The sequence below is a fragment of the Mustelus asterias genome, chromosome 5 (assembly GCF_964213995.1).
Source record: "Mustelus asterias chromosome 5, sMusAst1.hap1.1, whole genome shotgun sequence".
NCBI lineage: Eukaryota > Metazoa > Chordata > Chondrichthyes > Carcharhiniformes > Triakidae > Mustelus > Mustelus asterias.
Genome location: NC_135805.1, coordinates 71,665,619 through 71,809,797, shown reverse-complemented (window position 1 = coordinate 71,809,797; position 144,179 = coordinate 71,665,619).

Genomic DNA, 144,179 nt, shown 5'->3' with positions numbered 1-144,179 from the left:
CTGCACTGTAGGGATTCTATTCTATTCTAAGACAGCCAGTGAAACTCTGCAGGTCCACGCAACTGTGGGAGTTACAAATAGTGTGACATGAACCCAATATCCCGGTTGAGGCCGTCCTCGTGTGTGCAGAACTTGGCTATCAGTTTCTGCTCAGCGACTCTGCGCTGTCGTGTGTCACGAAGGCCGCCTTGGAGAACGCTTACCCGAATATCAGAGGCCGAATGCCCGTGACCGCTGAAGTGCTCCCCAACAGGAAGAGAACAGTCTTGCCTGGTGATTGTCGAGCGGTGTTCATTCATCCGTTGTCGCAGCGTCTGCATGGTTTCCCCAATGTACCATGCCTCGGGACATCCTTTCTTGCAGCGTATCAGGTAGACAACGTTGGCCGAATTGCAAGAGTATGTACCGTGTACCTGGTGGATGGTGTTCTCACGTGAGATGATGGCATCTGTGTCGATGATCCGGCACGTCTTGCAGAGGTTGCTGTGGCAGGGTTGTGTGGTGTCATGGTCACTGTTCTCCTGAAGGCTGGGTAGTTTGCTGCGGACAATGGTCTGTTTGAGGTTGTGCGGTTAAACATAGAACATAGATAGAACATAGAACAGTACAGCACAGAACAGGCCCTTCGGCCCACGATGTTGTGCCGACCTTCATCTGAAACCAAGATCAAGCTATCCCACTCCCTACCATCCTGGTGTGCTCCATGTGCCTATCCAATAACCGCTTAAATGTTCCTAAAGTGTCTGACTCCACTATCACTGCAGGCAGTCCATTCCACACCCCAACCACTCTCTGCGTGAAGAACCTACCTCTGATATCCTTCCTATATCTCCCACCATGAACCCTATAGTTATGCCCCCTCGTAATAGCTCCATCCACCTGAGGAAATAGTCTTTGTTTGAAGGCAAGAAGTGGGGGTGTGGGGATGGCCTTGGCGAGATGTTCGTCTTCATCAATGACATGTTGAAGGTTCCGGAGGAGATGCCGGAGGAGAACCTCAAACAGACCATTGTCCGCAGCAAACTACCCAGCCTTCAGGAGAACAGTGACCATGACACCACACAACCCTGCCACAGCAACCTCTGCAAGATGTGCCGGATCATCGACACAGATGCCATCATCTCACGTGAGAACACCATCCACCAGGTACACGGTACATACTCTTGCAATTCGGCCAACGTTGTCTACCTGATACGCTGCAAGAAAGGATGTCCCGAGGCATGGTGCATTGGGGAAACTATGCAGACGCTGCGACAACGGATGAATGAACACCACTCGACAATCACCAGGCAAGACTGTTCTCTTCCTGTTGGGGAGCACTTCAGCGGTCACGGGCATTCGGCTCTGATGTTCGGGTAAGCGTTCTCCAAGGCGGCCTTCGCGACACACGACAGCGCAGAGTCGCTGAGCAGAAACTGATAGCCAAGTTCCGCACACACAAGGACGGCCTCAACCGGGATATTGGGTTCATGTCACACTATTTGTAACTCCCACAGTTGCGTGGACCTGCAGAGTTTCACTGGCTGTCTTGTCTGGAGACAATACACATCTTTTTAGACTGTCTTGATGCTCTCTCCACTCACATTGTTTTGTTTCTTAAAGACTTGATTAGTTGTAAGTATTCGCATTCCAACCATTATTCATGTAAATTGAGTCTGTGTCTTTATAAGCTCTGTTTGTGAACAGAATTCCCACTCACCTGAAGAAGGGGCTTAGAGCTCCGAAAGCTTGTGTGGCTTTTGCTACCAAATAAACCTGTTGGACTTTAACCTGGTGTTGTTAAACTTCTTATTATATAACCTTACCATAACACTCCAACTTTTATACTCGATACTCCGATTTATAAAGGCCAATGTACCAAAGGCACTCTTCACGACCCTATCCACCTGTGACGTCACTTTTAGGGAACTCTGTACCTGTATTCCCAGATCCCTCTGTTCAACTGCACTCTTCAGAGTCCTACCATTTACCCTGTACGTTCTTCTTTGGTTTGTCCTTCCAAAGTGCAATATCTCACACTTGTCTGCGTTAAATTCCATTTGCCATTTTTCAGCCCATTTTTCTAGTTGGTCCAAATCCCTCTGCAAGCTTTGAAAACCTTCCTCACTGTCCACTACACCTCCAATCTTTGTATCATCAGCAAACTTGCTGATCCAATTGACCACATTATCATCCAGATCATTGATATAGATGACAAACAACAATGGACCCAACACCGATCCCTGCGGCACACCACTAGTCACAGGCCTCCACTCAGAGAAGCAATCCTCCACAACCACTCTCTGGTTTCTTCCATTGAGCCAGTGTCTTATCCAATTTACTACCTCCCCATGTATACCCAGCGACTGAACCTTCCTAACTAACCTCCCATGAGGGACCTTGTCAAAGGCCTTGCTGAAATCCAGGTAGACAACATCCACCGCCTTCCCTTCATCCACTTTCCTGGTAACCTCCTCGAAAAACTCTAATAGATTGGTCAAACATGACCTATCACGCACAAAGCCATGTTGACTCTCCCTAATAAGTCCCTGTCTATCCAAATATTTGTAGATCCTATCTCTTATCACCCCTTCCAATAACTTGCCCACCACCGACGTCAAACCTACTGGCTGATAATTTCCCGGATTTCTTTTGGAACCTTTTTTAAACAATGGAACAACATGAGCCACCCTCCAATCATCCGGCACCTCCCCCGTGAATACTGACATTTTAAATATGTCTGCCAGGGCCCCTGCAAGTTCAACACTAGCTTCCCTCAAGGTCCGTGGGAATACCCTGTCCGGTCCTGGGGATTTATCCACTCTGATTTGCCTCAAGACAGCGAGCACCTCCTCCCCTTTAATCTGTAAAGGTTCCATGGCCTCCCTACCAGTTTGCCCTATTTCCGTAGACTCCATGCCCGTTTCCTCAGTAAATACAGATGCAAAAAAAACATTTAGTATCTCCCCCATCTCTTTTGGTTCCATACACAGTCTACCGCTCTGGTCTTCAAGAGGACCAATTTTATCCCTCACTATCCTTTTGCTCCTAACATATCTATAGAAGCATACCTATAGATGTTGTTGCCTATCCTTACTATTTGCAGTCTGTGGGTTAGGAAGCCTAAGATCCAGTCACAGAGGGAGGAGCCAAGTCCCAGGCTATGGAGATTGGGGATGGGTTTTGTGGGAATAATGGTGTTGAAGACTGAGCTGTAGTCAATAAATAGGAGTCTGACATAGTTGTCTTTGTTATCCAGGTATCCCAGGATTGAGTGTAGGGCCAGGGAGATGGTGTCTGGTGTCGACCTGTTGAAGTAATAGGCAAATTGTCATGGATCCAGGCAATCTGGGAGGCCAGAATTGATTTGTGCCATTACTAACCTTTCGAAGCACTTCATAATGTTCATTGTTCCAGTGGAGCAGCTAGAGTGGTGTTTTCAGGAGAGGAGAGTGAGTGGGTAAGAGGTGTTTTTAAATTACTCTATTTTTGGAGTGTTTTTTTTTCTCTAAGGCAGCTGGGAGGGTAAAACTGGAAGTAGGCCCCAATGCCACCTGGGAAGTTTTTTTTAATTTTCCTTTGAAAAGCAGGCCGCTCTATCCAGCGGGCAGTGTTGTGAGCGGGCGGCGGAGTGAGAGGGAGCAGAGTGAAAGCTGAAGGGTTTTGGCTCAACGGGCTTAGGCAGAAACGGGCGAGGCAGGGTAGGTTTAGTTCTTCGTTGTTTCCTGTGTTATTTGAAGAAAGGGGGAATTATGAGTGTGAGGCCAGTTTGTTGTTCTCGGTGTCGGATGTGGTAGGTCCTGGAGTCTTTTAGCCTCCCGGACGTCCGTATCTGCACCAGGTGCATCGAGCTGCAGCTCCTAAGGGACCGCGTTAGGGAACTGGAGCTGCAGCTCGATGACCTTCGTCTGGTCAGGGAGAATGAGGAGGTGATAGAGAGGAGTTACAGGCAGGTGGTCACACCGGGGCCACGGGAGTCAGACAAATGGGTCACGGTTAGGAAGGGGAAGGGGAAAGGTCAGGTACTAGAGAGTACCCCACTGGCTGTGCCCCTTAACAATAAGTACTCCTGTTTGAGTGCTGTTGGGAGGGACAGCCTACCTGGGGGAAGCAACAGTGGCCGTGCCTCCGGCACAGAGTCCAGCCCTGTAGCTCAGAAGGGTAGGGAAAGGAGGAGGAGGGCAGTAGTGATAGGGGACTCTATAGTGAGGGGGTTGGACAGGCGATTCTGTGGACGCAGACAAGAAACTCGGATAGTACTTTGCCTCCCTGGTGCCAGGATCCGGGATGTTTCTGATCACGTCCAAGATATCCTGAAGTGGGAGGGAGAAGAGCCAGAGGTCGTGGTACACATTGGTACCAATGACATAGGTAGGAAAAGGGAAGAGGTCCTGAAAGGAGAATATAGGGAGTTGGGAAGGGAGTTGAGAAGAAGGACCGCAAAGGTAGTAATCTTGGGATTGCTGCCTGTGCCACGCGACAGTGAGAGTAGGAATGAAAGGGGATGGAGGATAAATGCATGGCTGAGGGATTGGAGCAGGGGGCAGGGATTCGGGTTTCTGGATCATTGGGACCTCTTTTGGGGCAGGTGTGACCTGTACAATAAGGACAGGTTGCACTTGAATCCCAGGGGGGCCAATATCCTGGCAGGGAGGTTTGCTAAGGCTACTGGGGAGAGTTTAAACTAGAATGGTTGGGGGGTGGGAATCAAATTGAAGTGACTGGGAGAGAGGAGGTTAGCTCACAAATAGAGAAAGCTTGTTGACAGTGTGAGAGGGAGGATAGGCAGGTGATAGAGAAGGGGAGCGCTCAGACCGAAGGTTTGAGATGTGTCTATTTTAGCGCAAGGAATGTTGTGAACAAAGTGGATGAGCTTAGAGCGTGGATCACTACTTGGAAATATGATGTGGTGGCCATTACAGAGACTTGGATGACTCGGGGACAGGACTGGTTACTTCAAATGCCGGGTTTCAGATGTTTCAGAAGGGACAGGGAGGGAGGCAAAAGAGGTGGGGGAGTGGCACTGTTGATCAGAGATAGTGTCACGGCTGCAGAAAAGATGGACACCATGGAGGGATTGTCTAGGGAGTCTCTGTGGGTGGAGGTTAGGAACAGGAAGGGGTCAATAACTTCACTGGGTGTTTTCTATAGGCTGCCCAATAGTAACAGGGATGTTGAGGAGCAGATAGGGAAACAGATCCTGGAAAGGTGTAATAATAACAGAGTTGTTGTGATGGGAGATTTTAATTTCCCAAATATTGATTGGAATCTCCCTAGAGTTAGGGGTGTAGATGGAGAGGAGTTTGTTAGGTGTGTTCAGGAGGGTTTCTTCACACAGTATGTAGATAAGCCTACAAGAGGAGAGGCTGTACTTGATTTGGTATTGGGAAATGAACCTGGGCAGGTGTCAGATCTCTCAGTGGGAGAACATTTTGGAGATAGTGATCATAATTCTATCTCCTTTACAATAGCATTGGAGAGAGATAGGATCAGACAAGTTAGAAAAGTGTTTAATTGGAGTAAGGGGAATTATGAGGCTATCAGGCAGGAAATTGGAGGCTTAAATTGGAAAGAGGTTTTCTCAGGGAAATGTACGGAAGAAATGTGGCAAATTTTCAGAGAATATTTGTCTGGAGTTCTGCATAGCAATGTTCCAATGAGACAGGGAAGTTATGGTAGGTTACAGGAACCGTGGTGTACAAAGGCTGTAATGAATCTAGTCAAGAAGAAAAGAAAAGCTTACAAAAGGTTCAGGGAGCGAGGTAATGTTAGAGATCTTGAAGAGTATACGGCTAATAGGAAGGATCTTAAGAAGGAAATTAGGAGGGCCAGAAGGGGTAATGAGAAGGCGTTGGCAAGCAGGATTAAGGAAAACCCCAAGGCGTTCTACAAGTATGTGAAGAGCAAGAGGATAAGACGTGAAAGAATAGGACCTATCAAGTGTGACGGTGGGAAAGTTTGTATGGAACCGGAAGGAATAGCAGATGTACTTAATGAATACTTTACTTCAGTATTCACCATGGAAAAGGATCTTGGTGGTTGTAGTGCAGACTTGCAGCGGACTGAAAAGCTTGAGCATGTAGATATTAAGAAAGAGGATGTGTTGGAGCTTTTGAAAAGCATCAAGTTAGATAAGTCGCCGGGACCGGATGAGATGTACCCCAGGCTACTGTGGGAGGCGAGGGAGGAGATTGCTGAGCCTCTGGCGATGATCTTTGCATCATCAATGGAGATGGGAGAGGTTCCGGAGGATTGGAGGATTGCGGATGTTGTTCCTTTATTCAAGAAAGGGAGTAGAGATAGCCCTGGAAATTATAGACCAGTGAGTCCAACCTCAGTGGTTAGTAAGTTGATGGAGAAGATCCTGAGAGGCAGGATTTATGAACATTTGGAGAGGTATAATATGATTAAGAATAGTCAGCATGGCTTTGTCAAAGGCAAATCATGCCTTACGAGCCTGATTGAATTTTTTGAGGATGTGACTAAACGCATTGATGAAGGAAGAGCAGTAGATGTAGTATATATGGACTTCAGCAAGGCATTTGATAAGGTGCCCTGTGCAAGGCTTATTGAGAAAGTGAGGGGGCATGGGATCCAAGGGGACATTGCTTTGTGGATCCAGAACTGGCTTGCCCACAGAAGGCAAAGAGTGCTTATAGATGGATCATATTCTGCATGAAGATCAGTCACCAGTGGAGTGCCCCAGTGATCTGTTCTGGGACCCTTACTCTTTGTGATTTTTATAAATGACCTGGATGAGGAAGTGGAGGGATGGGTTGGTAAGTTTGCTGATGACACAAAGGTTGGAGGTGTTGTGGATAGTGTGGAGGGATGTCAGAAGTTGCAGCGAGACATTGATAGGATGCAAGATTGGGCGGAGAAGTGGCAGATGGAGTTCAACCCAGATAAGTGTGAGGTGGTTCATTTTGGCAGGTCAAATAGGATGGCGGAATATAATATTAATGGTAGGACTTTTGGCAGAGTGGAAGATCAGAAGGATCTTGGGGTCCGAGTTCATAGGACGCTCAAAGCAGCTGTGCAGGTTGAGGCTGTGGTTAAGAAGGCGTATGGTGTACTGGCCTTCATCAATCGAGGAATTGAGTTTAGGAGTCGTGAGATAATGTTGCAGCTATATAAGACCCTGGTCAGACCACACTTGGAGTACTGTGCTCAGTTCTGGTTGCCTCATTACAGGAAGGATGTGGAAGCCATAGAAAAGGTGCAGAGGAGATTTACAAGGATGTTGCCTGGGTTGGGGAGCATGCCTTATGAGGATAGGTTGAGTGAGCTCAGCCTTTTCTCCTTGGAGAGACGAAGGATGAGGGGTGACCTGATAGAGGTGTATAAGATGTTGAGAGGTATTGATCAAGTGGATAGTCAAAGGCTTTTTCCCAGGGCTGAAATGGTTGCCACAAGAGGACACAGGTTTAAGGTGCTGGGGAGTAGGTACAGAAGAGATGTCAGGGGTAAGTTTTTCACTCAGAGGGTGGTGGGTGCGTGGAATGGGCTGCCAGCAACGGTGGTGGAGGTGGATTCGATAGGGTCTTTTAAGAGACTTTTAGATAAGTACGTGGAACTTAGTAAAATAGAGGATTATAGGTAAGCCTAGTAATCATTAAGGTAGGGACATGTTCGGCACAACTTTGTGGGCTGAAGGGCCTGTATTGTGCTGTCGTTTTTCTATGTTTCTATAATGATGGATGTCAGAGTCACCAGACAATAGTCATTAAGGCACGCTGCCTGGCTTTTCTTTGGTACAGGGATGATGGTCGTCTTCTTGAAGCAGTTAGGGACCTCAGATTGGTGTAAAGAGAGGTTAAAGATGTCTGCGATAGCCCCTACCAGCTGGTCCATGCAGGATCTGAGTTCTTGTCCAGGTACCCCATCCGGGCCAGTCATTTTCTGACATCTGTGATGGTGACCTCCAGATACAGGTTCAGCTGAGGCTTCCAGATTGGAGGGTTAACTCTCGCTGATCTCTTGCTCAAAACAGGCATAGAATGCATTGAGCTCATTGGGGTGGGGTGCATTGGTGTCACCTGACTGGAATGCCTCAGACCTGGACTTCAGCAAGCAGTGGATATCCCTGTTCACCCATGGTCTCTGGTCTGGAAACACATGGATTTGCTTCTTTGTCACACAATCTTCTACACACTTACCAATGAAATCAGTTACTGTCGTGGCATACTCGTTCAGATTAACCGCAGAGTTTTTAAATACTGACCAGTCCACTGACTCAAAGCAGTCCTGCAGGAGATCATCTGATTCCTCAGACCAACGTTGCATGACTTTCTTTAATGGATTCTCCCATTTGTTTTTGCCTGTAAGCCGGGAGCAGGAGCACAGTCTTGTGGTCTGAGTTACGGGTGTGGGCGGGCAATAGAGCGATAGGCATGTTTGATATTTGTGTAGCAGTGGTCCAGGATCTTTGGGCCTCTGGTGGAACAGAAGATGTGTTGGTGGCATCTTGGTAGGACAGTCTTGAGCTTGATTGGAGTCCCCGGCCATGATGAACAAGGCCTCGGGGTGTTTCATCTCACGACACTATTTGTAGTGGTGTATATTTCATCCAGCACGGTCTTCACATCCAAATGGGGTGGGATATAAACTGTTGTCAGGATAACAGAGGTGAACTCCCGTGGAAGGTAAAAGGTGTTCTAGGTCCAGGGAGCAGAAACTTGCCAGTGTTGCTACGTCTAGGCATCAAGAGTTGTTGATTAGAAAGCAGACTCCACCTCCCCTAGCCTTGCCTCAGGCCTCTGTACTGTCCATTTAGTGGATTGAGAAGTCCTCTGGTACAGTCCGGTGAAGTAGGAGTGAGCCATGTCTCTGTGAAACAGAGTCCTCAGCAGCCTCTCAATTCCCTTTGAAAAGTGAGTCTGGCTTTAAGTTTGTTTAGCTTGTTTTCCAGTGATTGGACATTTGCCAGGAATAAGCTGGGGCCTTGGGACCACGTTGTTTTACCCTCGCTTGCACGCTTCCCACGCTTCCTGGAGTGACTGCTGCTTTTCGTGCCTGGGAGACAGTGAGAGTAGTATGCGCTATTAAGGGTAGAGTTGCATCCAGTGAGGTTCTTTGCTTTGGTTGGTGTGTGGATGGAGGATTTGTTGCCTGCCTCGGTAGATGGATCTGCAAGGTTGGGCGTTCTGGGTTGCTGTCGCGCTGCGGTTTGGATTTGGAGGTCGGAGCTCCATCGTGGACGGTTTGAAGGCCCCAGGTGGATAACATCTCTGGGGTCGTGGTCACGGATGAGCCGATCTCTGGGTCCAAGTGTTAGGGTCTTCTAGGTCACCGCCATGTCGGAGTCTTTGTTCGGAGGTTGAGGATCTCTAGACTTGCAAGTAAATTTAAAAGGGCAGTATTAGTGATTTTTAGGCAGTGGGAGTTGACCTCCCCACATGCAATGCTGCCACCCTACAACCTGATCCAGCCTACCCATCTCATCAACCTATCCCTTACCCACTTACTTTACCTACCCTTCCCTTTTCTCCATAGCTTTTTGATGAATCAATGAGACATTCAAACTCTTTACTTACAAAATTATGGCAGCTAGTGTTGGAAAGATAAATCTGCATTACTAACCATGTCCATCCCCGATGATCCAGCAATACAGAGAAGTAGTTCCATTTCAGGTATGCTCTGGATTACTGGAGAAGCTGGCATCCGACGTCCCAGTTAGTAATGCAGATTTCTGGGATGGCGGGGGAAAGTAAAAATATCGGATTTCTACTCCTCAGATGGTTCACACCAGAGCTTTTAATAAAGTTGGTGGCTCCTGATGTACACTCAGGCTATAAGTACTAACCAGAACATTATTTTCCTTTTTGTTTATAGACTGCTCAGAGAAATTAATTATTTTCTTTGTCAATATGTGTGGTTCCTAAAGAAAATTTTCTGAAAAGAATTAATGGAATGTTATTCCTTCAAAAAGATATTTTTTCAGAAAGAAATAATGCTATGTGTGCATAATAATACCAGACAACCTTCATTCCTTTCTTATTGCTTTAAATATTGCACGTGTGAGCATCTAGTGCTAAGAACATCAAGACCAGGATATTAATAGCTAAGTCTTGGGAAGATTGGCTTATCCATCTCTATATGTAGTAGCTGAAAATTTGGTATTTTAGGACTCAAGGCTACATATTAATTTGAAGGATGAGTGCCAGTAGGAAGCTATGTTTAGAAATAATTTCAGTCGAAGATTATATCATGCGTTAGCAGGATAAGGCAGCCTCTGATTATGCAATGGTTAACATACAGTTGTAAACCCTACTTTGGTAACCTTAAAATGTAATCACCTCCATATGTCAGAAGGACATAATTGGTCCGGAAACAGTAAAGGCTATTCGAGCCAAACAAGCTATTCACTTTTCCATAGCTTAATCCTAACTAACTGACTTCTCACCATACCGTGTAATCCTTTTCACTTCCCGTTAAAGAACTATTTAATTCCACCATGCACCCACTTATACAATCTACTTGAGCAGGCTTCCCTCTAAACTTATTCTATTGCCCTATCCTTCTCATTCCGGTTTCACTTGTCTTACAGATATCTGAATACTCCATCATAGTGAACAACCTACCCTAGAACATTGTTTTCAGGACCTGTATAATCTTGAAAAATTTCAATGAGACAATTTCAGAGGGGATAATTTTATAATATCAAATTCCTGGTGGACCCTGTTGCACTGGGAGAATATAATAGTAATTTGGGGTGCAATTTCTCCAGTTGTCCACCCATTAAAAATAATGAATGGAGGAATGACAGGCAAGCACCAGAATTCCTGATATGGGCTGCCAGAGGACTTTAAGGCAAAGTCCTCAGAGAATTTCTGAAATAAATGTTTTTCGAGTACTGATGAAATTTGACAAAGGCTGAGAATTTCCCAAATCCAGAGATATCCTGCTGTTCGGAATGAAAGTTTTTGCTGTTGAGTGAATGGGACTCTGGGCAGCATTCCGACAGCCGATCATCCAATTAAGAGGCTGTTGCCTGGATTGCTGTTCAGTTGAGGATGGTGGCCCATCTCATGGAGCTGTCAGCCCAATCTGAGGGCCAGCAGCTCGGTAATGCCACTAATAAAGGTTACCAGGCTACAGGCAAAAGGAGGATGTCTTCTTGTTGAATGTGCTTGAAGGCAGAAAAAGTTTTCGAGTCATTCTGCCAGGGAGGCAAGCCGGCCCCAATAATTGAGGGAACATAACTTTCAGCAGCGGCGCTATTGTAATAGATGCAGCTATTGTCACTGGGGGGGGACCACGAAGGACAGCCCCAACTCCTAGAACTTGCTGAGAGACCACCAGAGCTTAATTGATGAACTCCCCATGCCGTGACGGTTCCTCTTGAAGTGGGCAAGATACCAGCAGAGCAGGAAGTGGCCAATAATAGACCACTCTATTGGTAGCGGCTGAATCGCTGAGCTTTCCGCGGTTGTTAATATCCCATGGTGACAGGAGAACTTCAGACTCTCTTCCTAATGCAATCTGCCATCATTTTACAGAGCCTCTCAACTCCCAGCCATCTGCAGAGGGTGAACAAAATCCAGACAAAATGTCCCAGAAAGTTTCTCAATGGGTTTTAGAGATCTGCTTCTAGCAGCAATATAAAATAGTAAATATCCCTTTAAGTCAGGAGTTGCTTTTTAATCAGTGCTTCAAATCAATACTGATACCATGTTTACAAACAGCCGATTCCTGATAGATAAGGGCATTAGTCGAAGCGATAGCTATCAAAATGCCAAACGGCCTCTTTAAGATGGGCTCTTGGAGTCACAATCAGTTGTTTAACTGCCAAACAATCATCCCTAATGCTTGATTCAACTCCTTTACCAAGATAGTGTCTTTTTCCGAGTCAACAATTCAGCTTAGAACTACACGTTGACCACTTTGTTATGTCTTTAGCTTTCAGAGGTTGAGGTTGAGGTTGAGGGGAGATCTGATAGAAACTTACAAGATAATGAACGGCTTAGATAGGATGGACGTAGGGAAGTTGTTTCCATTAACAGGGGAGACTAGGACGCGGGGGCACAGCCTTAGAATAAAAGGGAGTCACTTTAGAACAGAGATGAGGAGAAATTTCTTCAGCCAGAGAGTGGTGGGTCTGTGGAATTCATTGCCACAGAGGGCTGTGGAGGCCGAGACGTTGAGCGTTCTTCAAGACAGAAATTGATAAATTCTTGATTTCTCGAGGAATTAAGGGCTATGGGGAGAGAGCGGGTAAATGGAGTTGAAATCAACCATGATTGAATGGTGGAGTGGACTCGATGGGCCGAATGGCCTTACTTCCGCTCCTATGTCTTATGGTCTTATGGTTTTATGGTAATAAAAATTGCCCTGGCTCTTTTCATCTCAGAATAGCCACCATGTATGCACCATTGTGGAATTAACGTCTGGTAACTCATTCCCAGCTTGTTGGCATTATCTATTTATCTAAAGTATTTGATATTTATATGGATTGGCATGGCCACAGAATGAAATAACAGCACATTATTTTTTCAGTTACTTTTGTTTGATTTAATTTGATGTTACAAATGAATAATTAGTATTGCAGTTTATATGATGCTACAAGGCAATAAGTCTCCATTCTTGAAAGTACAAAATGTTAATAGATGGCAGCAGTTTACAAAGAAAATTCAGAAATCGAGGAGTTAAGTTGTTGGTCCTGCAACCTAAATGTACAGTTTGCACTCTGTGTTAGTTCTTCCGTTGACAGCATTTATCTCAGCAACCATCCAGTAGCTGAAAGCTGGTTCCCATTATTTTCTATTATCAGTTTTACTTTTCATTCTGCCTTAATTAGCCTTGTGCTGTTGCCATGAATGATGGAACCTATCAGACATGGAAAATTCCTTCATGTTAAAAGAGTTCAGAAAGTATCCTATTCTCCAAATTGCTGATGCTATCGTCATAAAACACAAGTGCTCAAAGTGCATTCAATATAAGATCAGTGCGGCATGGAAAACTCTGTGGTGTATTAAACTGTAATATGTCCCACTTGTTAAAAGATGATGCTCTGCATTCAATGCCCTTAGTTTGTTATCCAGTTTTATGTAGCTTGAGCTTACTTGAAGTAAATGTTTTTTTAAAGCATTTACCTGCGCAAGAATAAGATCCACTCTTGAAGGAATCGCAAATTAAGATTTTAAAAATCCCTTATTTAAAAGCAGTCTCACAACACCAGGTTAAAGTCCAACAGGTTTATTTGGTAGCACGAGCTTTCAGAGCGTTGCCCTTTTAACCTGGTGCTGTGAGACTACTTACTGTGCCTACCCCAGTCCAACGGCAGCAACTCCACATCATCTTATTTAAAAGCACATTGCAAGCTGCAATGTTTAGTCAATATTTCAACATAGTAGCTTAAGCCTTCTACCCATTAGTGGGTGCAAACTTTGTATAGAGATACATGAAGTTACACATGCCCCTGGTACTTGCAGGAAGGCAGGATGGAAAGGCAGCCTCCATGTGGAGATACTGCCAAATTTAATGGAAGAACCTCTTTGGATTTTTTTTACTTCATTAGTCCTTTGTGGTGTTTGGAGGTCAATCATCTCAGTTCCAGGATATGTCTGTAGGAGTTCCTCAGGGTAGTGTCCTCGGTCCAACCACCTTCAGCTGCTTCATCAATGATCTTCCTTCCATCATAAGGTCAGAAGTGGGAATGTTTGCTGATGACTGCACAATGTTCAGGATCATTCATGAATGCTCAGACACTGAAGCAGTCCATGTCCAAATGCAGCAAGACCTGGACAATATCCAGGCTTGGGCTGACAAGTGGCAAGTAACATTGGCACCACACAAGTGCCAGGCAATGACCATCTCCAACAATAGAGGATCTAACCATTGCTCCTTGACATTCAATGGCCTTACTATCACTGAATCCCCTGGGAAACAAGACTGACCAGAAACTGAACTGAATTAACCATATAAATACTTTGGCTACCAGAGCAAGTCAGAGGCTCGGGATGCTGCGGCAAGTAACTCATCACCTGACTCCCCAAAGCCTGTCCACCATCTACAAGGCACAAGGCAGATGCTTAATGGAATACTCTCCACTTGCCTGGATAATTGCAGCTCCAACAGCACTCAAGAAGCTCGACACCATCCAGGACAAAGCTGCCCACTTGATTGCTACTTTTTTCATAAATATTCAATCCTTCCACTACCAATGAACAGGAGTGCAATATGTACCATCTACATGATGCACTTCAGGAACTCACCAAGGTTCTTTCGGCAGCAGATACCCACAACTACTACCATCTAGAAGGACAAGAGCAGCAGATACTAGGGAACATCACCACTTGGAGGCATCTCTCCAAGTCACTCGCTCCCTCACAGCACTGTGGCTGTACCCACATCTCAGGGACTGCAACGCTTCAAGAAGGCAACTGACCACCACCTTCTTAAGGGCAACTAGTGATGGACAATAAATGCCGGCCTGGCCAGTGACACCCACAGCTCGTAAAATAATTATTTTTTTAAAATTGCAGATGTGACAATGGACTGCTGCAGAATAAAAGGACAAAGACCACTGCCAGGATACTGAGCATTGACCTACAAGATGCACTGACCATGCTCATATATCAGTTGGACATTGAGGGAGTGAAACCACTTTCGAGTTGTGGTACTTCTTAAATTTACATATGGTAGACCATAAAACCATAAGACATAGGAGCAGAATTAGGCCACTCGGCCCATCGAGTCTGCTCCGCCATTCAATCATGGCTGATTTTTTTTTCATCCCCATTCTCCTGTCTTTTCCCCATAACCCCTGATCCCCTTATTAATCAAGAACCTATCTATCTCTGCCTTAAAGACACACAATGACCTGGCTTCCACAGCTTTCTGTGGCAAAGAGTTCCACAGATTCACCACTCTCTGGCTGAAGAAATCCCTCCTCATCTCTGTTTTAAAGGATCGTCCCTTTAGCCTGAGTTTGTGCCCTCTGGTTCTAGTTTTTCCTACTAGTGGAAACATCCTCTCCACATCCACTCTATCCAGGCCTTGCAGTATCCTGTAAGTTTCAATAAGGATACTGGTACCAACAGAGTGACATGTGCAGAGTCAATTTCATTATGAAGAAACCTACAATACCTCCAACATGGGAAAATTAATTGCATTCATCTCACCCAGAGCCTGAGCTTCCTCCCTTGTACAACAGTGAATGGTGAACTGTGAAATGTTGAAAATCTTGCATTCACCTTTCTGTAAGCAACCCGATTCGGAGAATTTTCAAAAGCCTCTATGATACTCATGCTGGAAGTATAATGAGAAGAATTCCTACAGAAAGCCAGAAACTTAAGAAATCCATAAGACCATGAGATATAGGAGCACAATATAACCCCTTGGCCTTGGGAGCAATAATAGATTTGCTCACTATCGCACCCCTCCTCCCCCCCCCGCCTTCCCTCACTACGATCTAAAGGCCAGGTGATATAACCAGGTTTGTTTCTTTTGTGTCTCCCTGGCAGAAATCAAGCTTTCTGTCCTCTTTAACCCTGAGATTTGGGGGCTAATGTATTAGGGACTTGCGAATACTTTCTTGCTGTCTATGAGGACACATACCATCCAGCAAAGCATTTCTGTGGTTTCAGCTTCATGAATTGCCTCCATTTATGGACTTCAGAAGCAACATCTCCAAAAGCCAGGATAATCATCTGTAGACACATTCTTACAAGTGGAATCACTAAAATCTACATACAACAGACACTGCGTGAGACACACCATAAATGGTGTATAAGTCGCAAGGGATAAAAAGCACTTGACCTTTATCTATTCCCAACTATCACGCTACCTTGATTGAACCTCCACATTGTCTGAACTATGAGTCATTCAATATACTGAATTATTTAATGTGCTTCTGCTGATTGGCAGTCGCTTGGCAAGCAAACATCCATCGTATCATCCTTGTAATTGCCATGAAACTTTTACTGCTACATGGCTTCTGTACTCTCTTTCATCTTGAATCTCACTGACTGTGCCCTTAAATGTTTAACTGCTTTCAGATTGTAAGTTTTCTTTGTATTTTTCCACCTTTCTCCTTCTAAACCCACAGGCTTTTCTTTCTTCTCACGTTGCACCAATCTCCCAAATGATCTGTCGGCCGCATTTTCTCTCAAAACTTTACATTATAATTTTACTTTGATACCATTATTTAATTTTCAACAAAAATCCAAAATCCTTTCCAATAACTCTTCCAGTCTTGTAATCTACATGGTACTTTTCTAGTTAATACTATTAGCACGTATTTCAGAATTTGTATGGGTGGTGGTACAACCAAAAATATGCTTTGTTTAATCGCACATTGAGATTCTTATTTCTGCAATGTAATTATTTCTCTTTAATCTCTGCAATATTTTTGGTGACATAACATTTCTTATTCTGTTTGACACACTGGCACTCAGCAGCCACTCTGCCTAGAGTATATGTGCCATATGAAGGAGTTTGCAGCATTGGAAAACATTCTTGTTTAAAACAGTTTTGAGGTTGAAATTCTGCCAACCAAGCGCAGTAAATTCAGAAAGTCTTCAATCCAGTTGTTGCCCAATTGTTTAACCCAGCACTTCCACGTGGTCATTCCAGCTTCAATGTACTTGGAAACAAAAAAAAAGAATCCCTCTCCCCCACAGCCACACAAACACGCACGCACTTCAAATGTGTTTCATGTAGCATCTGTTAGTTATCCAAGGCAAAGTTCTGCTCTTTTGTAAAGCAGAAAAAAGTTGATTTCAAAGAAAAAATCAGCTTTCCTATAATATTTTCCATATGTATTTTCCAGGTTAATCCACGATGTAGATCCATGCAACCGTTTCTCCACAATGCCAAAATGTAGCATGATAGGCATTTGCAAAGTGTATAATCTGTAATCCAAACCATACAGTTTAGGTACAATCTGTTCAAATTTTATCGTAGTGTAGATTCTATTTTACATTGAAATTTATATTGAATGTAGTATTTGAATTGCTTTATATTCATCAATTATATTATGAAGTGGCACGGTGGTTAGCACTACTGCCTCATAGCGCCAGGGACCTGAGTTCAACTCCCGGCTTGGGCTACTGTCTGTGTGGCGTTTGCACATTCTCCTCGTGTCTGCGTGGGTTTCCTCCGAATGCTCTGGTTTCTCCCACAGTCCGAAGATGTGCGGGTTAGGTGGATTGGCCATGCTAAATTGCCCCTTAGTGTCAGGGGGGCTAGCTAGGGTAAATACGTGGGGCTAGGGCCTTGGTGGGATTGTAGTCAGTGCAAATGGCCTCCTTCTGCACTGTAGGGATTCTATGATTATATGATACGTACATACTCATGTAAATTACACATGTCTGTGAATTATATTCAGAAATATGTGAATTAAGAGGTGATAGAAAATTAGGGGCTGGATTTTATTGGGGGTGTGGGAACAGGAAGTGTCCCTGCCCCCTCCTCCGCCATTTTTAATGTCAGGAGTAGGCTAACCCCCATTTGGTCAGTTTGCCCCTCAGCCATTTGATGGCCATTAATTGGCTGAGGCTTCTGCCCTCATTCAGAAGTTCCGTCTCCAAGAGGTGCCAGCAAACTAAATGGCCAGCAGATTTCTCGTCACAACAGCACCACAACAGCATGGGAATGCCACCACCTGCAAGTTCCCCTCCAAGCCACTCACCATCCTGACTTGGAAATGTATTGCCGTTCCTTTGCAGTCGCTGGGTCAAAATCCTAGAACTCCCTCCCCAACAGCATTGTGGGTCAACCCAGAGCAAGTGGACTGCAGCGTTTCAAGAAGGCAGCTCACCGCCACTTTCTCAAGGGCAACTAGGGATGGGCAGTAAATGCAGGCCAGCCAGCGACATCTATGGTCCATGAATAAATGGGGAGGCCAATGCCATATGTTCTATAAGGCAGATCTCACTGGGAGAATGAACGAATAAAGCTCAAGATGGCACTGCAGCGAGGTGACTTCTTACAAGCTGTGCCCAACATACCTTCTACTTGTATCTTTTGCTCTCGTTCTATGCTTCTAAATAAATCAAATCAGAATGAACTTTAAAAAACTAGATGCAGTGGTCACTGCTGGGACTGCAGCCAGTCCCAAAGAAGGTGAGTGCGATGGAACTAAGAGTTTATGATCAGTCCGAAGTCTTGCCAGGGCCATAATGGCTGGCCCAGCAATGGGGAAGAGGGAGTGTTGCGAGCTAGGGAGGTTGGAGGGCAACACATGGATGGGAATTCCTTGATGGGGGGCCTCGGGTGGGAAGAGGCTGCCCATAAAGATAGCATCCTCATCCATTGTACAACCACAAGACGCCCAGTGAGATCTGCCTTACAGCACACATGGCCTCCCCAGCCAGAGGTGACATCCCAGCAATGGCAGATAAGCTCCTTAAGTGGTCATGGGTTGGCCACATGAGGGCCTCAATTGGCCTATAAGTGGGCATGCCTCCCTAAGGGATTGTTAAGTCCAGCCAAATGTTTGTCCTCCTCAAACATCGTGCCTTTCCACAGGGAATATTTGGGAAGAAATCATTGCATCTTCCGAAGGAAACTTAGATATATATTTGAAGCTGAGGCAAATACATGGTGAGGTTTACAAGAAGGTTGGCAGAGCTAAATAAGCGTAGCTAAGAGGAGAGATTAGATAGGTTGGGGTTATTTTCTTTGGAACAAAAAAGGCTGAGGGGTGACTTTATAGAGTTGTACAAAATTATGAGGGGAAGAGATAGAGTGACAGGATAAAATTGATTCCCTTGATGGAGAATTCTGGAACCAGGGGACATAGATTCAAAATAAGTGGCAGTAGGAGTAGAGGTAACATGAGGAAGAACGTTTTTACACAAAGGATGGTGGGTCTCTGAAATTCGCTGCCCAAGTTAATGGTGGAGGCAGAGACCCTAAACTCTCTTAAAGAATACCCGGATCTGCACCTGAAGTGCTGTTAGCTACAGGGCTATAGGCTGGGTGCAGGAAGGTGGAATTAGAAAGGGCGCTTGGGTGTCCTCAGGCTGGTATGGAAAAGATGGGCTGAATGGCCTCCTCTGTGCTGTAACTTTTCTATGGTTCGAAGTGAGAACGGAGCGTGGAATCATTTTGGAATGTTCTAATAAAGGACCAGCGAAGACAGAGTGGGCCAAATATGTTGTAAATTTCAATGGTTCTTAACTTCACCACAATTACATGTAAATCAAAAATCAACAAACTTGGAGATGGAGGAATTAAAATATAAAATTACTCAGTTCACATTTTGTAACTAACATTAATAGTTCTGAAGAATTTACCATATAACGAAAAGACTAAAATAGTTTTAAAAGTTTTATTACGAAACATTCAATTTTTACATTGATATGTGTACCTATTTATATATTTTATGTATTTGCTTCCGTTATCTTACTCTCTGTAATGTGCATTCCTTGCAGGTGCACAAACAACTTCTATATTGCAAAGACGATTAGCATAAGGTACATGTTATGATACCAAATCATAACTGATGAATAAATAATGTCATTGCTGTACAACTAATATTTTATGGAATTTTATTAAACACCAGTAAATCAGTTTAGATAGAATTTAAAGTGACATCGACATTTTCTGTTAGTAATTCATGAAGTTATAAACTGATGTGTTAATAACACAAATTAATGGACTCCATTTTCAAGATACAAATAAAATCATTAACTTAATGGTAGTGTTAATTTTGTTTGCAAAAACTGCAACATTAGCAACTCTACTCAGTTCAAATGAAATGCATTTATACCCAAATTACATTGTCCTATCCAGTGCAGAGGCTGATCCACTTCAGTGACAGTGTCTGGAATAAGTAATGAATTGTACATGGCCATTGTCACTGTTCAGTGTGGGTGGTGGCGAGGGAAAGGGATTGGAGAAGGTACACAAAACAGCTCAAGCTCCAGAAAGGTCAGTGAAGAAAATGGGCATTACGCCAGACAGAGATGAGCTTCAGACAATATGATTATGGTCTCAGTAAGGTTAGGCCGACACTGTCAAGATTAATCTTAAAATTCATATATTCTAGATCATATTTTGGGATACTTTGTAGAAATGCAGTATCATGGGATAATACTACAATACATTTGAAAGGAAAATATTCCAATATAATAAAGGAGGGATATTTTAATTTTAAAGACTTAAGGACTAAAAATTCCTGTTTGTGTGCATTGCCAACTGAAACAGCAATCTGTGGGAGATCCCAGTCGTACTTAATTAGCCACACCAGAATACCTATGTTCGAACCTAATTCTCATTCATGGAGAACTTCTTTCCATACAAAAGACAGCTTATATGAACTTCCACACACTGGACAGGAAAACTAAAGGGCCGTACTTGCCAATGGATGTAAAAAGAAATAGAAGGGATTAAAACCTCACACAGTGCATGGGAACATTCATTGCTGGTGATCTTAAGGTGCTAGTGCTTGCAATGAGTCAAGGAAAGCTTTTCATGTTGGCCTTAAGGATACACTCCCCAGAGAAGAACTTTTCAAAGTAATCCTTTGAACGTTTAACACATGGGGCCGTAAAGCAGCATGGGATATATAAACCAACTGCAAAGTGCATGTGACATTATTGTCGTGCTGAAATTCCAATAGAATCATAGAATTGCTACCATAAAATCCCTACAGTGCAGAAGGAAGCCATTCGGCCCATTGACTCTGCACTGACTCTCTGAAAGAGCATCTTACCCAGACCCATCATCCCCTGTTCTATCCCCATAACCCCACTCATTTATCATGGCTAATCCACCTAACCTAAACATTTTTGGACACTAAGGGGCAATTTAGCATGGTGCATCCACCTAATCATAATGGATCTTCACACTTTCCATTATAACCAAACTGAATGGCTGGGAGACAACAGTGGGATGCCTTTCGTGAGGCTCACGACTGGCACCCCAGGCGTTTTTTCTTAGCGCAACTTCTGGCATGGAGCTGATTATCATATGGAAATGTCATGGAACTCAACAGTTCCATCTGATTTAGTGAGCCTGGAACGGTATTCTCCGAGCCCGCTAGTACCATCCCCCCACCCTGCCGGGAGTGGTTCACATCAGCGGGGTTTACAGCTGCTCCCTACTAATAAGGAACAGGCGTCCTCACCCCGCTGGTGGGGACAGAGCCATTGAAGCTCCCCAGGAGGTCAGGGGCAAAGCAAGGTACCCCTTGGACAGTGCCAGCCTGGCAGTGCCAGCTGGCACCCTGGCACTACCCAAGGGACAAACTGGCACTTCCCACTAGGCACTGGGCAGTGCCAAGGAATGGGGTCAGAGGAGTGGGGCATATTTGGGGAGGCGAGGCCTATTGGGGGGCAATCGGTTGGGGGGAGACACACTGCCACTCTGCACTGGGATCGGTGGGAGAGGGAGGGAGGAGGGCGATTGGGGCTGGCCATTTGCAGGGGGGTGCAGTAAATCAGGCCTGGCAGGTGGTGATGGCGAAGATCGGGGCTGGCCTGGGTGTCCGGTAGGCCAGAGATTCAGGGAGGGGTTGGGAAACCAGCGACCGGGGGCGGGCGGCAGTGGGGGGGGGGGGAGGGGGGGGCGGGTGGTTTCTGGGGAAGGCCAGCAATCGAGAAGCTGGTGATGGGGGGTTGGGGGGAGGGGGGAGGGGGGGCGCAGTGCGCATGTGCTGATCTCCGCATTGACAGATCGGTGCATGCTCAGTGGCCCGCTCAGCACTATGTTGCCGGCCTCTCCAGTGGAATGAGGAACCCCTCCTCCCCCATCACTTTTCAGCGTGAATCACTCCAAGGCATTCTGATGTGCAGAATGTTGGAGATACGTTCCAGTACGTATGCTCAAAAAACGGGCGGGAAATTCTCCCATTTTCCTGCCCATTGGACACTTTTTGGGAGAATCCCAGCCAAGATGTTTTCGCTGAGGGTTTGTACATCGGCTACATATCTATCATTCTCTGCGTTTCATATTACAGTTCAAGACTATTTCACCGAAAACAACAGAAGGATAAATCTGAACTGGGGGAAGGATCAGAAATTTCAAGACCAGTACATACAAATTCCTTAGAAGAGTTCACCTTCTTCAATTCTTGCCTGCAAGAACAGAAGAAGAAAATGCAAAGATATTTTCAAAGCTCAAGGTTTGTACCATGCTGTCCTTCACAAACTGAAACCACCATACAAGTTACAGCAAGATTAACTTATAAGCTGTATCTTAAAACTTGATTCTTAACCTTGTGGTAACTATATAGACCTAGAAAAGTAGCTTAGACTATCAGTGATCTCAAGTAAGTTAGCATCTCACATAATCTTGTATCTCTCTCATCAAAACAACTTACAGCACAGCTGCACACACCCTGGAGAATGCTAAGCTTGAAGAAGTCACATTAATTAAGTCACAAAAGGTCAGGAGATAGTGGCACTCTCAATCAGCAGGAAAGGAGATGAAATCTGGTCCAATTCAATAATGCAACAATCACCTGGTGATACTTCGACGTAGCAATCTGGCTGATATGGTGAATAGCTCATATGTCTGTCAGCAAGGAAGAAGGCATATAAACACCGAGACCAAAGATGACCAGAGTAAGACCTTCCCTATGAGAGAGATTCACTGCAGGTTTCTTACAACATATGACACTGACACTTACAACATATGACCTCAGGCTGAGAGGTGGTTCTCCTTCATCATTACCACTTAACTGTACCTGAACTTACAGATCACAGAATCATAGAATCCCTACAGTGCAGAAGGAGGCCATTTGGCCCATTGAGTCCACACCAACTCACCTTTTTATCTTACCCAGGCCCAATCCCCATAACCCCACGTATTTACCCCACAAATCCCCCTAATCTACACATCTTTAATTTGATTTGATTTATTATTGCCACATGTCTTAACATACAGTGAAAAATATTGTTTCTTGCGCTATAAGACAAAGCGTACCGTACATAGAGAAGAAAAGGAGACAGTGCAGAATGTAGTGTCACAGTCATAGCTAAGATGTAGAGAAAGATCTACGAGTAGGTCCATTCAAAAGTCTGATGGCAGCAGGGAAGAAGCTGTTCTTGAGTCAGTTGGTATGTGTCCTCAGACTTTTGTTATCTTTTTCCCGATGGAAGAAGGTGGAAGAGAGAATATCCATGGTGCATAGAAATCATAGAAATCATAGAAACCCAACAGTACAGAAAGAGGCCATTCGGCCCATCGAGTCTGCACCGACCACAATCCCACCCAGGCCCTACTCCCATATGTTGTACCCACTAATCCCTCTAATCTATGCATCCCAGGACACTAAGGGGCAATTTTAGCACAGCCAATCAACCTAACCTGCACATCTTTGGATTGTGGGAGGAAACCGGAGCTCCCGGAGGAAACCCACGCAGACACGAGGAGAATGTGCAAACAGCGTAATGTACCGGGGGTACATTACGCTGTTGCCTCTGTTGTGTTAAACCCTGGTGCATGGTGTCCTTAGTTATGCTGGTTGCTTTTCTGAGGCAGTCTGAAATGTAGACAGTGTCAATGGGTGGGAGGCTGGTTTGAGTGATGGACTGGGCTTCATTCATGACCCTTTGTAATCCTGAACAGAGCAGGAGCCGTACCAAGCTGTGATATAACCAGAAAGAATGCTTTCTATGGTGCACCTGTAAAAGTGAGAGAGAGTTGTAGCGGACATGCCAAATTTCCTTAGCCCTCCGAGAAAGTAGAGGCATTGGTGGTCTTTCTTAATTATAGAGTTGGCATGGAGGGACCAGGACAGGTTGTTGGTGATCTGAAGACCTAAAAACCTGAAGCTCTCAACCATTTCTACTTTGTCCCCATTAATGTAGATCGGGGCATGTCCTCCACTATGCTTCCTAAAGTCGATGACTCTCTCCTTCGTTTTGTTGACATTGAGGGAGAGATTATTGTTGCCGCACCAGTTCACCAGATTCTCTACCTCATTCCTGTACTCTGTCTCGTCATTGTTTGAGATCCGACCCACTACGGTGGTGTCGTCAGCAAACTTGAAAATCGAGCTGGAAGGGAATTTGGCCACAGTCATAGGTGTATAAGGAGTATAGTAGGGGACTGAGAACACAGCCTTGTGGGGCACCGGTGTTGAGGATGATCGTGGAGGAGGTGTTGTTGCCTATCCTTACTGATTGTGGTCTGTGGGTTAGGAAGTTGCAGATCCAGTTGCAGAGGGAGGAGCCGAGGCCCAGGCCACGGAGTTTGGAGATGAGTTCCAGAGGAATAATCACATTGAAGGCTGAGCTGAGCTGATAAATAGAAGTCTGACATAGGTGTCTTTGTTATCTAATGCAGGGCCAGGAAGATGGAGCCTGCTATGTACCTGTTGCAGCGATAGGCGAACTGTAGTGGATTCAGGCAGTCTGGGAGGCTGGAATTCATTCGTGCCATGACTAACCTTTCGAAGCACTTCATAATGATGGATGTCAGAGCCACCGGATGATAGTCATTAAGGCACGCTGCCTGGCTTTTCTTTGATACGGGATGATTGTCGTTTTCTTGAAGCAGATTGGTGTAAAGCGAGGTTGAAGATGTCTGTGAATACCCCTGCCAGCTGGTCCATGCAAGATCTGAGTGCTCCTCCGGGTACCCATTCTGGGCCTCTTGCTTTCCGTGGGTTGACCTTTGAGAAGGCTGATCTGACGTCTGCAATGGTGATTTCAGATACAGGTTTGTCCGAGGCTTCCGATGTAGTGACCTCTTGCTCAAAACGTGTCATCTTGGGATACTAATGGGCAACTTAGCATGGCCAATCAATCCTGGGCATCTTGTGAGGGGAGGAAACTAGAGCACCCGGTGGAAACCCCACAGACACAGGGAGAACATGAAAACTCCACACAGATAGTGACCCAAGATTGGAATTGAACCCAGGTCCCTGATGCTGTGAGGCAGCAGTGCTAACCACTGTGCCACCATGCCACCCGATACATTTGGTACCGTTGTAATGGATACAAGCAGTTCAACTCTGATGTTATCTGACCTTCCTGGTATACCTTTATTGATCCTCCTCATCCTCTGCTATAAAATCCTGTGATGTTGGAGTGCATTAAAATATCTTCATATTGTGCCACAAAATGGCAAAAAGAAAAAAACATGCTTTTAAGATACTTTATATACTTTACCCAACAAGTGATTCATCTGTTGTCTTTTGTAAAACTTTTTACTTCATTCTTAAAGTTACAAACCCAATGCTCAGAGTGGACTGGGCAAACCCAAATCCATTCCTTGTTTGATCCAAAATCCAAATTCAAATATCACTTGAATCCAATACATGGTCCCCACAGGATAGACAAACAAGATCCAAGCTGACAAGATTAGGCATTGCACCCCATCTTGGGCTTAATCTGATGCTGAATCGTAGCCAAAAGGCCAAGAAGCAATTAATCTGCTTTCTTTTAAATCCCATTGGTCAAGGACGGGGCATGATAATAGGGAATTCAAAGGTTGCCATGTTATGCTTTTATTTGTCTGCCATTCACCTGTATATTGAGGTGATTCAACTTCAGTACAAGAAAGAGCAGCACTCGTGAACAAGCAAGTAACTCATTTCTGCATTGGTCAAAGCATTTGGGGAGCAATTGGTTTGTGACTTTATTCCAGCTCCTGCTCACTCATCAGCAGGAATTTCCCCCTTTTGCAGTTTCAGTAGATAGGCAATGCCATTTGCAATTGCATTTTGTCTGTGTCAAACAATCTGGCATTCAATTTGCTCTCTCCACTTAATTTTATGTAAGAGAGATATTGTGGATAATTCCATTGTTATTCATAGAATAGAGACAATAGAAGGAGGCCATTCAGCCCATAGAGTCTGTACCGATTCTCCGAAGGAGTATCTTATCCAGACACTATTCCTGTAACTCCATGTATTTACCCTGCTAATCCCCCTAACCTACACATCTTGGGGCACTAAGTGGCAATTTAGCTTGGCCCATCAACCTAACCTGCATATCGTTGGACGATGGGAGGAAACCGGTGCACCCAGAAGAAAACCACGCAGACATGGGGAGAATGTACAAACTCCGCACAGAGAGTCACCCAAGGCTGGAATTGAACCCGATACCTGGCGCTGTGAGGCAGCAGTGCCACTGTGCCATCATGCCACCCATCATTAACTTTCAACATTCCATCAGTGTTTTTGCTGATTTAATTCATGTTTATAATCCTGCAGAATTAATCAATGGGAAATAATGCATAATAATATATAGGCCACAAGTGTGAATCATTTCTAAAACATGCATTATTGGAGAGAATGTGAAAGCTGGTTGGCACATTTAGAGAAAGATATTGGGCATAAATTTTTTGAAATCCTCGGCAAGTAACTGACTCCTGGAGACTGTTTCCATTGAAAGCTAAACAAACTTTCCTTAAGGAAATCTCATCCTGTAAATCTGAAAGATGCCAAAAATAGGGATTTAAATTTGTTTTCCCTTTCTAAATTGTAATTTTAATGCAATCCACCCATCAAGAGAGCAGACCACACTTTCTAAAATGGCCTATATGTATCAGTATTCCACAGAACCTCTTAGTAAATATTCCCATGATGTAAAAGCATCATCAAATCATGCCCCTAATGGCAGAGTATTGATGGCTATTATCACATTGAGTTTTCTAGCCATGAAGGATGACAACAGACCTTCACCTCAGAAATGTGGGGGGCGATTCTCGCATCCCGACCAGCAACTTCTCTGGTGGGTCGCGGTGGGAGATGCGCATTGCCGGCCTTGTTCCGGGATTTGCGCATGCGCCGGGAATGCATGCGCATCTCCCAGAACCGGAGAACAGTCGCCGGTCAGACCACGCTGGAAACCATCAGGGAGGCAGGTAAGTAAATTGAATCTTTTTAAAATGTGTTTTAAATGTGATTATCGGGAACGTTCAGGTCCCGATTGAATCTCCCGCCCCGTCAGGAGTACTTCATTCCAATGGGGTTTACACGAGCTCCCCACGTTTGGGGGACCAGTGGGATACTCTGCTGGAATAAAGGGGGGGGCAATCAGGGCCCCCCTAGGGGATCGGGCAGTGGGGGGTGGTGCCCCCTGGGCATGGGCACACTGGCAGTGCCAGCCTGTGCCCCCTCACACTGCCCAAGGGCCAAAGTGCCCATTCCCAAGGGGCACCTTGGCATGCTCATCAGGCATTGGGCAGTGCCAAGGGGGCAGGGCCAACTGTGGGTGGGGGCTAGGGCAATCGGTGGGGGTGGGGGCTCCCGCTGCCACATTGCAGACAGAATCGATCTGGGATGGAGGGAGGGCAGTGATTGGGGCGGGCTGGGAGGGGGTGTTTTGGGGGGGAGGGGGGTCAGTCCCTGAGGGGGATCAGCAGGGGGGGTCTGCCAGGGTGAGGGGAGTGGGGGGAATCATCACTGCTGGGGGGGTGGGCTGTACATTGGGGCACTCCAGGGCAGGGATGGGTCAGGGCTGAACCGGGAATTTGTGTGGGGGCAACAAGAGGGCTGTGAGGAGTGGGGGGGGGGGGGGGGGGGGCGTTGGAGGGTCAGCACTGTGGGGGTCCCAGGCTGGCCAACGATTGAGTTGGCCTCCAAATGGGGAGACTGACAGATCGGGACCACTGCGCATGTGCAGAGTTCCAGAACTGTCAAACTCTGGTGTGAATGGGCTCCGCCCCCCTGGGTTTTTAATGAGATTCACGACTGGGACATCTGCAGTGCACAGAGTGCAGAGATTCAGGTGAGAAGCTGAACTGACAAAACAGTTGAGATCTAGAACAGATTTCCCACCAATTCAGCACTTTTGGGAGAATCGCGGCCGTGGTTTCACTAAAGCAACGTTGAATATTATTTATTTTACAAGAAAACAAAACACGTTTTCAAACAATATTGTTGTGAAAATTCTTATCACTTCTAATTTTGAAGAAACAATTTCACATACTTCTGAACTTTGGACATAAAAGTAATAATATATTACAAATCCACAGAAATTATGTATAATAATTGTAATTCTGTGGATAAAAAGCAATGTTAATAATATATCATTAGCTTAAGATTAGATAGCTACCGAAACTAATGTCAGCGTAATAGTATGATGGCATAGTGCATTGATAGTTCAATGCATTCTTGTACTAAGTAGCTGGATGAAGCATTTGTCATATAGGGAACTCTTCAGCGTATGTGTGCTATCAGTAAGTGACACAAAATGGAGGCTTTCTCGATCAGAGAAATAATTGCTCAATCCAATGCAGAGTGAAGAGTGAATTAGAGAGTAGTAGTCGATGGCTACATCTGTGCTTGTGGCATGGTGCATATGGAGAGGTGGGATGTGGCCAGTAGGTTAGAGGGATTAGCGGGTAAATGTGTAGGGATATGGGGGTAGGGCCTGGGTGGGATTGTGATCGGTGCAGATTCGATGGACAAGATGGCCTCTTTCTGCACTGTAGGGTTTCTATGATTCTATGATATCTTACGAGGAAAGAATTGGCCCAAAAGCCAAAAAGAAGAATCAATAATATGTGAAAAAATGGAAAGCACCATATTAAAAATAATTGCTTTAAGTTTGAAAAAAAATCAAGTTAATTTCAAGGTTAATTAAAAACCAACATAAAACTAATATTCCAAATCAACTTTATAAAGAAAATTATTCAATAATCCACAGAAAAGTCAATTAGTCACCCTGTGTATTCCATTTATACTTGTCTCATATGTATCATTGTCTATCCTTGTGTTTCTATGTAGTGTTATCCCAGTGGCCACAGCATAGCTGGTCAGTGCTGACTTCCATTAGGCAGTGACTGTAGAAAGCTTTGCAGGATGACCTCAAGCGGGTTTGGTCTTTGAATGCTGTGCTGTGGACATCATCACTTTGGAATTGGGCACGCGCAGTGTGGGCTGGTTGCCGGAGTAGCAACTACCTGAGTGGCAATGGTGGGAGGATGAATGCTGTCATCTTGAGAGAGGCCAGCAACGTCACCCTCCACAGAGCCACTGCCATTCATGCAGAATGGCTTTGTCAGCAATCCTAGCAATGTGTTAGAGGACAGATTACTAAACTGCTGTGGAACCCAGGACACCCCTTCACAGCCATATCATCTATGTTGGTTGCCATGAACATGAGATCAAGTGATCTTCTTTCTTTATCATTACTTCTTCCTCCACTTCAAGTCCATACTCTACCACAACTTCCTGGCAAGGTTGAAGTCTTGAGGTATCTGAAATATGAAAGACACAAGGGTTGAGGAAAAGGGAACTGGACAAAGCAAAATGTATATAATAGTATCATTTGCAGCTCTTAAATCAGAAGAGAATGTGGGAAAAGGTTTAACTGGGATAGAGGGGGAGCATTAAATACAGCCATACTGAAGGCGATTTTACCATCGTGTTGTGCCCATTTTCGGGCTCGATGCAGTCGTAAAGTGGGACATAAAGCGATTAGCGCGATTAGTGTGTTTAGCGCGGTTTTCGCAACCGGCACCATTTTACGAGTGCCGGATTTCTGACATGGTCAGCCTCTTGCTGAAAGTGGGCGAGAGGCAGGTTAATGTATTTAAATTTATTTAAAGACGTATTTACTTGTCATTAGCGAGCCTGGTGCACAATCATCCGGGCTCACCTGCCTTTATGGCCTCGCCGGGAAAGGTTCTCGCTGGCAAGGAATAGACATGCTCTCCATGAACGGTGAGCAGTCGACTTGACCTCACCGATGGAACCCAAGGCCATTGAGACTCCCCAGGGAGGCAGAGGGCAAGGGGGTGTGCCCCTTGGGCAGTGCCAGACTGGCAATGCCACCCTGGCACCTGGGCAATGCCAGTTTGACCTGGGCAATGCCCACCAGACACCTAGGCAATGCCTACCAGGCAGTGCCAGGGTGCAGGGCTAATGGGGAGGGCCAATGGGAGCAGGGCTAATGGGGGAGGGGGCAATGGGAATGATGCTAATGAGGGGAGGGGGCTCGCTGCCACTCTGCAGTGGCCCCATTAGCCCTGCTCCCATTGGCCCCTCCCCATTAGCCCTGCACCCTGGCACTGCCTGGCACACCCCCTTGCCCTCGGCCTCCCTGGGGAGTCTCAATGGCCTCGGGTTCCATCGGTGAGGTCAAGTCGACTGCTCACCGTTCATGGAGAGCATGTCTATTCCTTGCCAGTGAGAACCTTTCCCGGGGGGAGGGAGGGAGTGAGAGCCCGCTGCCACTCTGCAGTGATTGGTGGAGGGAGGGCAGCGGGACCGTGATCGGTGGGGGAGAGTGGGGGACCGTGATCGGTCTGGGCGGTGGGGAGGAGTCGACTGGGGCTGTATCTCGGGCCACGGGCCTCTGTGATTGCAGAGGGAGGAGCCGCTTCAGGCTGCCTGCACTAGCAGGGGCCTGACAGCTCTCTCTTTGCCTGTCAGACTTCTGCTACTGCTAATGTGCATGTGCCTGCACATGCGCACTACCTCCCTCTGCAGGCTTTTGGGCATGTTAAGCCCCACCCACAGGCTTCTGTAGCGAGCAACAGGCTGGCTCAGAATTTTACAGGCAGAGCATGTATGGGGAGGAGCTAAAAATACACCCAAAAGATGGATCTGAAACTCTCCCAGTTTCAAGTCCGCTCAGCACTTAGACAAAAAATGGTAAAATAACACCCACTGTCTCCTTCGATAACTCCACGCCCCCTCACCCCCCCCAACCTCCCCTCCCCCCGTAAGTATGGCCACTCCAGTGATGGTGAGCATCTTCTCCTCCGCAGTTAGGTTTCGCTACCTGTGCCACCATGTCCTGGATAATAGCAGGAAGTATGTCAGTCAGTGCAGTGCTATGTGTTTGGATGATACATCTGTCATGGTTGGGTAGCTGACAATACACACAAACTGTGAGGTATGGGTGCGACACTTGGAGCAATGCGAAGTTCTTGAGGGTGAGGTGAAGTTCTGAAAGTGAGGTATGAACCATATTTATTTGAGATTGTTGGTAAATGTGAGAAGAGGGAATGTACAGAAGTGTGCGAAGCTAGACGTAAGGATGTGGCATTTGATTTTGGCCACTCTTACGAAGTCATTAAACTTTTTGTGACATGGAATCCAGATCCGTGGGGATACACTGCTGGAATTGACTGTGACCGATACCTGCTCCAGTGCCTTTGCACAGTCTCTCTGGATCCTTCTGATTACCTTAAACAGAGGACCTGTCTCCTTCTGCACCAATCCTCCAGTGCTGCACAGGGGAAACTGGAGCTCACAGTCTGCCAGGTGGTTCCATTCATGTGTCTTTCCCCGGTCAAACTCGAGTTCAGAATGACTTCTGGCACTTGCTCCAGTCAATATTCACTTCCCTTTAATTGGTGCAGGCTGGCTTTAAGTAGTGCCGGTTAGCTTGAACTCCTTCTAGCCTCTCATATTTTTGTGCCCTCTGCTTGGTCATATAGCCACTCAAGAGCCCACTAAGTGTCTGTCTGTATGCTATAGCTATGCAAATACTCAACTCACATTTGCAGAGCACCTTTCATGTCACAGGATGTCTGTTGTATACTAAAGTGATGTGGAGATGCCGGCGTTGGACTGGGGTAAACACAGTAAGAAGTCTAACAACACCAGGTTCAAGTCCAACAGGTTTATTTGGTAGCAAAAGCCACTAGCTTTCGGAGCAGGCTGTCCCTTCGTCAGGTGGGTGGGAGTTCTGATCACAAACAGGGCACAAAGACACAAACTCAATTTCCATGAATCATGATTGGAATGTGAGTCTTTACAGCTAATCAAGTCTTAAAGGTACAGACAATGTGAGTGGAGGAATCATTAAGCACAGGTTAAAGAGATGTGTATTGTCTCCAGACAAGACAGCTAGTGAGATTTTGCACATCCAGGCAGGTTGTGGGGGTTACAGATAGTGTGACATGAAGTTATAAAGGAGCTAATGAAAACAGACACCCCTTAGCTGCAGCTGATCTGTAACTAGGGCTTGGAATGTTGAAACATTCATTATACACCTTTAAAAGACTCTGTGCCCTCTCATGCTGCTTTTTTTAAATGTTTATTTATTAGTGTCACAAGTAGGCTTAAATTAACACTGCAATGAAGTTACTGTGAAGGTCCCCTAGTCGCCACACTCCGGCACCTGTTGGGCTACACTGAGGGAGAATTTAGCTTAGCCAATGCACCTAATCAGCATGTCTTTCAGACTGTGGGAGGAAAACGAAGCACCCGGAGGAAACTCACGCAGACACGGGGAGAAGGTGCAGACTTCGCACAGACAATGACCCAAGCCAGGAATCAAACCCGGGTGCTGTGAGGCAGCAGTGCTAACCACCATGCCACTGTGCCACCCATAACCAGTGCTGGCCTTATAACCAGTGGCTGAAGCCACTATCCTTTGAAAGTCTCATAGAAATGTTTATGTAAGGTTGGGATTTGGCCTATATTTTCTGCCAAAGTTGCAACAAGAACGCAGCAGGGAAACTGTAGATTTTGGCCTCTAGGTGTTCACATTGTGTACAATGGTAAGGGCAGCCCTAACTCCAGATCTGTTTCCTACTTCTGGCTACAACAGAGTTGTTCCAGGCTTCTGGGTTGAATTGTGGCTTTCTTAAGGCAACTCCAGAGAGACTTAGGTGTACTGAGATCTGCATGTTGGCATCACATTGGGGAAAGGGTTAGTTTTTTTTAAATGTTGCTGCCTTATTGGACAGCAATAGTAGCTATGGTATAAGGCAGCGGTCTCCAAACTTTTCAGTACGAGGGCCACATCGTATATTTTACACATTTTCGCGGGCCAAAAAAAAATTAGTTTTATAAATGAATGAATATTTCAAGTTGCTGTGGGCCGGATGTGGCCCGCGGGCCATAGTTTGGAGACCCCTGGTATAAGGGCTTGGCAACATAAAGGGTTAATGTGGGACTGAGTACAGTTCTACCCATACAATGACATAAGAGAACACATGATCCACACCGAGGTGTCAATGTAGTGTTGGACAGAGTCGTGTGTGGAAGCAAGCATGGAGAGAATTCCTAGCTTGGACCTTTACTGTACCGATGTATACTTAATAAATACTGACTGTTGAACTACCTAAGACTACAAACATCTTAATAAGACCTACCGAACTATGTCCAACACCTTACTCCTTCTCCTCATCTTCCTCCAACATGTATATCATGTATAATGGGATCCCAATAGGAATCCAATTGCACAGCCTTCATAGATTTTCTGCCAATGCTTTCAGAAAATTTTCCAGGAGCAATTGGATTTGAAGTGAAGGTTTCAGATGAGCAGAGCAAAAACGAAAAAAAAAATCCAAGTGCAGCTGAAGTAAATTGATGATCAAAAATATTTTCTTACCAAACAGTATTTGCAGTAAAGTTTTAAGGCTCCACTATCACATTCTTCACCTGGTCTTGGCAAGATTTCCTGATTTGTATCGGTGCTTATTAGAATGATTAGGGTCTGTGTGTACAAAATAGGGCATAGAAATGGATGAGATCATTCCATCCCGCAGACCACTTAATATTTGCTTGCACCGTTTATAGAATGGGTTCTTCTTTCCTCTGTCCTCACCTTCAGTGGAATTTGGGATATGTTTTAAACAGTGCAGAAATTAACATATATGGGTTCTGCTCCTTCCTCAGCCAGAAAGCACCACTTTCTGACCCCAGGATTTTCAGTTCTTCTGCATTTTACATTCTTGCACAAGACACAAAAAAATTAACTCTTAATATCACTCCAGTAAATTGAAAATATTATTAACATGTAAACATAAATCTTGATTATCTCTAATTGCGCAGTTTGAGGTAATCAAAACTTTGACATATTTGTTTAGTCAAAAGAGTTCTCCCTAGTTTTTACTCTCATTTTTCAGTATTTAACCTTATGGCTTTCCTGAATATCATTCCTATATAAATTAGATAATGAAAAACACATTTGTGCTCATGCCAGGAAAATTCAGTACCTAAAAGGCTAACTTCTACACATCTGGGTACAGAAATCTTTTTTCAATTTTCAGTGCATGCCAATCAGATATATTTAGAAAATCTATCCTGCATATATTTCTGAACTTTCTAAAAGTAGTATCACTAATAGCCTTTCATGTATACAGTGAATGGCTATCCTCTTACGCAGCTACTGCTGAATGTCATTACTGTACATATGTTCTCTACAGAGGCAAAGTAGGGCCCAAGCTGGAACATGGTTCCTTCATTCTTCTTTGGCAGTCCCTCAGGATCGGGGCTGACCTGCTTTCACTCCAGAGAGGTGGGTTCTCCGGTGGCTGAATAGATCAATCCTGGAGCCGCAGACTCTGCCACAGGTGGGGCAGGTGGCGCTTGATGAGGCGGTGATGCACCAACGATTACGCAAAGACTCGTTGTTGCGAAATAACAGGCTTTTATTAACGAAAGAACTGGAGAACTCCCGAACCGATAGCTAATCCGAACTGAGGCAAAAGGGGCGGAGAGCAGTCACCTTTATACCCAGAGAGGGCGGAGCCCCGGATTGAGGCAGCAGGGGCGTGTCCAGGCATATCACATAAACAGACAATACTACAGTGGTTCACCACATTCACCCCCTGTTTAAAAAAGGTTCGGCGGGGGCAAGGTGGTGGAACGACAGTCACAGAGTTACAAGTTCAGTCTCTCCGGGGGCTTGATCTGCCGCTGCGACCACCGCAGTGTCGGCCGTGATGCCGGTTCAGGAGGCCGCGGTGATGAGTCAGACGCCAGTCCATAATCGGTGAAGCCGTCCGTAGCGCCTTCAGACTGCCGGGTGTGTGGAGGCTGCTCCTGGGGCTCAGGCGTGCCGTACATGGGGGCCAGATGAGCGTGCTGCGACCCTGGTGCATCATGGGCAACGTTGGGAGCTGGGGGTGAGGGGCGGTGGGACGTAGTACCTGCGGGTGCCAGGTCGCGAATGGAGACCGTGTCCTCCCGCCCGTCGTGATACGCCACATAGGCGTATTGGGGGTTGGCGTGGAGGAGTTGGACCATTTCGACCAGGGGGTCCGATTTATGGGTCCGCACGTGCTTCCGGAGCAGGACAGGGCCTGGGGACGTCAGCCACGACGGTAGTGAGGTCCCCGAGGAGGACTTCCTGGGGAAAACAAACATTCGTTCATGAGGGGTGGTGTTGGTAGCCGTGCACAGTAGTGACCTAATTGAGTGTAGCGCATCAGGGAGGACCTCTTGCCAGCGGGAGGCTGGAAGACCCTTAGACCGGAGAGCTAATAAAACGGCCTTCCAGACTGTCGCATTCTCCATCTCCACCTGTCCGTTCCCCTTTGGGTTGTAGCTGGTGGTCCTACTCGAGGCTATACCTTTGGAGAGCAGGTACTGGCGCAGCTCGTCACTCATAAAAGAGGAACCCCGGTCGCTATGAATATAGCTGGGGAAACCAAACAGGGTGAAGAGGCTGTGCAGGGCCCTGACGACCGTGGCCGAGGTCATATCCGGGCAGGGAATAGTAAAGGGGAACCGCGAATACTCATCGATGACATTAAGGAAGTATATGTTGCGGTCAGAAGAGGGGAGGGGGCCTTTGAAGTCTACGCTTAGGCGTTCGAAAGGGCGGGTGGCTTTGATGAGGTGCGCTCTATCTGGCCGATAGAAGTGCAGCTTGCACTCTGCACAGACTTGGCAGTGCCTGGTTATAGACCTGACTTCCTCGATGGAATAGGGCAGGTTCCGGGCCTTGACGAAGTGGAAGAACCTGGTCACCCCCGGGTGGCAGAGGTCATCGTGGAGAGTCTGTAACCGGTCTAGGTTCGCGCTGGCACAGGTCCCCTGGGACAGGGCGTCTGGGGGTTCATTGAGCTTCCCAGGCCGGTATAAAATGTCATAATTGTAGGTGGAGAGCTTGATCCTCCACCTCAAAATCTTATCATTCCTGATTTTGCCCCGCTGCGCGTTACTGAACATAAAGGCGACGGACCGTTGGTCCGTGAGCAGGGTGAACCGTTTGCCAGCTAAGTAGTGGCGCCAGTGCCGTACAGCCTCCACGATGGCTTGTGACTCTTTTCCGACAGAGGAGTGTCAAATTTCAGGGCCCTGGAGGGTGCGCGAGAAGAAGGCCACAGGTCTGCCCGCCTGGTTAAGACTGGCGGCTAGGGCAAAATCAGACGCATCGCTCTCTACCTGAAATGGGGTGGATTCGTCTACAGCGTGCATCGTGGCCTTCGCGATATCCGCTTTGATGTGGTCAAAGGCCAGTCGAGCCTCCGCCGCTAGGGGAAAAGATGTGGATTTGATGAGCGGACAGACTTTGTCCACATAATTGGGGACCCACTGGGCGTAGTACGAGAAGAAGCCTAGGCATCTCCTCAGTGCATTGAGGGTGGTGGGGAGGGGAAGTTCCAGGAGGGGACTCATGCGGTCGTGGTCGGGGCTGATGACCCCATTCTCCACAACACAACCAAGGATGGCGAGGCGGCACGTGCGGAATACGCACTTTTCCTTATTATAGGTCAGATTGAGGAGTGCCGCGGTGTGGAGGAATTTTTGGAGGTTGGCGTCGTGGTCCTGCTGATCATGGCCGCAGATGGCGATGTTATCCAGGTACGGGAAGGTGGCCCGCAGCCCGTTCTGGTCCACCATTCGGTCCATCTCACGCTGGAAAACCGAGACCCCATTGGTGACGCCGAAGGGGACCCGAAGGAAGTGATAGAGACAGCCATCCGCCTTGAAGGCAGAGTATTGGCGGTCTTCCAGGCAGATAGGGAGCTGGTGGTATGCAGACTTCAAATCAATGGTGGAGAACACCCGATATTGTGCAATCTGATTGACCATGTCAGAGATGCGGGGAAGGGGATTCACATCCAGCTGCGTGTATCGGTTAATGGTCTGACTGTAGTCGATAACCATGCGATGTTTCTCCCCAGTCTTAACAACCACCACTTGGGCTCTCCAGGGGCTGGTACTGGCCTCAATGATCCCCTTCCCCAGGAGGCGTCGCACCTCGGACTTAATGAACGCTCTATCCCCAGCGCAGTACCGTCTGCTTTTGGTGGCAATGGGCTTGCAGTCGGGGGTGAGGTGTTCAAAGAGCGAGGGAGGGGCGACTTTAAGGGTCGAGAGACCACAGGTGGTGCGCAGTGGCTGGTCTAATAGCTGCGGATTTTGGACGGAGATTGGGGGAAAAGGCCCATTATATACCATGGCGATGCACCCAAGGTGACACATGAAATCTAGCCCCAGTAGTACGGCAGCGCAGAGCTGTGGCAGCACGAGGAGCCTGCACTTCTCGTACACCGTGCCCCGTACCATCAGAGTTGCCACACAGTTGCCGAGGACATTCATCGACTGGGACGTCGAAGCCATGGAGATTGATTGCTGCATTGGCAGTACTGGCAGTGCGAAACGACTCACCGTGTTAGGGTGGATAAAACTCTCCGTACTCCCACTGTCAAATAAGCAGTTAGTAGTGTGGCTGTTTACCTTGATGTCCATCAAAGACAAGGCGAGTTGGTGAGGCCTGGACTGGTCCAACGCGACCAAGGCCACCATCGGGTTAGGCGAGGAGCCGCACGTGGTGGACGGTTCCCAAAATGGCAGCCCCCATGACTCGCACGCAGCTGATGTCATCCAAGATGGCGGCTCCCGTGGGTTGCACATGGCTGATGGCGTCCAAAATGGCGGCTCCCGCGGATCGCACATGGCCGATGGCATCGAAGACGGTGCCTCCCGCGGATCGCACGCGGCGCTGTTGGGCCTGGAGGCCGATTTCGCCCTGCAAACTTTCAGGTAATGGCCCTTCTTACCGCAGCCAGAGCAGATCACATCTTTCGCCGGGCAGCGCCGTCGTGGGTGCTTCTCCAGGCCGCAGAAGTAGCACCTTGGGCCTCCGGAGACTGCCGCAGTGGTCAGTTCGGCGTCGGGATGGGGCGTGGCATAAGTTTGCGGCCCTCCCGGGTACAGAGATGGCTGCGGTCACGGTGTCCATGGTGCGCCCTCGTGGTCGGGGGTGTAGGCCTCGAGATTCCACCTCCAACGAGCGGGCAAGCTCCACAGTTTTCTTCAAGTCTTGCCCACCTTGTTCCAGCAGACGCTGCCGGATATAGGTCAACCTGATGCCCGCGACAAAGGCATCTCTGATCAGGTCGGCAGCGTTTTGGGCGGCTGAAACGGCCTTGCAGCTGCAGGCTCTGCCGAGTGCACGCAGTTCGTGCAAGAATTGTTCAGTCAATTCCTCCGGCTGCTGTCTGCGAGTGGCCAGCAGATGTCTGGCATAGACCTCATTTGGCTGCTTGTTGTACTGGCTCTTTAGGAGATCGATTGCCTCCTGGTAAGTTTCCACGTCTCGGGTCATCGCGAAGACGTGAGCGCTGACGCGGGCGTGGAGCACGTGTAGCGGAGGAGGAGGCGATGAAGGTCTCGAAGCAGCGCAGCCAGTGATCAAAAGAGTTTGAGGCCCCAACAGCCTGGGGATCCAAGTCCAATTTATCAGGTTTTAAGAGTTGCTCCATCCCAAAAAATTTTCGTTAATAAAATTGATGCACCATTGATTACGCAAAGACTCGTTGTTGCAAAACAACAGGCTTTTATTAACGAAAGAACTGGAGCACACTCGAACCGATAGCTAATCCGAACTGAGGCAAAAGGGGCGGAGAGCAGTCACCTTTATACCCAGAGAGGGCGGAGCCCCGGATTGAGGCAGCAGGGGCGTGTCCAGGTATATCACATAAACAGACAATGCTACAGTGGTTCACCACAGGCAGGTGGGTGGGACATTTTACATTCTGCACGCCCTTTCTGCTTGGCCTCCAAATGTTCCACTCAGCGACGCTTGAGTTCATTGGCATCCTCGCAAATACTTTTTCTCAAGTTTGTGCTTTCTAGGGCAAGCAACTCCCACATGTCAGTGGAGATTTTGTATTTATTTTAGAATGTCCATGCAGAATTCCCTCTGCCCTTCTACTGAGTTCTTGGCACTGCAGAGCACTTTTAGGAAGCAAAAGCAGGAAATACTGGAAAATCCCAGCACATCTGACAGCATCTGTGGAGAGAGAATAGAGCCAATGTTTTGAATCTGGATGACCCTTCGTCAGAGCTGAAGACAAAGAAAATAGGACAAGATTTATACTATAAGGGTCAGGATGGTTGTGTAATTGACCAAGATGTCATAGACAAAAAGACAAAGGGAATGTGAATGATGGTAGGACAGCAACTAGCAAATACTAACCATGGCAGGCAGCTGGTTCCACTTTACATTTAATGACAGGAATTAAGCTTACCTATTTTACTGTACAAATAACAGATTGCAATGATCAAAAGTGGGAACAGACCATCAGTTTGATGTTTTAGGCATTTAGCTATTGTAACAATAAAAGTAAAAAATAGCGCTTCACACTTAACGGAACAATGTTTTACTAACATTTAATGGCATCGAACCCATAGCAAATTCATTTTAACCACAGACATTTTTTCATGGGTAGAACCTGAATATAAATCGATGTAAGTAGCAGATATTATTTCATGCTCAGAGCTTCATCACTTGGAAACCACAGTGGAATTCAGGCATGGAGATCATAACATGAACCTGCTTTCCCCATGCATTTACAACGTAGGGCTTCTACCGGTTACCAAATTAAAGCTGGATAAGGAGTAGTTTTGTATAACTGGCTCACCTTTGCCACTCTACTGCAATTGCTCATTTTCACTTTATGAACTATTCCAAGTAACTGCTAAAAAAAAGACCAACTGCTTCGCCTTTCCATGAATCTCATTAAACCCAGAGGTAAAAGGGACAATCGTGAAGCAATTTTCTGTTTGTTATTTATTGGACCCTAGAGCATGAATGCTCCAATAGAGATCCATGATCTTCATGCCACACTACAGTAGATAGGAAAGTTCAGTTTCATCTCCAATAATAAGTCCACCTGAAGTTTTTCTGGCACTAAGTGAGCATCTAATCCCAATATGTTGGGCAGGGAGCACTGCACTGAATATGTGAGGAATGCCCCATGTGACATATTACTGTAGGCAAAGAAATAGACATCCAGCGCCTGCGCCTGTAACAGGCATTAATCCCTTTGCTAAATTAAGGGCTGAATGCATAATAAAGTAAAGTAAAAGTAAAGTAAAGTTTATTTATTAGTCACAAGTAAGGCTTACATTAACACTGCAATGAAGTTACTGTGAAAATCCCCCAGTCGACACATTCCGGCACCTGTTTAGATCAATGCACCTAACCAGCACGTCTTTCAGACTGTGGGAGGAAACCGGAGCAGCCGGAGGAAACCCACGCAGACAAGAGGAGAATGTGTAAACTCCACACAGACAGTGACGCAAGTCAGGATTTGAACCCAGGTCCCTGGCGCTGTGAGGCAGCAGTGCTAACCACTGTGCCACCCCCAATAGAGACCCCATATGTGAAATTAAGTTGCCCTGAATGCAGCTGATGTCCGAGCAACTGTGTTCTGAAAAGCCAGTCCTACTGCGCCTTACAGGGAGAACTGCGGGTCTCTATCATAAAAGGACGGCATGGTGGCACAGTGGTTAGCACTGCTGCCTCACAGTGTTAGGGACCCGGGTTCGGTTCCTGGTTTGGGCCACTGTCTGTGTGGAGTTTGCACGTTCTCCCTGTGTTTGTGTGGGTTTCCTCTGGGTGCTCTGGTTTCCTCCCACAGTCCAAAGATGTGCAGGTTAGGTTCATTGGCCATGCTAAATTCTCCCTCAGTGTACCTGAACAGGCGCCGGAGTGTGGCGACTTGAGAATTTTCACAGTAACTTCATTGCAGCATGCATGTAAGCCTACTTGTGACACTAATAAATACATTTTAACTTAAAGAGGAATTTGTTGAAAGTGCTTAACTGGAGCTCATTCTGCCTCCACGTCAATGCCTCTTTAAATTGTAGGTTTAGCTGTAAGAAAGAGTATCAATATTTTAATAAGCATGTAACAAAAGTAAGTTCAGAGGCTTTGCAGGAGTTCTGTGCTGTTTCACTGGGATACATGCACACAGGAAAATAAGAAAAAGGATGAATCATATGAGGATAACTCAGATGCTTTGCATGTACAGCAAATGTGTGACCTGGCTCACACCTTAACCTGCAAAAGAAAAAGATATATAGTATCTATTTCAGAGTCCAAAAAAACATATAGGGATCAACCCATAAATTTGACCAAAACAAGGCACACGGCCACTTTCAAAAGCGTAGCGTTCAATTGGGGTGGAGGTTGATGGTGCATTCCAGACCTGCGATTGGCAACGTCTGACCACCAGGAATTTTGAGTGTTTTATTGTTGTTACTTGCTTTGGAGATTGTGGACAGTTTAGAGAACTGCTAGGAAACTTGTTTTAGAAAGTCCTCAATCTCAAAAGTGTTTATCAGCTAACACGAATTCCTAATGTGGTATGGTGACTCTGTGATTTGTGCACAGTAACCTCAAGGATCCAAGTGTATGTATGAATGTATGTTCCAGTGCTCCAACTACACTAGCCAGAGAGTTTAATCTGTTCTTATATCACCAGGATAATTTTTGTAAGTGATTTAGCATTCCTGTTACAGTAATAACCAGGCTGTCGTTGCTTCATGCATACAAACATACAGGCGTCTTCCTCGGATGAAAATTGAGTCTGTAGGTGCGCTTCCTCTTTAAGAAGTACTTGTACCTATAATCTGTCATGTCTGTGTAGTCATGATATCACATTCTTAAAAATAAATTATCTTTAATGTTACATTTTTAAACAATGGTCTGAGTTTTAAAAGGTTGTTGCAGGTTCCTGAGGATCACCTGACTCTTCCTTGTGGATTCAAGACAATAAATGTCTCTATGTCTCGATTGGTAATATTCTCAGCTTTGCTGTTGGCTACAGGTGATGTTGTTACATGTAAAAATCAACATCCCTTGCAAATTCTGCAGATGCAAATTGTGGGCTTTTATCTGTAACGAGAATATCTGGTATCCCAAATCTAGCAAACATATCTCTCAGAACTCTGAAATTGAAATGAGGCAAACTACTTTGATAAAGTTACTGTAATAATCACACACACTGAGCAGGAATTGGTTGTGTGGCTCAAAAATATCAGCACAAACCTTCAAACACAGTCTAGCCACAATCTCAAACTAAAGTAACGATTCTTTATTTGGCAAACTCTTATGAGTCAAGTACACTTTACAATCTTTTGTTTAAATATATTATTTAACTCTATTGACAACCCGAGCCAATAGAGGCTGTTATAAACTCTATAGGTACAATTTACTATGCCGATGTTTATGAGCTGCTGACATCAATACTTTGTGCAATATAGCTGGTATCTGTGAGTTGTTTTTCTTTGAATATTAATTCCCTTCAGACAGTTAATGGTCTCAAAAGCTGAAGTCGGGTTGGAGGCACTCAGATACATCTGACTTGTTCCTAAGCCAATAACTCGCAGTCATTTGATCCAGCTCATTTGTAAAAATGCAGGCACTAATTTCTGGTGCCTATGCTGTGCTCAGTTTATCTGCTACAACCATCTTCTCCTCTGATATGAAACTTCCAGGCAATATTTTTGATGTCTAAATAACATGTTTAGAAAAAGTGTTTCGTGGTTTGTGAACACAATCATTAGAAATCCTTTGTGGAAATGAGTGTATCTCATCTCTGAGAATATCAATTCCTTTGATGCATGTGTGACTATCTATTCAACATCGTTGTTGAGATGTGATGCATTGAAGACTGACTTCTTCTTCGAGATTATGATGGTTAGGAAATGGCATACCGGTGACTGCTATATTGAGTTATTGCAGTGTCAATTCTTGCAATTCTCCCCAGTACCATTCTACATCCTCTGCACCAAGTCTCTGCCTGGGTTGATTTGTTCAGCGAGTATTTGCACTGCTGTGTAGCATGGGTTGTGTGTTTCACGAGGGCCTTGCATTCTCCTGTTGACTTTACGTGGCTCAAAAGAACTGAAATAATTTTATCAGTGCTGGATTCTACCACAGCCCAGTTCATCCACTTCCCAATCACTGTGAGAATTGTTGCTACCTGCACTTTTCTGGCTTTGGTCAATCTCTGTCAAAATGATGTAATTTTCCCAGAATTGATCAAATCTCTTCTACTTTTCTGCAGCACTCCTGTAATGGAGATTGAGAAACATGGGTAGTTGTAAATCATACTCTGATGCCACTGTATGTACACATTTTACCTAATTTCTAAAGCTGTGTAGGATACTGTGTCCACCAAAACAAAAGTTTCTTGAAACAATTACTATCACTGCTGCCACCATGTGTCAAAACCTCTCAAAAAGTAGGCATAACCGTGAGTTGTTTGAAAAGCATCAACTTAATTAAGCTTACAGCAGTTGCTACTTCCCTGGTCCACACGTAGGAGAACAAGACCAAAGGAATCACGTGATGATGTCTCAGATGATGTTCACATGCAGCACACATTGCTCCATGTCACTGATTTTGCATTAAAACCCCAGGCCACTTCCAGCCACCACTCACTCCTGATTTCTGCCTCACCCCACCTCCCAATTGTCACCTTGACTTCCATTCCGAATGCCAGCTTGCCTTCCCTACCCCCCACTTTCCAATGTGCCATTCAGTTCCCCCTTAATCAACTCTCTCCTGCTTGATGCCTCCTGATTGCCAATCTTTTCCTGGCAGCCCACCATCTGATCATATCATTATTAATGATCGACCTCATTTAACCATTTAAAGCCTCTGCATTGGTTGACTGTTTGGGGATGCTGCAGTTCACCATTTGAATTTGGCCTAAAATCTTTAACCAGGTGTGCCAGGATTTATCTATTTAGCTGCAGGTTCTTGGCCTATATAATTTAAGAAAGCTTTGCACAGAATTCTGGCCGTTAATTAGTTAGGTGCTGCTCACTGCTGTTGTGAATATACATTATGGTCTATAATGCAAAGCGTCACTTAAACACATTGGTCAGATTTTTCCACTTCAGTGCTCCTGCAGCATTTCAAACATCAAGAACTTACAAACTCCAGCCAACAATTTTCCATAATTGCATTGGATTAAAAATGCCAGGCTGAGGATATGAAATTTCTTGAAATGCACTTCTGGATTATACCCAGGCAATATTCTTAAGAGGCATTTCCTGACCATGTATCTATTTAAGTGTCATCCTATTTAATTTTGTCAGCTAGAGGCTCAGTCAGATACAAACAGAAGGCAAGGGCATGTCTCTGAATCCTACCATGAGTGACAAGGTATTTGTGCGTGAAAAGATTGTTTTGAAGCTTGTGAATACTGAACATCTAAAGCAGTTATGATAATGAAACATAAAATCAGAAAATGCTTACAAGGTCAAGCAGCATTGAAAGAGAGAGACAGAAAGTTAATGTTTCCGTTCAATGGCCTTTCATCAGAACTGTTAGTGATTGAGTGATCAGAGGAAGTAATAATGGAACCAGCAGACCGAATAAGAGAATCTTTAGATCCTAATGAACCAAATATTAGGAAGAATGTGGCAATCCAAGTTACCGATGCCAACAGCTAGGTGAGAAAGTGATGGGCAAATTTTGATCCCCCAGGATTATCTTGGTGGCTTACAAATGTTTGCAATCTTGAAATCACCAATCTTGCAATCTTGAAATCATAACATCAGAATGATTAATGGATAAATCATGAGTTGCATCTAGGATGTTACAGGAACAGTCAATTAATATTTATACCCTTCTGGTCCAAGATATTATTTTGCTTCTGTTGATTCTCTGGTTCAGAGACCCCATGCAGCTGGGGACAAAAAAGCAGCAGCAAATTTTGTATTAACCAGCAGTGAAAGTTTTGCATTGATAGACATCTGTACTGAAAGTCCAAGTTGCAAAGACATTTCAACAACTACACAGGCACAGTTTTCACATTCTGTAATCTGAATCCCACACACGTAGACCAGACATTCAGAGCACTGAATTCACAATATTGATGTACCACTTCAAGTTGAAGGAATGCAGTGGTGAAAACTCAGCACACAATATGCATATGTTTTCTTTTTATCTTTCCATTTAACATGTTGTTATTCGAATGTCATTGGTTGAACAGTGTCAGTATGACATTCTGTGGTATTTGATAGCTGCTTTTTCTTCCAGTGACTAATGTACCTGATGTACTCATGATGAATATTATAAAACTAAATTCCATTAGAAATTAGGATAATTAAGTTGTTGCTAATTCATTGCTTGTTCTTTACTCAGAAGCATCCAGTTGAGAAAAGTTAAGACTTTCCACAATGTGTGGCTCAGTAGAAATGCCAAGAAGATTCATCAGGAGTAATAAACCCTGCAAACTTTGCTGAGAGAAATGAATTCTTGTGGGAAAAGCTTTATGCTGACATTAAGCCTCAGAAGTGACTCAAGTCTTTGAAACCTTTCCAAGAATGTGCTGTTAGCCATTATGTTGGACCACCTCTGGCTGTAAGCAGTTTTGATGAGTTTGCTTTGTCAGGATAACAGTGCAAGCTACCTTCTAAATTAACGCTGACTACTGAACCATGGATAAAATTGAGATAATCCCCATGTTAGCAAATATTAAGAAACTTTAAATTAGATTGTTAAAGAAGTGATATAAAAATGGTTGTACTTCCAGAGAAGTGTTTCGGATTTATACTTTGAGATGGTTGAACCTCAAACATAAACTGTTAAAGCCAAAGGCAGAATGTTATATCTTCATTCTTTTCCGTTTGCTATCGTTAGCGAATACTGTATATGTTCTTCACACTTGTGTGATTTGTTCTGCTACCAACAGTAAACAGAAAAGTTGTTTCCCAAAATTGCTTCAAAGATTCGTATTTTGTTGAAACTTGTTGATGTGGTGTGGAAAGTCTAAACATATGCGTATGAAATATTTAATGTATCAGGAGTTGCAGAGAGTGAGTGAGATTTTTCTCTGTTCACTCATTTTAATGAAAAGATAGATGTGGGCTAAGAATGGTGTTGTATTGGCAGAAAGCAGTCATGAACTGCTTGTCCATATTGTTATGATCCTTGACCAGACCCCAAACCTTTGGTAAGATTGGGTTAGGGACCAATAACATTTTGTTCAAAAGTAGACAAAGTCTGAGATTCAAAACATTCAGCGAATAAAACCACAAGATTCCATGTGTTAAGAACAAAGATAAATTCACTATGTAAGGTCAGACACATAAAAAATTTACAATAGCTATCTTATACTCTAACATTCAGGGTTAATATGAGGTTTATATGAATCAACAGGCAAACTGTGGTTTAATGTACACCACAATTGCAATCAATGACAGATGCCACCGAAACAGATTTCTCAATAACCCATTAGTCACACTGAGTCAGCAAACCTCACTGAAACCCCGTCTCTCTCACAAATCTCCACCTTCAAAGATGTTGCCTTGGAATTCTCTCCAAAGGTCATTCCTACTTGAATAGCTTCAACAACAGCATACCTCCCACAATTTCAATCTTGTCCCTGGGATTCCATTCCCCTGGATTCATGCGTACTCACTCAACCACCAACTCATGAGCACAACCTCAGCTCTTTGGCCATGCCCAGCAATACACTACCACTCCAAAGGGAATCTTTGCCCCGGCACAGCGACACCAATATTTGGCTGCCTTCTTAGATATTCAGGGCTTCTCTTGAGCTCTCTTCAATTACCAATCTCGGATGGCATCAACAACAGCCCAGCTCACAAGGTCTGAATCTCATCTTCTGAGAAACTATTCCCCATCCCAACATCTTCCCACCAATCCGCGACTTCACCTCCACAATGCGGGGTCTGGGTAGGTGCCAAAACCGGCAGCTCGCCCGCCATATTTAAATAGATAATCAAGGGTCAGTTAGGCTTGTTACCAAGTTGATTGACCCTGATAATACGCTGCCTACACCATATAGCATTTGGCATGAGCAGTCAGACAGGAGTGAACAGCCCAACCTTTTCAAATAATCTCTTCAAACAGCAGGAAAGAAGAGGGGGGATTCTATCTTTGGGGACTGCCCTTTGCTGGTCGGAGGCCGCCCATTATCCTACCTGTCCACAGTCTTAAACCCACTTCTCTTAAACCCTTCACCCCTCACTGGCCTCGCTGTCCTGCCCAAAACCTCCCTGCCCAAGGCCCTGGACTGAAGTGTTTCCAGGGATCCATGGACCCCCTTCTTCATCCTCTTGCAATCCTGACACCACCCACTAAGCCGCTGTAGGTGCTGCTGGCACTGATGGAGTTGCTGGCCAATTGGATTGGTGGGTGACTCCTGAAGATGGAATTCCTCCCCAGTGAGGGGCAGAAGTCCCATCAGCCCTTGTTTAGCTCAGTGCATTATGGCTGCAGAGTGATCTGGTGCGGAGCAGGTCGGCTCCATGCTGACTTTGCTTCCGGGAGGGTTGGAGGCTGAGGGTTGAGCCATCTGCACCCCTCCCCCATAATATTCAACCCCAAGTATTAGTGAGCTCAATGAACAACAGAAGTGAATAATACAAACCTTTCTGCTCAGGAGCATTGCTACAGTAACCTCTACCAAGTAACTTGCAAAGTAGTAGCAGGAGGAAGAATGACTTCTTTGAAATACACAGGAGGCTGATGGTGCATGACACAAAACAGACATTAACACAAGCAGCAGGTCCATTGAAACAGAGTCAGATTGCTGGGAATAATATGGATGAAAAGTGTGAGTAGCCTTGTTCCTGGTCTGTATCATTCAATTACAAAGTGGATAGCCATTCTGAGCCAATCAAGATAGCTTTGTTTTACACTTCCATATATATTCCACGGCCCAAATCTCCTGGTGTCTGGATTGTCAGAGATCGGACATAAGACCGAAGATACGCGTAGGGACCCTTTGGAATTGCTAACGTGCAGATCTCCATGGGAGTTGCCTGTAAAGTTTCAACTTTTGATGGCCAATTCCCCTACTCTCCCAGACCTTCTGTGACTACCTCCAACCCTGAGCTAGAGTCATCGACTTTGGACAGTTCTGATGTGCTTACCTGAATAGTTAGCCAGGAACTGTTGGAGCAATTAAAACCTCATTCAACTCCTAGGAAACTCCAGAACTATCACCCCAAACGCTCACAATGACCCCCCTGATCCACAGACTACCCATCCAATCTCCACCCCCCGACTACCCCACGACTGCCCCGACCACCCCTCCCAACAACCCAATTACCCCCTGACCACTTCCCTGACTACACCAGCCTCCGTGACCACACTACCTTCCTGACCACACGAATATCCCTCTGACCAGACCTGACTATACCTCCGAGCTAACCTGACTAGTCTCTGACCTGCTCACCCACCCACCCAGTTACTCATCCTACCCATTCACCCACCTGCCACCTCACCAATCGACCCACCCACCTACCTTTTTTAATTCATTTTTACAGAACGTGAACATCAGTGGCTGAGCCAGCATTTACTTCCCATCCCACTGTGGATCTGGAGTCACATGTAGGCCAGACCAGGTAAGGATGGCAGATTTCCTTGAACAAAATGGGATTTTACTACAATCAACAATGGTTTCATGGTCATCATTAGACTTTTAGTTCCAAATTTTAATTTAATTCAAATTTCACCATCTGCTGTGATGGAATTCAAACCTGCGCCCTCAGGTCTTGCTCTGGATTATTAGTCCAGTGAAAATACCACTGCCTCCCCACCATCTGATCCAACCACCCACCCTACCTATTCACGCATTCATCCACATATCCATTCACCCATTCTCAAACACTCATGCTGGACATTTAGACTTACCATATGGCATTAGCAGATACATCCTGTCTTCCCCCTGACTCTACAGTGCTGCAATGCAGCTCTCGGAGGGACATAGCATTCCTGGTGAAGCTGGGATCAGAAGATCCGGCAAGGAACATGGAGCAGCAATGAATTGTGAAGGGTAAGTTCGAGCGAAGCAGCAATCCAATGGTGGTTGTCACTCCTCAAAAGATCTGTGTCCACATTTATAAAAGGGATAATAACAAATGGATTTCTGGAAAACTTCACGATCCAAACCTGTAGGTCCTAATAGCAGTGAACACCAAGACATTTGCCATTATTGAGGGCTGCAATGACACCACAAGTTCTGTGGAGCCGACCTACGCCAGAACTATCAGCATGTGAACTTGGGCTGTACGCCCGAAAACTACCCAGTTATTTACACCAAACCATTTTTTGCTGCTCCAATCAGGTGTAAATCCTACTCAAGAGTACAATGCAAGGCATTAAATCTGGAGGACTGTCCAAACACTCCAACACCCACAGCCCTGCTCAGCCCCTCACTCGCCCAGCACCTGGTTCTGCTCACTCACCCTGCTCAGACCCCATCGAGACTGCTCACTTCATTGGCACCCCTCCCCCACCTGCTCCTGACACCAGTGTGGCACAGGACACAGTGGGGGTGGGGTTAGAGGCGCTAGAATTTAAGCATTGAATAGAAGAAAAAATAAAAACCACTTACCTGTCAGTTGAACTGAAGGCAGACAGCAAGGGGTATGTCTTCAACTCATGATGCCAAATGGGATATGGCCTCATTGGAATTATGTCTCACCACTTGGGCTCATTTCCCAGCATGCTGCAACTGGGCGAGCCTACCAAAAAGGAAAGGACATTTCTTAAATACAGTCAGTGCCTTAAGCTAAAGTTTCACTGCTGACAGGAAGGTCTCGGCTCACGTATTTTATTGGTTATGTGTGTGACTACGATTTTTGATATAATTGCTGTCCATTAAAATTGATGTAATGAATGTTTCCTTTAATCAAAGTCAAATCAGATGTGATTGTTTTATTGACTTGCGGGTATTTTTATTAACAGATTAGTTATAACAGATTGATTTTTACTCTCAATCGACAACTTGTATTTATTTAACACATTTAAAGTACCTCCAGCCATTTCACAAAGATGTGGAGAGAAAGTGGACATTGATGCAATAAAATGCACTATTAGGAGGGCTGTGGACAAGGAGAATAAAGAGTGTACAAAATCAGTTAACATGGAGGTCAGGAATGAAAATTGGAAAGTCAGCATTTTAACGGGAATGAGATTAAGAGCTGAAGCTGGGTTTTGTAAATCAGATAAGCTCATTGAGGGCTCACTGAGGAGAGATAAGAAAGAAAGTAGAGGTACACATGATCGCTGGCAGGTCTTAAATAAGCTCCCTCAACCTGCTTGATTACTTAAGTCTTTGCTATGAGCACAGTTGATGCTAGCTGAGAGCTGATTAAGCTTTATTCCATGTCAGTTGAACACCAATGATGTCAGCTGAATGCTTTCAGAGATGTGAATGTTCACATCTGATGTGCTCACTGAGCAGCACTCCAAAAGCTCGTGATTCTAAATAAACTTGTTGGACTTTAACCTCGTGTTGTGAGACTTCTTACTGTGCCCACATCTGGTGTGGTTTGAGTGCTGTGTGAATTTATTTTAAGTCAGTGATTTCACTTGATTACTATCGGAATCAAATGATGACTGAAAGATCACTTTGGAACATAAAGAGGCAAATTTTCCCATTCCGCCCACCACGGGAATCGTAGCGAGCAAGGAACGGACCATGGAAAGGTCTGTTGACCAGGAGTGGGATTTTCCGGTTTTGGGGCAAGCGCGGCCGGAAATCCTGCCCGAGGTATTACACTCGTAAGAAAATTAACATTTAACACTGAACAATTAACACTTCCGGCCTTCAGGCAACTTTTGTGATTCCTATTTTATTTTAAAAGTCCGCTGCAGAACCCGGAAACTGCTCGACGTTCAGTTTTAGCAGTTCCTACTTGCAGTGAAATTGACAGTTTTGATTTATTTTAAAGCCACTCAACCACAAAGTTGCCTGAAGATCTTTCCCACTCTCAGCAGCTGTCAGATTGTTTTTTTTTTAAAAAGCAGGAGCTGTCAGTTAAACTGTCTGTTGCTGATAGTGGAACTGACAGCAAAGCAGTGATTGGAGGAGCCAAAAGTGTGGGGAAGACAGAGCTGCTCCAATCACAGATCCCGGATCTCCTACAATGGATTTATGAAAATTCTTCCTTTCCTTCTTTGATTTCTGATGCGCGATAAATCACACGGGAGGCAGGATGTACCCGGGAAATAAAGGCTTTTATTGCCAACAATAACGGAGCTACTATATACAATATACAATCCCAGACTAAAGGGTCACCAGGCAGAGCAGTGACCTTTATACCTCTCCCAGGAGGCGGAGCCAACTGGGGTGTACCATAGGACTATATTAACAAGTAGAACAGCCCAACCCTAACCCCAACAGTAACATATCTACAGACTCATAGTACTGGCCAAACCATGGCTCAGCACTCCTGGTGGTAACCAACAATGGTTCACCACATTCACCCCTCCTTTGAAAACAAAGGCCGGCGCGGCACAAAAAAAACAGAACTGTTCATCTGTCTATAAGTTCAAACGGTTTGGGGGACCGCACCGTCGCTGCAACCTCCTCAACACCGGCGATGACGCCGGTTCAGTCAATCGCGGTGACCTTCTCTCCAAGTCGGTGTCCAGTGACTCCTCCAGTTCCTCACGGGCCGGTAGACCACGAGGTGGTGACAGTCCGCTGGACTCGAGCACGCCTCGAAGTGGCGACAATCTCCTGGACTCAGGCAAGCTGTACACGGGAGTAAGAGGGTTAAGTGGTGGTCCCGATACTGCCCGCACCGTGTCAGGAGAAGAGATAATGGTCGAGGGGTCCCTAACAGTAGGTGTGGGAGCGACAGGGGTTTCCAAGCCCCCTGCTGGCACCAGATCTCGAATCGAGACCGTGTCCTCTCGCCCGTCAGGATATGCCACATAGGCATATTGAGGGTTGGCGTGGAGGAGATGGACCTGTTCAACCAAAGGGTCGGACTTGCGGGTCCTAACATGCCGCCGCAGGAGGACAGGTTCTGAGTACGTCAACCAAGACGGTAATGAGGTCCCAGAGGAAGACTTCCTAGAGAATGAAAACATTCTCTCATGAGGAGTAGCGTTGGTTGCCGTACACAGGAGTGAGCGTATGGAGTGGAGCGCATCAGGGAGTACCTCTTGCCAACGGTAGACTGGAAGACCTTTAGACCTCAACGCCAGTAAGACAGCCTTCCAGACTGTAGCATTCTCTCGTTCAACCTGTCCGTTACCCCTTGGGTTGTAGCTCGTGGTTCTACTAGAGGCAATCCCATTTGAGAGCAGGTATTGCCTCAAGTCGTCGCTCATGAACGACGAGCCCCTGCTGGTCATTTGCGGTCGGTGCCGACCAAAATGGCTGCCCCCATAGGTCGCACGTGGTCGATGGCGCCAAAACCTGCGGCCCCTGCAGGTCGCACGTGTCTTGCGACTCCGTCGTTAGGAATGGCGACGCCCTGGAATCGCACGTGGTGGAAGACCTCGAAGACGCAGAAGACAAGGAGGCCGGCTCCGGGGAGTCACACGCCGCACTGCTATGTTTGGAGGGTGGTTTGGTCTGGCATACTTTGGAATAATGTCCCTTCTTGCCACAGGCGGAGCACGATACCGCTTTAGCTGGACATCGCTGCCGAGGGTGTTTCACCCCCCCACAGAAGTAACACCGCGGGCCACCTGGAGCTGCTGCCGTCGTCAGGTCTGAGGCTGGAAACGCAATCGCGCAGTTTTTCGAACCCGCTGAATAAAGTGGAGTCTGCGGCTGCCCCTGCCATGCTGTCTCCACGTGGTCGTCGGGGTACATCTCCAGACTTTTGGAGGCCGTTTCTAGAGCGTCAGCTAACTCTACGGTTTTAGTGAGGTCGAGGTTACCTTGCTCCAGCAGCCGAAGGCGGATGTACGACGAGCCGATTCCCGCCACGAACGCATCTCGAACTAGATCGCTCATGTACTGGGCCGCCGACACTGGCTTGCAGTTGCAGGCTCTGGCTAGCTGCTGAAGTTCACACAGGTACTGTTCCGTCGTTTCGCCGGGCTGCCGCCGTCGAGTGGCTAGAAGGTGTCGAGCATGGATCTCATTCGGCGGTTTGTTGTATCGCTTTTTGAGAAGCTCGAGGGCCCCTTTGTAATCTTGGGCCCCACGGATCGCTAGGTATACAGCGTCGCTTACCCTCGCGTGGAGGACCCGGAGTCTGTCGGCGTCGTTGTGGACCGCTGTGGAGGCGTTGAGGTAATCTTGGAAACACTTCAACCAGTGGTCGAAAGTGTTCGATGCTCCCGCCGCACGTGGACCCAACGTAAGCCGCTCGGGTTTCAGCATTTGCTCCATGGTTTTCTTTTGGTTTTTTTTGTCAAAAAAAAAAATTTTCTTGTTGGCAATAAAATTGATGCGCGATAAATCACACGGGAGGCAGGATGTACCCGGGAAATAAAGGCTTTTATTGCCAACAATAACGGAGCTACTATATACAATATACAATCCCAGACTAAAGGGTCACCAGGCAGAGCAGTGACCTTTATACCTCTCCCGGAAGGCGGAGCCAACTGGGGTGTACCATAGGACTATATTAACAGGTAGAACAGCCCAACCCTAACCCCAACAGTAACATATCTACAGACTCATAGTACTGGCCAGACCATGGCTCAGCACTCCTGGTGGTAACCAACAATGGTTCACCACAATTTCTTGTGATTTGCTTTCCAAGCTAGTTTTCCAGTCACTGTGCGTGGTGCTATCTGTTCTTCAATCCCTCTTGCCGATCGGCCTGTATTGGTCACCTAACAATGTACTCCATTTTACACATGGGAAAGAATTGCACATGCTCTGGTGCATGAGCAGATCACCCAGGGGTGAGTGTACTGCCGCGGGGGGGGGGGCTTTCTTTTGAAAGTCCCATGTGACCTTCTCTTCAAGAAGCTCTGAATCACAAAGTTCTGGTTCAAGCCCTACTCCTGGGCTTGAGCACAAAAATGGTGGGCGAGCACACCATGGAGTGGAGCGCTGAGGGAGTGCTGCACTCCCAGAGGTGCCAGCTTTCAGATGAGGTGTTAAATTTAGGCTCCAACTGCCTGCTCGGGTGGATTTAAGAACATAAGAACATAAGAAATAGGAGCAGGAGTAGGCCATCTGGCCCTTCGAGCCTGCCCCGCCATTCAACAAGATCATGGCTGATCTGAAGCGAATCAGTTCCACTTACCTGCCTGCTCCCCATAACCCCTAATTCCCTTATCGATCAGAAAACTATCTACCTGTGATTTAAACATATTCAACGAGGAAGCCTCCACCACTTCAATGGGCAGAGAATTCCAGAGATTCACTACCCTCTGAGAGAAGAAGTTCCCCCTCAACTCTGTTCTGAACCGGCCCCCCCTTATTTTGAGGCTGTGCCCTCTAGTTCTGGTTTCCCTTCTAAGTGGAAAGAATCTCTCCACCTCTACCCTATCCAGCCCCTTCATTATCTTATATGTCTCTATAAGATCACCCCTCATCCTTCTAAACTCCAACGAGTACAGACCCAATCTGTTTAATCTCTCCTCATAAGCTACACCCCTCATCTCCGGTATCAACCTGGTGAACCTTCTCTGCACTCCCTCCAAGGCCAATATATCCTTTCGCAAATAAGCGGACCAAAGCTGCACACAGTACTCCAGTTGCGGCCTCACCAGTGCCTTGTACAGTTGCAGCAAGACCTCCCTGCTTTTATATTCTATCCCCCTCGCGATAAAGGCCAACATTCCATTCGCCTTCTTGATCACCTGCTGCACCTGCAGACTGAGTTTTTGCGATTCGTGCACAAGGACCCCCAGGTCCCTCTGCACAGTCGCACGATGTAATTTTTCTCCATTTAAATAATATTCCAATTTACTATTATTTCTTCCAAAGTGGATAACCTCACATTTGCTAACGTTATATTCCATCTGCCAGATCCTCGCCCACTCGCTCAGCCTATCCAAATCTCTCTGCAGACTTTCCGCGTCCTCCACGCAATTCGCTTTCCCACTCACCTTCGTGTCATCAGCAAACTTGAATACCCTAGATTCAGTCCCCTCCTCCAGATCATCTATGTAAATGGTAAACAATTGAGGCCCCAGCACCGATCCCTGCGGCACGCCACTGGTCACCAACTGCCAACCAGAAAAGCACCCATTTATCCCAACTCTCTGCTTCCTGTTAGATAGCCAATCCCCAATCCACGCCAACACCTTACCCCTAACTCCGTGTACCCCAATCTTCTGCAGCAACCTTTTGTGAGGCACCTTATCGAACGCCTTCTGGAAATCTAAAAACACCACATCCACCGGTTCCCCTCTGTCAACCGCACTAGTGACATCTTCATAAAAGTCCAGTAGATTCGTCAAACACGACTTTCCCTTCATGAATCCATGCTGCGTCTGCTTGATCGAACCATTCTTATTCAGGTGCTCTGTTATTTCTTCTTTAATAATGGACTCTAGCATCTTCCCAACTACGGACGTTAAGCTAACCAGCCTGTAGTTACCCGCCTTTTGTCTACTTCCTTTTTTAAACAGCGGCGTAACAGTAGCTATTTTCCAGTCAGCCGGCACTACCCCAGAGTCCAGTGAATTTTGATAAATTACTACTAACGCATCTGCTATTACCTCAGCCATTTCTTTCAGCACCCTGGGATGCATTCCATCCGGGCCCGGGGACTTGTCTACCTTCAGTCCTATTAGTCTACCAAGCACGACCTCCTTAGTAACAGTAATTGTATTAAGGACCTCCCCTCCCACCAACTCTCGATCTCTAATATTCGGCAAACTATTTGTGTCTTCCACCGTGAAGACCGACACAAAGAACTTATTTAAAGTCTCAGCCATTTCCTCGTTTTCCACTATTAAATCCCCCCTCTCATCTTCCAAGGGTCCAACATTCACTCTAGCCACTCTATTCCTTTTTATATACTTGTAAAAACTTTTACTATCATTTTTTATATTTTGAGCTAGTTTAGTTTCATAATCTAACTTTCCTTTCTTAATCGCTTTCTTAGTCGTTCTTTGTTTTTCTTTAAAGCTTTCCCAATCCACTAATTCTCCACTATTTTTGGCCACTCTGTACGCATCTGATTTTATTTTAATACTCTCCTTTATTTCCTTCGTTATCCACGTCCGGTTATCCTTTTTCTTACAGTCCTTCTTTATCACCGGAATATATTTTTGCTGAGTACATAGAACATAGAACATAGAACAGTACAGCACAGAACAGGCCCTTCGGCCCACGATGTTGTGCCGACCTTCATCTGAAACCAAGATCAAGCTATCCCACTCCCTACCATCCTGGTGTGCTCCATGTGCCTATCCAATAACCGCTTAAATGTTCCTAAAGTGTCTGACTCCACTATCACTGCAGGCAGTCCATTCCACACCCCAACCACTCTCTGCGTGAAGAACCTACCTCTGATATCCTTCCTATATCTCCCACCATGAACCCTATAGTTATGCCCCCTTGTAATAGCTCCATCCACCCGAGGAAATAGTCTTTGAACGTTCACTCGATCTATCCCCTTCATCATTTTATAAACCTCTATTAAGTCTCCCCTCAATCTCCTCCGCTCCAGAGAGAACAGCCCCAGCTCCCTCAACCTTTCCTCATAAGACCGACACTCCAAACCAGGCAGCATCCTGGTAAATCTCCTCTGCACTCTTTCCAGCGCTTCCACATCCTTCTTATAGTGAGGTGACCAGAACTGCACGCAATATTCCAAATGCGGTCTCACCAAGGTCCTGTACAGTTGCAGCATAACCCCACGGCTCTTAAACTCCAACCCCCTGTTAATAAAAGCTAACACACTATATGCCTTCTTCACAGCTCTATCCACTTGAGTGGCAACCTTTAGAGATCTGTGGATATGGACCCCAAGATCTCTCTGTTCCTCCACAGTCTTCAGAACCCTACCTTTGACCCTGTAATCCACATTTAAATTTGTCCTACCAAAATGAATCACCTCACATTTATCAGGGTTAAACTCCATTTGCCATTTTTCAGCCCAGCTTTGCATCCTTTCTATGTCTCTTTGCAGCCTACAACAGCCCTCCACCTCATCCACTACTCCACCAATCTTGGTGTCATCAGCAAATTTACTGATCCACCCTTCAGCCCCCTCCTCTAAGTCATTAATAAAAATCACAAAGAGCAGAGGACCAAGCACCGATCCCTGCGGCACTCCGCTAGCAACCTGCCTCCAGTCCCAAAATTTTCCATCCACCACCACCCTCTGTCTTCGATCAGATAGCCAGTTACCTATCCAATCGGCCAACTTTCCCTCTATCCCACACCTCCTTACTTTCATCATAAGCCGACCATGGGGGACCTTATCAAACGCCTTACTAAAATCCATGTATATGACATCAACCGCCCTACCTTCATCAACACACTTAGTTACCTCCTCAAAAAATTCTATCAAATTTGTGAGGCACGATTTACCCTTCACAAATCCGTGCTGACTATCCCGGATTAATCCGCATCTTTCTAAATGGTTGTAAATCCCATCCCTAAGGACCTTTTCCATCAATTTACCAACCACCGAAGTCAGACTAACCGGTCTATAATTACCAGGGTCATTTCTATTCCCTTTCTTAAACAGAGGAACAACATTCGCCACTCTCCAGTCCTCTGGCACCATCCCCGTGGACAGCGAGGACCCAAAGATCAAAGCCAAAGGCTCTGCAATCTCATCCCTCGCCTCCCAAAGAATCCTAGGATACATTTCATCAGGCCCAGGGGACTTATCGACCTTCAGTTTATTCAAAACTGCCAATACATCCTCCCTCCGAACATCTATTTCCTCCAGCCTATTAGCCTGTAACACCTTCTCTTCCTGAAAAACATGGCCCCTCTCCTTGGTGAACACTGAAGAAAAGTATTCATTCATCACCTCGCCTATCTCTACTGATTCCATACACAAGTTCCCACCACTGTCCTTGACCAGCCCTAACCTCACCCTGGTCATTCTTTTATTCCTCACATAAGAGTAAAAAGCCTTGGGGTTTTCCTTGATCCGACCCGCCAAAGACTTCTCATGTCCCCTCCTAGCTCTCCTCAGCCCCTTTTTCAGCTCATTCCTTGCTAACTTGTAACCCTCAATCGAGCCATCTGAACCTTGTTTCCTCATCCCTACATAAGCTTCCCTCTTCCTTTTCACAAGACATTCCACCTCTTTTGTGAACTACGGTTCCCTCACTCGGCCATTTCCTCCCTGCCTGACAGGGACATACCTATCAAGGACACCCAGTATTTGTTCCTTGAAAAAGTTCCACTTTTCATCAGTGCCTTTCCCTGACAGTTTCTGTTCCCATCTTATGCCCCCTAATTCTTGCCGAATCGCATCATAATTACCTCTCCCCCAATTGTAAGCCTTGCCCTGCCGTCCGGCCCTATCCCTCTCCATTGCAATAACAAAAGACACCGAATTGTGGTCACTATCTCCAAATTGCTCTCCCACAACCAAATCTAACACTTGGCCCGGTTCATTTCCCAGTACCAAATCCAATGTGGCCTCACCCCTTGTCGGCCTATCCACATATTGTGTCAGGAAACCCTCCTGCACACACTGCACAAAAAGTGCCCCATCCAAACTATTTGACCTACAAAGGTTCCAATCAATATTTGGAAAGTTAAAGTCCCCCATGACAACTACCCTGTGACCCCCACACGTATCCATAATCTGCTTAGCAATTTCTTCCTCCACATCTCTATTACTATTTGGGGGCCTATAGTAAACTCCTAGCAACGTGACCGCTCCTTTCCTGTTTCTAACTGCAGCCCATATTACCTCAGTGTGCATATCCCCCTCAAAGTGCTTTTCCGCAGCCGTTAAACTATCCTTGATTAACAATGCTACTCCTCCACCTCTTTTACCAGCTTCCCTACACTTACTGAAACATCTATACCCCGGAACGTCCAACAACCATTCCTGTCCTTGTTCTACCCACGTCTCCGTAATGGCCACAACATCGTAGTCCCAAGTAGCAATCCACGCCCCAAGTTCATCCACCTTGTTCCGGATGCTCCTTGCATTGAAGTAGACACACTTCAACCCATCTTCCTGTCTACCGGTACCCACCCTTGACCTTGATACCTTCCCCAATATCTCACCACCCTCAACACTGACTTCCGGACTACAACTCCTTTTCCCACTCCCCTGACAAATTAGTTTAAATCCCCCTGAAGAGCCGTAGCAAATTTCCCTCCCAGGATATTGGTGCCCCTCTGGTTCAGGTGCACCCCGTCCTGTTTGTGGAGGTCCCACCTTCCCCAGAACGTGTTCCAATTATCCACGTATCTGAAACCCTCCCTCCTGCACCATCCCTGCAACCACATGTTTAAGGGCACTCTCTCCCTGTTCCTCAACTCGCTATCACGTGGCACCGGTAGCGTACCAGAGATGACCACATGTTTTGTCTTTGCTCTCAGCTTCCAGCCCAGCTCCCGAAATTCCTGTTTTAAATCCCCGTCCCTTCTCTTACCTATGTCGTTGGTACCAATGTGTACCACGACTTGTGACTGTTTCCCCTCCCCCTTAAGAATCCGGAAAACACGGTCCGAGACGTCACGGACCCTGGCATCCGGTAGGCAACAAACCATCCTCGAGTCTCTTTTGCTGCCACAGAACCTCCTATCTATCCCTCTAACTAACGAGTCCCCAATAACTATTGCCCTCCCGCTCTCCTCCTTACCCTCCTGAGCCACAGGGACGGACTCAGTGCCGGAGATCCTCTCACTGTGGCTCACCACTGGTATGTCGTCCCCCTCAACCGTATCCAAAGCGGAATACTTATTGCTAAGGGGAACGACCACAGGGGATCCCTGCACCGACTGCTTCTTCCCAGCCCCTCTCACCGTCACCCATCTATTTTCATTCCGCGGAGTAACTGTATCCCTGAAGCTTCTGTCTATGGCCATCTCTGCATCCCTAATGATCCTAAGTTCCTCCAACTCCAGCTCCAGTTCCCTTACACGGTTTTGGAGGAGCTGCAGATGGATGCACTTCTCACAGGTATAATCAGCAGGGACACTGACGTCGTCCCTCACCTTGAACATAGTGCAAGAGGAACATTGCACTGCCTTCACGCCCATCCCCTCTAGATACCTTGCCAGTACCAGGTAGAACCAGCAAAAAATGAATTAACTCACCCCTGCTCGCCCTTTCTGACCAAGCCCTGTGAGCCAAAGCCCTACAGCTTTCACTCTGCCTCCTGCTCACTCTGCTGCCCGCTAACGACGCTGCCGCTCAAAAGTGCGGCCTACTTTTAAACCCTCCAAAAACCTTCCCAGACTCCTGCTGGGCCCACTTCCTGTTTTTAAAAAAAACCTCCGATTTTTTACACAAATTTAACTTAAAATAAATAAATAAATGTAGTGAACAAACCAACTGCCTTCTCCTCAGCCTGGTCCTGTGGAACAGTACTTAAAAAAATCTCCTTAAAAATCCTCCACTGTTCCTCAGCTGTCCTACCTACCAGTCTGCTCGCCCAGTCTACATTAGCCAATTCCACCCTCATCCTATCGTACTCCCCTCTGTTCAAGCAGAGGACACTGGTTTGGGACCCTACTTTCTCACCCTCCATCTGTATCAGAAATTCCACCATATTATGATCACTCATCCCAAGAGGATCCTTCACAAGAAGATCCTTAATCCTACCTGTCTCATTGCACAGAACCAGATCCAAGATAGCTCGCTCTCTCGTAGGTTCTGTAACATACTGTTCAATGAAACAATCCCGACAGCATTCCAAGAACTCTTCCTCAAGCCCTCCACGTCCAATTTGAGTCGACCAATCAATATGTAGGTTAAAATCCCCCATGATTATTGCCGTTCCACTTTTGCACGCATCCATTATTTGCTTGTTTATAGCCCTCCCCACCTCTAAGTTATTATTTGGGGGCCTATAGACCACGCCTACCAGTGTCTTTCTCCCCCTACTATTCCTTATCTCCACCCACAACGATTCCACGTTTTGCTCCTTAGAGCCTATGTCGTCTCTCACTACCATCCTGATATTATCCTTTATTAACAAAGCTACCCCACCTCCTTTTTCTACCTGTCTATCCTTCCTAAATGCCTGATAACCCTGTATATTCAGTTCCCAGTCCCGGTCACCCTGCAACCACGTTTCTGTGATGGACACTAGATCATATTCATTTGTATGGATTTGTGCCATCAACTCATTTACTTTGTTTCGAATGCTTCGTGCATTCAGGCAAAGTGTCTTTATGTCAGCCTTTATCTGGACCCGGTTTGTTGAAGCGCTACTAACATCTCCCAAGCCCTCTCCTCCTTTAGCTAGTTGTTTATTCACTATACTCCTGGCATTTGAGTAGACACCTCTCAATCCTATGGTCTGACCTCTCCCCTTCTCTGTTCCCAGTCCACCTGCCCTCTTGCACTGCCTATAACCCTTCTCTGTTTGCGAGCTACCTTCCTCACTCTCAGTCACGTCGCTTTGATCCCCTCCCCCCAACCTATCTAGTTTAAACTCTCCCCAGTAGCCTTAGCCAACCTTCCTGCCAGGATATTGGTCCCCCTGGGATTCAAGTGCCACCCGTTTAAAGATCCCACGATATGATTTTGAAGAGGAGCAGGAGGGTTCCCTCTGGTGATCGGGCCAATATTTATCCCTCAATCAACATCACAAAAAAATGATTGTTGGGAATTATCACACTTGTTTGTGGGAGTTTGCCGTACGCACATTTACCACCTCATTTCCTACATAGTGACAGTGACTGTACTTTAAAAAGTACTTCATTAGCTGTAAGTATATGAGACAGTGTTCAAAGTGGCCGTGACAAGGGCTTTAAAAAAACAAGGGACAGGATTTTCTGGCCGTGCTCGAACCAAGACTGGATAAACCTGCCTGAGGTCAACAGACCCTTGCATGGTCCGCTGAATTTTCTGTCCCGCCCACTACGATTCCCGTGGTGGGTGAGATGGGTAAATTCCACCCAAGGTTTATTTTTCTTATGTATGAAGTAAGGACATCAAAGGTGCAAGTAGAAGTGTCAGTGAACAAATCTATAGCTTCAGATGACGTGTGGGATTCTCCCAAAAAAATTCTAAGTGTCGGATTTGTATTAAAACTGGAGTAAATCTTGCTTTTTATTCCCCACACTGTGCACTGCAGAGTGCACTTGTGTGAATCTCATTAAAAATCAGTGCATGGGCCATATTCCCACTGGAGAGGCCGGCAGCATAATGTTGTGTGGGCCACAGCGCAGGTGCCAATCTGTCATAGCGGAGATTGGCGCATGCAGGTAGTCCTGCACTAACGGCCTCCCGATCGTTGGCCAACTCGAGCACTGGCCAGACCTGTGACACCCCCCCATCGCTGCCCTTCTGACCGCCCCACGCCCTGATCGCTCACCCCATGGATGTGTCCAGGCCAGCTCTGACCTCTTCCCCACCTCAATCTCCGCCCCCCCCTCAACCCATCCCGCAGTCCCGATCTCCCACTCTCCCCACAAACCTGCAGCCCCGACACTCCTCCTCCTCGCAGACCTCCCTCCTCCTCCTGGCAGGCCGATGGCCAGCCCCATTCACTGGCCTCCCTCCCTCCCCCACCAATCCCAACTGTAGAGTGGCAGTGGGACCCCCACTCTCACAATCTCTTCCTCCAGAGGCCCCACGCCTATTTCCTGCCCCTCTGGCCCTGCCCCATTGGCACTACCCAATGCCCAGTGGGCAATGTCAAGGTGCCCCTTGGGCATTGCCACTTTGCCCTTTAGATAGTGCTAGAGGGCCAGGTTGGCAATGCCCATGGGGCACCCCCACTTACCCGTAGAACATAGAACATAGAACATTACAGCGCAGCACAGGCCCTTCGGACCTCGATGTTGTGCCGACCAGTGAAACCAATCTAAAGCCCATCTAACCTACACTATTCCAATATCATCCATATGTTTATCCCATGACCATTTAAATGCCCTTAATGTTGGCTAACATTCATGCCTGTCCTCTTGCGGAGCCTCAATGGCCCCCCTTCACTCCAGCGGGGTCAGGCCGCCAGCTTCCCGCAAGTGGGGAGCTATTGTAAACCCCGTGAAACACTCCTGGCATTGGGGGGGAGAGGCTAGTGGACCTGGAGACCTCAGTCTCGGGCCCGCTAATTACGTGCAAATCTTGGTTTGAATAAGTTATACAGCTCTGCACCAATTTCTGGCACGGAGCTGACAGCACCGGAAATCCGGTGGCCAAAGACGCATGGAGGCCTTGGCGTCCAGCAGGGAACCTGCGACACGGCCTCCATTTGAGTCTCCCAGCCTGCTGTGCTCCTCTAGCAGTGCAGCCAATAGGGTGAATCGCCCCAGACATATTAAATAATCAGAGATGAAGGATAACTCTGTGCAGAGGCGAGGGAAGGAAAGAGGGAGGTTCAGGGAGATTCTTAAGGAGGAACTTGGGAAGAAATAGGCAAGAAGTATTTCAAATGACAGATTAGAAAGGTAGAACAAAGGTTCTCAAAGAAGTCGAAAATGCTAACTGCAGTTATTAAGGTACATGAAAATCCTTGCTACTATTTAAAGAAATGTAGGGAGTTTACTTGGTTTGGCCAATATTCCTCTTTCAATGAATATCAGTGAAAAAAAATAATTATCTTACTGTTCTTTGTGAAATTGTCCTGTGTGCAAAATTGGTAGCTACATTTGCTGATACAACAGTAGTTACTGCACTCCAAAGCAATGTATTGCATATGAATTAGATGAAGGCGTTTTGACTCCATGTAAGTCCTTCTCTTTTTTTATTCCTGGACCAGATTGGTGCACACTAAGGACCAACTAGACAGTGAAGTTGATAAATCAGAGAGGATACTGCATGAAATTGAAGATGAGGCATATCAGGAAGGGAGCAAAATAAAGTAGGCAAAAAAGGAAACAAAGAATTGGTGGAATTTGCACTGTATGTGATGGCCTAAATCATGTCGACCACGAAAATCATCAACTATAAAAATCCCACCAGTTATAGCAGAATTACATCCACTGAAATAGCTAACTGGGAATTCTCAACCAACATCAGGACCCAGTGATTCACAAGTTAGTGTGTTAACCCCTTTTCAAGCAGTTACACTGGATATCCACTGGAACCAAAATGGAAATCTAACAGAACTGCTGAGAGAATCCTGCTGTTGTTCTGTACCAAACAAGAGCAGAGGCTTTTGATTTCTATGGGAAAGCCTGCAAGAATCCAGTCGTGGGTAGCACACCTCAGCTTGGATTTCTCGCCAATCTTAATGACAGGAACTCATTCAGAAAAATATTTCCCAGGCTCCAATTCGATCCCTGGCCAGGTTCACTACCTACCCGACGAGATGCAGAAGAAGACAGGAACCTGTGGGAATAGCCCGCAGATGGAGAGTCTGGGTTCTCCTTGCATTCAAAGTAAACACCGATAAATTAAGCTGAGACTGATTCATGGCAAATATCTTCCAATGGTTTGCACTGCTGCCTCACAGTGCCAGGGATCTGGGTTTGATTCCCGGCTTGGGTCACTGTCTGTGTGGAGTTTGCACATTCTCCCCGTGTCTGCATGAGTTTCCTCCGGGTGCTCTGGTTTCCTCCCACAGTCCAAAGACGTGCGGGTTAGGTGGATTGGCCATGATAAATTGCCCCTTAGTGTCAGGGGGACTAGCGAGGATAAATGTATGAGGTTGTGGGGCCTGGGTGGGATTGTGGTCAGTGCAAACTCAATGGGACGAATGGCCTCCTTCTACACTGTAGGATTACATGATCTATGATTCTATGTAAACTTGAGCTATCTGTGTTTCAATTTATCAACACATCTTTGATCAATCACAAAATCTGCAAACTTGCACCATCCCGACGTGCACAAGAATTTATTATCCTGCTGTCCGTGTGGAAAGTTGATTCAAACCTACAGAAAAAAAAATCAAAAACACTTCTATGCATTAAAACATTATTAGTTTCCTTTATCTAAAGAAACATCCAATTTGAATGATATAAATGTACCCGGAAGGTTCATGGAATAATTGTGAAGTCAGATCGAGATGATAGTATAAAATAAGACTGTTATACCAAGAAATCAAAACTGAACTGGCTGGACTGCTTTGCTTATATTGATCATTTGTTCTTTTACATAACAATCTCCCACATCCAGATTTGAAGTGTTCACATATGTAAATTCGTTTGCAAAAGTTCTTCCCCTTGTTTTGTTTACCAGTGTTCAACTGATATAGTAAGCTCCTTGCTCAGAAAATGTTGTTTTCTCCTATCATTGGCAAACAATTCTGAAGAATTTGCCATTGACAATTTGACTGTAGTTATTGAGGCAAGGCTCCTTATTGCATGTATGGGCCAGGCAGTAGGGTTTCCCTACACACTATCCGAACAGTGAGTAGAGAATACATCCCCAGTGTAAAGCCCATCCAAGAAATTTTACACTCACATACAGATACCATTGGGGAGCATAAAATTCAGGCCATGTCATCAGAAAATTACTCCACAGTCTCCATCACACCTTGTGATGCTCTTCATTCCTTTTGAGAAGGGGTAATGATAGCACCATATTGTTTTGCAATGTTTTGACGACACGGTGACACTGTGGTTAGCACTGCTGACACACAGCGCCGGGGTCCCAGGTTCGAATCCTGACTTGGGTCATTGTCTGTGTGGAGTTTGCACATTCTCCCCGTGTCTGCGTGGGTTTCCTCCAGGTGCCCAGTTTCCTCCCACAGTCCAAAGATGTGCAGATTAAGTGGATTGGCCATGCTAAATTGCCCCTTAGTGTCAGGGGGGCTAGCTACGGTAAATGCATGGGTTTATGGGGATAGGGCCTGGGTGGGATTGTGGTTGGTGCAGACTTGATGGGCCGAATGGCCTCCTTCTGCATTATAGGGTTTCTATGATTCTATGTTTGCACATCAGGGAACAAACTCTTCAAATCATTTTCCGATGGCAGTTGTCACAATATTTTTGGCAAGTCAGTTGATTGTTAGGAGTGAGACATATAAATCATGTAACTGTTTGGTGGAAAAGATGTCACAAATGAAGATGAAAATACTCATCAATGTACAAGACTGTAGCTATCTCAACAATGGGAATCAGAGAGTGGAAGTACAATAGAGATGTTCTTTTGTGAGGTCAATCTCCTATTTTAGGTTCATAAAGACTTGAAAGTTTTTTCTCTTTGGAGGAAGGGTTTACAAGAACATTCTCCACTGGCATATATGGAAGTTGTGTATTATACTTTGAAAGACTTTTATTTGCAACCACAGTATACCAGCTACAGATCAAAGCATTTATTATAGGTCAAACATAACAAAGGACAGACAACTTCAGAGCTGAACTTTCCTTACTGTTCTGCTATGCTATTAACTGCCCACAGTTTCTTGCATTCTCATTTCATCTGCTCCCTGTATCTTTATCATATTAACCACTTCACAAATAAATGTGACGTTCCAGTCCAAAGCAAATTTTATTGTCTAACACATAAGTAAGAGCCACTTGGAAAAAATTGTGCCACAAATTGGTACATCTTTTCCTTACCAGAATGTATGTAACATTTAGTTAAATCCACTTCACTGTGTTTTCAAAGTATTTTCTCCTTTCTCCAAAGGAGGTGACAATGGAGAAAGGTTAAGCAACAACCTGACATAGTCATACTCATTGAAGCATACATTTCAGCTAATATCCCAGACTCCTCCATCACGACTCCCGGCAATATCTTGCCCCACCAGCAAGATAGATTCACCAGAGGTGGTAGTACAATGGTATAATTTGGGAGGGTCTGACTCTACAGGTCCTCAATTTTGGGTCTGGGTCCCATGAAGTCTCAAGGCATCAGGTCAAATACATCATGAATATCAGATCATAACACTTAAGCAGACCTCATCAGCCCTTCAAGACTGTTTATGTCTACTGCATTAACTTGACTCCCCCAGTATCGGATAAGGCCCATGGAACAGTGAAAATAGGGTTTGCTTGAGCTCAGTTCTAATTATAAATGGCCCTACATAATTTGGGTTTCCGGTTTGTGTGATTCACTCCCTACCTCTGTTCCCTGCCAGGAATAATGGGATCAGTCAGAAGTGGGGGTGGAACATCCGCATCTGAGTCCAGCCCCACATTTTTTAAGGCCCCTGGTGTAGAACTGACTTAGCAGTAATCCAGTGCTATGACTCTGTGTTCTAGATTCCCCAACCAGGGGAAACAACCCCTGAGGCTCTACCGACTTCATAGAGTGAAGAACATGCTGGGCCATGCGATTACAAATAGTGGTGGAATGACTGGTTGTTTTTGATAACCCACAGCATAACGCAGATGCACAGTTTTGAATTGTTAAATTTGTTCTGAATGAACCACGTTCATCATAGTGGTGGAGCCGCACAATACAACAGAGGGTTTTCTCAGTGTAAAGGTGGGACTTTGTCACGACAAGTGCACTGTGGTACTCACTCCTATCAATACCATCATGGATAGATGCATCTATGTTAGGTAAACCAGTGAGGACATGGTCCAGAAGGTTTTTCCCTTTATGTTAGTTTACTCAATCCTTCCTGGTATGGCAGCTGTGCTCTTCAGGGTTTAGTCGGCTTAGTCAGTGCTACCAAGCCACCCTTGGTGATGGAGATGTGGTCACTCCGCCAAGGGTACATTTTATGTCTTTGTTACCCTTGATGTTTCTTCATATTGGTGTTCAACATGGATGAGTACAGATTTTGCCACCATCAGTGTGGAGCACCATTGCATGTGAAAGTCACAAGCTCAATGTAGGCATTTGCGCTGCAGCAAGTCAGGTGACCATCAGAGCTTAAAGCTCCGTGTCCCATTCACGGGCTGTGAGGATGAAAAATTGCAATCCCACATGAGCTCAATTCAGCGAAAGGCTTTCTCCTCCAATTCCTCAGTGGAGCTGCCAGCTTTGATCTTATTAATTTTTCCACTACTGTGCAGGCTGGAGAGGGCAACTCCATGTTGAGGTGCCCTGACTTTCACCATGCAGCGACCAGTTCTCCCAGTGGAGTTGTCCATGCCCTAGAGCTTCCTGATTGGTTCACTAGCATTGAAAACCCACCCGCCATTGTACGAGGATGGAAAATGTGGAGGTGGACAATGAAGAGACCAGCTCCCAGGAGATTGCTGAACCAGCATCGCTACCAGCAAGTGTGGAATTGGGATCCCCATTTGGTCCGGATGCTGGGATCCCAAAGCTTAAAAGAATATCCAGTCCATTGGCCGGAATTCTCCATCCCACCCGCCACTGGAATTTTAGCAGGCAGGTTGTGGACAACGTGAAACCCCATTGACAGTCAGGCGGGAATTTCCGGCTTTTAGACCAGCGCAGCCAGAGAATTCTGCCCATTGTTTCCTGTGGTGAACAAAAATAAGGGGCACATTCTTAAAATTAGAGCTCGGTCATTTAGGAGTCAAGAAGCAGTTTTGCATGCAGGCGGTAGTGGAAATCTGGAATTCTCTCTCTAAATAGACGTGGATTCTGGGTCAACTGAAATCTTTGAGATTGATATTGTTATGAACAGTGAGGAGACATGTCAGGACTCAACCTTTCTTGCCCTTTCCTCAAATGATCATACAGGTTTTATCGTAATTTATAAGGATGAAGGTACTAATTCAGATCCTTACTTAACCATTTACATGCTGATTCTCTGACAGACTCTCTTCAGTTTAACAAGCAAAGGGGGGTGCAGGTTCGATGGGCTGAATGGCCGCCTTCTGCCCTGTACGGATTCTAAGTCATAACCTTTGCAACACACACACACTCACAAGCATGCAAAATTATAAGCTACATGATGCGCGATATAACACATGAGAGGCTGGATGTACTCGGGAAATAAAGGCTTTTATTGCCAACAATAACAGAGCTACTATATACAGTATACGATCCCAGACTAAAGGGTCACCAGGCAGAGCAGTGACCTTTATACCTCTCCCAGGAGGCAGAGCCGACTGAGGTGTACCATAAGGACTATATTAACAGGTAGAACAGCCCAACCCTAACCCCAACAGTAACATATATACAGACTCATAGTACTGGCCAGACCATGGCTCAGCACTACCTGGTGGGAACCAACAATGATTCACCACATTCACCCCTCCTTTGAAAACAAAGGCCGGCGGGGTACAAAAACACAGAACAATTGTTCATCTGTCTATAAGTTCAAACGGTCTGGGGGACCGCACCGTCGCTGTGACCTCCTCAACACCGGCGGTGACACCGGTTCAGGCAATCGCGGTGACGTTCTCTCCAAGGCGGTGTCCGGTGACTCCTCCAGTGCCTCACGGGCCGGTAGACCACGAGGTGGTGACAATCCGCTGAACTCGGGCACGCCTTGAAGTGGCGACCATCTCCTGGACTCAGGCAAGCTGTACACGGGAGTAAGAGGGTTAAGTGGTGGTCCCGATACTGCCCGCGGCGTGTCAGGAGGGGAAATAATGGTTGGGGGGGTCCCTAACAGTAGGTGTGGGAGCGACAGGGGTTTCCAAGCCCCCTGCTGGCGCCAGATCTCGAATCGAGACCGTGTCCTCTCGCCCGTCAGGATATGCCACGTAGGCATACTGAGGGTTGGCGTGGAGGAGATGGACCTGTTCAACCAAAGGGTCGGACTTGCGGGTCCTAACATGTCGCCGCAGGAGGACAGGTCCTGAGTACGTCAACCAAGACGCTAATGAGGTCCCAGAGGAAGACTTCCTAGGGAATGAAAACATTCTCTCATGAGGAGTAGCGTTGGTTGCCTTACACAGGAGTGAGCGTATGGAGTGGAGCGCATCAGGGAGTACCTCTTGCCAACGGTAGACTGGAAGACCTTTAGACCTCAACGCCAGTAAGACAGCCTTCCAGACTGTAGCATTCTCTCGTTCGACCTGTCCGTTACCCCTTGGGTTGTAGCTCGTGGTTCTACTAGAGGCAATCCCATATGAGAGCAGGTATTGCCTCAAGTCATCGCTCATGAACGACGAGCCCCTATTGCTGTGGATGTAACAGGGGTAACCGAACAGGGTGAAAAGATCACGAAATGCCTTGATAACCGTGGCAGCGGTCATATCAGAACAGGAAATGACAAAAGGGAATCATGAGTACTCATCAACCACATTGAGGAAGTACACGTTCCGATCTGTCAAGGGAAGGGGGCCCTTAAAGTCCACACTCAGTCTTTCGAAGGGACGAGTGGCCTGAACGAGTTGTGCCCTGTCAGGTCGGTAGAAGTGCGGTTTGCATTCCGCGCATACCCGGCAGCTTCTGGTTATGGACCTGACATCCTCCACCGAGTAGGGTAGATTCCAGGCTTTTATGAAGTGGAAGAGCCGAGTGACCCCCGGATGGCAGAGGTCATTGTGGAGAGCCTGCAATCGATTCTCCTGCAGACTAGCGCATGTTCCACGCGACAGGGCATCCGAGGGCTCGTTGAGCTTCCCTGGACGATACATGACATCATAATTGTAGGTGGAGAGTTCGATTCTCCACCTCAAGATCTTATCATTCTTGATCTTACCCCGTAACGTGTTGTTGAACATGAACGCCACGGACCGCTGGTCCGTGAGCAGAGTGAACCGTTTTCCTGCCAAGTAATGGCGCCAATGCAGAACGGCCTCCACAATGGCCTGGGCCTCCTTTTCCACCGCCGAATGTCGAATTTCAGGGCCTTGGAGCGTGCGAGAGAAAAAGGCGACGGGCCTGCCCGCCTGGTTAAGTGTGGCGGCCAGGGCAAAATCAGATGCATCACTCTCCACCTGGAAGGGGATGGACTCATCGATAGCGTGCATCGTTGCTTTCGCGATGTCGGCTTTTATTCTTGCAAAGGCTAAGCGAGCCTCTGTTGCTAGGGAAAAAGAGGTGGACTTGATGAGCGGACGGGCTTTGTCCGCGTAATTGAGAACCCACTGTGCGTAGTATGAGAAGAAGCCTAAACATCTTCTCAGTGCTTTGACGCTAGTGGGCAGGGGATGTTCGAGGAGAGGACGCATACGGTCTGGATCAGGGCCAAGGACCCCGTTTTCCACCACGTATCCGAGGATAGCTAGGCGGCGCGTACGAAATACACACTTCTCCCTGTTGTAGGTCAGATTCAGACGAGATGCAGTGCGTAAGAATCTAAGAAGGTTGGCATCGTAGGCCTGCTGGTCATGGCCGCAGATGGTGACGTTATCCAGGTACGGGAAGGTAGCCCGCAGTCCGTTCTGGTCCACCATTCGGTCCATAGCATGCTGGAAGACCGAGACCCCATTCGTGACACCAAAAGGAACCCTTAAAAAATGGTACAGGCAACCATCCGCCTCAAAGGCCGTGTATTGTCGGTCCTCTGGGCGAATGGGGAGCTGGTGGTAAGCAGATTTTAAGTCGATGGTGGAGAACACCCGGTACTGCGCAATCTGGTTGACCATGTCAGATATGCACGGGAGGGGATACGCATCCAGCTGCGTGTATCTGTTAATGGTCTGACTATAGTCTATGACCATCCGGGGTTTGTTCCCATTCTTAACCACCACGACTTGCGTTCTCCAAGGACTAGCGCTAGGTTGGATGATCCCTTCCTTGAGGAGCCGCTGAACTTCAGATCGAATGAAGATCCGATCCTCAGCGCTGTAACGCCTGCTCTTTGTTGTGATGGGCTTGCAGCCTGGCACGAGATTCTGGAATAGGGAGGGTGTGGTAATCCTAAGCGTTGAGAGACTACATGTGGAGCGCGTTGGGCAATTTAGAGGCTGCGGGTCTCCCACTGAAAGCAGAGGGAGTGGCCCATTGTACTGCAGGGTTACACTCTTCAAGTGGACCATAAAATCTAGTTCTAGGAGTATCGGCGCGCAAAGGTGCGGTAAAACAAGGAGCCTGAAGTTTTCGTAAACCATGCCCTGCACCGTCAGATTGACCACGCAACTCCCTAGCACGGTGACAGACCGGGGACCTTGACGCCATCGAAATTGTCTGCTTGACAGTCCGAATCTGGAGACCACACCACTTCACGGTCTCTGGGTGAATGAAGCTCTCCGTGCTCCCGCTGTCAAACAAACAATAAATCGGGCGTTTGTTTACCTGTATGTCCATCATGGACTTGTCGAGTCTGTGAGGCTTGGCCTGGTCCAGGATGATCGATGCCACTGTTGGTTCGTGGGTGCAACTGCAGGCAGCTGAGATGGTTGATGACGACCCCTGCTGGTCATTCGCGGTCGGTGCCGACCAAAATGGCTGCCCCCATAGGTCGCACGTGGACGATGGCGCCAAAACCTGCGGCCCCTGCAGGTCGCACGTGTCTTGCGACTCTGTCGTTCGGAATGGCGACGTCCTGGAATCGCACGTGGTAGGAGACCTTGAAGATGCAGAAGACAAGGAGGCCGGCTCCGGGGAGTCACACGCCGCACTGCTGTTCTTGGATGGAAGTTTGGACCGGCATACCTTGTAATAGTGCCCCTTCTTGCCGCAGGTGGAGCACAACACCGCTTTAGCTGGACATCGCTGCCAAGGGTGTTTCGCCCCCCCACAGAAGTAACACTGTAGGCCACCTGGAGCTGCTGCCGTCGTCAGGTCCGAGGCTGGGAATGCAATCGTGCAGTTTTTCAGTCCCGCTGAATGAAGTGGAGTCTGCGACTGCCCCTGCCACGCTGTCTCCACGTGGTCGTCGGGGTACATCGCCAGACTTTTGGAGGCCGTTTCTAGCACGTCAGCTAACTCTATGGTTTTAGTGAGATCGAGGTTACCTTGTTCCAACAGCCGGAAGCGGATGTACGACGAGCCGATTCCCGCCACGAACGCATCTCGAGCTAGGTCATTCATGTACTGGTCTGCCGACACTGACTTGCAGTTGCAGGCTCTGGCTAGCTGCTGAAGCTCGCACGCGTACTGTTCCGTCGTTTCGCCGGGCTGCCGGCGTCGAGTGGCTAGAAGGTATCGAGCATGGATCTCATTCGGCGGTTTGTTGTATCGCTTCTTGAGAAGCTCGAGGGCCCCTTTGTAGTCAGTGGCCCACGGATCGCTTGGTATACAGCGTCGCTTACCCTCGCGTGGAGGACCCGGAGTCTGTCAGCGTCGTCGGTGACCGCTGTGGAGGCGTCGAGGTAATCTTGGAAACACTTCAACCAGTGGTCGAAAGTGTTCGATGCTCCCGCCGCACGTGGGTCCAACATAAGCCGTTCGGGTTTAAGCATTTGCTCCATGTTTTCTTTTGTCGTTTTTTTTTCAAAAAAAAGAACTTATTTGTTGGCAATAAAATTGATGCGCGATATAACACACGAGAGGCTGGATGTACTCGGGAAATAAAGGCTTTTATTGCCTACAATAACAGAGCTATATACAGTATATGATCCCAGACTAAAGGGTCACCAGGCAGAGCAGTGACCTTTATACCTCTCCCAGGAGGCGGAGCCAACTGGGATGTACCATAAGGACTATATTAACAGGTAGATCAGCCCAATCCAAGCAGAGGAGATTAATATTTGGCCAATTAAGATTCAATAACAAAATGCAAAAAAAGAGAGAGTTCACTGTTTATGAGTCCATTGATGATTTTCATGGGTGAGGCAATTTTTCCCATGACAGTCTTAAAATTCCAGTGTGACTGAGGCCGATACAAACTTCAATCATAATCCATCTTTTACAAAAGTCAATGCTGTTGCACCTGTTGTTCATTTCGATTGAAATTCTCTATCTCTGTGATGGATGCCACAATGAAATGAAGATGAGGCTCAGAACTTGAGAACAGGGGAGAAAGAGATTATGTTACTGCTTCGTTAAACTTCTTCTGGACTCTATTTAGCAGCTTGGGTGTTGTAATAAAATACCATTCAAAATGGCTATTCTGGTCACATGACCTCTCTCCTCATGATGATGAGTATTCCACAAAATATAGTTCATTAACTCCTGTCTGGACAGACTTTGGCATTATGGTCTTGGTGATTAGTTTCTTTAATGTCCCAGCCATCACTTCTGAATGGACCATTCTTCACTATGGATAGTTAGGAAGAACACCCCCTACATATCCCATGTTCCCAATAGCTGCATTATGTCACTTGTTACTGACTGACAGACTTGTTACTGACAGGCTTGTGCTACCAAATAAACCTTTTGGACTTTAACCTGGTGTTGTGAGACTTCTTACTCACTTGTTACTGACAGACAATAATATCAAACTGTAGCAAGATGCTTGAATCAGAAAAAAATGCACTCTGAATATATCAGAATGTTTTAAAAGAAGTGAAGCCAGGAAAACGAGCTCCTTACAATGTCATATGCTTCTCAGCTGAGCTTAATCCAAACTAATGAAACATATCTTGGCCCCGAATTGCCTTGGCATTCTGATCTTCTGCCATAACTTGTGCTGTTTCTCCAGGGGTTTCACCAATCTCCCGCCAGACAGCCCTCGTGGAAATTCCAGGCGCCTGAACTGTTTTTGCTCAACTGTCTCCTGTATGACTGCGTCATGTTAAATGGAAAATAAAATGTAAAGCCCTGGGAACGCAGCCACTGTACAGTTCTTCAAATCCCAGCAAAACAGAAATGACAGGTAATCCTGCAAGTAATTGGAAAAGCTTTGAAAGAATTTTAGATAATTACGAGATTGTATCACACCTCATTAAGCAATCTCAAGGTTTCAGTACTGTTAGAACAGATTAACAGTATAGGCAAGAGGCACTGAAATGCTTGATGGTCTTCAGTTTGAGACAGATGAAGCCAAAATGGATATAAATTTTCTTAACAAGATTAAACAGTTGTGTGTTTGAAAAACCAATGAAACCTATGAACATTATTGCCTGGTGCTTCTTTCAGGTTTCTTTGGAAGTCCTTAATTGTTTCTCAGGGATTTCTAGTGATCTTCCACTGAAATTATAGTAGGAGACTAAACCTTGCGAAAATTGTGGGGTGACACAGAGGCAAAGTGGTTAGCACTGCTGCTTCACAGCACCAGGGACCTAGGTTCGATTCACGGCTTGGGTCACTGTCTGTGCGGAGTCTGCACGTTCTCCCCCGTGTCTGCGTGGGTTTCCTCTGGGCGCTCCAGTTTTCTCCCACAGTCTGAAAGACATGCCAGTTAGATGCATTGGCCATGCTAAATTCTCCCTCAGTGTACCCGAACAGGTGCCAGAGTGTGGCGACTAGGGGATTTTCATGGTAACTTCATTGCAGTGTTAATGTAAACCTACTTGTGACAATAATAAACCAACTTTTTTTAAAATTAGGAACTAAATAGTCAACAATTGGGTGCAATACTCTGATGAAACAATGGGGTTGTATATAGCATGGCTTCACACTCAAGATGTGACTTATTGAAGATGGTGTCTTGTACATGGTGGTCAACTCTATGTTAAACGTCATCTGATGTGGCTCAGGAGCCCACACTAATATGGCATTCCCTGTCACCTTTGCTGTAGAAGAAGACATTTGGCTGAGAAGATGCACCAATTCGCTCACCTCTTAAAGAATCACATGTATTTAAATAGAAAACATGCCTCACAGCGCCAGGGACTCAGGTTCAGTTCCAACCTTCGATCACTGTCTGTGTGGAGTTTGCATGCTCTCTCCATGTCTGCATGGGTTTCCTCTGGGTGCTCCAGTTTCCTCCCACAGTCCAAAGATGTGCGGGTTAGGTTGATTTGCCATGCTAAATTGCCCCTTAGTGTCAGTGGGACTAGCAGGGTAAATATGTGGGATTATGGGGATAGGGCCTGGTGGAATTGTTGTCGGTGCAGGCTTGAAGGGCTGAATGGCCTACTTCTGTGCTGTAGAGGTTCTATGATTCTATGAATAAGGTCAATGAGACTCTCTAAATTTTGCATGCCTAGCTTATTATTCATTTGGTAAGCATCGTGTTCGACAGACACTGAGACAGTGTCAGCACAGGACTACGAGGACTCCAAACCTGAGACTATTAATGAAGTGGGGTTGGCGTGAAAAAAAGATCCTCGCATGAAAAATAATCCCCTCTGATGCTAACATTTTTTTCAATGTTTCAAATAACATATAGCAGGTAAAATGAAAGAACTTTTGCAAACAAGATTTATGATCAAATAAACAGAAGCAGATCATAAATCTAATTTAGCCCAAAGAACTATATTTGTTTTAAAGCATGAAATACATTAATGAGTTGCATTTTAAACCAAAATAGGTAATATTGAATTCAATTGAATTGACCTCAGCAAGCATAACAAAGCAAACACCTTGATTTTGTAGAGCTTCTTTAATGCTGTAAAACGTCCTAAGACACCCTACAGAAACTTTATAAAGCAAAATTTGATACTGAGCCATGTAGGAATTATTAGGACAGACAACCAAAACCGTAGTCAAAAAGGCAGACTTTAGGAAAGTTTTAAAGGAGAAAAGAGAGGTGGAGAACATAAGAACATAAGAACATAAGAAATAGGAGCAGGAGTAGGCCATCTAGCCCCTCGAGCCTGCCCCGCCATTCAATAAGATCATGGCTGATCTGAAGTGGATCAGTTCCACTTAGTCGCCTGATCCCCAGAACCCCTAATTCCCTTACTGATCAGGAATCCATCTATCCGTGATTTAAACATATTCAACGAGGTAGACTCCACCACTTCAGTGGGCAGAGAATTCCAGAAATTCACCACCCTCTGAGAGAAGAAGTTCCTCCTCAACTCTGTCCGAAACTGACCCCCCTTTATTTTGAGGCTGTGCCCTCTAGTTCTAGTTTCCTTTCTAAGTGGAAAGAATCTCTCCATCTCTACCCTATCCAGCCCCTTCTTTATCTTATAGGTCTCTATAAGATCCTCCCTCAACCTTCTAAATTCCAATGAGTACAAACCCAATCTGCTCAGTCTCTCCTCATAATCAACACCCCTCATCTCTGGTATCAACCTGGTGAACCTTCTCTGCACTCCCTCCAAGGCCAATATATCCTTCCGCAAATAAGGGGACCAATACTGCACACAGTATTCCAGCTGCAGCCTCACCAATGCCCTGTACAGATGCAGCAAGACATCTCTGCTTTTATATTCTATCCCCCTTGCGATATAGGCCAACATCCCATTTGCCTTCTTGATCACCTGTTGCACCTGCAGACTGGGTTTTTGTGTCTCATGCACAAGGACCCCCAGGGCCCTTTGCACAGTAGCATGTTGTAATTTTTTTCCATTTAGATAATAATCCAATTTGCTATTATTTCCTCCAAAGTGAATAACCTCGCATTTGTCAACGTTATACTCCATCTGCCAGATCCTCACCCATTCACTCAGCCTGTCCAAATCTCTCTGCAGACCTTCTACGCCCTCCACACGATTCACTTTTCCACTTATCTTTGTGTCGTCTACAAACTTTGTTACCCTACACTCAGTCCCCTCCTCCAGATCGTCTATATAAATGGTAAATAGTTGAGGCCCCAGTACCGATCCCTGCGACACGCCACTAGTTACCATCTGCCAACCAGAAAAGCACCTATTTATTCCGACTCTCTGCTTCCTGTCGGATAGCCAATCCCCAATCCACGCTAACACCCTACCCCCAACTCCGTGTGACCCAATCTTCTTCAGCAACCTTTTGTGAGGCACCTTATCAAACGCCTTTTGGAAATCCAAAAACACCGCATCCACCGGTTCCCCTCCATCAACCGCACTAGTCACACCTTCATAAAAATCCAACAAGTTCGTCAAGCACGACTTTCCCCTCATGAATCCATGCTGCGTCTGCTTAACCGAACCATTCTTATCCAGATGGCCTGCTATTTCTTCTTTAATGATGGATTCCAGCATTTTCCCAACTACAGACGTTAAGCTAACCGGCCTGTAGTTACCCGCCTTTTGTCTATTTCCTTTTTTAAACAGCGGCGTAACATTAGCCGTTTTCCAATCCGCCGGCACTACCCTAGAATCCAACGAATTTTGATAAATAACCACTAACGCATCCGCTATTACCTCGGACATTTCTTTCAGTACCCTGGGATGCATTCCATCTGGGCCCGGGGACTTGTCCACCTTCAGTTAGTCTACCAAGCACTGCCTCCCTGGTAACATTAATTGTATTGAGTACCTCTCCTACCAACCCTCTATCGTTAATATTCGGTACACTATTTGTGTCTTCCACCGTGAAGACCGACACAAAAAAACGTATTTAAAGTTTCAGCCATTTCCTCATTTCCCACTATTAAATCCCCCCTCTCGTCCTCCAAGGGCCAACATTCACTCTTGCCACTCTATTCCTTTTTATATATTTGTAAAAGCTTTTACTATCATTTTTTATATTTAGAGCTAGCCTAGCTTCATAACCTATCTTTCCTTTCTTTATCGCTTTCTTAGTCGTTCTTTGTTGTTTCTTAAAGTTTTCCCAATCTTCCGATTCTCCACTATTTTTGGCCACTCTGTACGCATTGGTCTTTAATTTAATACTCTCCTTAATTTCCTTCGTTATCCACGGCTGGTTATCTCTTTTCTTACAGTCCTTCTTTATCACCGGAATATATTGTTGCTGAGTACTGAAAAGGATCTCCTTAAAAATCCTCCACTGTTCCTCAGCTGTCCTACCTACCAGTCTGCTCTCCCAGTCCACCTTAGCCAATTCAGCCCTCATCCTATCATATTTCCCTCTGTTCAAACAGAGGACACTGGTATGGGACCATACTTTCTCCTCTTCCATTTGTATCAGAAATTCGACCATATTCTGAGATGAGCTGAGAATTCCAGAACTTAGGTCAAGGCAGCTTGAAGAACGGAAGCCAGTTTTTAAAAATTATTTGTTCTTCAGATGTGAGCATCGCTGGTAAGGACAGCATTTGTTGCTGATCCCTAATTTCCCTTGAGAAATTGATGAAACAATTAATGCTGGAGTGATTAAAATCAGGGATGTTGAAGAGTTAAAGGAGCACAGATATCTGCGAGGACTGTGGAGCTGGAGGAGGTTATAATGAAATGGAGAGCCAAAGCCATTGAGATACTTGCAAACCAAGGATGAGAATTTTAAAGTCAAGGCTTCGCTTAACTTCAGAGCCAACATAAGTCAACGCAAACAGGAGTGATGGGTGAACAGAACTTAGTCCAGATTACATAAGTTTTTGATGTCCTCAAGTTTACAGATGGTAAAATGTGAGAGGCTAGCTAGGATTGCATTTCGATTGTCAAGATTAGAGGTATTAAAGACAAGAATAAGTGCTTAAGCAACAGATGAGCTGTGGCAGAGGCAGATTTGGATGATTTTGCAGAGATAGAAATAGGCAATCTTTGTGATGGTGTGGTTATGTGATTCAAAACTCATCTTGGCGTCAAACATAATGCCAATTGTGAACAGCCTAGTTCAGCCTCAGAGTCTTTCCATGGAGAGAATCAATGGATATGGAACAAAGTTTGTAGCTCAGACCAAAGGCAAGTGTTTTGATCTTTCTAATATTCAATGTTATAATAATCAATTAGTGATTAATTGCTTTAGTTTCAAGCTTGGTAATTTTAAAAGTCAGTTATTGTTAAGTCCAGTGAGTTTACTTTTACTCGAAAGGACTTCAGCTCATTTCAGAGAAGGAGAGTCAAAAGAATAATTCTTATTACTTGTTTCATGTAAGAAATGGCTACGCAGATTTTAATGAATAAATTTATAACAGGAACAGTAGCAAAAATTATGATGCATATAATTGCAGTAGTAAAAATGGTCATTTGATTAAAGCCATAGATTTTACTGATCGCAGAATATAATACTCCATAATTGCAAATTGTTCCAAGATGGGCAGATGTTACTTACTCTAGACTAAAATGGACTCTTAAAATGGACAGCATCACAAGTTATCTGAGGGCACTCTTGCATTGATCCTCCTCCGCATAAGTTTAATTGTTTACTGCATGGTAGCTGAATGTTCAAACATAAAGATAGATTTTATGAATGGCATGAAGCTGTGTTCACTGGAAATTTATATCGGGAATTCAAGTGCCAAGGTCAGTGAACCCTGAAAGAGTTTCTGTCAATTAAGTATGTTGAAATATTAAATCCTTGGGGGCCCTTTTGCACACAAAGGTCCAAACTTAAGTGAAATTCGTAAACTTCATTCATTTTGATAGTAAGTAATATTTTAAACCTAGCTATATATATGTATCAGTTTATTGGAAATCCAGAAACAGGAATTACGAATACCCTCTCCTCTGGAGATCTGTTGGAGCAGGTTGGTGTGATTAACTGTCTCAGAAACTACAAAGATCAGTGAGGCTAAGAAAGAATCATGGTTCTTGATTTTTACATCAGCTTCACCAGGTGTGTTTTTGGCGGAGCGGGGACAGAAGATGTATAAAATGTGAGTTTGGCACCTCCCCACCCACCGCCAAGCTGTCCTCCATAATACAGCAGTTGGATGGGCATCGAAATCAGCAACAAACCCAACATTTTAAAATAAATAATTAAAGATAATAATCATTGGAGCTGGTTAACAATCCAATTGACTGAGATAATACATTGCCCACACCATAATATGGTTGGCATGGGAAGGTGGGTGTGAGTGGGCAGCACATTTTTAGAGAAAACTGCTTAAAAGGCAGGAAGGAAGGGAGTGCATGTCTTTGGGGGATGTGCGGGGGGGAGGGAGGTGGGGGGGGGGGGGGGGGTGGGGGGGGGGGGTGGCAAACCATCTGCATCAACTGAGACCTCCCCTGTTCCTCCCTGCCTGGCCTTCAGAAAACTACCTCCTCCCTAGGCTCTCCAATATAACCGTGATAAAAACTTAGGCTTACTTTTCTCAAGTGTCCATGTCCTCTTCATCCATGGGTCAGCTTGTAGCCTCAGCAGTGCCCAATACTGAATCCTGGCACTGCTAGGACAGCTAGAGCTGTCAGCTGCAGGGTCTCAAGGATGGGACATTCTCCCACTGAGGGGCAGAATCCCGCTCTCATTTGTTCACTGCCATTTGCAGTGCATTATCACTAAGTGAACAAGCAACGTGTTCCCCCACTCCCCGTAAAATTCTGCCCCTTATTCTAGACGTTGGTTGGGCCAATCCAGTGCTGTTGGTGCAGCAGAAAACAGATTGCAAAGATTAAAACGGACATTAATGGGATATTTAGTCACCAACCTGGGAGAAAACAATACTTTCAAGGGACATGGAGATGAAATGAATGTTAGAGACAGATAGTGTCATTCATGGCTTGGTTAGAGAAGATTTGATGCAGTAGGGATAGAAATCTGACTTCAATGGAAAAGGAACCAGGCATTTTTCATGATTTGTCCATGGGATTTGGAACGTTGCTGGAAAGGCCAGCTTTTATTGGCCATCCCAAATAACCTCCAAGAAAGTGGCGGTGAGCCACCTTTTTGAATTGCTGCAGGCCATGTGATAGAAGTACTCCCACAGTGCAGCTAGATAGCGAATTCCTGGAATTTCACTCAGTGAAGACAAAGGGACTGTGATATATTCCTATGTCAGGATGATGTGCGATCTTGGCTGATCCAGTTAAGTTGCTCGTCAATGGTAACCGCCAATGTGTTGATAATGAAGGATTTTACTGTTAAAAGACTCCCACATATTGGATGTGGATTTACCCTCAAACAGCCACCCCAGTTTACATTCCATAGTTCCTGCCTAACACTGTCATAGTTAGCCTTTCCCCAGTTTAGTACTTTCGCTCTGGGGCTACTTCCATCCTTTTCTACAAGTATCTTGAAACTTATAGAATATATGGGGGGAGTTATGTTGGCAGAGTCTTGTTTCTGGTAAGAAAACCAATATGTTTCTCTCCAGAGAAGCATGCCGGTTTTCTCTCCAGATCTTACAACACTCTGCCAGAAAGAAAAATCAAGGGGACATAAAGGCAAGGATAGTCCCTGGGGAAAGGGCCTGACAATGCCCCATGGCACAGTTTGTGCTGGCGGTGGTGGTGGATGGATGCCAGTTCCAACTGTGTCATGGGGGGAAGAGTCTTTGATTGGGAGGAACCATTCATGCAGGGAGGCGGTGCCTCAAAACATGGGCAAATCCTTGCTGCACTGAGATCGGGGCTCCATCTTTAAAGGGTGCCCCAATCATAGCAGAAATAAATCTCCCCAAGTTGGCACTGCCAGGTTGGGTATGGACATGGTGCCAACCTGACAGTGCCAGATTTTGACAAGGGACAGTGCCAAGGGGCATTGTCAAGCTGCTGCCTGGCCAAGTCCCCCTCCCTCAGGAGTGACACTTACCTTTACACCCCTTGGGGAGACCCCACAACAGTTTCACATCTAGATGGACCTGTTGTAAATAGTACCGGCATGACATCATGCTGGTGCCCACTGAATATCCGGTGAGAGGGGATATCACAGAGAAAGTGCTCGGTAATGACATGCTAATATATTAAAATGAGCTTCCTGGGGTACCATGGCGTGCTTCATACCACTCCGCTGGTGAGGGGCATGGAAGATCAGAACTTGAAACTGAATCACACTTTTGGGATTTTGATTGCTCACTGCCATTGCCACAGATGGAGAGTCCGGGCTCAAATTCGCCCCCAGCGCAACATATCAGGGTAGCTATTATCCTAGAGGATTCCTTTGATACGCCATTTCCAGCATCAACCTTGCATGGTAAGCAAATGGTTTGTGCCCTATTTACGGGTTTGCCAATAAAGCCAATATTATAGTACATGGAAGTGTAAGAATTCCAATGTGTGTATTACCAGTGAAGGTAGACTGGCAGTACACCATAGGAGAGAGCCCCATGACAGATTTCTCAACTATTATGTCAAGGAAAAGGAGTTAATTTGTCTGCTTCATTTCAAAGATGAGTTTCCTTTTATCTGAAAAGGAAGGATGTGCAGGATTACAGGGAGGAGGCAGGAGTGTAGCACTAAATGAATTGCTCACTCAGAGAGCTGGTGCAGACACAATGGGCTGAATGGCCTCCTTCTGCACAAGAAGAATTTTGTGATCCTGTGATCCTCCTTCTCGCTCCACAGTTGTTACCTGCCAAACTGAATCTTTCCAATGTTTTCTGTATATATATATTTGGTGAAGTTTGGCATCTTTTGAATTAATTTAATTAGATCAAGAAATAATCTCATGAAGTTGTCAACATTTACTATTAAAATCATTCATTCTTTTATTGCTGTGCAACAAACTTTGAATGTCAATGCCAGATGTAGCTCTACAGATGTGGAGATAATTTCAAATAATGAATTCATTATTGCTTAAATTTATGACTTTTTAACATATTATATTAAACTTTTTAATTCAGTTATAAAAAATTATTGCTCTCTTTGAAGTTACATTTTCCAGATAACATTTTTTTTTTCCCCCATCCAATCAATTGCTTTCAATGCTGATTTTTATTTGATTTCAGAGTAAACTCATTCTGGTGGTAATTAAATAATCTTGTAATGGACTGATGGGTGCTGAATTGAATTTTCTGATTTACCCTGTCAATAACAATCTAATTGCAACCATGCTTAGTTTTTAAAATGTTCCTCTGTAAAACATCGTCAAATGTTTAAAAAAATCAACATAACTTTTGACGCAAAGCACTTAGCTATGAACCGATGGCACAAACCATAGAGTTTATCTCCATTGGGAGATACATTGTCTGTTTATCTCTAGCTGCATGACCTGCTGTGTATTTCCAACGTTTCCTATTATTATTGCATAATCTACTGGGGTTACGGATGAAGTGGCATCATAGACAGGAAAATAGATTTACAGTCAAATAAAGCCTAATTTAATTAACCTTCCTGCAACTAGAGTCAAATTAAATTAAAAAAATAAATGGGTGGTCAAAATCATTCTTGCTATTCTTGCCTGCTATGTCTTCAGTCATAATTATAATGTGGCTGATCCAACCGTGATTTTTCTCAAGTTCCCTACCATCATAGATACAAGTGTCCAGTCAAATAAGTTCAATCCACAAAGTAGAAATTAGCATATGTTGCATTCATTTTTCATGCTTAAACTGGGCAAAAAAACCCACAGACACTGCTCAGTTAGTAGTGCCCAGAGTCTTTAAGCATTCAACATGGCCGAGATGGGGAGAAAACAAACCCTTCCACGAGTATAGTCATACATGATAAGAAGAAAGATGGTAGTGGTTGTTAGAGGCCAACCATCACAGCCTCAAGAAATTGCTGAGGCGTTTGTTAGGATAGCGGTAAGGTCCAACCATGTTCATCATTAAAGTTTTCCCTGTCCTAAGGTCAAGAATGGAACTGTTTGCTGACAATTTCATTGTGTTCAACTCTATACAGAGCTCCTCAAATGAAGGGACAGTCCATGCCAATCTGCTGTAGGATCTGGCTAAATTGCAGGCTTAAGCTGACAAGTGGAATTAATGTCATATAGGATGCTGGTAATGCCCATCTCATAGAAGAAATAATCCAGCTAGTTCACCTTGACCGTTAGCATCAACTTGAGGTTATAATTGACCAGAATCTGCATTGATCAGTCTGAGCAGTACCATGGTTACAAGAACTAGGTAAAGTCTATATACTCAGCGACAGAAAGCTCAACTCCTGATTCATCCATTTTTCTCCTTCATTTATTAGGCTTAAGTCAGTGATAGGGATGAATACTCACCAGTTGCCTGAACAGATGCAGCCACAACACTCAAAAAGGTTTTTTAAAAGCTATCCAGATCAAATATTTGACTTGATTGGGGACCTTGCAACAGGAATTGAATAACTGTTAAATTCAAAATCCTTGTCCTCATCTATAAACCTTTCCATCGCCTTGCCCCATCCTGCCATTACACCTTTACCAACTTTACAACTATCCAACTACTAGCTCCTAGCTCACCTTCGTAATTTTCCCTGCTTGGTTGGAGGACTTTTGGCTATCCAACACTGGAATTAAAACCTGGGTCTTGAGCCCACAACTGAAAAAAATCAAGTTAGATTTATTAGTGTAAGTGTTGTTTGGGACATAATTTGGAATTTTAACGTGTTATTGCCAGGTACAAGTTATTTGTTTGCTGTTTTTTGTGTAACTTTTACTTGTAAGCATAGAGCCACAGAGCAAAATTGGCGAAAATCTGGCACAAATAATGCCCATTTTGATGGCATGCCTTTGAGAAGCCATCAAGGATGGTTCATCTGAAATGTGAAAGAAATACACTCAAGGTTGGAAGGCACACTCTCAGGGCAAATATAGGAAGCTGGACCTAATTCATGAATTCCTGATATGAACTCAAACAAATTGAGAAGTGTTTATAACAGTCCAGTACTGACATGGCTCATTTTTATGAACAACATGATTCAACAACAATATTAATTTTAAAAGTCAGAACCATGTATTTACAGGTCTTTGCATTAGAATGGAAAGTTTTTGTATCATTCAATTCTTAAAAATCTCTAATTGTAACAAAGCAAAAGAGAAAAGAAGATATAGTTCAAATATTTTTGGGATACAAAAGGGCCACAACAGAGTTGAATAGAGCAGCGCAATATTTTGTACCAGAAGTGCTTGTAATGTCATATTGGTCTAAGTACCCAATAGGCTCTGTTTAAATATGCACCTGAATCAAAGGCTTTTTAAAATAAAATTGGTGTCCTTGGACATGTGAAACACATTGGCTGAATTTTTCAGGGGAATGTTTTGCTCACGTCTAGCTCCTGGAAGAAAAGTCAGTTGCAATCATGAAATGTCACCCCACAGAACTAAGGGTCAGGTTTCTCATTGAAAGAAAGTTGCACCCTCAAGACCTGCTGGCCAGTCAGATTGGCCTGCACTCTCAGAAGCAGTAGAACAGAGTAATGAGCACTGCTGGTGCTGTAAAAAGGTCCACAAAGAAGTGTCATAAACACTGGACAAAGTGAATCCAGGATTTCTCGGGTTGGGAGGGATTGGGCACCATAGGGAGAGTGGTGGGTAGGTGTGTTTTGGAGGGCAGGCTTGGAGGCACAAAGGGGCATTTGCCCTTTGAGGGGGGGAGTGCCCCTGAAGCAAACAGAGCATCCTCTAAAGGTGTTGCTCTCCTCCCTAATTGCATTTTCACCAACTTTGGTGAAAATTGGCCGTCCCACTCTCCCCCACCTTCCACCGCCCAGTGGCTTCTAGTAGTGGAGGTGGATTGTGTTCCTTAATTGCCACATAATTGGGCAGCTAAGGGCAATTGGTGAGGGGAGAACCATGGCAACAATAGCTTTTGCATTTGCTTGTTGGATAGGTGGAACCAAAATGAACCTCACAATATTGAAGGAATCCTGAGCATCCCAAGAGCACAACGTGGGTGGACAGCCTAGTGGGCATTTTATCCACTCCCCATATAATGGGGACCAGATTGTGGGTGGGTGGATGGGTAGGTGGTGGGCTACCCAGCTGACCTATTTTACATTCCCCCCAACCCTTATCAAAAACGTGCCTGCTGGGGGTTAAGGTTTTGGAAAATTATCCCTTTTGATTTCGTAACTCACCATATATCAGAAGGGGCAGCATGGTGGCACAGTGGTTAGAACTGCTGCCTCAGAACGCCAGGGACCCGGGTTCAATTCCGGCCTCAGTTCACTGTCTGTGTGCAGTTTGCCCTGCGTCTGCATGTGTTTCCTCTGGTTTCCCCGCAACGGTCCAAAGATGTGCGGGTTAAGGTGATTGGCCATGTAAAATTTCCCTAGTATCGGGGGCGGGGAGATCTAGCAAGGTAAATACGTGAGGTCAAGGTGGGATTGTTGTCAGTGCAGGCTCGATGGGCCAAATGGTCTCCTTGTGCACTGTAGGGATTCTATGATTCTATGAACTATCGGAGCAAGAAGAAAAGTAGGTCTTAGGCTGCTAGGGGGAATCTGAGATAGGAGTTTGGCTGTTTTGGGAAAGTGTTTTTTCTATTTAATACTTAATAGATTGAATTGTTGAGGCTAAACACTATTTTTCTGTATTTCCTTTGTCATGGGGTGACGTGGTGGCACAGTGGTTAGCACTGCTGCCTCACAATGCCAGGGACCCAGGTTCGAACCCTGGCTTGGGTCACTGTCTGTGTGGAGTTTGCATGTTCTCCCCGTGTCTGCGTGGGTTTCCTCCAGTGCTCCGGTTTCAACGAACAAAGAACAATACAGCACAGGAACAGGCCCTTCGGCCCTCCAAGCCTGCGCTGCTCATGTGCCCACTAGATCATTCTTTTGTATCCCTCTATTCCCAGTCTGTTCATGTGGTTATCTAGATAAGTCTTAAACGATCCCAGCGTGTCCGCCTCAATCACCTTGCTTGGCAGTGCATTCCAGGCCCCCACCACCCTCTGTGTAAAATACGTCTCCCTGACATCTGTGTTGAACCTTGCCCCCCTCACCTTGAACCCGTGACCCCTTGTGTTCGTCACCTCCGACCTGGGAAAAAGCTTCCCACTGTTCACTCTATCTATGCCCTTCATAATTTTATACACCTCTATTAGGCCGCCCCTCATCCCCCGTCTTTCCAGGGAGAACAACCCCAGTTTACCTAATCTCTCCTCAAAGCTAAGACCCTCCATACCAGGCAACATCCTGGTAAACCTTCTCTGTACTCTCTCCAAAACCTCCACGTCCTTCTGGTAGTGTGGCGACCAGAACTAGATGCAGTATTCCAAATGTGGCCTAACCATCGTTCTATACAGCTGCAACATCATATGCCAACTTTTATATTCTATGCCCCGTCCAATAAAGGCAAGCATGCCATATGCCTTCTTCACCACCCTCTCCACCTGTGCTACCACCTTTAAAGATCTGTGGACTTGTACACCCAGGTCCCTCTGTGTGTCTATACTCCTGATGGTTCTGCCATTTATTGTATAGCTCCTCCTTACATTAGATCTACCGAAATGCATCACTTCGTATTTATCTGGATTAAATTCCATCTGCCATTTCTCCGCCCAATGTTCCAGCCTATCTATATCCTGCTATATTCTCTGACACAGTCACGAAAATGTGCGGATTAGGTTGATTGGCCATGCTAAATTGCCCCATAGAGTCATGGGGTTATGGGGATGGGGCCTGGATGGGATTGTGATTGGTGCAGGTTCGGTGGGTCTGACCCGAATGGCCTCTTTCTGCACTGTAGGATTCTATGATTCTGAATTGCTGAACATGGTAATGTTCCAGGGCTTACCATTGAGGATCCCAAACCAGGAGGAAGAATAGCAGCCCAAGTTGCTACAAGACTGCAAAGGAGCAAATAGCATGAGGGCATTCGGGCATTCAGAAATCATTAGATCCAAAAGTGATTGCAAATGAAGAAAGAAGTTACATTTGCAAAACACCTTTAACTAACTTCAGGACATCCCAAAGTGTTTTACAGCCATTGAATTAATTTGGAAGTGTAGTCACTCTTGCAATGTAGGAAACATGGCAGTCAATTTGGACACAGTAAGCTGCCACAAACAGCAACGCAATAATGAACAGGTAATGTGTTTTCAGGTGTTTGTGGAGAAATAAGTATTGTTCAGAACATTAGGGAGAACCCACCCCACTTTCCTTCAAATTTGTGCCATGAGATCTTCGACACGCATGTGGGAGGGCAGATGAGGCATCTGGCTAATGGCTCATCCCAAAGATGGCACTTACAACTGAGCAGCAGCCTGAGCGTGCTACATTAGACTTTGGGCCCAGCTTCCTGAAGCAGGATTTGAACCTATGTGATCAGAGTAGCAACTGTAGCAATTTCTACTATTCCCTGAATTGATCCATCAAAATGGATTTGAAATATAGAACATAGAACAGTACAGCACAGAACAGGCCCTTCAGCCCACGATGTTGTGCCGAGCTTTATCTGAAACCAAGATCAAGCTATCCTACTCCCTATCATCCTGGTGTGCTCCATGTGCCTATCCAATAACCGCTTAAATGTTCCTAAAGTGTCTGACTCCACTATCACTGCAGGCAGTCCATTCCACACCCCAACCACTCTCTGCATAAAGAATCTACCTCTGATATCCTTCATATATCTCCCACCATGAACCCTATAGTTATGCCCCCTTGTAATAGCTCCATCCACCCGAGGAAATAGTCTTTGAACGTTCACTCTATCTATCCCCTTCATCATTTTATAAGCCTCTATTAAGTCCTCCCTCAATCTCCTCCGCTCCAGAGAGAACAGCCCTAGCTCCCTCAACCTTTCCTCATAAGACCTACCCTCCAAACCAGGCAGCATCCTGGTAAATCTCCTCTGCACTCTTTCCAGCACTTCTACATCCTTCTTACAATGAGGTGACCAGAACTGCACACAATATTCCAAATGTGGTCTCACCAAGGTCCTGTACAGTTGCAGCGTAACCGCATGGCTCTTAAACTCCAATCCCCTGTTAATAAAAGCTAACACACTATAGGCCTTCTTCACAGCTCTATCCACTTGAGTGGCAACCTTTAGAGATCTGTGGATATGGACCCCAAGATCTCTCTGTTCCTCCACAGTCTTCAGAACCCTACCTTTGACCCTGTAATCCACATTTAAGTTAGTCCTACCAAAATGAATCACCTCACATTTATCAGGGTTAAACTCCATTTGCCATTTTTCAGCCCAGCTTTGCATCCTATCTATGTCTCTTTGTAGCCTATAACAGCCCTCCACCTCATCCACTACTCCACCAATCTTGGTGTCATCAGCAAATTTACTGATCCACCCTTCAGCCCCCTCCTCTAAGTCATTAATAAAAATCACAAAGAGCAGAGGACCAAGCACTGATCCCTGTGGCACTCTGCTAGCAACCTGCCTCCAGTCCGAAAAATTTCCATCCACCACCACCCTCTGTCTTTGATCAGACAGCCAGTTACCTATCCAATTGGCCAACTTTCCCTCTATCCCACACCTCCTTACTTTCATCATAAGCCGACCATGGGGGACCTTATCAAACGCCTTACTAAAATCCATGTATATGACATCAACTGCCCTACCTTCATCAACACACTTAGTTACCTCCTCAAAAAATTCAATCAAATTTGTGAGGCACGACTTGCCCTTCACGAATCCGTGCTGACTATCCCGGATTAATCCGCATCTTTCTCAATGGTCGTAAATCCCATCCCTAAGGACCTTTTCCATCAATTTACCAACCACTGAAGTAAGACTAACCGGCCTATAATTACCAGGGTCATTTCTATTCCCTTTCTTAAACAGAGGAACAACATTCACCACTCTCCAGTCCTCTGGCACCATCCCCGTGGACAGTGAGGACCCAAAGATCAAAGCCAAAGGCTCTGCAATCTCATCCCTTGCCTCCCAAAGAATCCTTGGGTATATTTCATCAGGCCCAGGGGACTTATCGACCTTCAGTTTATTCAAAACTGCCAGTACATCCTCCCTCCGAACATCTATTTCCTCCAGCATATTAGCCTGTAACACCTTCTCTTCCTCAAAAACATGGCCCCACTCCTTGGTGAACACTGAAGAAAAGTATTCATTCATCACCTCGCCTATCTCTACTGACTCCATACACAAGTTCCCACTACTGTCCTTGACCAGCCCTAACCTCACCCTGGTCATTCTTTTATTCCTCACATAAGAGTAAAAAGCCTTGGGGTTTCCTTGATCCGACCCGCCAAGGACGTCTCATGTCCCCTCCTAGCTCTCCTAAGCCCCTTTTTCAGCTCATTCAATATGAAAGACTATAAAACATATCAGCAAAAAACATAATTTAAAAATTATTTTGTTAAACTGCATACAGAGATCCAGAACCTAAATGCATTTTAGTTAGTTTAACTATCCCCCTGAGGCTTTTCAACAGGTGGTTCACATTTTGCTACAAGTAACAGATATGTGATGCAAAATGGAAAATGTTGATGAAAGGTTCCATTACAAAAATATTGGTTTAATCTTTAAATGAACAGCTTTGCTTCAAAATATGAAAAAGCGTGTCAACTAATTATACCTTTTCTAGTTCAATTTCTTGTGCTGATTATGTGTCATGTTGAATTAATTTCATATGTTTGAAGATAAAATAAATGTTTAGTAACATGTGTAATTTGTACTGGCAAATATCTCAGATGAAACTGGAATTGTTCATTTTTGACTGGAGTAATGCTTACAAAGCGTTATATATAAAACTCAAACCAGATGTGAATATATCCAGTGGCTGCACATTACGTTGCAGCTGCGGTAACAGTATGGTGCATTGGAGCCCCAACACACAGTGGGGTTGATCTTGACTCTATGCAGGTGAGGAGGGTGACTTGGCAGACTATTTTACACAGAATCATAGGGCTGAATATTAACCTGGTGAACGCTTGAATTTGAGTTGGGTAGAACGTTAAAGTCATAAAATTGACAGCCCGAAAGTGGCTCCAACCTGCCAATTTCTTCAGTTCACTGCAACACATTGCAGTTCTAATAATGAGGCCTGGGAGGCTATAATTAAAGCCATATCACTGAAGGTATCATCGAAAAGCGGCATGCGGATGTGCCCCTCAGTATACTGCATTAAGATTCTGCGCAATCTGCAGCAGCAAGGTTTGCACTTGCAGGGGAAACAAGACATGGAGATCAAACCTCTTTAGATGATTCTGAGAGGAGAAGACAAAGAGACAGAAGGTGATCCGAGTAATGCACCACCTGCAGCACACATTGCACGCTAAGGATTAGCAAGATTCCTTGGATATTGTGAGGTTTACTTTGGTTCTAAACAACAAACCAATGCAAAAGCCATTTTTGCTACAGTTCTCCCCTCACAAATAAATCGGACTGTGAAACAAACAAGTATTGCTTTTGTAGTGCCCTCTTATTATTGTCAATTCATGTCTTCTATGGCCAAACGGGCCACCTAAAATGGTGATTTGCAAGAGCACGCTGGGATAATTGGACAAGCACTGAAACAGACAGGCTGCAGCCTCAAAAGAAAAAGGACAGAGATAAACAGGCTGCAGCTCAGATGACTGAATACACAGGAAATAGGCCATCCCAAAAAGAATGGACACTCTCTGGTCAAACATACTTGTTTACCAGACAAAGGAGAGCCTTAACCCCTTATTTGGGAGGGAGGTATGTGACCTTCGTGCCTCCAGCACCTACAGGCATGGCCGTTGGGTACACACAGTAAGAAGTTTAACAACACCAGGTTAAAGTCCAACAGGTTACACACTTGGGTACACACCCAGAGATTGGTGTGGCAGCACCTGATTGGACTCTTATCGATCAGGGTGATCAAGTCTTGATCAATTGATTGGCAATGGCCAAAAAGGTTGCAAAAACCAACAAGGTATAAAGGGTGCTGCGCAACAGAAGAATCTCTCTCTCTCTCTTCCCAACGAATGAACGACAACAACGGTGACCATTACCAGCAATGACCAGCACGAGGAGAGCCACCACACCCAAGAAGGAAGGAAGACCAGAGCCAGAGTATCAGACCAGACCGAAGGACCAGACTATGCAGAGGACTACGGAGACCAACAGGCGGATAAAGGTCAATATCTGCCTGGGCACTTGCCAGTCACGCAAAAGTTAAATCAAGGTCTAGTATTGGTCTTGAACTTTAGTGTTCTGTAAGATAACTTATTGTTGATTGGGTGGGTGATTAATAATTGTGTGTAAATAAATATTATTGCGCTAATAAGAAGTCTATTCACAATTCTTTGTCCACTGTATAAGGGTTAAAACAGACTGTGTGGCAGACGCAGCAACACTTCGCAGATATCAATCACCACAGAACTGAAAAGGCCACTTTGTTAGCCAATAAGCAAGAATGGCAAACACAGAAAGTGGCGTAAAAAAAATAAAATTTATGTGCTTCAAATGGGCAACAGAACATAACAATTTAAAAATGTGTAACATGCTCATGTGTAGAACCATAGAACCATAGAACAATAGAACATTACAGCACAGAAACAGGCCTTTTGGCCCTTCTTGGCTGTGCCGAACCATTGTAGAGATGTCTGCAACTCCAAATCTTTACTGTTCTGTTTCCCACTGCTGATATGTGGTGCAAGCCCAAGAGTAAAGGCAGGCTGCTCAGATTCTTGTTCTGACTGCTGAGATGCACTTGACTTGCATCCTTTGGATTTTGGAGTGTAAGAAGTCCACGTCAAAGGCTGCTTTACCTGCACTTGTGCAGAAACAGACACGGCCATCGAGAGATATGGCAGCATGGCTGACCATGACGGGGAGCAACAGCCAAGGAGTGGAAATGCTTTGAGCCAACTCTCCACTTCCATAGCGTCTTTCTCCATCGTCGCCCTCATGGCCCAGCCACACATCCTTAGCAATGATCTCGGGAACAATTTACTGCAGGTCAGTGGAACAATGTATCATTTGTCCTATTTAAAATGTCTTTCACAGTGTGAAAACCATTAATAAAGGTCTACTCACACTTATGTGATTACTGCATGCAGCTGGTTAGTCTTTCCATGGGTGAAAAAGCATCATCACAAAGGCCTGCAATGACATGCTGTTCATGTCTGAGATAGACTCCTCTAAACTTTCCATATTCCTGCAGTGTGTGCTTTGAACATCTGTCAGTACGTCTGTGGTAAACCACTGTTAGCTTATTGCCTGTGTGTGTGACATGCCTGGACATGTCCCTGCCGACCCTGCCCGGGACTCCTATCCCCCCTGGTCCAGGTATAAAGGCGACTGCTCCCCACCCCCTGCCTCAGTCTGGACCAGTTCATCGGCATGGGTGTGCTCCAAGTCTTTTGCTAATAAAAGCCTATTTGTTCTTGCATATAAACTAGTCTTTGCTTGATTGATGGTGCATCAACGTCACACCTTCTTTGTAGTTCGTCCTGAACTTCATCGATGGCCTGCCTGATACAGCATTTGTGTCCAGCTGAGTAAAGTTTGGAGAACCCTATGTCCCATGATATAGATTCTCCACAATAATCCCTGTTCTATCTGGAGCAAGTTGTTAAAGGGCAGTACTGGACCCAATCTTTATTCAGTCTTATATACAGTTATAAAGTGAAGCAGTACAAACATCTGGGGCAGGAATTCTCTGACCGGTCTCACCCCACCACCACTGCCAGCAAGAACGTAGAATTTGACGCTCAGCCAAATCTCTGTTCACTGCAGTGGGACTGGAGAAGCCCAGCTGCGGGCGAGGTTGGAAAATCCGCCCAATAGTTCCCATCTTATCCGCCCCAGAATTTCTGTAAGTGTCTTTTATATGTGCTGGAGTACAATTCCAAATGTCCTCCACTTGCAAATGGAATTAAATACAATTAACAGCCACTGTCACCAACCATGTGCTCTCACTTATATATGAATTGTGAGTTAATATGCAATGTCGTGGATCTGGAGAGATCAGGAGCCGGGAGTGAGCAGGAAGCCGGAAAGAGCAGGAAACTGGAAAGAGCAGGAACCTGAAGAGAGCAGGAACCTGGAGAGAGCAGGAACCCGGAGAGGGCACGAATCCGGAAAGACAGCAGGAATACAGGAAAAGCAGAACAATCGGGGAGAACATGAGCAGCAAGAAAGCAGGAGCACAAAGCAAATAGGATCCTTGACATTGTTCACATCCTTCACTTGCCATCCCTGTGTTGTGGATCCCCTGGAAGGTCTCTGTGGAACTCTAGAGATTCATAGGCCTCAGTTTGAGAACCACTAATCTATCGCACAAATCTTACAGAAGAACAACTCCCATTCTGCTCCATAATGTTAGTCAAATAGATTCTGGCTTTGAATCCTCAAAAGCCCCAAATCCTCGGCAGAAATAGTAATTTTGATCAAGACCGTCACCCATCTCCTCCTCTCAGCATGTTTGTTCACTATTCCTCCAGAACGCAATATAACCAAAAATGTTCAGTTCATAGTCCTACCTTTATCTGAGCCAAGTCTCTGTTATTACAACTAATCATTATCTCATGTGGCAACTCATGCCTGCAGCTCGTATACCTTACTTATCAATCCTTTATGTATTTATGCTCCAAACTCACTTCCATCTGCTTTGTATTTCCCCACTGCCTTATCCTTCTGCTTTTTGAACAACTCTTTATTCTAATGCATTTTATCTCTCCCGATTGTATAAACATCTTGTTTCTCCACTCTAATGTTTCATTGTGTTTCTGCTCCTCGTGCCAAATTAGTTTAAATACTTCCCCATGGCACTAGTTAACCTCCTGTTGATAACATCCATCCCAGTCCTGTTTAGCTGCAATCTATTTATCTGTGCAACTTCTCCCTTGCCTCAGATCTGGTCTCAATGCCCCAGAAATCTGAAGCTCTCCCTTCTGTATTATTTTTCTACCTTTGCATTGACCAGCTTTATCTTCCTGTTCCTTTACTCACTGACATATATCTGTGGGAGTAATGCACCTTTGAGATCCTGTCCTTTTGTTTCTTCACTGACTGCTGAAATTCTGTAAGACCTCAATCCTTTTCCTTCCTATGTCATTGGTTCCAAAATGAATCATGATGTCCCTTTCCTCCTGCAGAAACATCTGTGGCCATTCTATGACATCCTTTATCATGGTAAGAGGGAACCAGCAGACCATGTGAGACTTACATTGGCAATCGCAGAACCGCCTCGTGGGAAGTAACCTTTGGGCAGGGTACTCCATGGTTTGAACATAAGAATGATGCGAAATAGGGAGACACCATTCAAAGCTCAAATTAAACACCAACGGCAATGGCTTTACTAAATTGGTAGGAATATCAGTTGACAATACAATTCATTCATTACAATATACCCATTTGTCACATGTATATTACAAAATATCTTACATGCATTCAACAGCGAGTGGTTGATCTACTTGGTCGCCACACTACCAGAAGGATGTGGATGCTTTGGAGAGGGTACAGAAGAGATTTAGCAAGATGTTGCCTGGTCTGGAGGGTATTAGCTATGAGGAGAGGTTGGATAAACTCAGTTTTTTCTCACTGGAACAACGGAGGTTGAGGGGTGACCTGATAGAGGTTTACAAGATTATGAGTGGCATGGACAGAGTGGACAATCAGATGCTCTTTCCTAGGGTAGAAAAGTAAAGTACTGGGGGACATAGGTTTAAGGTACATGGGGAAAATTTTAGAGGAGATGCGCGAGGCGAGTTTTTTACACAGAGGTTGGTGAATGTCTGGAACGCACTGACGGGGAGGTGGTGGGAGCAGGTACGATTGCAGCATTTAAGGGGCAAATAGACGAATACATGAATAGGATGGGAATGGAAGGATGCGGACTCTGTAAGTGCATACGGTTTTAGTTTAAGCAAGCATCATGATCGACACAGGTTTGGAGGGCCGAAGGGTCTGTTCCTGTGCTGTCCTTTTCTTTGTACTGCCAAACATTCTTTCTAGCAGCTGACCGAGCTACTTCAGTTTAGCACTGGATCACCTTCTTGAATCAATTTTATATTCTTCTTCCCAAGGAAGGCGGATGTTTATTGTAGCAGTTGATGGCAAACTAAGAGCCATTGCAAATATCACCTGTTCTAGCCAAGAAGGAGCCCATGTGTGCAATCTTCCCAAAAATTGACCAAGTGCTGGATTAGGTGAGAAGACCTGTGTGAAACTTGAAGGTTTTACAGCAGGCTTTTCTTGCCAGATCTAACAGCATTGCCAGGGTGTCAGGGGGGCAATCTCTCAAGCCCCAGGGCTACGGACACATCTGCACCCCTGGCATGGGCATCATGACTGATTTTTATTTTCGAAAACCAGTAGTGATTTGTACGGGTGTGATGTCATGCCACTAGGGGAGTTAGGGGTGTTGTGGGCAGCCTCTACGGCATCAAGCCCTTCAATGGTATAATAATTTATTTAAAAGTATGTATATCATATTCACACCCTTTCTGGGCATGGACTTGATCACATCACCGGTGGGGGATATGGAAACTCGGAAACTCAAACCCCACCTTCGAGATTTGTGCTTTGAGTTTGCGTGCAACTTAGCAGCCATAATGGGAATCCCCCACGTGGCAATTGCCACCATCAAATCACAGCCCATGCATTAAAATTCATGGCTACAGTTCCTCTCACAGGTACTGCAGCGCTGTCTTCACTCTGCTCTGAGGTTGCAGCAGGTGGCAGGTTTCAGTGAGGATATCCTTAGTCCAGTGGAGGCACCTGAAACACTATTCCTGTTTGAGGTTCAGGTTAAAAGAATTGTTCACTGAACACTCTGGGCAGATATACACGTTCCATGTAAACTCCAGAACCCATGGCCAACCTCTTAACCATGCCATCACCCCTGGCCTCACTACTCCATTGGCATCAAATACAGGTAATGCCACCTGTGATCAATTCCTTGTATTGTTCTCCACCCACATTCTCCCACCATCACCCAAAGCTACTTCCTTCTATATTTAACACTGGGAAAAACTTTCCCTTATCACTTATATGATTTCAGCTGCCTAGCCTTTGGCCCTCGACATCATGGTATTTGTCCATGTAGTGATCTGCTCATCTGCACCCTCAACATCACCATTGATGGTGCTGTTCCCAGTAAACACAATACTCTCTTTCAGCCTGGCCTTTCCCCCATATAGCCCTCAACCTCATTCCCTTAATTCCCATGGGACACAGACTGAACATAAGAAATAGGAATCAGGGTAAGCTATTTGGCCTTTTGAGCCTACTCGACGTCTGGTACTGTCATGGCTGATTTCTTACCTCCACTCCATCTTCTCACACTATCCCATATTCTGTAATTCCATTAGTATCCAAACCTCTATCCATCAGTGATTTGAATATAGAGCATCCAGAGCCCTCTGTGATAGAGAATTCCAAAGATTCACTGCATTCTGAGTGAATTAGTTTCTCTTCAATACAGTATTGAATGGCTTAAAGGCCTCTTATACCAAAACTATGACACCTAAATCTAGCCACCTGTCGGGGAGAACGTGCTCCCAGCATTTACTCGATCAAGCCATTTAATAATTTTAAATGTTTCAATGAGGTTTTTCAAATACAGGAAATAAATCATAGAATCCCTACAGTGCAGAAGGAGGCCATTTGGCCCATTGAGTCTGCACTGACCACAATCCCACCCAGGCCCTATCCTCATAACCCCACGTATTTATCTCACTAATTCCCCTGACACTAAGGGGCAATTTTATTATGGCCAATCAACCTTACCCACACATCTTTGAACTGTGGGAGGAAACCGTCCACAAAAAAAACACAAAAACATTTCTGTGACTATTTCTCCTCATCCTGTCCTCCTGAACCATCCTTCAACATCTCTCCATCATTATCCACCTGGGTAGGGCTGCATCCAGCCATTTCCATTTTTATCTATTCAGTTTTAACCAAAGAATCAATTGCAACTATTTCTCTTTCCACTGCTGCACAGTTGCCTCTGATGTCCCTCACGGGTCTATCCTTGATCTATTCCTATTTCTCATCTCCATGCTCCCCTTCAGCAACATCATCCAACCATCCCTTGGCCTCTGTTCTTTGCTTCCCGTCAATGGATCAACAACCAATGACACCTATCAAAGAAGCAGATTCAAATCAAAACATGTGGGAGAACAACAGGACCACAATAGATTAAACCCAGGATGATTTTAAATGCCTTCCCAGATTGCATTCTGCAGTATGGATCATTCACAGCTTTCCTTTTCCCTATTTCATTGATGATGTAGAGATGCTGGTGTTGGACTGGGGTGGGAACAGTAAGAAATCTCACAACACCAGGTTAAAGTCCAACAGGTTTATCTGGAATCATGAGCTATCGGAGCGTTGCTCCTTCATCGGGTGAGTAGCCACTCACCTGATGAAGGAGCAGCGCTCGGAAAGCTCATGATTCCAAATAAACCTGTTGGACTTTAACCTGGTGTTGTGAGACTTCTTACTGTTTCATTGAACAATCAAATCTACATATTCACCATTCTCTGTATGATGTAAATAAATCAAAACCACTGTCCAAACCTACAGTTGTAGCCCCTGCGATTTGACATTTACCATACTGGGAAAATCGACTTCTCATAAAAACAGAGCAATTAGTAACCCCTTGCCCCTGTGTTTCAGTTATTATTGTTGTCAGGTTTTAATTCTCTACATTACATGACAAACATATTTTCAGCATTCTTGTTTGCTTCAGCTTATTGTAAATGTTCTAACCAATTTTTGGTCATGCTTCATGATGTTCAGTTGATAGGTAACCAGGCATTCTGAATCCAATGTACTCCCACCAAATAATAAATCCTCCGATTAGCAGGTCATGATGATCTGCTTTCTTAAAACATGCTTTGTGTGTTGAGGAAGTCTGAGGTAAAATGTTTGTGATTTAACCACTCATGGTAATAAAACCTAAGCTGCTGGCAAAGGTCAAATGGCCCATTTCACATTATTTAGATAATCCATCTGCCTTATTTTTGCTTGTATTTAATTGGATGAATTAATGCATTATTGATGGCAATGTTTTAGCATTTTGGGGTATTGCTATGAAAGCAATATCTAACTATTCAAATATCTATTGTTTTTACAGATAGTTAAAGGGCAATCAATGGTGTGGAGCTGTCCAAAACTAGATATCCAAGTCAGAACAATTGTGAGTTATTTTTAATTGAGGACAAAGAAAGTTTAATCTTTAAAATATTTTTATTTCATTTGCAGAAAGACACAAGTAACAAAGTGGTTTCTTATCATAAGATTCATAAATTCATTCGATGTAGGAGCAAAATTAGGCCATTCGGCCCATCGAGTCTGCTCCACCATTTGATCATGGCTGATATGTTCCTCATCCCCATTTTCCTGCCTTCTCCCATAACCCTGAAGTACGGGGTTAGACTGTTTAATTTTATATATGCCAGAATCATTTTTCGAAATGATTTGGCTCCAATGCTGCATCAGTATCAGTTTGGAGCTTTTATTTAATCACTTTTTTGAAGCAAAATGATTTTTCAGAAGACTGATTTTGACCATTTTCTTTGCCTTATCTATTGGTACATCTTCCTGTTTGAATAGGTATATTGTGGCTAAAATTGCTCTGCATAAGTGGAAAGGAACATTTTTGTAGTGAATCGGCAGCAGGCTTTACACCACACCTGGGGCAGGATTTTACGGTCCCGTGATAACGGGTTTGTAGGCAGGGGGAATGATAAAATTCCTCTGGTGGCCTTCCTGCTGCCTACCTGCCTGGCCCGGCCTGGCTGAAGTCTGATGAGGCCTAGGCAGTCTGCCTGCCTTTGCTCCAATTGAGGCCCTTAAGTGATCAATTAATGCCTGCAATTCGGAGGCCCATGTGAGGAGATCTGGGACAGAGGGATATCCGAGAGGATAAAAGCAAAATACTGCAGCTGCTGGAATCTGAAACAAAAACAGAAAATGCAGGAAAATCTCAGCAGGTCTGATAGCATCTGTTCAGCTCTGACAAAGGGTCATCCAGACTCGAAACGTTGACTCTTTTCTCTCTTCACAGATGCTGTCAGACCTGCTCAGATTTTTCAGCATTTTCTGTTTTTGTATCCAAAAGGTTATTCTGCTTGGGTCTTGGACAGGAAAGAGGGGCTGCCTCCTTCACAAGCCTTTCCAATTCACAACCCCCTCCCTCACTCTTCCCACCCCAAGCCTGCCACCGTCCAGTCCCAGCTGTGAGACTCTCACACTTACCTGATCCTGGGACTCCCAGCACTTAGGGTACTGTATGCATGTATTCCCAGCAGTGACCATTGATTGACAGGCAACTCGCTGAGGTGCATCATTCTCCTGAGTTGGGGGCAGAAATCCCACCTGCAGCCAATTAACATTGCGAAGAGGTAAATGACTGTGAGGCTGCATATAAGTCCACTTAAGTCACCCTCAAGTCAGTGGCCATGCAAAAAATATTTAAAGGGCTCACACACTTGATTAAATTAATCTAAAAAAAATTAGAGGGCACATTTTTGTTAAGACTCAGCTTTTCCACAGAATTTGCTGAATATGCAGCACTTAGTCAGACGACTTAAAACATCTTTATCATACTTATTAGAATTTTGAATAGATGCATTAATGAAGTGAAAATATTCCCATGGGAACCATTTTCATTCAGTTTTTTTAGAAATGGAACCCTGTTCATGAATCTACCTTACTGCACTCTTTGTCTAACTCCTTGATTTCTCAAGTCATTGTTCTATATTCAGTACTGAGTTTTGAGCTGTTAGCTTTTATGAAACTGATGGGCTGTTTTTTCCCAATTTGCCAGATTGGAATCTTTACAAACATGGATAGATAAATTGTCCATTCACATTGTACTTGTACTTGTACATTTTTGATAAGAAGATTAGTGCCTTGTCTTTTGATAAGATAAGTTGTTAGGAGACCGGATTCAAGTTGTTTTCTGCTGAGCTCTATATCATAAACATTAGCCTGATCTCACTGATGGTGATCCGTCTGCAGGCTGGTCCATGCCACTGATTATGTTATTTTAGGTTCCTTTGAGGGCTGGAGATGCAGGTACGACAGGCTCTGTTTCTCAGTGCCACTTATTTCTGTGTCAGTGGTCTTATTTGGGACAGGAAATTTAGAAAACTCCTGGGAAGGTTAATAATAACATTACTGGGACCAAGTTTATTTTGTGGCCTTTCCAGCAATGTCTGCCAAAATGACAATTGGAGAACACTGGAAGGGCCAAGCAATTTTGGCCCAATTTTTCTGCATGAACATTTCAAGTTGTAAAGAGGTTGGAAGATTCAGGAGTTAGTAACATAATGGTCAATGCTATTGCATTGATGCCACTTCTGGCTTTCATTTCTTGAGTGCTTCAATACCGCAATAACCTCATTTAGGACAAAACTGCTGTTATAACTACTTATGACTGACTCTGGTAACAACATGTGAGACTTTGGCTTTCAAGGACATTGGTTCGAATATGGAAATCTGTTTGGACATTGCTAAAAGGATAGATTCTGCTGAACAATCATTTTGTTTGAAAGCAGTCACTAGTTGTGCCAATGTGCCATTAAACTAAAGAATAGAACTCCATCTACTGCCAGCTTCCATGAAAGAAAATAAGATCTATCTTGCCAGAAATTTCACATCAATAAGGGTTGCTTGTTTTGTAAGCACAGTACAAACACATTTTCATTTTATAGTTACACTACAAATTTCACGATAACATTTTTTTTCTGATTTCTGAAAATTTCTCACCTTTTGCTCTATAATTGTTTCCTTTTCTCACGAGTTTGGCAATGGACTATCCATTCTTGCTAATCTGTGTTTTCAATTTTCTGTCTCTAAGGAATGCCACAATAAACCATAAAGGATTAATACCTAGAATTATTTCTATAAGCCGCTACAAAATAAAAAGAATTTGAGGAATTAACTGTCCACAGGCATTTTTCAATTATGTACATTAATGAAACGCCTATTGCTGTCTAAATCTGTTTTATTTATTTTTGTCCACAGCTTTATTTAATGTCTTTCAGTTTCCTCTCCCATTGCCACTCTGTGTTTTCCAAGTCAGAAATTGGTCAAGTGTCTGTTCACAAATCTTGTCAACTTCATCCTTGTTCTTAGGGTGGAATTTTGAGGCCAAGTCCTGTGGCAAGAGTGGGAATGTGCAGTGTTTCCCACCACAGAGGCTGAGAGGAAAACATGCCAAAACTTCCGGCACTGACCTCATTAGCTATGCATCCGGTGTTTTGCATCATATTCCATAGCAAGGCAGATCTGATAGCCTGTGATCTGCCATCATTTCTGAGTGCCATATTGCAAAGGCGCCCAACATCACTGACACATTATTGAAGAAAGAAGATGGACCTCCTGAAAATAAAGATAGATCTCCAAGAACGCTCTGAGGCTAGAAGATGGAACTTCCTAAAAAGAACATGGAACTCCAGGAGCAATGGGGGGTTGGAAGGTGGACCTCCTCCACAACACTGTATCTGGAAGATCCACCAGAAGATGCTCCCCCCACCCACTGCTGTGGTGTTCCAAAATCCAGGATTACAAGCAACCTCCATCCTGAACTCTGGAAGCAGCCCCAGACATTAGTCTGGTAAGTCCCGACATCTGTACACAATGTTGTTCCAAATGTCTTTCACGCCATCCTGTTTTCCTGTCTGCGTCACAGAGAATTGGGCATGGGTGGAAGATTCCGGTCATGCTTTCACCTGCATCCCATTAGCAAGATGTAAGTTAGTTTCACACCAGCCTCTGGTGGGTTTTCCACCCTGCTTGGCGGGGCACCAGTCGAAGATTCGGCAAGAAATTCATACCAGTGTGAAACCAATTTCTGGGCCTACACCAGATCCTCCCTCCACGGCCACCACCAAACCCACCAGTGAATTGTTGGGAAAACTCCACCCTTTGGTTTTGTGTTTTTGGCATTGGAATAGCTGTACTGCCCTTATTGAGGCTGCTTCTGTTCAAGAACCAAGGTATGGGTTCAAGGAGCCACAGTGAGCTCACAGATACATGTTTTAACATTCGTAATATTATGACCACTGATCTTTATATTTGAGCCTTTCACCTTCAGTTAAACTATTGTGCGTATTGACAGATTTAATCAGGGTTCCTGGAAACTGTACATTTCCCTTTCCCCAGGTTCATGGAACTATCTGAAATAACAGAACCAGAAATGCTTCCAGAACCAAAAATGAAAAATCAAAGGCCTCGTATCTCTGCCATTATCAAAGACTCTGATAGGTACTTGGGAAGCCATGAAGGAGGGCACTCCCTCCTCCCAACGCAGGAACTCGCTGGGATGCTACCAAGGTTTACTTGGCAGTCTCCCCTAGTAGTGGCAGGTCGTCCTGACATTGGTCAAGTGTTAGCTGGTGTAGGAGGTGACTCTTCATAGGAAACATAATTGACATTACTGGCTGTCCGGTGGGTGGTAGCTTCGCTGGAGTTCCTGCCATCGGTAAAGTGCCATAGCCACAGGAAGCCAATGGGTTCCTATATGTTGCACCAACATTTTATCTGCCTTCCTGCTTTTCAGCGTCTGTCCATAGAATTGGTACAATCTAACCTTCTGTTACCCCACACCATGCTATGACATGCAGGTGCTCCCACGTGCTGCAGTATTTCAATTCACTGCCCTATCCTTTATTTACACTTATTACCATTAACCATCTTATCATCCATAAATGAAACTTATTTAAGTTCCTGGTGGCTTTCATAAATGATACTGTGAAGAATAATGCCATGTGAGCTGTTTATTTGAACATTTTTAAAGATAAAACACATCAACCGAACAGGAATTATATTGATATGTTGTGACACTGAGGCAGACTGAGCATTTCCTTGCCGCCAGGATGAAAACCCACATTTCTCTGGTTGATTGCAAGACTGCAGCAGGAAAGGCTTAGGTAACACATTCCTGTCTATCCTCGCAGCCAGTTCGATGTGAGAAAACCAAAAGAGAGAATGATAGTTAAATTACTGATTTCTTTTAAACTGTAAAGGAATGGTTATAAACTGGTGAGTCTTAACACTGCTCACTGGACTATAGAACCAAAATCCCACTGCTGAATGACATGAGAGCTTAATTGACTTCAGTGAATCAGAATTGCCAAATCTCAACTGGGCTAGAGAATGGACTACTTTGTCACGGAGAACAAGGCACAGAGAAACCCACAGTGGGACTAGTTGCTGCCCTGCGGACCCTGTGACGGATCATGATGCCACTGACAGTTGCCAAGGAGAAATCCAAAGTATCCAGTTCTTTTGATGGCAGAAGGAAACATCGTAGCAGGAGGTGGCTGTGTGGTTCTTCAAGTGGAAAAGAATATGGAATAGAGGATCATAATAATTGCTCAATACAAAACAGAGGTAGCTTTAAAAAAAAGAAATACTGGATGGGATGCAAAATGGCAAACCTTGTCAAATATATAGGCAGGATGCAAAATTTGATAATTATGACCTTTAATGTGTAGAATCACCTTATAAAGGAAGATACATGTCTGCAAACTGCTGTCTGTCTGAAACATTCATACCCACAGAATCATAGAATCCCGACAGTGCAGGAGGAGGCGATTTGGCCCATCGCACCTGCGCTGACAACAATCCCACCTGGGCCCTATCCCTGTAACTCCACATATTTACCTTGCTAATCTCCCTGACACTAAAGGGCAATTGAGCATGGCCAATCAACCTAACCCGCACATCTTTGGAGTATGGGAGGAAACCGGACCAACAGGAGGAAATCCACGCAAACACGGGGAGAACGTGCAAACTCCATAATTGCAGAAATTGTAGAATTATAGCTAGCAATTTTAATGTTTCTAGTACTTGCATGATTCTAGTACAGAATGCCTGTCGTGATATTATGGTAGAAGATTTTTAGTTTGCAGTGTGTTATAATGGACAGATTAGACTTGTTCAGCATAGTAATCCTGTCATTACTGGTTGTTAAGGGGCAAGTCCACAAAATTGCTGTCTTCCCGTATTCCATCTATAATCTTGGTTATATGAAGTGAGCATTAGAATTTAGGCAGAATTTCCCAGGCCAAAAGTCCAGACTGTCTAAAATAAGTTGTGTTCAGCCTTCATGCACTAATTGAGGGCTGACTGTAGAATGCTGAAGATTTTTGAATGAATTTGTTTCAACTATTTTAAGATTGTGGGCTAAAATCTGGCCATTTTCTCTCAGCCAATGGGCCAGCCAATGACAGAAGAAGAGAATTAATCACCGGGAGTAACTGTGAACTGCCACGGAGGTAGTTAACTCCTGAAACAGCATTGCAAAGGCAAGGCTAAGTGATCATTTGTCAAATTACTGTAGAATTGCGTATCACTGAATAAGAAAGCCATTTTATATGTCAGAAGCTACAAACTATTCTCCAAACAGTCAGAAAAAGATTAGCTTGTTTCTGATTGAGTAGATGAAGGTAACAATTTAAGTGACAAAAGTGCACAAAGCAGTGTCTTGAAGCAGGAAGAAACATTTAGCCACAACAGTTGCAGACGTGCATGAAGGACTCTGAGAAGAAAAAAGGCGGGATTTTATGACCTCGCTCGTCCCGAAACCATAAAATCCCACCCAGACCTTTCCATTCATAGAATCCCTACAGTACAGAAGGAGGCCATTCGGCCCATCGAGTCTGCACCGACCACAATCCCACCCAGGCCCTATTCCCGTAACCCCACATTTATCCTGCTAATTCCCTGATACTAGGGTCAATTTAGCATAACGAATCAACCTGTCCGCACATCTTTGGACTATGGGAGGAAACTGGAGCACCCGGAGGAAACCCACATAAACACGGGGAGAATGTGCAAACTCCACACAGACAGTGACCCGAGGCCGGAATTGAACCCAGGTCTCTGGCGCTGTGAGGCATCAGTGCTAACCACTGTGCCATCGTGCCGCCTATTGTCCGCCCCTCGCCCGCTCTGATTCCTGTGGCGGGCGGGGCGGTAAAATTCCGGCCATGTTCATGGTGGGGGGGGAGGCGGGGTAAGAGAGACGGGGCTGACAATCGCGGGGGTGGGGGGTTAACGAGAAGGGGACGCTAATTGGGGATGGGGTGGTTTGGAGTAACACCTTGCTCCAATTGGTGGTGGTGCGGAGGGGGGCCCCTGAGGCCTCAGTGGTGGGATGGGGGCAGGTTTATTAGAGTTTTGATCAATGGCTCCCCAATCTCTGAGCAGCCAGGTTTTGCCAGAGTGTTTAAGCCCCACCCACCTCTATGACAGCATGAATCACACCCCTTTGATCTCTTTTGGTAGAGTGTGGTCGAATCTGGAGAGAAACACACTGGTTTCTTGCCGGAAACAACACTCGGCCATTTTCTGGTGTGATTTCACCTACTGGTTGTACAAATATACCACACCATCTCAGTACGTGTTATCTGTCTGTCTTTGCGGACCTCCACAATGTTGAGAGTGGACATCAGAGGAGGGATCTGTGAGCCACCACCATGGACCAGAGGGATAAGTGTTGTGTTTGTGGGGAAACCAACATTATTCCTCCTGCTTGTAGGATAAATGAGCACAGAACAATAATGAGAGGCCAGGACCAATGGAGGAGTCTCTGACATTCATTCTTTGCCCCTGGCAGAGGAGGAGGAGGCTTTGAAGCTGGCTGTGTCTCAGGGTGGCTGGGTAACTGCTGGACGGTGAAACCGGAGTGTCATTACAGGAAAGTGTGTGAATGAGTGCAAGGGGCATGTGAGAATCTGAAGCCCCATGGTTCCCACAGGTCATTCATTAAATTAGAAATGTGCCTCAAAATTTGGGTTCATTGACCTTTTTAATATCCGAATTTAAATCCCACCGTCAGAAGTTAGCCCTCCATGGCTCCCGCTGTTTGTAAAATCTGGAAGTGACATCACAATGTCAAATGTCTGGTCAAATGCATCCCGATCGCATTTTACTCCCAGCGCCATCCCGCACCCATCCTCTCCAACCTTAAAAATTCTGGCCACTATTTCTGACCCATCAAAAATTGCAGCACAGAAGGAAGCCATTAACTCTATCATGTCAGCACTGACTCTTTGCTAAAGCAATCCAAAACTAAGTCCATCTCTTGCTCCATTCCATTGCATCTTCTTCTGCTTCAAATATTTATCCATTTGTTTTCCTTCTTTGAACGATTCAGTAGTTTCTGTCCCAGCTGAGCCCTGCTGTGAAGCATTCCAATGCTCTGCAAAGAAATACGTCCTAACCATTTTCTTCATTCTCTAGATGACAATCTTAAATTGATGGCTACTCATCATTAACTCCCCAACAAAAGACGATTATTGTGCCCTCGTCAGCCTGTGAAAAGAATGTGCTGAACAATGGGTCTGAGAGCTCCTTGATATATCTGTGGGCTGTAACCTGGCTGAAAGTGCAGATGTTTCTATTCTTTGTCTAGGAGAAGCCTGACGCATGAAGATTGAAGGCCAAGCGGACTCTGGCAGCCATGGCAATACTGCTGTGATCTGTTCTGCAGAGGATTTGATGACAGAGAGGGAAATTTTAATTTTAGGGAGTGTGAGGGTTTGGGTGCAGGTGGGGGGTTAAAACAAGCAAAAATATCAATGTATCAGGAAGCCAGCTCCAATTCATCATCTTCCCAGATTAACAGGAACACCTTAGGCTGATTGTGGACAACCCAAGAGAAGCTGTTTGCCTCCGATCAATTCAGATGATATTTCAAATGATTTTTAAATTTAAAGACACTATTATTAGTGTTACTAATAACATTATTTTCTTGACATCCTCAAACCGGCCACCAAAGGAAATACAAGACCACACAGGCCAGCGAGGGGCAGAATCAAAGTCACGGATTGATTCAGTATTAAATACTCAATACTCTCAGTTCCTCCCTCACCGATTAGTGCGAAAGGAGTTGTACACAATTTATACTGAGAGTTGACTTTCTATTCTCTGGAGACTATCTGAATCATATCAAGATGGTTGACAATATGGCTGTCTTATATTGCACATAAGACCAGTAGCAGCTTACTGCTCAGAGACCTAGGCCTGCGTCTTTTGAATGGGGGGGTGGTTCTTGCTTCCTGCCATACGAAGAGTCAGTGGGGACACATACCCACCGCAGCCATTTTGTGCCCAAATGTGTGGCTGCAAGCTGGGACCTGTGCCTGTGCCTTGGGAGGATGTCCCACCTTAATAAGCTGCCTGCCAATCAGATGTAGGCTCCACAATTTTTGAACAGTGTACTGAGGCCTTTAAAATGTTCACTTATATTTTGAGCTCATGGTAAAGAGAAAAACCATCAGGATGATATCAATCTGATATCAACAGCTCACACTCAATCCATGAAATTAGTAAATTCCTGTTTCAGACAGAGCTTCCCAAACTGCGTCACCGCCCACCACCCCCCACCCCTGCCCCCCACGCTGCCCCCCGCCCCCCGGCCAACCCTCCCCAGTCAGGCTCAGCCTGATTTCTGACAGCTTGACTGCTCTCTGAGGCTCAGTTGCTGCTGAAAAAAAAGTCTGCGAATAGGTACTTGGATTTTGTGGAAAAACCGTTTTAGCAACTCCCCCCAAAATTAACTCCTGTTCCCCCACCACCCAGGTCAGGAACCAAACCACAAAACTACCTTCCCATCCCCCACTCCACCCCCAACCCCCACCACCCCGAATGCTCCATCTCAACAGGTGAAGCTTCGCAAACCCCTCCACCCGCTCCCCCCCCCCCCGACCCCCCCACTGATCAACAACTCTTGTACCCCCAAGTTTTGACTTTGAGATCATACAAGGTCCGAGGCAGTAAAATGGAGTCACATCGGGAAAAAGTTTGGGGAGCAAGGACATTGAGTTCTATTGCTAGTGCCAGACTCAACGGATGGAATCTTCGCAAAAAATGGCAGCATCCGGATCTGACTGAAAACCGGCATGTTTCTGCCCATTGTGCTGGAATGATTCAAGCACCATGACGGACTGAGGCACTGAGTGCACTCAGGAACAGACTGTGAATGCCCAGATAGCGGGGAATCAGTTCACTAACTGCGGTAATTTTGACTCTACAATAGTTTACGATGGGGGGCGGTGAATCAGCAACTGGTTTTATATCTTTCCTCATTTTTATTTCTGGTGAGATGTAAAGGAGACAGAGGAAGCTGTCCAATTTTGGAGTGTGATATTACTGTTCACATCGACACGACTTGCAACACAAATTATGGATGGAATTTTATGAGATTCTTTCTAAGTACAGTGCGACCCTGTTATGACGTGATGGTTGGGGTCCATAAAATGTTATTGCGAAAAAAGCGGGGTCGTGCTAAATTGGGGTTCAAGAAAATCAGCGTTCAAACTTACCCAATGTTGACCTAACATTCTAAAACACCCCTATTATCACCCTATTTGACCCATTTTTTGCATGTTTACCATCTGGCAAGTAAATTACCTTTTAATTAAAGAATTCCGCGAATAAATCGTTGTTACAGTAGAAATTAAAACACAAATTAATTTTTATTAAAGCTTTTTAATAAACAAAACAAAACAACACCAGTTTATTTCTTTAAAAAGTGATCGAGTGTTCCTTGCTTGAACGTAGCATTTCGCTGGCTGCGAGCCGGTGCTATAGTTATGTTACGGACGATCTCGGCGTCCGTCAGATGCTCATATGTTGGGCATTCGTCGTCGGAGTGCCACTGGTGTAGCTCTTCTTTGCTGCATTCAGACAGCTTCTCTGCCTCACGCACATCTTCCTCTGTGAAGCCGTACAAATCTGGCTCATCATCATCTTCCATGGTGGATTGGCGTGATGGAAAGGCTGGCCCCAGACCCTTTTCCCAGCATTTCTCCCCACATGACGAGCTGACTGGTGGAGCATGGTGAAAACAGCGGGGCGAGCGAGATTTGCCAATCATGAGCGGAAAAAAAAAGGGTCCAATGATTCATCGCGTTATATCCGAATTCGCGCTAAATCGGGGCGCCTAAAGTCGGAGTTCCACTGTATCGGGTGGGAGTGAAACTGGAAGAGTTCCAGATCCATTTTTTGGGCGTGTTTTCAGGCCCAGTCTTATGCACCCTGTCTGCAAAATTTTGGAGTAGTCTATTTCTGGCCAGAGAGGCTGTGGGCGGGGCTTAACACACCCGGCAGCCTGTACAGGGAGGTATTGCACATGTGTAGACCTCTGATGCTGCACATGCACATTAGCAGGAGCAGGGATCTGATAGACAAAGAGAGAGCTGGCAGGCCACTGCTACTGCGGGCAGCCTCAATCAGCTCCCACCCCCGGCAATCACAGGGGTCCGCGGCCCGAAATGCAGCCCCCGCCAACCCCACCACCGCCCAGACAGACCGCGAAGATCCCCTTCCCCCACTGATTGTGACCCCCCCTTCCTCCCCCACTGATCGCATGCAGAGTGGTACTTGGTGCCTTACTGATTTGATATGATTTATTACTGTCACATGTATTAACATACACTGAAAAGTATTGTTTCTTGCGTGCTATACAGACAAAAACACACCGTTCATAGAGAAGGAAATAAGAGAGTGCAGAATGTAGTGTTACAGTCATAGCTAGGGTGCAGAGAAAGATCAACTTAATGCAAGGTAAGTCCATTCAAAAGTCTGACAGCTGCAGGGAAGAAGCTGTTCTTGAGTCGGTTGGTACATGACCTCAGACTTTTATATCTTTTTCCTGAAGGAGGAAGGTGGAAGAGAGAATGTCCAGGGTGCGGGGGGTCCTTAATTATACTGGCTGCTTTGCCGAGGCAGCAGAAAGTGTAGACAGAGTCAATGGATGGTTTGTATGATGGACTGGGCTTTGTTCACGACCCTTTGTAGTTTATTGCAGTCTGGACAGAGCAGGAGACATACCAAGCTGTGATACATCCAGAAAGAATGTTTCCTATGGTGCATCTGTAGAAGTCGGTGAGAGTTGTAGCGACATGCCAAATTTCCTTAGTCTTCTGAGAAAGTAGAGGCGTTGGTGGGCTTTCTTAACAATAGTGTCAGCATGGGGGGACCAGGACAGGTTGTTGGTGATCTGGACACCTAAAAACCTGAACCTTTCGACACTTTCTACTTCATCCCCGCTGATGTAGACAGGGGCATGTTCTCTTATACGCTTCCTGAAGTCGATGACAACCTCCTTAGTTTTGTTGACACTGTGGGAGAATTATTGTTGCCGCACCAGATCACCAGATTCTCTATCTCACTCCTGTACTCTGTCTCGTCATTGAGATCCGACCCACTACGGTGTGTCGTCAGCAAACTTGAAAATCGAATTGCAGGGGAATTTGGCCACACAGTCATAGGTGTATGAGGAGTATAATAGGGACTGAGAACACAGCCTTGTGGGGTACTGGTGTTGAGGATGATCGTGGAGGAGGTGTTGTTGCCTATCCTTACTGATTGTGGTCTGTGAGTTAGGAAGTTCAGGATCCAGTGGCAGAGGAAGGTGCCGAGGCCCAGCCCACGGAGTTTGGAGATGAGTTTCGTGGGAATAATAATGTTGAAGGCTGAGCTGTAGTCAATAAATAGGAGTCTGACATTGGCGTCATTGTTATCTAGGTGTTCCAGGGTTGAGTGCAGGGCCAGACAAATGGCATCTGCTGTGGACCTGTTGCAGCGATAGGCAAACTGTAATGGATCCAGGTAGTCCGGGAGGCTGAAATTGATTTGTGCCATGACTAACCTTTCGAAACACTTCATAATGATGGATGTCAGAGCCACCGGCCGATAGTCATTAAGGCACGCTGCTTGGTTTTTCTTAGGTACTGGGATGATGGTCGTCTTCTTGAAGCAGATAGGAACCTCAGATTGTTGTAAGGAGAGGTTGAAGATGTCTGCGAATACTTCCGCCAGCTGATCCGCGCAGGATCTGAGTGCACGTCCGGGTACCCCATCCGGGCCAGTTGCTTTCCGTGAGTTGACCTTCAAGAAAGCTGCTCTGACATCTGCAATGGTGACCACAGATATAGGTTTATCCAGGGCTTCCAGGGTGGAGGGCATGCTCTCACTGACCTCTTGCTCAAAACTGGCGTAGAATGCATTGAGCTCATCAGGGAGGGGTGCGTTGGAGCCGGCGATTTTACATGCCTTCATCTTGTAGCCTGTTATGTCTTGCAGACCTTGCCATAGTCAGCGGTGATCGGTGTGGCTGGCCTGGGACTCTAGCTTGGTCCGGTATTGTTTTTTGGTATCTGTGATGGATCTCCTTAGATCGTATCTGGCTTTCTTGTATAGGTCAGTGTCACCTGACTTGAACGCCTCAGACCTGGACTTCAGCAAGCAGTGGATATCCCTGTTCATCCATGATTTCCGGTTGGGGAAACCGGAAATTTACCAAATTTAACAAAATTTACTTTTTTGATTAGTAAGTTTGCGGACGACACAAAGGTTGCTGGATTTGCGGATAGCGATGAGGACCATCAGAGGATACAGCAGGATATAGATCAGTTGGAGACTTGGGCAGAGAGTTGGCAGATGGAGTTTAATCCGGACAAATGTGAGGTAATGCATTTTGGAATGTCTAATACAGATAGGAAATCGTAAATGGCAGAGCCCTTAAGAGTATTGATAGGCAGAGGGATCTGGGTGTACAGGTACACAGGTCGCTGAAAGTGATAACGCAGGTGGAGAAGATAGTCAAAAAGGCATACGGCATGCTTGCCTTCATCGGCCGGGACATTGAGTTTAAAAATTGGCGAATCATGTTGCAGCTTTATAGAACCTTAGTTAGGCCACACTTGGAAGATAGTATTCAATTCTGGTCGCCACACTACCAGAAGGCTGTGGAGGCTTTGGAGAGGGTACAGAAAAGATTCACCAGGATGCTGCCTGGCATGGAGGGCATTAGCTATGAGGAGAGGTTGGGGAAACCTGGTTTGTTCTCACTGGAATGATGGAGGTTGAGGGGCGACCTGATAGAAGTCTACAAGATTATGAGAGGCATGGACAGAGTGGATAGTCAGAAGCTTTTTCCCAGGGTGGAAGAGTCAATTACGAGGGGGTATAGGTTTAAGATGCGAGGGGCAAGGTTTAAAGGAGATGTACGAGGCAGATTTTTTACAGAGGGTGGCGGGTGCCTGGAACTCATTGCTGGGGGAGGTAGTGGAAGCAGATACAATAGTGACTTTTAAGGGGCGTCTTGACAAATACATGAATAGGATGGGAATGGTTCCCGGAAGGGTAGGGGGTTTTAGTTCAGTCAGGCAGCATGGTCGGTGTGGGCTTGGAGGGCCGAAGGGCCTGTTCCTGTGCTGTAATTTTCTTTGTTCTTTGTTCTTTGGTAGCGGGCCCCTCTCTGCACACAGGCCCCATCCAACCCACAGGCCCTCCCCCCTCACCACCCCCCCCCCCCCCCCCACCCCACTGCACTTCACCCTCAGGCCCTACCCCCATTAGCCACTCTCCCATTGACCCCACTCCTGTTTTCCTCATCGGAGAGAACCTCTCCCAATGAAGCCATAAAGGCAAGCGAGCCCGGATGATTGAGCGCTGGGCTTGCTAAACACATTAACATGTGCATTCAAATAGATTTCAATAAATTAACCAGCCTCTCACCCATTTCCAGCAAGCAGAAATCCGGCTGCCGTAATTTCCCACCGTGTTTCCCACAGCAAAATGGGCAGAAAGCGATGGTAAAATCCCGCCCTTTATGTTTGTTCAAAATTGATAAAAATCTGCCAAACACGCATTTGCACTGACCCTTCAGCAATCTGTGCTATGACACAACATGATATTGAAATTCTGAAGTGCAAGGTCAATGGTCTCTCAATTAATAGTTTAGAAATTCGCACTGGGAGCGATTTTGAGCCTCCACTCTCCATCCATGGGATTGGCAGTGGTGGGGAAGAGGGGGGGAGGGGGGGGGGCGTCAAGATCCAGCAAAACTCAGAAATCATGAACGCCACCGGTGAGATTGTGATTTCCAATTTTCACAGCCGTTCGCTGATGGCGTAATCAGGTTCACACCCACAATGGGTGAGAATAGGATTTACATTCATTTTAATCAACTTAAATATAATTAACTAACCCCCCCTCGCCAGATCCTCACTCTCATTAAATTTTTGTACCTCGCCAACATTTTTAGCAGGTTCACCCGGATGTGAACCTGTTGTCGGGATCCCTCCAGGAGTGCAAAGGCGAGTATAGCCCTCGGGGGAGAGGGACATGGCCAGAGAGTGCCCTGGCAATACCCCCTGCCCCCAAAGTGAATTTTCAAAACGTTAATATTCCTCTGTCTCTTTTACATCTCACTAGAAATAAAAATGAGGAAAAATGTAAAACCAGTTGCCGATTCATCGTCACCCATCGTAAAACTATTGTAGAGTCAGAATTACTGCAGTTAGTGAACTTACTCCCTGCTATCTGGCCACACAGTCTGCTCCTGGGTGCACTGAGTACTTCAGATGTATTAAAAGCTTCAGTTCATCATTACTGCCTGATGCATTCCAACACATTGGGCAGCCACCGTCCTGTGGCCTTATAGTCTTGAACTCGCAAACTCCAACATACAGTCAAACTCACATTCACAAACACATTCAAAAACATTTCCACCAAAATATATATCGTTGGTAATTTAAGAAATCCATCATTTTTCCAATCGCCATTTTTGTGTACTTCTCTTCCAATAAAATTAAAGTTGGATGTGAAGTTGTTGTCCAAGGAATGTTTATTAGTGTAAAGGTAGGTGAGATCTGCTTCTGATTGAGTATAGAGATCAATTCAAGGTTTGGCTGCACAGATGAAAGAGACTTGGTTAAGAGTCAGGCTTAGATCAAACAGAAATGTTGGCCCATAAGTTCAGCAGGTCATAGGAAAGGCAAATGGAATGTTGGCCTTTATTTCAAAGGAATGGAGGATAAAAATAGGGAATTCTTGCTAAAACTGTACAAAGTGCAAGTTAGATCACACCTGGAATTCTGTGAAATGTTTTGTCCTGCTGTCTACGAAAAGATATCCTGGCATTGGAAGCAATCCAGAGAAGGTTCACTAGGTTGACCCCGGGTATGGAGAGACTTTCTTATGAGGAGAGGTTAAGTAGTTTTGATCTGTACTCATTGGAGTTTAGAAAAATGAGAGGCAACTATATTGCAATGTAAAGGATTCTCAGGGGCTTGACAGGGTAGATGCTGAGAGGATGTTTCCCTTTGTGTTCTTGAGAGAATGAATAGCCCGCAGATGTAAATCTTCCACTTTTTTACTCCCCTTTAATATATATATATGTGCGTGTGCAAGTGTGCATGTGCACACGTGCATGTTTGTGTGTGCGCGTGTGCGTGTGTGTGTGTGTGTGTGTGTGTGGTTGCGAACAATCTCCCTCCAGGTTTAAATGTGAAAAAACTAACTTTCTGAGTTAATCATAACATGGGCTTGTTACGAGTTATTATAGAATTGCATCACACAAATTGAGGGATTGGGGAAATGCACCACAGCCTACTTTTAAAATTGTTCAAAAACACCCCTGCTCTCAGACAGATAGGGAGAGGATGAAGAAATTCAGCTCCTCTCTCTTCCGTAATCGGGAGGCATTTTTCTCTCTTGCTAAAAATAAGTTCTCTTCAATTGAAAACAGATCCTGCAAATTTTTGTCAGTAGCATAATGGAAAACTTTCAGGCATCCTCACGATGCATGTTGCATGTTGATAATTTCTTGTGGGGGGCAGTGCAGAATTTAAGACATGTGTTATTAATAAGATAAGTGTAGAATTCAAAATTTGGAGTCAGCTTATGGATCTTGTAAATGTATTGCTTGAGATATAAAGCTGAGTAGGTCTGGAATAGCTCAAAATCACTGATCTTGATTAGGGTGTTATTCCCATCCCAGTTAATCTTACTACGTAATCACAGAAAGATGCTGGCTGGGGTTTTCAGGTATCGCCAGCCGTAGGACTGAAAATTCCAGCCTGAAGTCAATGAACCTTTCACTGATCCATCAAATTTAACATCCCACCTGTGACAATTCCGATCGTGGACAGGACTGGAAAATGCTGGCAGTTATACCCAAAGAAGAGCTAGACCAATTGTGAAGCTTGAATAGTCAGTTGAACTGGTTGTGCACTCAAGAGTAGGCCAAATGTTAATTTTAATGTCTGGGAATAAGTACCCTGATGAAACACAGTGAAGTTAAGCGTGGTTTAAGCAAAAAGCAAAAGGTTGAAAAAAAAAGTTTGGAGAAATGAGTAATTATCAGCCCATCCATAAATAACCCAAAGAATGTGAAATGAGCCATTTTTAGTGATGTTGCATTTCATTATATGAACATGAATTAGGAGCCGGAGTAGCCATTCGGCGCCTTGAGCTGGCTCGGCCATTCAGTAAAATCATGGTTGATCTTACTGTGGCCTCAACACCACCATTCTGCTTAACCCCAATATCCTTTGATTCCCCTGTTCATTAAGAATCTAACTATCTTGACAGCACAGCGGCACAGTGGTTAGCACTGCTGCCTCACAACGCCATGGACCTGCGTTCAATTCCAGCCTCGGGTGGCTGTCTGTATGGAGTTTGAACGCTCTCTCTGTGTCTGCACCGGTTTTCTCCCATTGTCCAAATATGTGCAGGTCAGGTGGATTGGCCATGCCAAATTGACTCTTGGAGTAAGATTTTCTGGCTGCACTTGCCTCAAGACCACAAAATCCCACCCGTGGTCAACTGACCTTGGCATGGTCTGTCCCCGCCCACTACAATTCCCACGGTGGGTGGGATGGGAAAATTCCACCCTTCGTGTCAGGGGGATCAGCAGGGTAAAGACGTAGGGTTACGAGGATAGCGCCTGGGTGGGATTGTTGTCAGTGAAACTCGATGGGCCACATGGACACCTTCTGCACTGTAGGAATTCTATGATTCTGCCTCAACAACCCTCGGGGAAGAGAGTTCCACAGAGTCACAACCTTCTGACAGAAAATAAATCCTCCTCATCTCTATCTTCAATGGGGAAACTCTTATTTGTAAACTGCATTCCCTTGTTCTGGACTCTCCCACTATTTCCTATCAGTGAAGATGGAAAATGTTGTCCCTTAACACAGGAAAATAAGATAATAAAAAGGGCTGTTAAAAGCTTTTGGCTGCCGAAACGCTGTTTTTTGTGACGGCAAAGTTTATGGGGTTCCAATAAGTGTGATTATGTACAATGGAAATACCAAAGATAGTTTAACCCATTGAATGATGTGTGGATAATTGTCCATTGTTGGATAATATACAGTCTAAAAAGTGCCAGTGTGAAAAGTATAGGGATATTAATCTTGATACCTTGAAAGGAAATCTCAAGTTCAATGGGTGGATGTAAGTAATCAACTGTCTGATAGTTTTTCAAAGATAATGTATGTAGAAAAAAATTGTTTGGAATCCCAGAGAAGAAACATCTCACAATTACTTTGTACAGAATGTGGAAGTCTTTGATTGAATTTGTTTTGAATTTTGACGATACATATAAACTCTAATTTTGCTCAAAGGAGGAAAGAGAAACTGTTCAGTGTGTATAACTTGCGATTAATTATAGTCAGAAGATGGGCATTAACCAGATTTATTTGTGTCCCTGTAAATGTGCATTGACTTCAACTATGGTTGTTGGTCTAGGGTGTGCTTGTTTGTCACCTGCAGCTAAATAAATGCTTAAAATAATGTGTAAGGATTGGCTCCAGTTATATCCTTTAGCAATTGGCTTTTGGTGTATAACATATAACTCTCATGTAGTTTTCACTGTTTGCATGCGTTCATGGCAATCCGTCACACACAGGAACTTGTCACATCTTCATACTCTGCAGGGGATTGCCACAGTACTCTATGTTCCTGCTGTAATTTGTCATGATCCTCTCATTTTGTTCTGCGATTCAGCAAAATGCACTTGCTTCTCAGTCTTTTGCCAAGACTCACTGAGCATTGTACTTTATTGTTTGGAGTTGTCATAATTTAGCATGACATTTTAGCTCCTCACAGCGCCTCGCTGGAATGCTTTTCTTTTCATAATATTCAACCGTGCACTTGGGATGTTCTAGACTTAATTAAGTCAGTTTCATGAAAGAATTTGAATGAAGGCAATGCTTCCATTTTTCTCAGGCCTGATGAGTTCATTATATTCTCAGTTCTGGCATTCTTATTTCTCAGATTACTCAACTGCAGTGCCTCCACTTCTCCTTGCTTCCATGTCCCACTCACTTTCTTTTATACTGCAGAGATGTGGTCCATTTTCCATCTCTCTTTTTACAGCAGTTAGTTGCAATTTCACATTGTCTTTGTTTCTCGTGGTATTCAATTCACTGTCCTTATTTCATCGTAAAATGTCATTTAACTCTTGCCACTTATTCTTAGAACTTCCTTTCTTTTTATTTAGTTGACCACAGCACTACCATTAGTTGCCTTGCGTTGTCAAAACTCACCTTCTCATAAAATATCTTCCTTTTCCACTTTCCAAGATTTAAATTTCTCACAATCATAAAGCATAATGATCTCAACTAAGCCAATAATAGGTGCATTGGAAATAGTCTCAACACCCTTGGATTATGAAAGGGGAAAATGGCTGACTTTAAAGCCGGACTTTACAATTGATATCAGAAATGACTAGTGCCGGTTTGCAGTTTGTTTTCCGTTTTCAGTCATCAGATGCTGGAATGGGTTTTGCAGAGAAGGGTGACTCCAACTTAGGGAAGAGGTCAATGAAATATAATGTACAGCTGGAGCAACATGGTCAACACAATGATTGCTGAGACAAGAGTACAAAACATCTTTTTTTTCATGAATTTGCCTTCTTCCATTTTGCTTCTCATTTAATGAGCCAAGTGTTAAGGACCGGGTATTATAACTTTACTTATCACTGCATGCTCACAAAATCACATAAGGTAGCTGTTGTTCTGGGTGACCTTGGAACAACTCAATAGACATTTCTCTTTGCAGCATATGCCTCTTTTATAGGCCTGAATGCAAAAGTTCACACAACTGTAAAGGCATTTAAGACAGGCGGACTCACCAAAACTTTCACATTCCTGCAGATTCAATGGTAATCATGTGGCTGACATAATAGGGAACATTTGATCCCTGCACAACCCAGTTTAACATGAGTGACACCTTCAAGAAAGCAAAAGATAAACATAGGGGATAGAGAAAGAAACTTAAAACATTACAGGCTGATGGAAAAGCTGATTTATATACTAAAATGTTCAAACATGAAGGTTTGGAAACCCGAACTTTAATGCATGGTTTAAGATAAAATTCAATTCTGATGAAGCACACACCCTGTCATAAACTAAACAGTTACTAACTAACCTGCGTGTTTCCAAACATGGATGTACAGTAGCATTGTGGTTATGTTACTGGACTATTAACCCAGATACTTAAACTAACTGATCCAGAGACAGAGTTCAAACCTCACTATGACAGCTGGGGAATTTCAATTCAATTAGTTAAATAAACCTGGAAGGAAAAAAATTAGTCTCAGTAATGGTGACTATGAAAGTGTTGGATTGCTGTTAGGGAACCCAAATGGTTCACTAATGTACTTAAGGGCAGGAGACCTGTCCTTAACTGTTCTGGCCTATATGTAATTCCAGACCCACAGCTAGGTGGTTGACACAGAGGGTAGTGGATGTTCCATTATTGAATATGTTTAAGGTTGGGATAAATGGATTTTTGGTCTCTCAGAAAATTAAGGGCTATGGCGAAAATGGTGGGAAAATGGAGTTGAAGCCCAAGATCAACCATGATCATATTGAATGACAGAACAAGCATGACAGGCCATACGGTCTTCTCCTGCTCCTATTTCTTGTGTTCCTGTGACCCGTAATTGCCTTCTGCAATGGCCTAAAACATCTTCTAGTTTTATTCAAAACTCACCACCATCTCAGAATGGACAATAAATGCTGCTGTACCAGTGACATTGATATCCTGTAAATGAATTAAAAAACCCTGCTTTTATTTCAGACTTACAATATTTGCACTTTTTTCCTTGTTTATTTGGTTTAGATTTCTAAAGTAACTGGAATGATTAAGTACAAGAAATGTATTACTTCTTAAGTATGACTAGATTAAATGGAAAAGAGTAATGGCAATTTCAAGTAGTTGTATATTCTATTGTTGAATTAAATTAGCCACGGAAAATCATACTGTCTTCTTTACGAACGGCATGTATAATTAATTGTACATTTAAAGAAAAGAGGGAACTTTCTGTTTCTGTTATGCACTTTGGAAAATAGTCTAGATCTGGCATCTATGGTTTGATCATGCACCAACAAGCTCTTAATACTGCAAATGATTAAAAGCTATGTTCTTCTCAGCAGATGTGAGGTTTCCAGTTCTTGCCATCTGAGGAACAAAAGATTCCATCAGTTCTGGTTATCTGATGGGTAGATTTTGTCAGACTGGTTTTGTGCTATGTCTGATGACGTTAAGCCTGGAAATACCTTGCATTGTCATTTGGTCAGCAGATGTTGCTACAGCAGGTCCAGTCGGCTGCCTCTAAACAACTTTATGAGGCTAATTAATTGAGGCATAAATTTCTTCCCGAGTGAAAAGAACACAATAGTGTTTTAACTATTTGTGCTGGCATTTGACTAACTGGCTTTTTGTTATAGAACTTGCAACTGCCCCAATCACTTGTCAACTGTGGACGCAGTAAAACTACAGCTTGGCAACGCTTTATTCTTCTTAACTTAATTGGATGCCACGTGAGTAGCTAATGTTTCAAGTTAGTGACACTGTTTGATGCCATGGAATTGGCTCCACGTTGTATTTAAGAAACAAATACTAGCTTCAGGAATTTACTGGAATCAGTGAGACTGCCCGGAATGCAAAAATACACATCCACCCAGTTACAGTGGTTACGGAGATTTCATTTCCACAGGACTGGAGGAACATTGACTAAGAAGGCATTTTGAGGAGGCATTTATTTCACAGCCAGTAAGTTAAACGTTAACATTTCCAAGGTCCTGGAACCAGGGGGAGAATTTAATCCTGACCCCCGCAGAAGTGTTTCAACCAAAGCTAAAGAAACTTACCTGCTTCCTGCCCTCTGTTCACCGACAATGCCAACCTGTGATCATCCTCCACCTCCAGCATCTACTCCCTCCCTGCAGCCTGATCAATGTCTCACACCACCTCTGTGCTTTCCCGCTTGCAATCACTAATCATTCCCTCCTCCACCCATAGCTACTACTCCTTCCCTCACTGCCATCTCTACACCCCTCCTTACAATTCCCCACTCCTTGACTAGGATGGAAAACCGACAGAAAATGTTTTTAAAATGTACTTGAATTATTCCCTGCAAAACATCTGGAAAATACATACATCCACAATTCCAATGCAGAAATACTTCCTCCACTCCCTGCCACCCCACATAAATACTTGAGGAAAAATTATCAGGATGAAATCGAAAACAAAATATGAAATGCTTCTGTATATTAGTGCAATATGTTTGACTTTCCCTTTTGTGGACTTTTGAGGTTCTTTTTCTTGCTATGTGCAAGTAATTATTTTCACTTACTGCCCAAATGGGAATGCTATATTTTGCAACATAATAATTTAGCTTACCACTGGAAATCCAATATGCTCAATATTATTAAAATCTTCTATCTCAGATAATTATTTACATCTGTCCATGTGCATTAGGAAGTACTAACAAAAGCAAAATTAGCAAGACTGCATTTTTTTAGGGCATTAATGACACAGCATAGAATGTAGAGGAGTCAGATATGGCCACAATGCACTCAGAAATAACTGTTTATTCTTGGGAAATAATTTTACAGGTATAAAATTACCATTATTTTGAACCTTGGCAATGAAGAAAACAAAATTGTAAAATTTCAATGCTGGGAAAACAATTAGAGATTCTATTGCCAGAACAATGTTCTTGGGGCCAGGATTGATGACAACGTGTTTAACTTAACCAGAAGATCAGATGGCAAAGGATTTTGATTTGATATAATATCAGATGCTTAAATGTTCCATCTGACAATTCCAGATCTGGTAACTTTAAGTTACATTTTTCCCCCATGCAACCTTCCATTAATATTGATTTAGTTGGAGTGGAAAGTGTAAGATGATGATCTGATGTGTGCATGTGTAGTAAGAATTTTTAATTTAATTTGTTGGTCATATGCTTAACTTCATTAAAAGGAAGTTTTAAATCAAGTATACTGACTTAAAATGACTGCCAGAGGTTAGCTGACCCATCTGTTATTTAAATTTGGTCAGTTTCTGGAAGTTTCTTATGTGGACTAAAATTAGGACATGCCAAGGCAAATGCCTAAGGAATTTCACACCTGCTGATGTTGAGAATTACTTCAAATATGTACTGAAACTTGTAACTGGCTTTATTATTTACATTTTTATATAGCTATCTTTCAGGCAGAGAAAGAAAGCTGATCTCAATGGCTATATAGTGTCCTTTCTATCTCAACATAGCAAAGAATGGTCCATTGAGAAGGAATGGCTGGGACACAAAAGAAACTGAACACCTAGATCAGAATACAAAAGCCAAGGTCTGTCCAGATATAAGCTAATTAGCAATCAATGATCTTTTGTGGAATACTCATCATTATGGGGAAGGAGGTCATGTGGTGAGAATTGTTTTGAATTGCAACATACAAGCTGAAAAAAGCAGTCAAGACATGCGACACTGACCTATACAAGAAAGCCAGATACGATCTAAGGAGATCCATCAAAGATGGCAAAAGACAATACCGGACCAAGCTAGAGTCCCAGGCTAGCCACACCGACCCCCGCCAACTATAGCAAGGTCTGCAAGACATAACAGGCTACAAGATGAAGGCATGTAAAATCGCAGGCTCCAATGCACTCCTCCCTGATGAGCTCAATGCATTCTATGCCCGTTTTGAGCAAGAGGTCAGCGACAACATGCCCTCCATCCTGGAAGCCCTGGATGAACCTGTATCTGGGGTCACCATTGCAGATGTCAGAGCAGCTTTCTTGAAAGCGACTGGCCGTGATGGGGTACCCGGACATACACTCGTGTCCTTCGCGGATCAGCTGGCGGAGGTATTCACAGACATCTTTAACCTCTCTTTTCAACAACCTGAGGTCCCTATCTGCTTCAAGAAGATAGCCATCATCCCGGTACCTAAGAAAAACCAAGCAGCGTGCCTTAATGACTATTGGCTGCTGCTCTGACATCCATCATTATGAAGTGCTTCGAAAGGTTAGTCATGGCACGAATCAATTCCAGCCTCCCGGACTACCTGGATCCACTACAGTTTGCCTACCGCCACAACAGGTCCACAGCAGACGCCATTTCTCTGGCCCTGCACTCAACCCTAGAACACCTAGATAACAAGGACACCTATGCCAGACTCCTATTTATTAATTGCAGCTCAGCCTTCAACACTATTATTCCCACGTAACTCATCTCCAAACTCCGTGGCCTGGGCCTCGGCACCTCCCTCTGCCACTGGATCCTGAACTTCCTAACTCACAGACCACAATCAGTAAGGATAGGCAATAACGCCTCCTCCACAATCATCCCCAACACTAGTGCCCCACAAGGATGTGTTCTCAGCCCCCTACTATACTCCTTATACACCTATGACTGTGTGGCCAAATTCCCTTCCAATTCGATTTTCAAGTTTGCTGACGACACCACTGTAGTGGGTCAGATCTCAAACAATGACGAGACAGAGTACAGGAATGAGATAGAGAATCTGGTGAACTGGTGCGGCAACAATAATCTCTCCCTCAATGTCAACAAAATGAAGGAGATTGTCATCGACTTCAGGAAGTGTAAAGGAGAACATGCCTCTGTCTACATCAATGGGGACAAAGTAGAGAGGGTCGAGAGCTTCAGGTTTTTAGGTATCCAGATCACCAACAACCTGTGCTGGTCCCCCATGCCGACACTATAGTTAAGAAAGCCCACCAACACCTCTATTTTCTCAGAAGACTAAGGAAATTTGGCATGTCAGCTATGACTCTCACCAACTTTTACAGATGCACCATAGAAAGCATTCTTTCTGGTTGTATCACAGCTTGGTATGGCTCCTGTTCTGCCCAAGACCACAAGGAACTACAAAAGGTTGTGAATGTAGCCCAATCCATCACGCAAACCAGCCTCCAATCCATTGACTCTGTCTACACTTCCCGCTGCCGCGGCAAAGCAGCCAGCATAATTAAGGACCCCACGCACCCTGGACATTCTCTCTTCCACCTTCTTCCTTCGGGAAAAAGATACAAAAGTCTGAGGTCGCATACCAACCGACTCAAGAACAGCTTCTTCCCTGCTGCTGTTAGACTTTTGAATGGACCTACCTTGCATTAAGTTGATCTTTCTCTACACCCAACTGTGACTGTAACACTACATTCTGCACTCTCTCATTTCCTTCTCTATGAACGGTATGTTTTGTCTGTTTAGCGTGCAAGAAACAATACTTTTCACTGTATGTTAATACATGTGACAATAAATCAAATCAAATCAAAAGTCTAGAGGAAATCTGCTAATCGAGTAGTGGCATCATCTTTCTGCCCCCCTGTTCTCAAGTTCAGAGCCCAATCTCTCTTACATTATGGAATCATGACAGAAATAGAGAACTTCAATTAAAAGGAATCTCAGGTGCAACGTAATCGACATGTGGAAAAATGGATTATGTTGAAAAAAGAAACTGTCTCCACAAATTGCAGTTTACATTGGCTTCAACCTAGAATTTCAAGACCACTAAGGAAAAAGCTTCCTTCATCACAAACACCAGCAAAACACTCATAAACAGTGAACTCTCCGGGCCCTTTTTTACCATTTTGATTCTAAGTGCTGGGCGGACTTGAAACTGGGAGTGTTTCAGATCTAACTTTTAGACCCGTTTTCAGGCGCCCCATACGCACTCTGCCTGCAGAAATATCAGCGATTCCGAATCAAAGAACAAAGACCAAAAAGGACCAGCTGACCTGTTGATAGGGGTTGTTGCTTCACATGAATGAAAGCCTAATTTTGAAGTGCCTTCCAAAATCACCTTTGGTGCTTCTTCACTGGATAAGTGGTATCGATTCTCTTATTGTTGCTGTAACCTTGGAAAGATCTCACCTGGACTGTGACTGCTTAGGTCCAGATATTTGCAGATACGATAGAGAGTTTTAAGGGGCATCTTCACAAATACATGAATAAGTTGGGAGTGGAGGGATATGGTCCCCGGAAGGGTAGGGGGTTTTAGTTCAGTTGGGCAGCATGGTCGGTGCAGGCTTGGAGGGCCAGAAGGCCTGTTCCTGTGTCATGCTGCAAAAGCCTGTGGGCGAAGCTTAACGTGCCCGAAATCCTTCAGCTCTGATCGGAACCTCCAACTGCGCATGCGCAGACAAAAAAGTGATAGAATAACGCTCTCCTGCCACATCCCTCCCGGGCCGGATAATGCCTCCCCCTGGCCCCCACAGACATTGCCCACTCCCACAACATTACTGACCCCCTTATCCCCCCACCTTGCCACCACGAAGGCTGATCACGGACCCTCCCGCCCCCCCCCCCCCACCAATCTCAGGCAGAGTGGCAGCGGACCCCACTTCCCCCCCACTGATCTCAGGCAGAAAGACCCACCTTCCCCCCCACCCTACAGATATCAGGCAGGGTGATCCCCCTCACCCCCAACCCAGACCCTCCTGCACAAGGCCCCCATCTCCTCCGGACTCTGATGGCTGTGTGACACCTCCCTCTCTCTCCCCTCTCCCCAATCATTGAGACACTGATCCACCACCCCCCTCCCCACCCCCTCCCCCCCCTCCCCAGCAGCACACCTGCCAGTGCTCACTTGCCTTCCCCTCAATGCTGACAAGCAAACTGCATGGAACTTGCTGGAATGCTCTGCCAAACTGCCTGCAACTGATCTGCCCTAATGAGGGGCAGCTCCATTAAAAACTCAGGAATGGACAGGCAGGCAGGCATTCCTGAACAAAATGTGCGCACGACCAGCCCCCTGATTTACTGAGGGTGACCTCGGGAGGCTGCTGGATGCAGCAGAGGAGGACGCAGATCCGGGGAAGCGAATGGAAATGCGGCCTGGGAGGCAGTCAGTCCCGAATCGGGAAGTAGTGCTGGAAAAAGGTCAATGAACTCATCAGCAAGGCTGAGTGCTCAACCCCATCATGCATCTTCCCCTAAATCTCCTCAGATCCTCCCATCCTCAGCACCCTGCATGTTTTCAGCTTCTGACCCCCAAGCGGCTCCTTCCTATCCCCACACCCCCCCCCCCCCCCCGCCCCCCCAAGAGCCCCACTGCGCTTGCCCTCTCAGGGCCACCACCTGATACTCCGCAGGAGTCACACCATCATTTCTTTCATGGTTCCTTCGGTCTCCACAGGAGAAGACCGACCATAACACCCGTAAGAGGACAGGGGGTGGTGAGCCAGACCTCTGGGTCCTCACCCCCTTAGAGGAGCAGGCATTGCAGCTGTCAAGGGAAGGGGAGACGCGGGCTGTCAGTGACAGCATGGTTGGGCTGCCGTCAAGACGTGAGCACTTGTCATTCCTCCACTCACTTTGAGGCAACATCTCAGGAGCATGAGTTTTGGGTGTGAAGGGCAAGGTTTAAAGGAGACGTTTGAGGCATGTTTATTTGCACACACAGAGTAGTGGGTGCCTGGAACTCGCTGCTGGGGTAGTTTGCAGAGGCAGATATGATAGTGACCTTTAAAGGGCGTCTTTATAGCTACGTGAATGGGATGGAAATAGAGGCATGGTCCCGAGAAGGATCAGGGGTTACAATTCAGATGGGCAGCCTGGTCGCTGCAGGCTTGGAGGACCGAAGGGCCTGTTCCTGTGATGTAATTGTCTTGGTGCTTTGTTCTATGTTCAATGGAGAAATGTGAATCACGTGTTTTGCATCCCGGATGCCTCTGCCTCGCTTGCACTTAATTTTGTGTCCTGTGTTGCAGGGATAGAACCGGACATCTTGGGGCCTTCTGGACTCCAAGCCCAACTTCAGGACAGCTCAGACGAGTCCTCGGAGGATATGGCTGAAGGGACTTTCAAGGGTGACACCGTTTTGGCATCAGCTTCCGCCTCACAATTCACCATCCCAGATACTGACAGGTCGGTGGGTCCAGTTAGTGGTGAAGCTTCTGGGTCACTCTCTGGTGAATACGACACAGCTGCTGATGTACATCGGGTGAAGGAAGGAACATCCGAGGCCTCTGGCATGCGGGGGCCTGCCGGAGGCGAGGACTCAGCTGGCCCCAGGCTACACCAGGGCGGCACGGTGGCACAGTGGTTAGCACTGCTGCTTCACAGCTCCAGGGACCTGGGTTCGATTCCCGGCTTGGGTTACTGTCTGTGTGGAGTTTGCACATTCTCCCCGTGTCTGCGTGGGTTTCCTCCGGGTGCTCCGGTTTCCTCCCACAGTCCAAAGATGTGCGGGTCAGGTCGATTGGCCATGCTAAAATTGCCCCTTAGTGTTCTGGGATGCGTAGATTAGAGGGATTAGCGGGTAAAATATGTAGGGATATGGGGGTAGGGCCTGGGTGGGATTGTGGTTGGTGCAGACTCGATGGGCCGAATGGCCTCTTTCTGCACTGTAGGGTTTCTATGATTTCTATGACATGCTGGGCCTCTGAGATCACTTCTCCCTCAGCTGCTGGAGATGCAGCAACAGAGCCAGGGAATGCAGGAGGGGCTGACGGCCACAGTGGACCGACTGTGAAGCTGTTGGGAGGAGTCCCAAAGCTTTCAGGCGGACCAGCTATTGCCTGTCATGCGTGCTTCCCAGGCCAACACTGCAAGGGTGGTGTCTGCGGTGGAAAGCCTGGGGAAGGAAATCCTCACCATGAGTGGCAGGCTCCAAGTGATGGCCAAGTCACTGCAGGCCACAGCTGAGAAACTGAATAGGATTCTCAAGATTCTACGGCCTTTGGCTGAGAAGCTCGGGAGCTTGCAGGAGACCCAGTGGGACAGTGCTGAGACACAGCGGGCTATGGCTGCAGCCCTTGAGAACGTGGCCCAGCTGCAGAGGGTCAAGGCTGAGGGGTTGCAAAGCATGGCTGAGTCGCAGAGGGCACTTGCTGCGGCCATTGACAGTAGGTCCCCAACTCAGGTGGCCATCGCAGAGGGCTCGACCACCATGGGTAGGACACATGGGCCAGGACTGGCAGTGCCAGGTGACGCCGGAGCTTCTGGAGATCACTGCAGAAGCACTGCCATCCCATGGAGTGACCCAGGGCCCACAGGAACCCGAAGGGAGGAGGAAGGGCTCGAGCCCATGCCGGGGCCTTCCAGCCAGGAGACTGTGGCTGTGGCTACATCTTCTGACTCCCCCCTTCCAGACACTGGGGCATCTCAGGGGCAGCGGGATGAAGAGGGTGTCAAGGAAACATCCCAGACACTTGGAAGCTGGCCAGAGCCCTCAAGATCCAGGGCCTCCAAAGGACGCCTGCAATGCGCATCACAGGCAACGGGGCGAGGTAGGCAGCTGGCCCCCTTCATCTCCGATGTACATTCTGGGAGTCACCGAGACGCAGTGATAGGCCACGTAAGGTTAGGAAGTTGTAGTTGCACTGAGATGGCGCGGGTGAAGGGCTGCACTAGTTAGAAAGGTATTTTAGCACCTTAACATTTTCCGTTCACAAGTTTTTATAACTTATAATTTAAACAGCTTTATTGCAATTATTGAATGTTTTTTCACCACCCACCTGTGGTTAATTTGTCTCGAATAGATATCCTCTTCCATTGATGATTGCCAGAGTGATGCTTCATGTTGATGTCAGTTGGGGAGGTCCCTCAATGCTGTGTCACTGAGAAAAGGAAGCCATTGGTTCCCCAGAACCCACAAGTGATTCCCTCCCATCCTCCACCCCACCCGCTCCAGGGCCCTGTATGGGGTTTCAGATCCCTTACCCACTAGATGGGGGCCCAGGTGTCAGCGTGTATCCGGAGCTCAGGTAGGAGTTACCTCAGGTAGTTTGCACCAGGGCATCATCATAATGGTGCTTAGCAAGTTGTCATCACCCTCCTGCCTGCCAAAAAACTCGCTAACACAGAGTACCCAGGCCCACTACTCTGGTGTGACAATGTTGCAGGAGATAGAAGGATTTTGTTGGGGGGGGCGGGGGGGATGGAACCCACAGACACAAGCCCTTAGTGACTGAACCGCCTGGTGATCAGGGCCTCTCTAGCCACCCTCACATACCTAATTTCAGCTGCTAGCCCTCCAGCACCTTGGTGGCGTTCCAAGGCGTACTCTTCCTCTTCTTCCTCCTCTTCTTCCTCCTCCTCTGCTGGTCATCCTCCCCAGTGACGCCCAGCTGGTCAGCCTCCACGTCCTGCTCCTCCTCCTCCAACAGGTCACCACTCTGCAGAGCCAGGTTGTTCAAGGCACAGCACTCGACCACAATGCGGGAAGAGATCACTGGGCTGTATTGGAGGGCCCCACTAGATCGGTCCAGGCACCAGAATCACATTTTCAGGATCCCAATGCACCCCTCCATTATCGCGTGGGTGGCTACATGGGCCTCATTATAGCGGGTCTCCGCCTCAGACACAGGCCTCCGCACAGGCATCATCAGCCATGTCCGAAGCGGGTAACCCATATCACCCAGGAGCCACCCCCGCAGCCTGGGCTCCTCCTCAAATGCCTCCGGGATGTCCGAGCTCCTGACAAGAAGCTCTTGTGCCCGCTGCTTGGGTGACTTGCGCATACGTGCATAAGGTTCATATTATCATAGAATCATAAAACCCCTCTAGTGCAGAAGGAGGCCATTCAGTCCATCGTGTCTGCACTGACCACAATCCCACCCAGGCCCCACTCCCATAACCCCACATATTTACCCTGCTAATCGCCTTGACACTAAGGGCAATTTAACATGGTAAGAGTTTTAACAACACCAGGTTAAAGTCCAACAGGTTTATTTGGTAGCAAGTGCCATTAGCTTTTAGCTAATTAGCATTTAGCATGGCCAATCAACCGAACCAGCACATATTTGGATTGTGGGAGGAAACCAGAGCACGAGGAGGAAACCCACGCATACACGGGGAGAACATGCAGACTCCACACAGACAGTGACCCGAGGATGGAATTGAACCCGGGTCCCTGGTGCTGTGAGGCAGCAGTGCTAACCACTGTGCCACCGTGCTGCCCCACACACTTGCTGAACATTCAGGGAGTGGAACCCTTTTCTATTGATGAATCTTTATGGATTCTGAAGGGGGGGCCTTGAAGGCGATGTGTGTGCAGTCGATGGCCCCTGTACATGAGGCATCCCCACAATGGCTGTGAACCCCACAGCCCGGGCTTTCTGATGGGCCTGGTCCAGGTTAAATTTGATGTACTGCCCAGCTCGGGCATACAGGGCTTCTGTGACCTGCTGGACACAGGTGTGCACAGCTGACTGGGAAATGCCACAGACATCTCCGCTCGGGGTCTGGAAGGACCCAGTCGCATAAAAATTCAGAGCAGCCGTCAATTTGACAGCCACTGAGAGTGGGTGCCCCCCCTGCCTCTAGGTGCCAGGTCCTGCAACGTAGAACATAGAAAAGCTACATCACAAACAGGCCCTTTGGCCCTCAAGTTGCGCCGAACATGTCCCTACCTACTAGGCTTACCTATAACCCTCTATCTTACTAACTTCCATGAACTTATCCAAAAGTCTCTTAAAAGACCCTATCGAATCCGCCTCCACCACCACTACCGGCAGCCGAATCCATGCACCCATCACCCTCTGAGTGAAAAACTTACCCCTAACATCTCCTCTGTACCTACTCCCCAACACCCTAAACCTGTGACCTCTTGTGGTAACCATTTCAGTCCTGGGTAAAAGCCTCTGAGAATCCACTCTATCAATACCTCTCAACATCTTATACACCTCTATCAGGTCACCTCTCATCCTTCGCCTCTCCAAGGAGAAAAGACCTAGCTCTCTCAATTTATCCTCATAAGGCATGCCACCTAATCCAGGCAACATCCTTGTAAATCTCCTCTGCACTCTTTCTATGGCTTCCACATCCTTTCTGTAATGAAGCGACCAGAACTGGGCACAGCACTCCAGGTGGGGTCTGACCAGGCTCCTATACAGCTGCAGCATTATCTCCCGATTTCTAAACTCAATTCCTCTATTGATGAAGGCCAGTATTCCATATGCCTTCTTAACCACAGCCTCCACCTGCAACGCTGCTTTGAGCGTCCTATGAACCCGGACCCCAAGATCCTTCTGATCTTCCACACTGCCAAGCGTCTTACCCTTAATATTATATTCTTTCATCCTATTCGACCTGCCAGAATGAACCACCACACACTTATCTGCGTTGAAGTCCATCTGCCACTTCTCCGCCCAGTCTTGCATTTTATCTATGTCTCGTTGCAACTGCTGACATCCCTCTACACTATCCACAACCCCACCAACCTTTGTGTCATCAGCAAACTTGCCAACCCATCCTTCCACTTCCTCATCCAGGTCATTTTCAAAAATCACAAAGAGCAAGGGTCCCAGAACAGATCCCTGGAGCACTCCACTGGTGACCGACCTCCATGCTGAAAAAGATCCATCTACAACCACTCTTTGCCTTCTGTGGGCAAGCCAGTTCTGAATCCACAAAGCAATGTCCCCTTGTATCCCATGCCCCTTCACTTTCTCAATGAGCCTTGCCTGGGGCAGGTGGCACAGGTGTTGCACTGTCTCCTTCCGGAGGCGGAGATGTCGGCAGCACATTGTATCCAATATCTGTTCAAATGACACTCGTGCACAGAACTGTTGGTGTCTCTGCACCCTCCTCCTGCGCCCTCCTACCCCCCTCCCCCCGCGTGAATGACGGCCACCTCCTGCCTCTGGTGGTTGTCTCCCTCTACTCCTGCAAGTGGTAAGGCCCGGGCCTCCTGTGCCCACAATTCTTCCTCCAGCTCCTCCTCCTCAGCTCCATCAGCAACCAGAAGAACAGCAAGATCGATTGGTTGCATTGCAAAAGCCATCTCATCACTCTGAAGGGGAGGGGAGGGGGAGATGGAGAGGAACACATGTAGAGGTTAAGGAACGCTGCTTGCCCCTAGCACATCAACAGTCACTGTCCATACCCCCCAATTCCCCCACCCACATGCTCCCCAAAATCACAACCCCTCCCCCCAATTCCCCCAGCCACATGCTCCCCACAATCACAGTCCCCCCAATTCCCCCACCCACATGCTCCCCAAAATCACAACCCCTCCCCCCAATTCCCCCAGCCACATGCTCCCCACAATCACAGTCCCCCCAATTCCCCCAGCCACATGCTCCCCACAATCACAGCTCCTTGAAAAGTTGAGAGGCTGCAGTAGTGCAATTCTCAAGGACTTTGTGCACATCCTTCAGCTGGGAGTGAGCTGAGTGCACTAGGACCCAGCAGCACCACAAAAGCCGAGGTCAGTGCTGAGACCTGGGTCCGTGCTGCAAGTCGGACATCGGGGACCCTGCTGAGAAACAGCCCCCCACCCTTCCCCCCACACACTCGCAGAGCCACCACCGACATGAGACAGAAAATGGCTGCAACGAAAGGACGCCCGTGAGCAGCAGAGAGCCGTTGGACGCTACACACTTATCTCCTCACTGACCCTCACTGATGGAGCCCCCGAATCGGACTTTTATGGAGCATGTCTGGTTCTCACCGATTCCGGATTGGCGAACGCGGTGGTAAAGGGGGAAGTGCTGGTAAAGTTGGGCGTCCAGCCCATTAATTCAATTTAAATGCATTCAAATTCATTTAAATGGCGGTCGCACCCATTTTGGATGCGGTCCCGATCACGTCCATTTTTGGGTCCTTGTAAAGGGGAACCGGCACGGAGGCAGGTGTGGATCTCACTACTCGTCTCACGCCCGACTTTACCAAGTTTCCCCGCCCAAAAATGGGCACAACTTGATGGTAAAATTGGGCCCTCAATGATGATTTGAGTGCAAGGACCTGCTTAGGAAGCCAGGATCTCCCATTGGAATGTGAAAAATCCTGTTTTTTTTGGTTGTTTCTGATCATCAAGCTAGTCTAGTGAAGTGTTGTTGCTGTATCTTGGTCTGGAGTGACTTCAAACATTATCAGCAATCTGTCATTCTTCTTGGACCAGCACTGCACATGTTCTTCCCTGTCGCCATGTATGATACTTCCAGCAAGTCCCCACTTTCTCTAATCAGGCAAACTGGGTTGTAATTCTTTGGGGAGTGCAGGGGAGAAGGATGCATGCTTAGAACTGGACTAGCCATATAAATGCATAATCTACAAGAGCAGGTCAGAAACTAAGAATCCTGTGGCGAGTAACCCATCTGTGGACTGTCTACCATCTTGACATGTGCCTGTCTACCATTTACAAGGCACACATATCAAGAGTACAATGGCATACTCCCCACTTGCCTGAATGGATGCAAATCCAACAAAACTCATAAAGCTTGACACTATCCAAGGCAAGGCAACCTGCCTGATTGGCACCCCTTCCACAAAATTCACTTCCTCCACCACTGACACACAGCGACAGCAGTGTGAACCATCTTCAAAGTACATTGCAGAAACCCATCAAGCCTCATCAAACAGCACCTTCCAAACCCACAACCATTACAATCTAGAAGGACACGGACAGCAGACACATGGGAACACCACCACCTGGATTTTCACTGAAAGCCATACACCTTCCTGACTTGGAAATATATCACTATTCTTTCACTGTTGCTGGGTCAAAATCCTGGACTTCTCTCTCTGACTGCACTGTACCTACACCACATGGACTGGTTCAAGAAGTCAGCTCACCACCACCTTCTCAAGGGCAATTAAGTCGAGTTAATGAATAACTGTGATGCCCATATCCCAAAAATGAATTTTTAAAATCTCGGGGCGATTCTCCCAAAAAGGTTCTGTGGGCGATTCTCCCAGCGGGCCGGGCACATCAACGGAAACATCTCCCATTTAGCAGGCTCCTACTGGGCTGGGTGCCATGGCTGGGCGCCATGTCCTCTGCACGTCTCTGGCTCCAAGTTTTCAGGAGTCATAAACTCCATGCCGAAAATCAGTGCGGAGCCAATTTAAATATTACAATTTGAATTTGAATGTGATTTACTGGGCCTGGGACTGAAGTTTCGGGCCTGTTAGCCTCTAATCAACGCCCCCCCCCCCCCCCCCCCACTACTCCCACCACTCCCCCCCCCCCCCCCCCCCCCCCACGGCCAGGAGTGGTTCACTCCAGCGGGGTTTACAACAGCTCTCCACTAACAGGGAACTGGTGCCCGACTCCACTGGATTGAACAGAACCCCCCCCAAGAGGTCGGGGTAAGGGGGGTTGTCCTATAGGCAGTGCCAGCGAGGCAGTGTTAGCCTAGCCCGCGGCACTGTCCAATGGGTAAAGTGGCAATGCCCAAGGGGCACCTTGGTACTGCCCACTGGGCATCGAGGAATGCCAAGGGGCCGGGGCCAGTGGGGCTGATCGATGGTTGGTGGGGTGGGGGGGGGGGGGGGGGGTCCCACTGCCACTCTGCCAGAGGATCGACGAGAGACGGAGGGAAGGGGTGATTGAGATTGGCCATCTGGGTGGGGAGCAGGGGGGTCAGTGCTGCTGGAGGGGTTGGGACTGCTGGAGTGGGGCAACGGTCAGGACTGCCAAGGAGTGGGGGGAGGTGCCGAGGAGACCAGGGCTGGCGAGGGGGGGGGAGTAGGAGACATCGGAGCTTGCCCAGAGAGGCTATACTGCCGACCTCTCAAGTGGGCAGAGGCCCCGCCCCCTGACTTTCAATGTGAATCGTGCTCGGGCACTGTGCAGTGCTCAGAGTGTAGGAGATTCATTCTTAAAATCATGCTGAAAAAATCAGCGGGAGTTACTCCAGTTTTCATGCGAATTTGGCACTTCAAATTTTTTTAAGGAGAATCGCCCCTTCTAAGTGCCGAATTCACGTAAAAACTGGAGTAACTCCCAGCACCGTTGATGTCTTCCAGCTCATTGTGCTGCTCAAGCAGCGCAACAGACTGGGGAAAATCGCGCCCCCTCACCCCTATTTGGCCATTTTGGACAGCATCAGAGGACCTTGCCCCAGACAGGTGAACACCTCATAAACGCCAGAATTTGGCCGTCAACTAAATCTCCGTTCACTGCAGTGAGTCCAGAGAATCCTGTTGGCGTGAATGGCTGGAAAATTCTGGCCAAATATTCAAAAGTCAGCACCACAATAGCATCATAAGGACATCAAAGCGATCTTAATCATCAATTCAATCCCAGGAAAGCTGCTGTTCCTCCGAAACCATTTTTATTTCTGCCACATTACTGTCACTAGTTCCTGACTCCGTGTACAAACCTTGTTACTTCAAAAGGCGAGCAATTCTGGTGGTATTTAAGGGAATCCTCAACTGCTCTCAGAAAAACACGAGAAAGCTTATGCAAACATTTTTCTTGCATGATATAATTGGCCATTTGTAAGCAACTTAGGGAATTTCAAAGTGTTTGTTTTGCTATAGAATCTTCTGAATTCTTTAGGTAGTTCTGATCAAACGCTATATTCTTCTTTGGAGTCTCTCTGGCAGTTCCAATCTGCGGGTAGACATGGAGGAATAGTAGAAAGAAGATGCAACCTTGGCTCCATCTGCAAGGAGAGGAAACAGAAGCACGTGTGTTCACACAAATTCTTTTCAACCTAACATATTACAAGCTCAGGACAGCATTCCTGTAGTTTTACAGTTCATAGCTTGCACTTTCAGTATAAAAGTCAGTTTAGGGATTAAAGATTATCTGGCTGGAAAAGAGAAAATGTAAACAAGACATTGGGAGCTGAGAAATAGCTTTGGACCAATTCTTTGAAAATGATTGCCAGAATTCTACTGCCTCACACGCTACAGAATTGGAGTGGGAGCTGGGCGGACAATGGAAATGTCCGTTGACCTCGGGCGGGAATTTCCAGTCTCGCTCGAGCATTCTTCAGAATGTTTACTCAATATTGCTTTTAGATTGTTTGTTACAGTACAGGTCTCAAAACTTGAAACATTGTCATACGGTCTTTCCAGCAGTTAATGAGCGTGTGAATATCTTTCTTCGAGTTATCGGTGAGGATTATAGGAATTGTGACTTCACATACAAAGGTATATATGTATCGGACTACAAATGAAATGGAGTGAAATACTAATATTTAAATACTAGCATTAATAATAGAGGCTGGGATTTTCAAAAGTAGAATTTTTATTGATCAAAACTAAGATTTACGCCTGATATTAGCAGGGAACACTGATGGTGTAAAACTGTGGCTCTTGGGAAGGGAGTGGACAATTGACAAGATACAACTAACTTCTCATACAGTTTTTTTTTCCTTTCAATGATGGGTTTAAAGTTTTTTATCTTTTGAAACAGTGCATTAAATTGCAGCAGTTGCAGTAAAAATATGTGCAAATGTAAATCAAATATGCAAATGTCTTCAATACCAGCAAATAATTAAATGCCTATGAACAAGTGCACACCAGGGACCTATTATTTCAGCTTTGTGGAAGAAAATACTGTCCCTAAGATCAACTTTCAAGTATGTTAACTTAAAAGAATTTCAAATACATGTTAGTTATTCAGCATACATTTTGTCATGTAATTAATTGCATTGTGCTGTTAGACATGACAAACATTAGAAGGTGTTTCATAAAATTTGTGAATACAATTAGAATACTGACCACAGAAAAAAATTGGCCACTAATCCTGGGGCAAGATGCTCAGCAATATACTAACCTGAGAGCATGTTAAATTAGCAGCCTACTATTGACAAGCCCAGCTAAGTTTATAAAAGAACAGAGAGAATGCTATTGTTACAGTAATTCTTTACAACTCTTTATTTGTAGGAATATTCATAATTGCAGTTCTTTCCCTGTCATGGTTTAAGTACTAGTACGATTTCTGAGATCATGATTGCTTGTGCGGATTTATTCTTACCGTTGTTCAACAAACGTTCCTGTGGAGCAATTTACCTGCAACACAAAACAAGCAATGAAATTGTGCTTTCACTTATCAATTTAGCCTATCCTTAATAATTTCTTTATTAAGCAGTTCCTTATTCTGATTTTTGAAATCATTGTCACACCTTCATTGCTAAAGGTTTGCAAAATTGCAGTGTTCTAAAAATCCTTAACCCACATGCAAGTGATCTTCTGGAAACTGAGCTTGAAATAGTTATCCAGAGTATGATAATCAATCAAGATTCTTGGAGGCATTACTGAGCTCAAAGAAACAAATTATAGTGATGGAGCTTTTATAATCACTGACCCCAGATTCCTTTCAGTAGATACAGATGAAAAATGAGAGACTAACTTGTAAAATGCTATTTTCTGCCTCTTGCTCATGGGACTGAAGTCATTTCAGACTGAACGGGCTGAAGGTTTCCTCTTTCTGATAGTATCAGCCCATTGTGTAAATCCATTACCAAAGCAACTGTCTTTATAATTAATTTTGATTTTAAAATTATGTCTCATTATGATTCAAAAGCAACTGAACTGAAATTCAATAATTTTGTACAGTGCACAATTTTGAGCTGGTTGTCGTATTGAGCACTTGGTGTTTATGTAACATTCGCTGAGATTAAACAGAAATTAGACTTCATGGGCCAATCATACCATGGGGAAAGGGAATGTTAAGCTGATTAAGAAAGAAAGAGTTCATTCATATTGTGCTGTTCATGCCCTCAGGATGCCCCACAACACATTACTGCCAACCCACAGTTGGAGAAAGTTAGTGCTTACAATATCAATTGGTGTTTGTTGACATAAGACTGAGGGTCCTTATTATAAGATTTGGGATGCTTGACTGCTACCACAAACTTTCATTACCACAGTCAAAGGTCTGTAAGTTTGCAGTTTGGTTGATAGCTCAGAGCGGTTATAAAGAGATTAGAGAGAGGGCTATGACTCCAAACATTTGTTTTTATAGGGGTCTAAGTGCTTGAAGGGATTTAAATGCATTTGAATGGGCTTTTATCAAAGAAAGCTTTTTTAATAGGGTGAAGTTTGGAACAGATACTTAGTACTTTATTTTGTCTCAACTCACCATGGCTCCTGCGATGTGCTGCTGGTGTATCCTGAGTGAGTTGGCATTGAGGGTATAAGGGCAAAGGGTGGTGGAGGGAATGAAGTACTTTTGAAGTGTAGTTCAAATGTTGTAATGTAAGAAACATGGCAATTACACACATCAACCTTCCACAGATAGCAATGAAATAAAAGACTCAGGAAAATCCCCAAGCATGCCTCAGGAAAAAAGTGGCCTAAATCGTTTGGATTTTTATTCAAGGTGGGCAGGTGATAACTGAAACATAGAAACTAGAAGCATAGAAGCAGGAGTAGGCCATTCAGCTCTTCAAGCCTGCTCCGCCATTCATTTTGATCATGGCTGATCATCGAATTCAATATCCTGATCCCCCTCTTCCCCCCATATCCCTTGATCCATTTAGCCCCAAAAGTTATATCTAATTTCTTCTTGAAATCAGACAACATTTTGTCCTCAAAATTGGACTCAGGCATGTGACTCCTGGAAAGAGGTAACAACAAAAAGGGCTGCCGGGTGCTGAGGCAAGCCATTTTGATTTGATTTATTATTGTTACATGTATTAGTGTACAGTGAAAAGCATTGTTTCTTGTGTGATATACAGACAAAACATACCATACATTGAGAAGGAAACGAGAGAGTGCAGAATGTAGTGTTACAGTCATGGCTGGGGTGTAGAGAAAGATCAACTTAGTGCAAGGTATGTCCATTCAAAAGTCTGACAGCAGCAGGGAAGAAGCTGTTCATGAGTCGTTTGGGTACGTGACCTCAGACTTTTGTATCTTTTTTCCGATAGAAGAAGGTGGAAGAGAGAATATCCGGGGTGCGTGGGTTTCTTAATAATGCTGGCTGCTTTGCCAAGGCAGCGGGAAGTGTAGACAGAGTCAATGGATGGGAGGCTGGTTTGTGTGATGGATTAGGCTACATTCATGACCTTTTGTAGTTCCTTGTGATCTTAGGCAGAGCAGGAGCCATACCAAGCTGTGATACAACCAGAAAGAATGCTTTCTATGGTACATCTGTGAAAGTTGGTGAGAGTCATAGAAGACATGCCAAATTTCCTTAGTCTTCTGAGAAATTAGAGGCGTTGATGGGCTTTCTTAACCTATAGTGTCAGCATGTGGGGACCAGGACAAGTTTTGGGTGATCTGGACACTTAAAAACTTGAAGCTTTCGATCATTTCTACTTCATCCCCGTTGATGTAGACAGGGGCATGTTCTCCACTACACTCCCTGAAGTCAATGGCAATCTCCTGGGTTTTATTGACATTGAGGGAGAGATTATTTCGTCGCACCAGTTCACCAGATTCTCTATCTCTTTCCTTTAAAAGGCCTGCCTCAGTGCTGTGAGACTTTGTTCCTGTTGTAAAAAAAACAGTAAAACTAAAAATCAGCCCTCATCCCTCACAATCCAAACCCCCATTCTCCACATTACCCATCCATTGCAACTCATGCCACCTCATGCCTCCCACCCATCCCATGTCCCTCATCCCTCAATAGCAATTCAATGCCAGCTCATGCCACTTCATGTTCCCCACCCATACCCATAGACTCTCATGCCCTCCACTTCAATTTAGTGCCAACTCATGCTAACCCATGACCTCCCCTCATCCCCATAGTCCTTTATGGCCACTATGCAAACTTAGTGTCAACCTATCACCACCACCTCCACCGCCCCCCCCGCCCCCCATTCATTATCATAGCCCTAATGGAAACTATGCTAACTTAATACCAATAAGAAGTTTAACAACACCAAGTTAAAGTCCAACAGGTTTATTTGGTAGCAAAAGCCACAAGCTTTCAGAGCGCTGCTCCTTCGTCAGGTGAGGTTTTGCTACCAAATAAACCTGTTGGACTTTAACCTAGTGTTGTTAAACTTCTTACTGTGTTTACCCCAGTCCAACGCCAGCATCTCCACATCATAACTTAATACCAACGCATACCAACCTACATCCACCACTCTTTGCCCTTAGATCTCAATGTCCACTCACCCAGGATACACCAGCAGCAGACTGCAGGAGTCATGGTAAGATGAAACAAAATAAAGTTCCAAGAATCTGTTACAGTCTTCATTATATAATTGATATATCATTGATCAAAGCCCATTCAATACATTTAAATTTCTTCAAATACCTAATCGCTTATAAAATAAACACTTGTGTTCATAACCCTACATCTAATCTCTTATAACTACTCTGAGCTGTCACTCAAACTGCAAACCTGCAGGCCCCCGATTGTGATAATGTGGAAGCAGTGAAAGAACCTCAATCCTATAATAAGAGATCTCTGGCTTATGTCACCAACATCCACTGATTTTGCAATCAATGATTTTTTCCAATTGCAGGCTGGCTGTTTTTGCTTTCAATATTAATAGGGCTGGACATTTAAATTCCTTGATGGTCCCACAGAGATTATTCACTTTTTAGGTACATTTGTGAATACATTTAACGATCTCAAAGGGGTATCCGATCTTCCCCAGAGGGTACATGACCTCTCCCAGATGTGTACCTTACCTCTCCAAAGAACTTTAGCAAGTTTAGACCATTCCCTCAAATGCCTATAGCTCACGAGTCATGTTTCAGAAACCTAGGTGACCAAAATTGCTTCTGTTGGAAGGCAGCTGCACATTCGTGCCATTTTGGTTAAGGCACGGAACTGTTCCATATTTGTGAAAATTGAGGTCTAGATTATTAGCTGAGGGATAAGTGTTGACCGTTTGGAAAGATACCCTGCTCATAGAGTCATAGAGGTTTACAGCATGGAAACAGGCCCTTCGGCCCAACTTGTCCATGCCGTCCTTTTTTTTAACAACTAAGCTAGTCACAATTGTCCACAGTTGGCCCATATCCCTCGATAGCCATCTTACTCATGTAACTGTCTAACTGCTTTTTAAAAGACAAAATTATGCTCTACTTCAAATAGTTTGTGAGGTCTTTTACAACCATGTGAGAGAGCAAATTAAACCCGTCATTCTTACCACTTAGGTGGTATAAGGTTAAAATTGCATTAAGAAACTTTTCCAGATACTTTGAAAGTTTTACCATTTGACATTAATTTTATTTAATTGTCCTCAGTTCTTCTACTGGAGTGAAGTGATTGGGTGAGGCTGACAATAGTTAATCTGATGCTTCAGAATGTGAAGCTTCTGAAAACCTAAACATTAAAGCTGAGCTAAGCTAAAATATAATTAAGAATGCATGTATATGCTACTCTTCACAAAAATGTGGAAAATTCTAAACATTCTAATGAAATATGCCAACTAATTATTGATATAAGTGTTGATTAATTCAATGTGAGGTGTTTTGTTAAGATTCAGTTAAATATTAAATGGAAAATGTAAAGTAGCATTAAACTCCATCTGGGTTGGGTTACTGCTGATGGCAACATACCACAATCAGTATTATTGTACACAGGATTCAGATCTTAATGCATGTGGAATAAAATTGCGAATTTAAAATAGTTCTTTTCCAGGAGTGAACAATTGCTTTGATTTTTGTGCTTACAAATCCCTACTAAAGAGAAACAATACCAATTAGAAAACAATAGCTGACATAATGAATGGTTAGTATAGCAGACTGTATAAGTAGTTTCTTAAACTGATTTTTTCTTTGATCAAAGAGTAGTCATATTGTAAATGCAGAAGTTAGGAGAGAGATAGGCAAGGAACAAAAATGCAGGGAGCTTAATATTGCAACACAAGGAGAAAGAGTGATTCCTTCCACCAACAGTTCGAATAATCAAGACAGCAACAATTTTTATTTATTCAGTGCCTTCACGTAATGAAATGTTCCATGGTGCTTTATCGGAGTATTATCAAACAAAGCGTGACACTGAGCCACGTAAAGAGATAGTTGGGCAGATGACCAAAAGCTTGGTCAAAGAGGTAGATTTTAAGCAGTAGAGGGGAAAGTGAGATAGAGAGATATAGGGAAGATATTCCAGAGCTTGGGGCCAAAGCAACTGAAGGTGTAGCCACCAATGGTGAAGAAATTAAAATTGGGGATGCGCAAGTGGCCAGAATTAGAGGGATACAGATATCTCAGAAGAGGGGGGTGGGGGGCTGGGGGGGGGGGGGGGGGGGGGACGGGCGCTAGAGGAGATTACAGAGAGAGGGAGGGGTAAGGTCACAGAGGGTATTAAAAACCAGAATGGCAAATGGCCTAAACGCTGCCACTTTCAGACCTGGTCTACCACAAATTACCCTGGAAAGATAAAGTATCTCAACAATTTAAACAGCAGATTAAGCTGCTACAATACAGCGGCTGCATGAGTGTTTTTTTCAACTAAGAGGATGTTGCTTTAATTTAAAAAGATGTTCAGCCTACCACACAATTAAGCAATATTGGCTGGGATTTTCCAGCCCGCACCCATAGCAAGTTTTCCCACAGTGGAGGTGATTTGCCATTAGTGTTCCGGAACTTCCTGTTCCGCCAAAGAGAATTTGCATGGTTTGCCTGCCAGGGAATCCATGGTGGGGATTGACGTCGGTGGGACTGGAAGTTACTGCCAGCAGGAAGGGCTAGAAAATCCTGTCTGTTGTGTATGAATTTCAGTGTTGGGTGCAATATCAGGTACGCATCTCACAACTGGCTGATCCCATCGAACAGCATGTACCTATGATCAAAAGAGAAAATGCCAGAAAATCTCAGCAGGCCTGGCAGCACCTGGAAGGAGAGAAAAGAGCTGACGTTTCGAGTCCAGATGACCCTTTGTCAAAGCTTTGGCACAATTGAGCAACATGGTTCGAGTCCAGATGACCTTTTGTCAAAGCTTTGACAAAGGGTCATCTGGACTCAAAACGTCAACTCTTTCTCTCCTTACAGATGCTGCCAGACCTGCAGAGATTTTCCAGCATTTTCTCTTTTGGTTTCAGATTCCAGCATCCGCAGTAATTTGTGATGCGCGATTAAATCACTCGGGAGGGTGGATCGTACCCGGGAAATAAAGGCTTTTATTAGTAACAAGAATGGAGCATACTGCTTAACAATACAATCCCAGACTAAAGGGTCACCAGGCAGTGCAGTGACCTTTATACTCCTACAGGTAGGCGGAGCCAACCGGAGTGTACCACAGAACAATACCAACAGGTAGAACACCCCAACCCTAACCCCAACAGTGACAACAGTAACATATGTACAAGTACCCATAGTGGTAACCATCTATGGTTCACCACAATTTGCTTTTACATAGCATGTACCTATGGCTGTTAGTAATAGGCTGAGTATAGACGATACTCAATCAGGCTGCGCTTACAAAACCCAAAACAAAAAACTTTCTGTGGATGTGATTCTACAATTGAGCAGCACTTGCTGCATAATCCTGAGTGTTTCTATAGCTATACTAACAACAAATTTAAGAGAATCAGACAAGCTCAAAATGTAGTTCATTTACTCTGGACAGAAGCAACAATCATGAATACGCATGAATCTGTTATCTGCAAACATAAGGAATATATTCAAGCCTTACACCTTTTTTGGATTACTCAGAAGTTTAAGAATCTAAAATACCCGGTTGCATTTCCCACGGCAATGCCCCAGCTTGCCAGCCAATCAATGCCTTTTTCTCTTGTAGTATAAATTGTTGTTATTCATTGATTGATATTTGGCATTCTTGCATTTGTCTTGATGAGTGGAAGATAAAAAGCTTCAGCAACATGTCTCTTTTTTCAACAATAACTATAGGACCTGGACACAATACAAAGAAAATATTCAAAGACCTGAATGCAGCAATAAGAAGGAGTACAGTTTTTCATTCATCCTGATTTGTGTATTTCACCTGGAAATGGCCCAACATCCTTCCTTCCCCCATTCCCCCTGCACCATTTATTCATTTGAAAACTTCCTTCCCTGTATTATGTCTTGCTTCACCATTCACAATAGACCATTGAAATCCTTCTTCTCATTCTAAATGTAAGCTCACTGATAGCTTGTCTGCTGACAGTCTTCACTGCTGACAGGAAAAGGCAGCGTACTGAAGGGTGAGATTGATAGATTTTTGGAGTCTTATGGGAATCAACTGGGGATTGATGGAGAAATGGAGTTAAGGTTAAGGATCAGGCATGAGCTTATTAAATCGTGAGCTTCAGGGGTCAACTTGTCTAGTGCTGCTCCTATTTTATTTTATGTTCTTATGATGGCCTGCTGTTGTTGTTTCTCCTCCTTTTCTTCATGCAACCGTATCAAATTGGCAGGAAAAGCCTTCATTATGATCTGTGTGCATATTGAAGGTATATAAGCAGAATAAACGTAGAAGAAAAAAATCTCCAAGTCAAACCTTTCTGAAGAATCCAAAAAATTCAAGAGCAAGAGATAGGGAAGAATGTCAGTGATTGTGTTGCACTGTGTTGGTTGGCAGCATGTGGTGGCAGCAAGAGTTGCAAATGAGGTTAGCATTATTGGAAAATGGGTGAGGGTGAGGTGGGGCATTTGAATGCTAGGCCTGAATAATAGGGAGTGATAGGGTGTGGTGTTTTGAGCAGCATGGGAGGTTGGAATTATTGTGGATATCTGGCGTCATTTGAAGAAATGTGCATCGACCGTAACCATCCACATAAGGTCATTGAACTTAGCTGCCAGGTTTTGGATCTCGACTCCTTGTATTGACTTTCCAGACTATCTGCTCCCATTCACTTTAGAAGGTGTCCCTTA